The sequence below is a fragment of the Euleptes europaea genome, chromosome 4 (genome assembly GCF_029931775.1).
Source record: "Euleptes europaea isolate rEulEur1 chromosome 4, rEulEur1.hap1, whole genome shotgun sequence".
NCBI lineage: Eukaryota > Metazoa > Chordata > Lepidosauria > Squamata > Sphaerodactylidae > Euleptes > Euleptes europaea.
The window spans coordinates 12590554-12734732 of NC_079315.1; the positions used below are offsets into that span (position 1 = coordinate 12590554).

The following is a 144179-nucleotide window of genomic DNA, read 5'->3' on the forward strand; positions in this document are numbered from 1 at the left end:
GAGACATACACGCATAGTAAAAAAAAAAAAAAAAAAAGCAGGCATTCAGCATTTTCTGGACTTATTTGACCATAGCCTCTGGTGTGCCACATGGCTGGCTATCTCAGAAGCATTTGGGACCTCATGATGATTCACAGGTACCTTTTGAGAGAGGCACAGTTGTTTTCCTCCATAGAAATGTGACTTTTTTCTTCTTCTCCTTACTGACGTATGCATGTTGACTCACAAAGTAGCCTCACTCAATACAATGTGATTTACTCTCTAGTAAGTGTGCACAGGCTTTCTAAACCCTTCCAAGGCCATTGACTTCAATAGGCTTAGATGAGATAACTCTGCTTACCTCAGGAAAAAAGCAGCACAAACTGCAACCCCTTTGGTAGGCCTGGCTGAGGCAGCTATTTTGGAACTGGCTGGTGTAGTCTGTGAGGGATTCTTCTTCCTGTTTTTTCTTTTGCCTGCCATCTTGAAACAACTCCAGGCTCCATGTGTGCCAAACGTTGTGGAATTAGGGCCAGCCCAGGGGAAAGAAAGGCCAGAGGGCAGTTAGGGTTTCCAACTTCCAGGTGGTGGGTGATTTCCTGCTATTACAACTGATCTCCAGCCGATGGAGATCAGTTCCCCTGAAGAAAATGGTCGCTTTGGCCATTGGACTCTATGGCACTGAAGTCCCCACTCCAAACCCAGCCCTCCTCAGGCTCCACCCCCCCAAATCTCCAGGTAATTCTCAACCCGGAGCTGGCAACCCTAAGGGCAATGGATTGGGCCTGGAGGTCAAACAGATGTGCTGTTTTTCTGGCAGGAAGAGTATGCTAGTGGGCATACCCTTTGTTGTGCAAGACTGGAACAAATTCCTGGGCAGATGTGTACATGATACCTGCATCATTAGTAACAGAATCCTCCTCAGATTTGCATCTCGCTCTCTGAATAGCATGCCGTGGCTATTAATACAGCCCCTAAAGCCAGAGTTTTCACTGCCAAACATCATACAGAAACCAGGAGAGCCACAATTGAATTGATGTCGTCCCCATCTTAGATCTTTCTCTCCGAAGATGGCAGTGATGGACGGAGATCTGTTTTCCTCACTCGGTGTCTTTTTTCTAATCATTTTTGTAATCGAGTCCATTGTTTCTCTCTTAGGGAATGGATTCATCATGGTTGTGATTGGCTACCACTGGCTCCAAAGCAAGAAGATGCTCCCTTGTGATTTCCTACTGACCACTCTGAGCCTCTCCAGATTTCTTTGGCAGTGGGTTACTACGAGCAGCCAATTTCTGTATTTCTTCTCTCCAGAGACATACATACATAGAAAAAAACAGCAGGTATTCACCATCTCCTGGATGTATTTGAACACAGCCAGCCTCTGGTGTGCCACCTGGCTCAATGTCTTCTACTGTGTGAAGGTGACCAACTTTCCTCATCCTCTCTTTGCATGGCTGAAGCTAAGAATTGGGGCGTGGATGCCCAGATTCCTTGGAATATCTCTTCTAGCTTTCATAATCTGCTCTGTTCATCCAGTTGTGAGTTCTTTTGAAGATGAAAAACTTCGCAATCTCACAGGAAACCTGCCAGAGAACACCAGCCAAAGCGAGGCTCAAGGTGGTTATGCATTTCCGTTATACCGCGTTGTTTTTTCCGCCATCAATTTCAGCATATGTGTATCTGCATCCACTGTTTTGCTTCTCTCTCTGTGGAGGCACAGGAGGAATCTGAAGAAGAGCGGCCTCAGCACCAAGGACCTCAGCACTCAGGCCCACCTCCGTGTCATGAAGCCTTTGCTTCTCTCTCTCATCTTCTACATTTTACATTTTGCCGCCGTTATCCATTCCCTCACTCATGTTTTCAAGTTCAGCAAGCTTGAGCATCTGATTACTGATATAGTCCTGTCTTCGTATCCTTCAGCACACTCGGTCATCTTGATATTCACCAATCCCAAGCTGAGAAAAGTGTGTACCCATGTTCTAAACCTCAGAAGAAGTCATTTATAAACAGGGTATGAGCCCCCATTTATCCAAGAGAAAAGACTGTACTCGCTCATGACTCTGTCTTTTTCTGTATCAATAGCATTTTCTTTCTATTTACATAAATCTGCCAAACATCCCCCAAATGTGGAGACTCCCAACTATCACAAAAGAACGCACACAATTCACCCACATCTTTGAATTTCTTGAAATGGAGGATAACGCCAATGGTTGTGTTGGACTACTCTCTTCAAATTGCTTCATCCTTGGGGACGGTCTGTTCTCCTTGTGAAAGAATCGGGGTACACCTGAACCTGCCCTAAGACACACACCTCACTGGAAATCCCATCTTTTGCCATTATTAATTTAGACATTGCTGCTTATGTATCTTAATATCCTATTTTCCTGGTGGAGAATTTAAATAGACTGAAGGCCAATTTCATTCATTCCTCAGACCCTTGCTAATTATTTCTAAGGCCATTTTGATTGATCATATATTATGATGACATCTCTGTGGGACAGTGTGGTGCAGTGGTTAGAATTTGTAATTTATCCAGTTATGACACTTGTGAGGTCCGGGGGGAGGATTTTGGGTCAGTCAGCCTACCCTACTTTTTTTCTCCAAAAAGGGGATGAAAGAGCCAACAGCTTTTTGAAGTCTGGCCATAAAACATGATAGGCTCATCTCAGCAGCATTTGGGATATCATGATGATTCACAGGTACCTTTTGAGAGAGAGGCACAAATGTTTTCCTCCATGGAAATGTGAGGTTTTTTCCTTCTTTTTTTGCCTTACTGTCTTATGCATGTTGACTCACAAAGTAGCCTCATTCAATACAGTGTGATTTACTCTCTAGTAAGTGTCCACCAGTTTGCTAAATGCTTCCAAGGCCATTGACTTCAATAGGCCCAGATGAGGTAACTCTGCTTAGTTCAGAAAAAAGCAGCCCAAACTGCGACCCCTTGGGTAGGCTTGGCTGAGGCAGCCATTTTGGAATTGGCCTGTGCAGTCTGTGAGGTCTTCATCCTGTTGTTTCTTCCTCCTGCCACCTTGAAACAACTCCAGGTTCCACGTATGCCAAATGCTGTGGAATTAGGGCCAGCCCAGGGGAAAGAAAGGCCAGAGGGCAGTGGATTGGGCCCGGAGGTCACTCAGACGTGCTGTTTGGCAGTAGGCTTACCAGCTACCCATTTCTGGCAGGAAGGTTCCCGCTGGTTGGCATACTTTTTGTTGTGCAAGTCTGGAACAAATCCCTGGGCAGATGGGTACAACATGATCCCTGCATCATTAGTAACAGAATCCTCAGATTTGCATCTCGCTCTCTGAATAGCTTGCCGTGGTTATTAATACAGCCCCTAAAGCCAGAATTTTCACTGCAAAACATCACACAGAAACCAAGAAAGCCACAATCTAATTTATCATGTCTGCATCTTAGATATTTCTCTCTGAAGATGGCAGTGATGGACGGAGATCTGTTTTCCTCACTCGGTGTCTTTTTTCTGATCATTTTTGAAATCGAGTCCATTGTTTCCCTCTTAGGGAATGGATTCATCATGGTCGTGATCGGCTACCACTGGCTCCAAAGCAAGAAGATGCTCCCTTCTGATTTCCTACTGACCACTCTGAGCCTCTCCAGATTTCTTTGGCAGTGGGTTACTATGAGTGGCCAGTTTCTGTATTTCTTCTCTCCAGAGACATACATACAGAGTAAAAAACAGCAGGCATTCACCTTCTCCTGGATTTATTTGAACATGATCAGCCTCTGGTGTACCAGCTGGCTCAATGTCTTCTACTGTGTGAAGGTGACCAACTTTGCTCATCCTCTCTTTGCCTGACTGAAGCTAAGAATTGGGCCGTTGGTGCCCAGATGCCTCGGAGTATCCCTCCTGACTTTCATTATCTGCTCTGTTCATCCAGTTGTGAGTTCTTCTGAAGATGAAAAATGGCGCAATCTCACAGGAAACCTGCCAGGGAACACGGCACACGGCAGTTATGCATATCTGTTATTCCGGGTTGTTTTTTCCACCTTCAATTTCAGCATATGTGTATCTGCATCCGTTCTTTTGCTTATCTCATTGTGGAGGCATACAAGGAACCTGAAGAAGAGCGGCCTCAGCACCAAGGACCTCGGCACTCAGGCCCACCTCAGCATCATGAAGCCTTTGCTTCTCTCGCTCGTCTTCTACCTTTTACATTTTGCCACTAGGATACTTGCCCTCGCTAACATTTTAAAGAACAGCAAGCTTGAGCGGCTGATTTCTGATATATTCCTGTCTTCATATCTTTCAGCACACTCGGTCATCTTGATATTCACCAATCCCAAGCTGAGAAAAGTGTGTACTTGTGTTATAAATCTCAGAAGTCCCTCATAAAGAGGTTATAAGCCCCCTTGTATCCCAGAGGAAAGACCATACATGCACATGACTCTGTCTTTTTAAAAAATCAATAGCTTTTTCTCTCTAGTTACTTAAATCGGTCAAACCTTCCCCAATTGTGGAGACTGCCAACTATTACAAAGGAACGCAGACAATTCACCCACGTCTTTGAATTTCTTAAAAGGGAGGGGGATAGCACCACTGGTGGCTGAAAGAAGCAGAATCACTGGTCTATGCTGCTTTCCCAGCAGCAAGCTTGTCCAAGCATTATTTCAAATGGAGGTAGTCCTTCTGAATACTGGATAAGGAAGGATTAGTGTGGCCTATTATGCTTTGAGATTTGACCTTGGGTTCAATGTGCTGTTGACACACACTTTTCTAATCCTATTTCAAAAATCAGCATGCACTGGATGTGCTCCCCCCCATTCTCATAGAGTCCAATGAGAGCAATGAGGGCAGGAGGTTGGTTGATTACAGCTTGCTTTATTGGCCAAGAAGTCATAACTGGGTGAGCCAGGATCCAGACAAACAGCTCTGCGATCCTGTCACCCCGAGGCAGGACAAATGCAAGAGGTTTTATAGACGTTTGACATTCCAATACAACAATGATACATTTTCTTAACATCCGATTTTAGCTTGTCAATGCAACGTCATTATTTGGAGGCATGGATAATTTATTGTGAAAATGAATTTCAAATGGGAATGTTTAAAGGTTTTTCGTTGATCTAATACTTTTTTATAATCTTCTTATCATATATAGGTAACTTTTTAATAATGAAATATATGCTTTACTGAAATATAAGTATAGTTTACATGAGTCTATGAAGTGATAATATTTTACTGTATAATACAATATCGGAATTAGTACTGTTATGCAAAAGAGTACACACTTTATTATTAGATGGAAGAGGGTGAAGGGGAGGTCAATAGTTGTTTAATCTAAAGTATAATGTATTATCAACAATATTATTTGTCTTTTTTTAAATGTTAAAGAACTCTTTTAATAGTTGAATTGTTGGACTAAAATATTATGGAAAATAATAAAAAATATATTTTAAAAAATGCAACGTCAGTTTTTACAGCGCGTGCATGAGCCTCGCTATATTAATGAATGGAGCCTATCTTATTGAGCAGTTCAGAGTGTTCCCTTGCCGCATGAAGCGAAAGTATAAAAAAAGAGGAATAGGTCGGAGGGATGCTGTCAGAGCCTTCCCTTATGCGAGAGGAAAGTTTCCAGCCTTTGGAATGTGTGTGTGCCTACATGCTTGGTGCTAAAGGAAAGGGGGGGCACTGGGAAGCGGGTTCTGTGGTTTTGCTTGTAAGCAGCTTATGCGTGTAGCTTGCATGTATGTCTGAATGTGATGCAGGTATGATTACTCAGGCCCAACAATACCTATCGGAGATTTTCTTCCATTTAATGTAGTTTTCTCTGCCCCGCAGAAGACTGGTCATTCATTGGTCTGCCTGCTTTGTGATGCAAAATGTTCACCATACACCTTCAATTCTGGTTGAGGCTCCACTATAGAGCCACCCCATCGTGTCTGATGTGGCAAATGCTCTCCGACCGCTCGGTCTCCCTCTGGAGCAGGACCATCACAGGTAAAATTAAATCCATAGGGGTCTCCTTTGAGGCGTTACTTCCCTTAACCGAGGCGCAAGCCTTTAGAATCCAAAAACGAAGGATCACAGACATCGGGAAACAATATCTTCTTGCTAGTGCCGCAAGCTCTTGCTCGCCTCTACTCTATGGTATCTCCATGACCCCGAGCTCTCTACCTGGTTACTTCCACACTCTGACCTCCCCCTCCCTCAGACGCCTTTTTATGCAGGCCCACTAAAATATCCTTCCCACGGCCTGGACCAGGGGCAGATATGCTAAGATCCCCCCCGCGAAAAGGCTATGTTCTTGTGCTCATGGCCAAGCCGAAACAGTGGCCCATGTTTTGCTACAGATCATTTCGTGAACAGATCATTGAACCCCTCTTGAAAGACAGCCCCGGTGGCACTGACAAGGAGCTAGTCAGATTTCTCTTAAGCGATAGTCATTCTCAGGTTACTGCAGGGGTAGCCAGCTTCCTGGGACTTATTTTAAATTACTCTAATCCACATTTATGATTTTAAGTAAGAGTCCCACTTTAGTTTTAAAACCTTCTTTCTACCTAAATATGTATATATTTATTTTATGCCAATAAAGGTTTTGATATTGATATTGAATACTCAGGCACAACAATATTTATCGGAGATTTTCTTCCATTTAATGTAGTTTTCTCTGCCCCGCAGAAGACTGGTCATTCACTGGTCTGCCTGCTTTGTGATGCAACAGGTTCGCCATACGCCACCTCCCCCCCTTTCTTACTCTCCCAACCATTTTCTTTGCATTGTGTGTTGTGGAAAGACTCACCAGGTCAGTTTTCGTGGGGACTTCAGTAACAAGTTTTTTTGAGTTTTTGGACATAATAAAGTTTACCTATGATTTCTACCTTTGTTGTGGACTTGCCGTCCCTTTGCTGGGGGAATAAATGACTTCCTGGGAATGGGGCGCCTTTCTCACGGACATTACATGAAAATATGGTGGGGAGCTGGAGAAAGGGGTTTTTGCACTCCCTTGAATTAAAAGTTAAAGTAAAATAAAAAAAGTAAAATAAAATAAACACCCCCACCCGCAAAATAGATGCCCAAAAATGGCAGGGTGAGCTGGCACTCGGGCGTCTCAGCGATGAATGGGGGGGGGGAACTATTTGCATTAAATTGCTGGATGCATCCCTCAACAACAGGACTGTGTGTGGGGGGAGTTGGAACCCAGTATCACATTTCTATATGAACCCTCGGCGTTCTTAAAAAATAGCAGATTAAGTCTGGGGGTGGGTGGCAGCGCAAATCCTTCCTTTGGCAGGAGGCACAATAGGCGGCCATTTCATGTTCTGTGGTGTGTTTAGGGAACTTGCTCTAAAATGGAGGCTGGAACAAACGGTTGCTAGTCCTCATTGAGTCATATGCCGCTTTCGCAAACTCTCCCAACTTGGGGGGTTACCACACTAGGTATTCCCAGCGATGTATTAAGAGTTTGAAAATGTTATAAAAAATACTGTTCGCACTTTCTATGTATTCCCACCGATGTATTAAGAGTTTGAAACTGTTATAAAAAATACTGTTCGCACTTTGTCTGGCCCCTTTAGCTGTGAAGACGTCTTCCAACCATTTTTTAGCCGTGGCATCCAAAAACCCGTTTAAAGCGATGTTTTTTTATAACATTTTCAAACTCATTGAAATTCCACCCCCCACATACAAACACACAGGAAAAAAATTATAGAGAAAAGCCCCAAAATGGGTCTTACTGTGGATGTCTTTTAAAGGAGTCAGGACTCAGGAGTAATCCAATACAATTCCATTTATGCACGGGAGGTTTTGCCTTGGATTTGCCACTCTCTAGAGGCACAGGATAGCCTGCTACCAATCATTTCAGTGGGTGGATGGGGGGGGGACTGCATAACTCGGGACCCCCTGCCCCGATTATCACCAAACATGGGGGTTCTTGCAAGAAGGGTACCCTCAAGCTACACTGAAATTTTGGGACCTCTACCTCCAAAACTGACCCCCCCCCCGGAACCGTGGAAAGGCGCGAATGTGTTCTTATTCGCTTTATTCCAAAGGGCAATTTTGGGGTGGGCCTTCCAGGCCCCATATCTCAAGTCCCCCTGACCCAATATTTACAAAACTTGGGAGTTCTTGCAAGAAGGGTCCCCTCAAGCTACACTGAAAGTTTGGGACCTCTACCTCCAAAAATGCCCCCCTCCCCGGAGCCATACTATAAGGAAATACTTTTCAACAACATATACATTTTATGAATAGGTAGCATAAGGAAAAATTTAACAATATTGTCAAAAAGCTCTTTCATCATTAAGAAAATATAATATAATAAAAGGACTTCCCCTTCATCTTCCTTCGTCTTGCTATAAATTTATACACTCTTTTGTATTTAAAGTTCTAATCCTACTAAGATATTCCAAACTGTATTATCAATTCTGTTTTCTATCACTATATAGATATAACAGTTACATATTATCTTTTAACTTAAAATAATAGTAAAAAGGTTATTTTCAAAAATTATCATTAAAGTAAAAGGATTAGATCAATAATAACTAGAATTTTTTGGTTATTATTAAATTCCATAGTAAACTCTCCGAGTCTCCCTTTCACCCATAGGTTGTACGATGTCTTTTGGATTTGTTCTTGCCATGAATTTTAGTTTTTCCACCACTTCCAGAGTTTCTTATATCTGTTCCTTTTTGTCCAAGTTTCAAAGATGGAGCTTCTTTCCCTTCTTCTTGTTCTTGCTTCTGCTTTGGAATAATATTAGTGAGATCTTGTTCATGACATTTCAGAAATTTTTCAGTGTCTTCCAGTGAAATGTTGGTAGTTCTGACTCCTTTGTAGGTAAGAATAAGTCCCTGTGGAAATATCCAGGAAAATCTTATTCCATTCCTCTTCAGTATCACAGTGAACTCTTTATACATGTTTCTCTTCGTCATCAAATGTTGAGGGATATCCTTGAGTATTATCAGTGGGTTTACCTTCATTGACAAAGGATTGTCGTAGAAGATTTGCATAATCATGTCTTTCATCCTATTGTCATAGAAGGAGATCTTAACATCTCTGGTCTTTGATTTTTCCAATCTGGATGGTAAAGGGATTCTGTATATTCTATTTATTGCGTAGTTCAAATCTTGTTCACTTATCTGAGTTAGATCAGCCAATGATTTTATAATTGATTCTCTGGTATCACCTAGTTCTTCCGGCAAATTGTGAAAGCGAATATTAGATTCTCTTACTTTCATCTCCATCATAGCAAGTTGATCTTTAATAATCTCTTCTTGGGAATGCATAGCTTTAATTTGTTGATCTTGAATGTCCAGTTTTTCTTTATTTCTTTCTGTTCTTCAACTGTCTTTTTTATTGATAAATCCATTTGTCCCATATCTGTTTTCATTATAGTCACTTGTGATTTTATGTTTTTCATGTCACTTGTCAAAATGTCCAGTTTTTGGTTAATAGAGTGGTTGGAGTTGGTTAACATGGTTAACATGCCAGTTAATTGAGTCAATGTGACATTTTTTCTTGTTGTTTACTTATCAGATCGTTGTTTTGCTAGCATTCCCTGTATTTTTTTCCATCTCATCCATATTTGTTTTTTTAAAAAGGATTCCAGAAATTTTGATATTACAAGAGAAGTGATGCTTAAAAATCCAGTCTTTAACAAAGTCAAAATTTATATCCTTAACATTTGTCTTTCAAATGAAATGGCAGGGCCTAGTTCTGTTTACTTTGTTTTTCTGTCAATTTTAATCAGTTTAAATTGTTCCAGTTATAGTGAGAATGAAACTTAAGGTTTCAACAAACCATTAAGTTTTAGTGACACTCTAGCTCGGCAGTGGAGTAGGAAGTAGACAGGATGTTGTTGGTTCATGGATCTTCCGTCATCTCCTCTCTATGGTCCTGGGTCATAGGAGATATTTTGTAGTTGCACGAGGGAAACACACTTCTGGTCCAACTATTTAGTCTGTCCTCTCCGATCTCGATGGTGCTGAGTCTTAGTTATAGGGTATGTTGAAAAGCAGCGAGTATATTTCCTTGCAGTCTTCCGGTGCTCTGAAATAGATCATTCCAGTAAAAACGTGGCTGGAGGACCTTCTCAAGCCGGAAAGACCCAAAGGTATTTTTCTTGTTTACTCCCACCCCTTTCGACGTCTTGGGAACTGATTGGTAGTTGTAATGTCTTTCAAAAGTCCAGTTTGTTGTGTCTAAGTGCTGATCAAATAGATAGGGCTCCTGCTAGTTTATCTAGTATCTTTTTAATTCCAAAGTCACTTATTTTTTGGGCGGAAAAGCGCGGATCGCTTAGGTGATTTTCCAGGTCTTTCAAAACTTAAAATTCAAGGTAAAAAACAAGAGAGTTCTTGTAACTTACTCAGATTTTGGAAGATGCGGTTTCCATTCCAAAAAGATTATTATTTAAGTGTTGATAGATAGAGGAGGTCGAAGCTTGAAGCCAAAGAGACGTTCATGGCGATGGAATTCCCCTCAGTTGCCGGCGGGACAGCATCCACTCCTCCGAGAGGCTTGAGGCTATCTCAGAGAATATGGGAGTCAAACCGCTCTTCACGGCATGCAGGGGTGATCCTGCATCCCAGTCAGCTATTTAGGACTGGGGTGGGGTGCCTTATTGCACCCCAATTTGAACGTTTCTTGGATTCTCTCGGGGAGATCCCCGAGAGACATGGTGCTTGGGCCAGCGCTCTACCGGAAGTCCATTATTTGCTTTATTCCAATGGGCAATTTTGGGGGGACCCCTTCTAGACCCCATATCTCGGGACCCCCTGACCCAATCTTTACAAAACTTGGGGGTTCTTGCAAGAAGGGTCCCCTCAAGCTACACTGAAATTTTGGGACCTCTACCTCCTCTACCTCCACATATGAGTGATGAAGAGGACAGGAAGAGACCTCTTCACAGTTCAAGTGCGGTTTCCCATCGATGTCTTCTGAACAGGACCCAGTCTTCAGGGGATATCTGATAATGTGAAACAACTTGAACCACCTTGAAACAACTCCAGGCTCCACGTGTTCCAAATGCTGAGGAATTAGGGGCAGCTCTGGGGAAAGAAAATCCAGAGGGCAGTTAGGGTTGCCAACTTCCAGGTGGTGGGTGGAGATCTCCTGCTATTACAACTGATCGCTAGGTGAGAGAGGTCAGTTCCCATAGAGAAAATGGCCGCTTTGGCCATTGGACTCGAGGGCATTGAAGTCCCTCCCCTCTCCAATCCCCGCCCTCCACAGGCTCCACCCCCCCCCAATCTCCAGGCAATTCCCAACCCAGAGCTGGCAACTCTAAAGGCAATGGATTGGGCCTGGAGGTCAAACAGATGTGCTGTTTAGCAGCAGGCTTACCAGCTGCCCACTTATGGCAGGCAGGTTCCCGCTGATGGGCATACTCTTTGTTGTGCATGCCTGGAAAAAAATTCCTGGGCAGATGTGTACAATATGATATTTGCATCATTAGTAAAAGAATCCTCCTCAGATTTGCATCTCACTCATTATATAGCATGCCATGGCTATTAATACAGTCCCTAAAGCCAGAGTTTTCTCTGCAAAACATCACACAGAAACTGGGAGAGCCACAGTTTAATTAATCTTGTCCCGTTTGTAGATATTTCTCTCCAAAGATGGCAGTGATGGACAGAGATCTGTTTTCCTCACTCGGTGTCTTTTTTCTGATCATTTTTGTCATCGAGTCCATTGTTTCCCTCTTAGGGAATGGATTCATCATGGTCGTGATCGGCTACCACTGGCTCCAAAGCAAGAAGATGCTCCCTTGTGATTTCCTACTGACCACTCTCAGCCTCTCCAGATTTCTTTGGCAGTGGGTTACCACGAGCACCCAATTTCTATATTTCTTCTTTCCAGAGACATACATACATAGTAAAAAACAGCAGGTATTCACCTTGTCGTGGACGTATTTCAACGTAGCCAGCCTTTGGTGTGTCACGTGGCTCAATGTCTTCTACTGTGTGAAGGTGACCAACTTTGTTCATCCTCTCTTTGCAAGGCTGAAGATACGAATTGGGGCGTTGGTGCCCAGATGCCTTGGAATATCCCTCCTGGCTTTCATAATCTGCTCTATATATCCTGCCATGAAGGCTTTTGAAGACAAAAAATGCCGCAATCTCACAGGAAACCTGCTGGATGACACCAGACAAAGTGAGGCTCATGACCACAACCCTTTTATGTTTTTAGATGTTCTCGAGTTGTATTCTGCTGCCATCAGTTTTAACATCTGCTTGACAGCATCCAGTGTTTTGCTTCTCTCTCTGTGGAGGCACACGAAGAACCTGAAGAAGAGCGGCCTCAGCACCAAGGACCTCAGCACTCAAGCCCACCTCAACATCATGAAGCCTTTGCTTCTCTTGCTCATCTTCTATGTTGTACATTTTGCCGCCGTGAACATTTCCCTCACTCATTTTCTCATGTATGGAAAGCTTGAGCGGCTGACTATAGATATATTCCTGTCTTTGTATCCTTCAGCACACCCCATCATCTTGATATTCACCAATCCCAAGCTGAGAAAAGTGTGTACCCATGTTCTAAACCTCAGAAGATGTCCCTCATGAAGAGGACATGAGCCCCCTTTTATCCCCGAGAAAAGAATGTACACGCTCATGACTCTGTCTTTTTCTCTCTAGTTACATCAATCTGTCAAACATTCCCCCAATTGTGGAGACTGCCAACGATCACAAAGGAATGCAGACAATTCACCCCCGTCTTTGAATTTCTTGAAATGGAGGATAACACCAACGGTTGTGTTGGGCTACTCTCTTCACATTGCTTCATCCTTGGGGATGGTTTGTTCTCCCTTTGATAGAACCAAGGTACACCTGAACCTGCCTGCTGTAAGACACACACCTCTCCGGAAATCCTATCTTTTGCCATTATTTATTTAGACACTGCTGCGTATGTATCTTAATATCCCATTTTCCAGGTGGAGAATTTAAATAGACTGAAGGGCAATTTCATTCATCCCTCAGACCCTGCTCAAAAAGCCCTCTTGGACTATAGGCTATATCCCTGTGTTTAATTCATACTATGTGTTGCTGTAAGTAGAAGAAGAGTTGGTTTTTATATGCCCACTTTCTCTACCTCTTAAGGAAGAATCAGAATGGTTTACAATCACCTTCCCTTTCCCTCCCCACAACAGACACTCTGTGAGGTAGGTGAGGCTGTGTCGTGAGTCAGCCTGAGAATTACTCTTCAGAGGAAGAGGAGACTGAACAAGCCCTCACTCCCTCTGAAAAGATAACACCGGAACAGCAAGACGGGGCCTCTGAGCCAGAGGATCGGCCGGCTGAAACAAGAGAACAGGGAAGAGAAAGCCTTTCACCTTCAGGGTCTCCTCCACCAGTGGAGAGAAGGAGAGTAAAAGGCAGAATGGTATTGCAGCAAAGGAGAAAGTCAGCCCGGCTTTTGGACAAAAGACGTAAGTTGGCGCAGGAGGAATCAGAGTCTGAAACCGACAGTTGAGCTGAAACACCTGGAGAGTCACAAAGGCAATATAAGCAAGACTGACCGTTAAGTGCCTCGTGGGAGCAAATGTTATTGCATGCTGACTGTCTCTTATCTTGAGAAGCTTCATTTAGGAGTCCGGTTTGCTGTGGTGTTGAACTTGGAAGAAAGCCGTGCCTGCAGCCAAGACCTTAAAGGTGAGGAACTTGTATCTGTCTGTGATCTTGTTCCTGTATTGTGTTAAAGAGCTGCCGGCCCCTCCCGGCAAGAGTAAAATACGCGTCAGGCCCTGCTTCCTCCAGCATTGATAAGTTGCTGTGTGGGAAGCAGAGACTCAGACCTGCCTGTACGCAACAGGCTGAGAGAGCTAGAAGAGAGCTGTGACTAGTCCAAGGTCACCCAGCTGGATTGATGTGGAGGAGTGGAGAAACAAACCCGGTTCACCAGATTAGCATCCGCCACTAATGTGGAGGAGCGGGGGAATCAAGCCCGGTTCTCCAGATCAGAGTCCACCACTCCAAACCACTGCTCTTAACCACTACACCATGCTGGCTATGTAATTTTTGCATTTGTTTAATGTGTCATCTTTATAATCATGCTTTGCTTCGCCTTTGGTTGGTTCCCGATTTCTACAAGTCAAATCCTGCTGTGTTGACTACAGGATGTCCCACCATAAACAAAACAAATGAATAAAAACATAAGGAATTTGCTGTAACTTTTGACTTGCCATTTCAGCCAACTGGAGTTTCATTGCAAGCTAGTAGTTTTCATTTTTCTTTGTTTTTAACCATTCTATTTGTGGCTGTGTTCTTTATAAGAGGACATTTTTAGGATTCAAATGTGCTTTGGCTTGGCATTTACTGAATGTGCTACGCATATCCATTATGAGGGGGTTAGAGTTTCTTTTAGGTTGGCATTTACAAATATCAGGCATTGGATCCTATGGCCCTGTTCTAGGGATGCCAGCCTCCCGGTGGGACCTGGGGCCCCCCCAGGATTACAGCTCATCTCCAGACTACAGAGAGCAGTTCCCCTGGAGAAAATGGCTGCTTTGGAGGGTGGACTCTTTGGCAATGTACGCCACTGAGGTGCCTGTCCCCAGCAGATTCCATCCCCAAACCTCCTAGAGTTTCCCAGCTTGGATCTGGCAACCCTAACCTCTTATCCCCCGCCAGTGGCCAGGGGGACACAGCTTGAGAGCACCAGAGTCTGGGCGTACTATCATGCTCATAACTACCCCCAAAAGGTTCCAGTAAAGGGCCTGGTGGATAAGAAAAATTAATAAATAAACACAAGGGGAAATGATCGCTCTCAATGCGGACTCCCACACAGAAGGTAACAACTTGATTCCTTCATGCAGAAGAACATCAGATATAATTGACCACGCTGCTTCCTCTCCCAGAGGCATGTGTGTACTCTCCTGGCCGATGAAGTGGGAAAGCACTGTAAGAATGGCCCACAAAAGAGTTGCCATGCTCTTCGTTGTGCCAGTTTGGAAAACATCTCTGGGCAGATGGGTACAACATGATACCTGCATCATTAGTAACAGAATCCTCCTCAGATTTGCATCTCCCCCTCTGTGATAGCATGCCATGGCTATTAATACAGCCCCTAAAGCCAGAGTTTTCTCTGCAAAACATCACACCGAAACCAGAAAAGCCACAATTTAATTCCTCTTGTCCCCCCTTTTTTACATTTCTCTCCAAAGATGGCAGTGATGGACGAAAACATGTTTTCCCCACTGGGTATCTTTTTTCTGATCGTTTTTGGAATCGAGTCCATTATTTCCCTCTTGGGGAACGGATTCATAATGGTTGTGAATGGCTACAGCTGGCTGCAAAGCAAGAAGATGCTCCCTGTTGATTTCCTACTGACCACTCTGAGCCTCTCCAGATTTCTTTTGCAGTGGGGTTCCATGAGCCACCAATTTGTGTATTTCAGCTCTCCAGAGACATATGTGCATAGTAAAAAACCGGAGACATTCAGCCTTTTCTGGATTTATTTGAACACAGCCAGCCTCTGGTGTGCCACATGGCTCAATGTCTTCTACTGTGTGAAGGTGACCAACTTTGCTCATCCTCTCTTTGCATGGCTGAAGCTAAGAATTGGGGCGTTGGTGCCCAGATGCCTCGGAATATCTCTCCTAGCTTTCATCATCTGCTCTATATATCCTGCCATGAAGGCTTTTGAAGATGAAAAATACCACAATCTCACAGGAAACCTGCCAGAGAACACCAGCCAAAGTGAGGCTGAAGAATACTACTCTTTTAAGTTTCTTGATGCTCTCCAATTTAATTTTATTGCCATCAGTTTTAGCATCTGCTTGACAGCATCCAGTGTTTTGCTTCTCTCTCTGTGGAGGCACCGGAGGAATCTGAAGAAGAGTGGCCTCAGCTCCAAGGATCTCAGCACTCAGGCCCACCTCAGCGTCATGAAGCCTTTGCTTCTCTTGCTCGTCTTCTATGTTGTACATTTTGCTGCCATGATAGTTGTCTTCACTCGTGTTTTCAAGTATGGCAGGCTTGAGCATCTGATTTCTGATATATTCCAGTCTTCGTATCCTTCAGCACACTCAATCATCTTGATACTCACCAATCCCAAGCTGAGAAAAGTGTGTACCCATGTTCTTTACCTCAGAAGAAGTCCCTCATGAAGAGGACATGAGCCCCCTTTTATCCCAGGGAAGAGACCTTACACACTCATGACTCTGTCTCTTTCTGTATCGATAGCTTTTTCTCTCTAGTTGCATCACTCTGACAATTATTCCCCCAATTATGGAGACTGCCAACGATCCTGAAGTCTCTCCCCAAACCCTGCCTGCCAACGATCACAAAGGACTGCAGACAATTCACCCACGTCTTTGAATTTCTTGAAATGGAGGATAACACCAACAGTTGTGTTATGCTCCTCTCCTTTGTTGTGCCAGTCTGGAAAAAAAAGAGTTGCCATACTCTTCGTTGTGCCAGTCTGGAAAAAAATCCCTGGGCAGATGGGTACAACATGATACCTGCATCATTAGTAACAGAATCCTCCTCAGATTTGCAATTCCCTCTCTGATAGCATGCCATGGCTATTAATACAGCCCCTAAAGCCAGAGTTTTCTCTGCAAAACATCACACCGAAACCAGAAAAGCCACAATTTAATTCCTCTTGTCCCCCTTTTAGATATTTCTCTCAGAAGATGGCAGTGATGGACGGAAACATGTTTTCCCCACTGGGTATCTTTTTTCTGATCGTTTTTGGAATCGAGTCCATTGTTTCCCTCTTGGGGAATGGATTCATCGTGGTTGTGAACGGCTACAGCTGGCTGCAAAGCAAGAAGACGCTCCCTGTTGATTTCCTACTGACCACTCTGAGCCTCTCCAGATTTCTTTTGCAGTGGGGTTCCATGAGCCACCAATTTGTGTATTTCAGCTCACCAGAGACATACATGCATAGCAAAAAACAGCTGGCATTAAACCTTTCCTGGATGTATTTGAGCACAGCCAGCCTCTGGTGTGCCACCTGGCTCAATGTCTTCTACTGTGTGAAGGTGACCAACTTTGCTCATCCTCTCTTTGCATGGCTGAAGCTAAGAATTTGGGCGTTCATGCCCAGATGCCTCGGAATATCCCTCCTGGCTTTCATCATCTGCTCTATATATCCTACCATGAGGGCTTTGAAAGATGAAAAATGCCACAATCTCACAGGAAACCTGCCAGAGAACACCAGCCAAAGTGAGGCTGAAGAATACTACTCTTTTATGTTTGTTGATGCTCTCCAATTTAATTTTATTGCCATCAGTTTTAGCATTTGCTTGACAGCATCCAGTGTTTTGCTTCTCTCTCTGTGGAGGCACCAGAGGAACCTGAAGAAGAGTGGCCTCAGCACCAAGGACCTCAGCACTCAGGCCCACCTCAAGGTCATGAAGCCTTTGCTTCTCTCACTCGTCTTCTACCTTTTACATTTTGCTGCCATGATCCTTGTCTTCACTCGTGTTTTCAAGTTCGGCAGCCTTGAGTATCTGATTTCTGATATAGTCCTGTCTTCGTATCCTTCAGCACACTCGATCATCTTGATAGTCACCAATCCCAAGCTTAGAAAAGTGTGTACCCATGTTCTTTACCTCAGAAGAAGTCCCTCATGAACCGGGGTGTAGCCATGTTCTAAATAGAACATTTAATAGAAGTCCTTCATGAAGAGGACACGAGCCCCCTTTTATCCCAGGGAAAAGACCTTACACACTCATGACTCTGTTTCTTTCTGTATCAATAGCTTTTTCTCTCTAGTTGCATCCATTTGTCAAACATTCCCCCAATTGTGGAGACTGCCAGCGATCACAAAGGAAGGCGCACAATTCACCCACGTCTTTGAATTTCTTGAAATGGAGGATCACACCAACGGTTGTGTTGGGCTCCTCTCTTCTCATTGCTTCATCCTCGGGGATGGTCTGTTCTCCCTTTGAAAGAACCGGGGTACACCTGAACCTGTCTTGAGTGATCCCCACTCCTGAGCAACCCTACTGTGAGGGCAGGAGGGTCAGCCCAGCTAATTAAATCATGGTGAAGGGCACGGGCTTGAGTTCCCTCGGGAGGCTTATCCACAGCTGACGAACTAGATGGATCTGAAATTTTCAAATTAAGAAGTGGGGTTAGTATTATATTATCAAACACCTGAGAGGGAAAGATTCCTTTGGAGTTTAGAAAGCGTTTCTGCCGAAGAAGTAATGAGGGGATAGTTGGTCAAAAGTTAGTAACCGATTAGGTGCCTGGTGGGAGCTGGTAAGAGTCTCGACTGATTTCAAGTCCAGGTGTCTAATTCTGCTGCCAAGTATTCTCAGATGCCGTTCGGCATGGCGCTTTGTATTCCAAGGAGCAAAGAAGAAGAAGAGTTGGTTTTTATATGCCGACTTTCTCTAACACTTAAGGAAGAATCAAACCGGCTTACCATCACCTTCCCTTCCCCTCCCCACAACAGACACCCTGTGAGGTAGGTGGGGCTGAGAAAGTTCGAAGAGAGCTGTGACTAGCCCAAGGTCACCCAGCTGGCTTCTTGTGTAGGAGTGGGGAAACAAATCCAGTTCACCAGATTAGCCTCCGCCGCTCATATGGAGTGGGGAGTCAAACCCGGTTCTCCAGATCAGAGTCCACCGCTCCAAACCACTGCTCTTAACCACTACACCACGCTGGCTCTCCATTGAATCAGCAGATGTTCCAGCAAATCTTATGAGGATGTAAAACTCGCTGATAAGGTTCACCTACTCTGTTAGGCTGAAGTGAGCTGGAACCCGTATGACTCCGTGGAGCAATTCCCTGAAACGACTGCCCAGTCGTTTTGCTAACTGGACGTTACTCCCAAACACCGTATGACTCTTGTCTATGCATTTGTGGAGCAGCAGTTCCAGGGGACCCAATGCATTATATTTTATTCTATCCTCTTTATACAGAGCCTAGAACTAAATTCCTTAACAGCGCTTCTAAATGACTTAAATCTCTTTTCAGAGCAGCGGAGAATTTCTCCCCGTGTTTACTTTGGATAACAACCTCACCAGTGGACTTGTTTCAGATCGCATTGGGACTGTTTCCCTGCAACACAGCGTGATTTATTGTCAGGGATTGTACATGTAATCTCTACGTTTGATACAAGTGTGAAGCTTTGGGGGTTACATGGTACTATACTTGCGGCTTCTTAGATAGGCATTGAAGGTTTATATTCATGTTTATTTTGTCATATAACAGGGATTAAAATTGTATATTGTACCTTGTGTTTTGTATATTACAGCCTTGTAGGATTAAGAATATTGTAATTAGGTCATAGTGGTGTTTGGTTGTTGTTTTTTGGGTTTTTTTGTTTAGCCTCCAGGTACTAGCTGGAGATCTCCTGCTATTACAACTGATCTCCAGCTGATAGAGATCAGTTCACCTGGAGAAAATGGCCGCTTTGGCAATTGGACTCCATGGCATTGACGTCCCTCCCCTCCCCAAACCTTGCCCTCCTCAGGCTCTGCCCCTAAAACCTCCTGCCGGTGGCGAAGAGGGACCTGGCAACCCTAACCTCAAGGTACTAGCTGGAGATTTCCTGCTATTACAACTGAAGTTAGAATATGGTCCATTTCAGAAATGGGATTTTATTGGGATCGTGTCGATAATTTTCATCAATGGATTTGTTGAGCAATTAATATTGTTTTATGGTGATTGTATGTTATTTTGATTTGGTGAAATGACTGTAAATTAAAGATTGATTGAACTGATCTCCAGGTGTTATAGATCAGTTCACCTGGAGAAAATGGCCCCTTTGGAAATTGGACTCTGTGACAATTGGACATCCAGCCCCAAACCCCGCCCTCCTCAGGCTCCACCCCTAAAACCTCCTGCTGGTGGCGAAGAGGGACCTGGCAACCATAGCTCCCAGCCTCCCTACTCCGGGTCTGAGCAAGGTTTCCTAACCTTGCAGTCGGAGGCCTGATTTGACTCCAGAGCCATAAGCCAGGGGTTGTCACGGTGCATGAAAATCCAGTGATTTGCTTACAATGCAGGGCATGACCAGTACCCACAATCAGAGATTCAAATGCAAAATGGAAATGCTGTAACAGAATCTCCCCAGAGTTTGCATTCCCATTGATCTCAACTCATACAAAAACATTCTCCACTTCAGTAGGGTTGCCATCCTCCAGGTACTATCTGGAGATCTCCCACTATTACAGCTGATCTCCAGCCGATAGAGATCCGTTCTCCTGGAGAAAATGGCCACTTGGGCAATTGGACTCTATGGCACAGAAGTCCCTCCCCAAACCCCGCCCTCCTCAGGCTCCGCCCAACAAACCTCCCACCAGTGGCAAAGAGGGACCTGGCAACCCTACTCTTCAGTCTTCCCCTCCTCAGTGAAATTAGCAAATCCTTTTATGGGGCATATTCAAAATTTCCCCCTGAAATCACAGCCAGACATTGCTTGAAACCAAGCTCTGTGGTTGCTCAAAATTCCTACAATGTTTCGCACTATGTTCGCGTTAGGGTTGCCAACTCTGAATTGGGAAATTCTTGGAGATTGGGTGGTGAAACCTGGAGAGGATAGGGTTTGGAGAGGGAAGGGACCTCAACAGGGTGTAAAGACATACAACCCACCCTCCAAAACAGCCATGTTCTCCAGGAGAACGGATCTCTGTAGTCTGGAGATCAGTTGTAATTCCCTGGTTAGCTTTATGACAGCACTGAGATCCCAATTCAGGACTGTGAAGGGTTGTCAACCTCCAGGTGGTGGCTGGAATTCTATTACAACTGATCTCCAGGCGACAGAGATCAATTCCCCTGGAGAAAATGGCCCCTTTGGCAATTGGACTCTATGGCATTGAAGTCCCTCCCCTCCTCAAACCCCGCCCTCCTCTGGCTCCACCCCAAAAACCTCCCGCCGGTGGAAAAGAGGGGCCTGGAGATCAGCTGTAATAGCAGGAGATCTCCAGCCACCACCTGGAGGTTGGAAACCCTAGGTGTAGTTAGAGGAGAAAGGGGCTGTACCAAAGAAAAAAGGCCTAGGAGCTATAGTGACCTGGAACTGGTCCTGTCCAGTTACATTTGCAAAACGAAAGCACCTTGGTTCTTTCTTGCAAACAGATGTTCGCACCTCCTTGCAGGCTGTACGACTGTTCACAGTAACATGCGAACAGGGCTGGCTTTCAGATGAATACGCTATCTAGTGAATCAACCCCTGACCTGGATGGCCCGGGCTGGCCCAATCTCGTCCCATCTCACAAGTGAAGCCGGATTGGCCTTGGCTAGTATACGGATGGGAGACCACCAAGGAATTCCAGAGAGAGGCAATGGCAAACCACCTCTCATCTTGAGAACCCTACAGGGTTCCCATAAGCTGACTGCAACTGGACGGCACTTCACCCACACACAGTGAATCAGCATTCTGGCATTATTTGTGAATCTCTCCCCATCAAACACTACATGATAAATGACATGATAAATGACAATGCACTTATCAGATACATCTTCCACGGACAAGAAGGAAGGCTGCGTAGTACAGCCCGATCTCGGAAGCTAAGCAGGGTTGGTACTTGGAAGGGAGACCACCGAGTACAATTCTGCAGAGGGAGGCAATCAAAGACAAACCACCTCTGCTTCTCACTCGCCTTGAAAGCCCCTTGCTAGGAATGCAATAAATCAGGTGTGATTTGATGGCCCTTTATACACACACATTCCATGCAGATAAGTATTGCACTATGCTATTTACAGCTATTTACTAATAGTGTTTACCGGGTACAGGAGAGCCCCGATACGATGTTTTGTTTCTGGTTGACCCAGGGTTGCCAGCCTCCAGGTGCCACATTATACCAAAATAGGAGGCACCTCCGTGCCTATACCGAATAGGTTAGGAAAACAGAACAGGAGAACAAGTTTACAAGAGTAGCAAAAATCTTATTGAGTGCTTAACATAAGTGACAGAACAACAATACAATACATAAACATGAACTACTATATACAATATGTACAAAAACAAGTATGATGCAGTCTCTATGCAAGAAAGTAGTGAAGTCTTCTTGGTGTATATTCTTTTTTGTTGAGAATGACAATTAAGTCCTCAAATGATCCAATAAATGGTATATAGTCCCAATAAGACAATTAATGGGAGAAAAAGGGGGGGGGGACGGCCGTTTCACAATCATTTCTTCAGCCCCAAATTCTATCATTCTGTACCTAATACATCATTAGTAGAAAAGGGCAAGAGTCCAGTAGCACCTTAAAGACTAACAAAAATATTTTCTGGTAGGGTATGAGCTTTCGTGAGCCACAGCTCACTTCTTCAGATACAGACAGCTCACTTCTCCACACCCATCTCTCCCCTGGACATCACAGACTCTTCTGCATACCACACCTAATCCCATCACGCCCGCGATTCACATGTATATACTGTTAACATTTACATACTAATGCTTGTCTGAATTCACTCTCCTCTACTTAAAGACAGATGGATTCACATTCTAGCTGTATCTGAAGAAGTGAGCTGTAGCTCACGAAAGCTCATACCCTACCAGGAAATATTTTTGTTAGTCTTTAAGGTGCTACTGGACTCTTGCCCTTTTCTACTACTGCAGACAGACTAACACGGCTACCCACGGGGAATTATCATTAGGCTGCAGCTGTGGACAAGTTTACATCGGGAGAACAAAACGGAGCATACAAACAAGGATAAAAGAACATGAAAGATACTGCAGACTGGGCCAACCTGAGAAATCAACAGTGGCTGAACATGGACTGACCCAAACAGGACACAGGGTCTCATTCCAAGACACTGAAAGACTGGACAACTCTACCAACGATTTTGTCAGACTGCACAGCCACTGAAATTCATAAACATCAGCACAACTTTAACAGGAAAGAAGAGAGTTTAAGAAGGAATAAGGCTTGGCTTCCTGCCCTGCAAAACCTCCAGACTAACAAAGACTACAGTCCACAATAGCCATGCAGTTTAGCTTTGGATTGCACGCATTAGCAGATCACTTCAGAATACAATGGTTCCACATTAACACACCACACCCTCATTAGCACATTATCTGGATACTTACAGGACAATGGTTAGCACATTACTTTTTGCAGGACAATGATTCAGCTCAACCCAACCCCTTTCTGACTATACATTACTCTTCCTACACACTTGACACTGAGAACCCCTGTCCTTCATTGTTACTCCTCCGAAGATGCCTGCCACAGCTGCGGGCGAAACGTCAGGAAAGAAAATACCAAGACCACGGTCACACAGCCCGGATAACCTACAAGAACCAATGAACTCTGACCGTGAAAGCCTTCGACAATATTTTGAACGCCTCTACGGGGAGGAAATCTTTCAACAGACCCGGAGATTGGAAACACTCCGGAACAAGAAAGCACATCTACTTTGTTCTTTACACCCTTGACACTGAGAGCCACTGTCCTTCAGTGTGACTCCTCCGAAGATGCCGGCCACAGCTGCGGGCGAAACGTCAGGAAAGAAAATACCAAGACCACGGTCAATAACCCACAAGAGCCCATCATTAGGTGAGTTCACTGGTTCCTCCAAGGATACTCCAAAGCGTGGCGACCAGCTCCTCTGCATCTCGTTAGGCGAAACGCAAGCCTTCAATCCTGGCTGATGAAAAAGAGGATAAAGCGACCACGCATGTATGCAGGGAAGGTTTTCCAAAGCCGGCGCCTCCTCCCTCCCTTGTCGTGGTGGGCCCCTTTAAGAGGCGCCGCAGCGGCGCTTCGCCGCCAGGGGTCGGCAGAGAGCAGCTCCGGCCCCGAACCCAGGGGCGGGGAAGCTCGCGCGGCTCCTCCTCGTGCCCCCGCTGCAAACCCGCCTTCCCCTCCGCTTTGCAGGCTCGTCTGCAAGGAGGGGCGATGGCGGCGGCCCGGGAAGGCCTGGGGAGCGGCAAGAAGCTGGTGGACTTGTTCTACGACGTGGTGTCGCCTTACTCCTGGCTCGGCTTGGAGGTCAGAGCAAGGGCGGAGCGGGGAGAGCGGGCTTCCGAAGAAGTTCCTGCTCCGTCTATCCCGCACCCTTCGGAGCAACGGGGGTATTGATCCCCCTTGTCGTTTTGCGGCGGCGTTTTAGGGGCAAATGCACGGCGGCGCTCCTCGGTCCCTCCCGGCAGGGCTTTGCAAGCCCTCCCTCGCTTGCGGTCGGAGCTGGGCGTCGGTTTGCAGGCGCGGCTTTTGCATTGCAGCGTTGCAAAATACTCGGCGAATGCGCTGGCGGGGGCTCGATCTCGGAAGCCACGCAGGGTCGGCCCCGGTTAGGACCTGTTATGCCATTAAAGGTTGATGATGGTGGTTAGGACTTGGACGGGGGACGGAGCCGGGCAGGGAAAGGGACTGTCACGCCTACTGGTTATACAGGGCTAAGGAGAAGGACGGGGAAATCTAAAGCTAGGCAAGAGTGCTTTACCTTTTGCACCTGTTTGTTCCCAGTCGGTAGCCGTGTTGGTCTGTCTGCAGTGGTAGAAAAGGGCAAGAGTCCAGTAGCACCTTAAAGACTAACAAAAGTATTTTCTGGCAGGGTATGAGCTTTCGTGAGCCACAGCTCACTTCTTTATCTGAAGAAGTGAGCTGTGGCTCACGAAAGCTCATACCCTACCAGAAAATACTTTTGTTAGTCTTTAAGGTGCTACTGGACTCTTGCCCTTTTCTACTACCTCTTTATTTAGGCAGGCATACTCTGAAAACGGGGGCTCATAACTTTGGGTGGGGTGCATCTAGTGAATCTGCAAAAGTTTCTGAATGTGCAGCATCTTGTTACTAAGTATAAGTAGTAGTATTCACGTGGGTTATTTTTTGAATTGCGTTTTTGTTTCATCTCTGTTTTGATGTTGCGTATTTTATACAGTTAACATACACGATACATTACATACGCCTAAACTCACCTATTATGCCATTAAAGGTTTATGATGATGATGATGGTTAGGACTTGGATGGGGACGGAGCCGGGCAGGGAAAGGGACTGTCACGCCTGCTGGTTATAGAGAAGGAGAAGGACGGGAAAATCTAAAGCTAGGCAAGAGTGCTTTACCTTTTACACCTGTTTATTTAGGTAGGCATACTCTGAAAACGGGGGCTCATAACTTTGGGTGGGGTGCATCTAGTGAATCTGCAAAGGTTTCTGAATGTGCAGCATCTTGATACTAAGTATAAGTAGTAGTATTCACGTGGGATATTTTTTGAATTGCGTTTTTGTTTTATCTCTGTTTTGATGTTGCATATTTTATACAGTTAACATACACGATACATTACATATGCCTAAACTCACCTATTATGCCATTAAAGTTTTATGATGATGATGATGGTTAGGACTTGGATGGGGGACGGAGCCAGGCAGGGAAAGGGACTGTCACGCCTACTGGTTATAGAGAAGGAGAAGGACGGGAAAATCTAAAGCTAGGCAAGAGTGCTTTACCTTTTACACCTGTTTATTTAGGCAGGCATACTCTGAAAACGGGAGCTCATAACTTTGGGTGGGGTGCATCTAGTGAATCTGCAAAAGTTTCTGAATGTGCAGCATCTTGTTACTAAGTATAAGTAGTAGTATTCACGTGGGATATTTTTTGAATTGCGTTTTTGTTTCATCTCTGTTTTGATGTTGCGTATTTTATACAGTTAACATACACGATACATTACATACGCCTAAACTCACCTATTATGCCATTAAAGGTTTATGATGATGATGATGGTTAGGACTTGGATGGGGGACGGAGCCGGGCAGGGAAAGGGACTGTCACGCCTGCTGGTTATAGAGAAGGAGAAGGACGGGAAAATCTAAAGCTAGGCAAGAGTGCTTTACCTTTTACACCTGTTTATTTAGATAGGCATACTCTGAAAACGGGGGCTCATAACTTTGGGTGGGGTGCATCTAGTGAATCTGCAAAGGTTTCTGAATGTGCAGCATCTTGCTGTTACTAAGTATAAGTAGTAGTATTCACGTGGGATATTTTTTGAATTACGTTTTTATTTCATAACTGTATAAAATATGTGTGTGTGAAGTGCCACCAAGTCGCAGCTGACTTATGGCGACCCCTTATGAGGTTTTCATGGCAAGAGACTAACAGAGGTGGTTTGCCAGTGCCTTCCTCTGCATAGCAACCCTGGACTTCCTTGGCGGTCTCCCATCCAAATACTAACCAGGGCTGACCCTGCTTAGCTTCTGAGATCTGACTAGATCAGGCTAGCCTGGGCCATCCAGGTCAGGGCAACTGTATAAAATACGCAACATCAAAACAGAGAACATACACAATACATTACATCCTCCTAAACTTACATAGACAAAAACGGGCTTTAACTGGGTAAATGTAAACAATTTTGTTGCCCTCTTACCATCTTCCCTATAATACACTATTATAACTTTCTGCCATTAATTTTACTGCTTTATAATGTTGAATTAACTGCTTTTTATTCAATCTTTCTCTCTCATTATATAAGTATGGTACTTTAAACTTTTAACGGGTAATATTTTAGAACACCACCAAATTGTGCGGAAGTGGGACGCTCGAGAGCAGATTCACACATTTGAGAGCCCTTGTGGTTTCAGCGTGTTTCTATCGAGTACGTACTGGGAATTCCCTACTGGGTCCAGTTTGTGATGCCTGATACGCATCCAGCCCTGACCTGGATGGCTCGGGTCCCCCTGATCTCAGCAGATCTCGTGAAGCTAAGCAGGGTTGGCCCTGCTTAGTACTTGGATGGGAGACCACCAAGGATGTCCAAGGTCGCTATGCAGAGGAAGGGAGTGGCAAACCACCTCTTCTCGTCTCTTGCCTTGAAAACCCCTGTGAGGTTGTGGCTCAATGGCAAAAAAAAAACCCAAACACCTCTGACAAGAAACACCATCTGGCAGCTGCAGGGACTGTATAAGGTGCGAATCAGCCCTCTGCCATCCTTCAGACGTATTCATGCAAACCAACACACTTATTCTTCGACTGGATTCTGGAAAGCATTGCAGGTGGATCAGAATTAAAAACTTCCACATATAGTTTGGCCTATAACTTTAGTCCTGCCCACAAAATGCTTCAGTTTCTCAATGGACGGCTTACCTCCTGTTTGGGAAAGGCCGCCTCTTTAACCATAGACGTGGAGAGTTGAACCTGGGTCCCCCAGAACAGATGGGGAATCTCGGTCCAGCGGTGGAAAGACCCTGCGCATTTGCTCAAAACGCTGTGTCGCTTATGTAATGCTCTTGGGCTGAGCTTTGACCTTGGCAGTTCTTTCACCTATACTGAATAACGCACCTTCCATAACGGCCTCTTAACGATTGCCTGCAAGTGGGTTTTGCCGTTTTGCACCGGAAAATCCAGCTGCAAAGTGGATTGAAATTGCATCATTTGACGTGCGTGAAAGCACCCCAGGTGTGGCTTTGATAGTAGAATGCATGTCCCCTAGCACGTGTTTCTATCAAGTGTATGTTATATGATTGGCAGGTTTTGATTTCCATTCATAGACATAGCCCGGCGTTCCAAAGCAATCCCCAAGTGCCTTCAGTTAGAAGCACGGCTTGTACCAGCAGTGCTGGAGTTTGCATTGTTCGGCTATTCTGCTTATATATGCCTGAGCTTAGTGTGTGTGTGTCTCTCTCTCTGTGTGTGTGTGTGTGTGTGTGTATATATATATATATATATATATATATATATATATATATATATATATGTGTGTGTGTGTGTGTGTGATTGCAGTATGAGAGTGAATTATTCAAAAGTCCATGGTCTACGTTCCCAAGTGACAGCAAACAAGCCCACCTTTGCTCAGTGTTTAATGTTTAATGATTCGGAGCTCCTAATCTGCTTTCTGCAGATTCTTAGAAGAGTGACACTTTCCTGCTGTACAGCTGTGTGCAACAGCTTTGTTTACACCTGTCTAAGAGCCAAACTAGACCTTGCATTTCTCGGGACCCTCAGGATTGATTTCCCACAAGGAATTAGCAACTGCAAGTCCTGATGGCAACCGTGACTTAGATGGGGAGGGGCTGTGGCTCAGTGGTAGAGCATCTGCTTGGCATGCAAGAAGGTCCCAGGTTCAATCCCCAGCATCTCCAGTTAAAGAGACCAGGCAAGTAGGTGATGTGAAAGACCTCTGCCTGAGACCCTGGAGAGCCGTTGCTGGTCTGAGTAGACGATACTGACTTTGATGGACCAAGGGTCTGATTCAGTATAAGGCAGCTTCATGTGTTCATGTCCTTTCAGTTCTGTCTATTAGTCTTGATTTTCACATGCCAAAGAACGAGGGGGTAGAATGGGGTGCCAGCTTGGTGTAGTGGTTTGGAGCAGTGGAGTCTGATCTGGAGAACTGGGTTTGATTCCCCCCTCTTACACATGAGCAACAGACACTAATCCGGTGAACTGAATTTGTTTCCCCACTCCTGCACATGAAGCCAGCTGGGTGACTTTGGGCTAGTCACACACTCTCAGCCCCCTCTACCACGTTTGCTTGATTTCCCCACCCTTACACATGCAGCCTGCTGGGTGCTCTTGGGCTAGTCACAGTACTCTCTGAACTCTCTCAGCCCCACTTACCTCACAAGATGTCTGTTGTGGGGAGAGGAAGGGAAGGCGATTGTAGGTCGGTTTGATTCTCCCTTGAGTGGTAGAGAAGGTCGGCATATAAAAACCAACTCTTCTAATCGTAGGGGTCTGGGAGACCCAGGTTCAAATCCCTGCTTGGCTGTAGAATCTTGAGTGAGGGCAGAAAGCATTGTAAGCTGCTTTTGGTTGCTACTGGGGAGAGAAATGTGATATAAATGTTGTACCATTTCACACTTCACTAGTGTGAGAGTCCTACCCTTGGGTCGGCTTTCTCTGCTGGTCGTCATTTTGCAGTGCATTTCTAAACTTAAGAGAAGCATTCCAAAATGTGATTCACATTTTGTGTATATCTATTATCCTCTCGGTTCATGTTTTGCATCCAGGGAAGTCAGCTGTTGCCCTAGCAAGCCCATGGTTTCTCAGGTACCACATGGTCTGCCATCAAAGAAGAACTGGTCTGTTGGCATCTGCTGTGCAAAATTTGCTTTCTGTCTTCTGGCTGCCTCTCCCAGCGTGGTGTAGTGGTTAAGAGCAGTGGTTTAGAGCAGTGGACTCTGATCTGGAGCAAAGGCTCTTAAACTGTGGCTCGCGACCTCATCATACGGGGTCGCGTAACTCAGTGGTTCCCAACCTTTTTTTGACCAGGGACCACTAGGACTTTTTTGTTCGGTGCAAGGACCCCAAGGTTCAAAATAAAAATTCTGAGAATTTGAAAATAAACTTTAATCATAACTGTTAGTTAAACATTAAACTTAGAATAATATTTGAATATATATATTTATAATAGAGAACTTTTAATTGAAAATATTAATTTATTATGGGTTTATAACTTTGTTTCGCGGACCTTAATTTAGTTCTCGCGGACCCCTGGGGGTCCACGGACCCCTGGTTGGGAACCAGTGGCGTAACTGAATGTGGGGGTTGTGAAAAATACCAAAGAGTTGTTTAAAAATAAATTTATTTATGATTTATTATCAGTAAATGTTTGATTTGTATACCTATTTTATATAACCAAATACCCAGGGTCGCTTAAAAATTTCTCAGGCAAAAAGTGGTCGCGAGTGGAAAAAATTTAAGAAGCCCTGATCTAGAGAACTGGGTTTGATTCCCCGCTCATACTCATGAGTGGCGGAGGCTAACCTGGTGAACTGGATTTGTTTCCCCACTCCTCCACATGAAGCCAGCTGGGTGACCTCGGGCTAGTCACAGTTCTCTTAGAGCTTTCTCAGCCTCCCCTACCTCACGGGGTGTCTGTTGTGGGGAAGGGAAGGTGATTGTAAGCCGATTTGATTCTCCCTTAAGTGATAGACAAAGTCGGCATATAAAAGCCAACTCTTCTTCTTCTTCCCCCAACGCTTGTGCTGGAGGCCATGGCCTGCTGCTAACCAACGTATTTGTTGTTCTCTCTCTTGTAGGTTCTGTGCCGGTATCGGCCCATCTGGAACATTGAGCTGCGTTTGCGGCCCGCATTCCTTGGGGGAATCATGAAGGAAGCAAGTAGGTGCCTAATACTATGTTACGGTAGGATTTATTCACAGAGGATTTGTGCAGCAGTGGTTTTTGGCAAAAGATGTAGTGATGGCCACAGGCATAGACAGCTTTAAAAGATGATTAGACAGATTCATGGAGGACAGGTCTATCAGTGGCTACTAGCCGTGGTGACTAAAGGGATCCTCCACATACAGAGGCAGTAAACCTCTGTAGACCAGAGGCCAAGAGGCAACGTTACTGGGGAAGGCCTCGACCTCTATGCCCTGTTGTTGGCCCTCCATAGTAACTGGTTGGCCACTACCTGATTAGATGGACCACTGGTCTTATCCCCCAAGGCTCTTCTTGTGTTCTTATGTTCTTAAAATCGTAGAATCGTAGAGTTGGAAGGGACCACCAGGGTCATCTAGTCCAACCCCCTGCACAATGCAGGAAATTCCAAACTACCCCCCCCACACACACACACACACCCCAGTAACCCCTACTCCGTGCCCAGAAGATGGCCGAGGTGCCCTCCCTCTCATGATCTGTCTGAGGTCATAGAATCCGCATTGCTGTCAGATGGCCATCTAGCCTCTGCTTAAAAACCTCCAGGGAAGGAGAGCTTACCACCTCCCGAGGAAGCCTGTTCCACTGAGGAACTGCTCTGACTGTTAGAAAATTCTTCCTAATGTCTAGACGGAAACTCTTGATTTAATTTCAACCCTTTAGTTCTGGTCCGACCTTCTATGTTGATAGAGATTGGGTTGCCACAATTTTGGGTCTCTGTGAAGATGGCTTTACTGCCTTGTGCTTGGGGTTACCCCATCAGGGCAAGACACAGGTTGAATCTTCTCCTGTCTTGATGGAGGAATGAGGGGTGGGTGCCCCCAGTGTGGATTCTTCTTCTCCTCCTGTAACATGGCATCCTTCTCAACAGGTAACCAGCCGCCGGCAATGGTTCCCAAAAGAGGCCAGTACATGATGAAGGACATCCCGCGGATGGCAAAGTACTACGAAGTGCCGCTGAAAATGCCAAAGGATTTCTTTCAGAGCGTTATCAAAAAGGGTAAGGAACCAGTGTGGTGTAGTGGTTAAGAGGGGTGGACTCTAATCTGGAGAACCGGGTTTGATTCCCCGATCCTCCACATGAGCGGCGGACTCTAATCCGTTGAACTGGGTTCGATTCCCCACTCTTCCACATGAAGCCTGCTGGGTGACCTTGGGCTAGTGACAGTTCTCTTAGAGCTCTCTCGGCCTCGCCTACCTCACAAGGTGCCTGTTGTGGGGAGAGGAAGGGAAGGAGATTGTAAGCCGGTTTGATTCACCTGAAAAAAAGGTAGAAAAAAATCGGCATATAAAAACCAACTCTTCTTCTTGAACAGCTCTTGAAAAAGGGTGGTGGTCTCTTTCCTGTCATCTCCACTTAAAAGTACCTGGTTGTAGGTGACAGCAGGGACCTCTGCCTGAGACTCCAGAGAGCTGCCGCCAGTCAGAGTAGGCAATTCCGACCTTGGTAGACCAAGGGTCCGACTCAGTAGGGGGTAGCTTCCTGTGTCTGTGTCTACCTCTCCCTTCATATTATGAGTGATTGGGCATTGTGCTACCTGGCAAAAGCTGTCTAAATATTCTTCTCGGGGAAGGCCATGGCAGACCTTTACCTGTATCCAGTCGAAATGAGGAATGCAGGGTTAAAGGTCCAGGTGTAAGGAAGTCGCTGGAGCAAGTGGCTGGGATTCCCAGGGACGGAATGCGAGGTGAGCGTCTGTAGGTCACGCAGCGTGGATTTTGTGATCGAAGGCACAGCGCCCGGTTCTGAAGGCTGTGCTGCCTTCCTCAGAAACCGAAATCTGTGCTATTTCATAGGTGCTGCTTGTGGAGTGTTGTCTCAGATGTTTAGTGGTAGAGCATGGAAGCAAAACCTGGTCTCCCAGGTCCTAGTTCAAGACTTCCTTTTTTCATTTCACTTTCCTGCTGACTCTCTGATCCTGTGTAAGCTTTTCTGGGAGCCAGTGTGGTGTAGTGGTTAAGAGCGGTGGTTTGGAGCAGTGGACTCTGATCTGGAGAACCGGGTTTTTCCCCACTCCTCCACGTGAGCGGTGGAGGGTAATCCGATGAACCGAGTTGGTTTCCCCACTCCTACACACGAAGCCAGCTGGGTGACCTTGGGCTAGTCGCAGCTCTTTTAGGGCTCTCTCAGCCCCACCTACCCCACAGGGTGTGGGGAGGGGAAGGGAAGGTGATTTTAAGACTGTTCTTCCTTAAGTGGTAGAGAAAGTCAGTATGTAAAAACCAACCCTTCTTCTTTCTGTCTGTTTCCCACGCACAGGCAGTCTACCCGCCATGCGCTTTGTTACTGCCGTGGATATAGCGCAGCCTCAGTTCCTGGAGTCGGTGTCTCGAGAACTTTGGATGCGCATTTGGTGTCGAGTAAGTATTCTTCCGGATCGGGGCTTCTGACGTGAAGCTTTTGTGCCCCTCGCTCTTCAGTTCTCACGCTGCCTGAGGTGCAAGGAACCTGAAATGGCCTCGGCCAGGTTTGCACAACAGTTGATCCCCCGAGGGCAGTGCGGCCCATAGGATTCATATATGGCCACCCAAGGCTTTGTTAACTGCCTGCCCCAGAGAATTTGAGAAACACCTGGAAGTCAAGGTAACTGCCTTACATTGCCATCTGGCCCAGGAGATAATGTCCCGTCCCTCTAATTGTGAAAATAACTCCCCCCACCAGATGTGTTTTTTGCATGGGAAAATGGCTTGGGGGGAGGAAGGGGCCTTCCCCCCCACCCCAGGACTGTTCTGAGCATCTTTGGGCTCTCTGAGCCCTTCCGAGCCCATTTGGGGAACAAAATGGAAAAAGCGGCCTTCAAGAAGAAGAAGAGTTGGTTTTTCATATGCCGACTTTCTCTACCACTTAGGGCAGAATCAAACCGGCTGACAATCGCCTTCCCCTCCCCACAACAGACACCCTGTGAGGTAGGTGGGTCTGAGAAAGCTGTGACTAGCCCAAGGTCACCCAGCTGGCTTTGTGTGTAGGAACGGGGAAACAAACCCGGTTCTCCAGATTAGCCTCCGCCGCTCCTGTGGAGGGGTGGGGAATCAAACCCGGTTCTCCACATCAGACTCCACCGCTCCAAAACACTGGTCGTAACCATTACACCATGCTGGCTCTCAATGGATTAATATCAAGATGCTGGCTCTCAAGGGATTAATAGTGTTTATGTTGAGGGCAGCCAGTAGGGTATTAGCAAAATGTTGGAAAACCACAGACCGTTTAACATGACATTGTTGGTATTCCGAACTATGGCAAATAGCTATGGCGGAAAAATTGACACATCGACTCAAGAGTAGTCAAAGTCGAAACTAAAATATCAGATTTCTATGAAACGTGGCACCATTGTATTCCGTACATGCAACAGGAAGGTATTCAGCATTTATCTAAGCCCGTTCTCAGACTATGGAAAACGAATTGTCCAAAATATATAAAGACACTATGTCATTAATGAATCCCTCTCTTATCTGTGGCTCACGAAAGCTCATACCCTACCAGAAAATATTTTTGTTAGTCTTTAAGGTGCTACTGGACTCTTGCCCCTCTCTTATCTGTAATTGTAAGATAAATTGGAAAATGTGTTAAATACTAAGCCCTCTGTCAACAACTTTATGTATTTTGTTTTTTTCTGTTATATTGTTTCTGTATTTGTTTTCTTGTAAAAGGTTTTTGTTGTTGTTGTTATTGTTTGCTTGGGTGCGGCTTTCTGTTTGGAAAATTAATTTAATTTTTTCAAATGGTTAATTCTATTGAAAGGTTTCCTCTTTGCCCAGTCCATTCCTTGTCCATGAGTCTTTGTAACCAGTTGCCTTCTTTCTCCAGGATGAAGACATCCTCGAACCGGAGAGTATTTTGGCAGTAAGTTCCTTCCCCTTGCTTTGACAGTGGTTTCTTCCCAGCGTGTATGGTCTAGTTCAGGGGTGTCAAACATAAGCCCGAGGGCCGGATCCGGCCTCTTGAGAGCTCTGATCCGGCCCGTGAGCCAGCCAGTGAAGCCACCATCAAGTGACATTTATGTCATATCCGGCCCTTGTAACAATTGAGTTCGACACCCCTGGTCTAGTGGAATCCGAGTGAGAACAGACCCCTGCCATGCTGTTGGGTATCTTCCACCTGTCTTTCTCTCTTGGCTCATTTTTTGACCATACCTTGGAGGAAGGGTGGCAAATAAATGTGTGGTGTTTGTGTGTGTGTGTGTGTGTGCGGTGTCTTTCCCTCATCTTAGCTGTGGATTCCTCGAGGATCTAAGGGATTTTTTTACGTTTTAAAAAAAAATCGATATGGGTGAGAACAGCAGACAACGTGATACATCCCTAGAATATCCTAAGCCAGTTAGGGTTGCCAGGTCCCTCTTCGCCACTGGCGGTGCCTGAGGAGGGCAGAGTTTGGGGAGGGGAGGGATTTCGATGCCATAGAGTCCAGTTGCCCAAGCGGCCATTCTCTCCAGGGGAACTGATCTCTATCGGCTGGAGATCAGTTGAAATAGCAGGAGATCTCCAGCTAGTACCTGGAGGCTGGCAACCCTAAAGCCAGTGGGCTTCAACTTTTCCAGGTGGAGGGTCCTGGGCCCGAAGAAGAGGAACTAGAATTATGAGACCTATTGTCAAGGCCAGTGCTGTGAGCAGAAGTGAGAGTTGGGGACAGGAAACACAAGTCATACTCCAGTTAGTGTACCATAGCGAGGAGCAAGCTGAGGGCCGAAGCCACAGAGGCAGCAAATAAAATGGCAGCTGTTACCAACCTTAGAGTCCTGAACTATGGTCCTGAAGACCACTGGACTAGGCTAGAGAGGCAGTATGGTATAGTGGTTAAGAGCGGTGGACTCTAAACTGGAGAACCGGGTTCGATTCCCCACTCCTCCACATGAGCGGCGGACTGTAATCTGGTGAACCGGGTTGGTTTCCCCACTCCTCCACACGAAGCCTGCTGGGTGTCCTTGGGCTAGTCGCTGTTCTATCTGAACTCTCTTCGCCCCACCTACCTCACAGGGTGTGTGTTGTGGGGAGAGGAAGGGAAGGCGATTGTAAGCCAGTCTGACTCTCTTTAAAAGGTAGAGAAAATCGACATATAAAAACCAACTTATCCTCGTCAGAAGGGACTCAGAATGTCAGCCACCCTCCCGCAAATCCTCTGGCTCCCCCCAGCCCAGATGTCTGACTCTGCTTCCAATTGCACCCCAGTCTCTCGAAGGGCCCTACTCTGGAGCAAGCCTTCTCGTCATGCTCACAAGGAGGGGTAAATACCTCGGGGCGAAAAGGCACTGGAGGTTTTGCCTTGGATTCACTGCTTTCTGGATGCACATTTTCCCCATCCGAATTCTCAAAACTCTGCACGGGGGGCTTATTTTTGAGTTTTGAGAATTCGGACGGGGAAAATATGCATCTAGAAAGCGGCAAATCCAAGGCGAAACCTCCCGTGCGTGAAGGCCAGAGAGGGTTAAACCTATTGGCAGCTTATAGGCCGTCATGGCTATGTGGAAGCTCCGTAGTTAGATGTCGTGCACATCTGAATATTTGTTTCCGGGGGGGGGGAATGGCAGAGGACGGCTACTGCTTACAAGAGATGGATTGACTCAATAAATGAAGCCACAGCCTTCAATTTGCAAGATCTGAGCAAGGCTGTCAAAGACAGGACATTTTGGAGGACTTTCATTCATAGGGTCGCCATGAGTCGGAAGCGACTTGACGGCACTAAACACACACACACAAAATCTGTAACCCTGACCCTTGATCCTGTTAGGTGCTACTGTATCTGCCTTTTGAGCGATCGTGTGTGTGTGTGTGTCTCTCTCACAGGCGGCAGAGCGAGCAGGTGTACCCTCGGACCAAGCCAAGAAGCTCCTGGAAATGAGCACCTCACCTGAGGTGAAGAATCGCCTGAGAACCACCACTGATGAAGCGCTGAAATATGGGGTGAGAGGCCCGTGCTGCTTCAGACCCTATAAGCAGGGCTGCTGGGAACCCCCACAGGTCCCTTGGTAAAGTTTCCCCCTGGGGGCTGCCTTCGTGTGAAAACAAATCACACAACTTGCCCTTCACAAGAGGGGCAGGGGTCCCTGGAGATGTGCCCCCCACCCAAGCACCACCCTGCCTTCTAGCGGGCCTGTCTGTCTTTGTTTTAAGGAAGTTCATTTAAGCTGGCATGTGACAAAATGGGTGTTTTTGATTGGTGGCTCCTTCAGACACATGCAAACCATCATAGCGATGGTACAGGCAACAAATTATTTCATTGGCTTCATTTATAACCCACCTTTCTCCCCAGAGGAGACCCAAAGTGGGGTACACCTTCCTTCTCTATGTTATCCTCTCAACAGCCCTGTGAGGTAGGTTAGTCTGAGGGTGTCTGATTGGGCCAAGGTCACCCAGCAAGCTTTGAAGAAGAAGAGTTGGTTCTTATATTCTGACTTTCTCTACCTTTTAAGGAGAATGAGCCCAGCTTACAGTCTCCTTCCCTTCCTCTCCCCACAAGACACCTTGAGAAGTACGTGAGGCTTGAGAGAGTTCAGAGAGAACTGTGACTAGCCCAAGATAACCCAGCTGGCTTCATGTGTAGGAGTTGGGAAATCAAGCATACGGGGGAATCAAACCTGGCTCTTTCAGACCATTTTTTCCCCTTGGGCCCGATGTGGTCTGGGGGCAACACAGTCGCCAAATTTTCCCTTGGTGCTTGGTTCCGATTCTCGTTCTTTCCAGAGGAACAAAAGCTTTTGAAGAGTGCCTTCAGGCAATCTAACCACACGTTCACAAGGAAGTCGTATCCTCTTCTGCAATTTCTAGCACCAAGTAGCAATTTCTAACCAATTTCTAGCAATTTCTAACCAAAAAAGTGCAGTTTATTTAGTTTTCTTTTTTTAACAAGTAAAAAGAGGGAGAGAAGAATTCAAGGCCGGTTAACTGCAGAACTAGCCAATGCAGCAAACGGTTTAGGCAGCTGGTCTCTGGGCACAGTAGGGGGCTAGGACAGAGGCGGGCTCCCACAAACTCTGTGCAGCAGTTTGGAGTCCACTGCTCAAAACCACCGCTGTCAACCACTACACCACGCTGGCTCTGGTGTAGTGCTTAACAGCGGTGGTTTGGAGTGGTGGACTCTGATCTGGAGAACCGGGCTTGATTCCCCCGCTCCTCCACATGAGTGGTGGAGGCTGATCTGGTGAACCGGATTTGTTTCCCCACTCCTACTCACGAAGCCAGCTGGGTGACCTTGGGCTAGTCACGGCTCCCTTAGAGCTCTCACAGCCCCACCTACCTCCCAGGGTGTCTGTTGTGGGGAGGGGAAGGGGATCATAAGCTGGCAGGTTTGATTCTTCCTTAAGTGGGTGAGAAAGTCGGCATATAAAAACCAACTCCTCCTCCTAGTTCACCTTTGGGTGACATATGGCATTACCTCCTCGCCCCTCCCCTGCCGGAAACTTTGACGAAGCGTGTCTCCTTTTTCAGGCGTTTGGGCTGCCCTCTTTCGTGGCCCACGTCAACGGCGAGCCTCAACTTCTCTTCGGTTCCGATCGCTTGGAGCTCCTGGCAAACGTTTTGGGTGAGTGTGCTCAGCGTGTGTCCCTGAATGCCAGCAGACCTGAGGGCCAGCAGCAGGTAGCGTAGTCAGAGAGCAGTCCGAGGGTCAATACCCAAAGCGAAGTCCAAATGCCAAGTCAGTCCGTTCCAAGGTCAAGGCCACAAGAGTCTCAGAAATGATCAGAGGACCAAGAGAACACAGGGTAGTAGTAACAAGTTGTTTCCACATCAGCCTGAATGCCAGTGTCTGCTTAAATAAACCTAAGGCTCCACACTCTCTGCTGGAGGGAGCTTGTTAACCTCATTGCTGTCAGCCGGCAGTGCTCTTTGTAGTGCTTGTAATCTGGCACTCCTTCTGCGCTCGGGTAGGAGTGTTCCGCACCTTCGGCGCCTGCTGTTCCAGGGGCTGTGGAGGGCTGCTGCTGGGCACAGGTGAGTCCCCTGCCCTGGGTGGTTGTAGGCACGGGGGACATTCATCTGTCTGTGCCTGCTCAGCTTGCTGCTGTTCCTTTCTTCCACTGCCTGCTTCTTCAAGGTCCTCTTTGTCAATTGTTACGAAGGCCGGATTTGACATGAATGCCACTTGGTTGGGCCATGCCTTGCCTTCCCGGAGTGGGGGTGGCTGCCATGGCTAGCTCACGGGCCAGATAAAGAGCTCTCAAGGGGCCGGATCCGGCCTGCGGGCCTTATGTGTGACACCCCTGTTCTAGACAGCCTGAATAGCCCCGACTAGCCTGATCTTGTCAGAGCTTGGGAACTAAGCAGGGTTGGCCGTGGATAGTACTTGGATGGAAGACCACCAAGTCAGTCCAGGGTTGCTATGCAGAGGCTGGCAATGACAAACCACCTCTGCTCATCTCTTGCCTTGAAAACCCTATGGCGGCCATGAGTCGGTTGCGACTTGATGGCAGACAGTTACTATGGTACTGCAGGCTGTATTTGTTACAGCAGTTTGCCCCTAACTAGGGTTTTGTGTAGACCAACTGTTGCGTTCATCTGACTGATGTGTTTCACAGGAGAGAAATGGTTGGGGCCAGTGCCTGTATCTGCCAAGCTCTAACTACAGGAAATCGGAGGAACAGTAGTGGGGTACAGCTAAGCAAGAAGACAGACTTGGGAGCATTGGCCGTACCAGCTTCTACGGATTTAGCACAGGAGGGTTGATGGGCCGATCATACCCTGTATGGCTGGAATAGAATTACGCATGTCAGCGCAGCTCCTTACACGGCGGAAAGCAACAGTTACCATCTTCAGCTGCAGTGTAACTCACAAGGGTCAGTCGCACACCTGGTACTAATCTCAAGTGCTCTTGACCTGTGGCCCAGAGGACACAGTTTGGGTCCGTTTGCATCAGCTGGTCTGGATTTCCCAGAACATAAGCATTGATATGGAGGCTTTAATGGGTTCCCACGTCACCCGTTTCCCAATGGTATGAGCCTGGCCTGTCGCGACCGGAAATGTACATTATCTGACTCAGAAACCTCCTGCAGAATAACTAGGAGTAGGGTAACTGGCTCATCTTCTGGAGTGAGACAGCAGTGGCAAGAGGAAAGGGGTTAACCCAGCCTCTCCGGCCTGGTGAGATTTTGGGGAGGGGCTGGTCCAGCAGATGTTCTGTGCAGCAGTTTAAGCCCCCTGTGATGGGGAGGGAAGATTGGCTCTTTGGTACCCTTGAGCCTCCCGGCTTGCTTTGCCAGCCTGCTTCAGGCACTGTTGACAAGAAATACTGTAGGTTGGTGGATGGAAGAGGATTGTCAACTTTTACAAAAGAAGCTTGCATCTCCGTGCCCACAGATACCCGCTGCCCTTGCCTGCCTACCAAAATCTTTTAAGTTTTTCATTTATTCAATAATGTGACCTTTAAATGGGAAATAGTTTCATTGGATGGAACTACGGCTAAGTCTGTTTTATTGCCAAGAACCTTCTGTCAGATGACCTGCTGCTGTGACCTTAAAGTGCACTTTGAGATGATTCCCATACGTTTTGTATAATTTAATAAATCAGTATCTCAGCTCTAGTAAATGAGTAAGCAAATTCCTGAGTGCCTTTCTGGCTCGAGTAGAGAAATAATTGCTATCTGTTACATAAGCTGCTTTAAACAATACCACCACTATCCCTCCTGAGACCTGTCTCTTGTTGTTTTTCTGTCCCGCACTTAAGATGGCTGGGGGATCCCCCCAAAACTCTTTCTTTATATAAAAGTTAGAAATATGGCACAAGAGTGGTTTATTGAAATAAAAACTCAAAACTATTATTTGTCTCTTTTGGGAGGGGGGGAATGGAAAAGTCCGGTTATTGAGGTTTCAGAAAATAAACTTGGCTGGTAACAAAGCAACAGGAATGAGGAAACGTGAGGATGTTTATACTCAACAGATATGTATTTCACAGACAGGTGTTGAGACTTTTGATGTGTACTGAGATAGAGTTCACTTGGCACTCACTGCGTAGTTGAATAAACATAAGCTTCTTGAAACAATAGTTATTAATTTGGAGAAGTTAGGAACAAACACAGAGTTTACCCCAGTTTTCTTCCTTAAAACTGGTTGGGGACCACCCTTTCACTTAGGAGCTATTTCCCTTAGGGAAGGACACTCAAATCACTTCCCTCACACACAGGATTCTTCTTTATCCTAAGCAAATGTGTTCCTCTCATTCCAGCTGCCAGCCTCAACGGTCTGTTTCAGCTTGACCGGGGCAACTCATCCTTTTGCAGCTGTCACAATGACCTTTAAATGTGAAATAGACTCATTGGGTCGAACTATGGCTGAGGAGCCAGAATGGTGTAGAGGTTAAGAGCGGCGGACTCTAATCTGGAGAACAGAGTAGAAATCATCCCATTCTGATTTCCTGCTGATTTGGCAGGGGTGCCCTTTCTTCTAGCTCTTAGAAAGAGGGGGGGTCATTTTTGGTGATCCTCCACCCCGGGAGCTGCAACTCCCACAATGTTCCTAAGGTTTCATGGATCACTGCTCCCCAGCCCAAATTCCAGGGTCACTGATGACGGCTGCAGGAGGGGCTAGCTGGAAAAGATGCTGTTTATGCTGCATAAGTTGCAGGTCACTGTTCGACATTCCCCCTTGTTTGTGGGTAACAGCCACGTTCAGCACTGTCTTCATTCAAATAGGGGGATCTGAAACGCGACACTTTTTCAGCGGTTCCAGCACTTGCAAAACTGCAATGCAACAAATGCCACAGCAGACAGAAACAGATTGGTCACAGTTGTCTTTTTATTGCAAGCCCAAGATACCACAGACACAACAAGCGTGGAGTTAAGGGGTCACAGATTCACATTTACAGGTAGTTGCTTCTTCATGGCACAAGTATTCGGGGATATGGGGGTGTGGGTTGTACAGTGAAATCCTGAACAAAGACTCAGGGAGGCCCTGTGTACAATGGACACACGGCCCCTCCCTGCTGTCACACACAATGTGGTGATCTCCCTAGGGGGCACTACGCATCATTCATTCCCGGAGGTTACAGCTTTCCAAACCAGACCGAAGCCAGGGAGTGGAATTTTGCACACTCCAGGATGTTTTCCGTTGCAGCTTTCCTAGAAAGGCCCTGCTTGACGGCACAGTCCTTCTGTGCTAGACTTTGGGTTCTTGATCGTAGCAGGAACAGGGACGGACAGGAGAGGCCCTCCCTACACGGCTGCTTCTCAGCTATGGCAGACGGGAGGCTCCCTCTTTTGACTGAGGTGGTATCCTGGCCTCCGGAGGATGCCAAATAGGAATGACACAGATGGGTGAGCGAATGCCACAGTGGACGGTGTGGTGGGGGTCCTCGGTGCCCGTGGCAGCCACTGTCACGGAAGGAAGCGGAAGGGCCAGATCAGGTGTTTTTTTTCAGGGAATTTGTCTCTCCTCTGACCTTCAGAGTGAGGAGTTTCCCCACAGGTCTCACTTTGGCAGCGAATCCTACAAATGCGGAAAAGAAAAACACCGAATTCGACTCGCCCGGCCTGAGAATTATTCGAAAATCTCAGAGGAGCTTTCCCCCTACACTTTGTTCCAAGCGTAACAACGAGAAGCAAAAGTTTTTTGAGCCTGCAGGCTCAAATTCTGATAGGGGACGGAAAATCCTGATATGGGGCGGTCGGCACAATCACAAAATGGTTGCCACGGGAGGCGGAGCCACCCACAGAATGTCAGGGAGCAAGGTTGCGTGTAACTAATAGTAACTCTTCAACGTTTCAGGCAGAACAGGATGTCTTTTTAATATTTAATATAAAAGTATTTAATATAAAAGTATTTTCTTTCTTATATACTGCGTGCCTTCAGTCAAACCAAGAAGATTCTTGTGTTCGGGTGGCAGCTGCTGCTGAAGCAACTTTTTAAAAAATCTGCACAGCCAAGCAGAAGCCTGGCTGTACAGAAGGACCATCTGGCCCTGTCCACTTTCTAAAAATATTTGCAGGCACTGTAGTGTGCATGGCACTGTGTTGGGGATCCTTGCCCTAAATAGACTGGAACAAAGGCGAAATCGAAACCAGGCTTTAAGGACGGTGGGAACTGTCCCACCACTTCATGCGTGGAAGGTGTACTTCTCCTACATTCCTCTCCAGCATGTGGCTTTTTGACCCCTGGAGGGACCCATCCCGGCACCACAGGCATTGAAGCGGCTCCCATTTTTGCAAACACCACTATGCCGAAGAGGGGTAATTTTGTCCCTCCTTGCACCAAGCCCACGGATCCGTAGGCTCTTCCTCCTTGTGGATCCTGTGACCCTGCATGTGATCTTTTCAGGGCTCGGAGGGAGCAGCAGTGATGGAAAGGAATGTGGGGAGACTGCGCACCTTCTGCACATCGAAACCCCACAGCATTCCACATGGCAAAGCCGGAGGGGGTTTCAGACCTCTTTGGGCAGCAGCCTCTGTAAAAGAATCCAGGTGGCCCGGAGAGGGGCATCTTTGCCAAGGCTAGAGTAGAGTTTCACTGAAGCCCACAAATAACTGACCCGGGAGCATCACGGCAAGGGGGTCAGGAAAACATTTTTTTAGGAGCTTATGTGCCAGATTGAAGGAATCCTCCTTCAGTGGGCTTTTCAAGCAATGACAGAGGCCTTTTATGCATGGCTGTTACCGTCATGCTCACTTGTCTGATGACTTGGTCTTTGTTTCGATTATGCATGCTGTTTCCGACCATCAGCGGTCACCTCACTCTCCCCCTGCATTTCCCCGCATTTTCCAAGAGCTGTTTTATCTTGAATTTCAAAACGGGGACAAAACGCAGAGAAATTCAGGGGGAGAGCGAGGCGACCTCTGATGGTCGGAAACGGCATGCATAATCAAAACAAAGACCCAGAGTCGTAGAAGGGTTTTTTTTTTTTTTTTAACACTGACATGGTACAGTTTGGTGGTTTCAACCCACGAGTCAAAATCAAAAGAACGCAGACTGTCACTCAACCCACATTGCCGCGATTCACAAGAATGCAAACACGAGGGACCTGGTGATGCTGATAAATCAACGTGGGTTAGCTGTGCTGTGTCTGAACTAGAGTGCACACAAATGAACCCAATGAATTCTGAGAGTGGGAAGCATTTTGAAATAAAACACAGCAGGCTGATACTACAAGGGACGGGGCATTTCATGTGGTCTCCAAGTGGCTGCTAGGGCACAGGCAGCGATGAAACTGTGGGATTCTCGTTAATTTCTCCAAATGCAAAGAGTTGGCACTAGAGCCTGATATGGGTTATGCTGCCAGGGACGTTTGCTTGTTTCTGGGCAAAGCCAGACCAAAATAGCATATGAGCTCAGAAGTTTCAGAGGGCAAAGTAATAAGTCACCTGGAAAATGAGTTCCAAAGTCATTGCCACGACGAGACAGCTGCCGCCTACCATCTGAAACCACCTACAGTTCTTGGGGACACCTCCCCATCCCACTCTAAACACCTGACTCTCCTCAAAAACTGGCCGCACCCCACGAATGAGAGAGGCAGAAAGCGGCACAGACAGACAGACAGACAGACAAAAATACAGCCAGTGAGCAGAAAGATGATTCAGCAAAATAAAGCCCAGGCGGCAAAGGGTGACGGAAGAAGGGAAGGGATCTGTGGAACTGGGATGGGGGTGGTAGTGAGTAGCTCGCAGAGCCTGTTAATATGGGTGTGCATATTGATATGCCGAACTGAAAAATGGCTGCAATTAAAGGAAGCTGAAAAGCGGATCCCCAAATAATGCTGAATTTCTTTGGCATTATTCAGGGTCGCTTTGGTCCCGCTGTCATTTTTAACTCCCCTCGCCCCTCCCCCTCCCTCCGTCCCTTACCTGCTGCTGGCTAGGTCCGCCGCCAGCTTCGGAGCCGGTGGGACGCAAAACCGAAGGCTGCACTTGCTCTGAGCCCAGCCTTCGGTTTTGCGTCGCCGCCAGCTCCAAAGTTTAGCGTTCTTGCCCACTCTGAAGTCCATGGCTTTGGAAGAAGAAGAAGAGTTGGTTTTTATATGCCGACTTTCTCTACCACTTAAGGCAGACTCAAACCGGCCTACAAGCACCTTCCCTTCACCTCCCCACAACAGAAAGCTGCGGGGATGCTAAACTGAAGGCTGTGCTCGCTCCCAGATGGGCGGGAGCGCAGTCTTCAGTTCTTCCCCGCCCCAGCCAAACTCCGTGTTAAGTTCGGCTGCAGCGGGGACACAGAACCAAACGCTCCAAGCCCAGCCTTCAGCTCTGCACCCCACATATTTCGGGTTTATTAACCCGGAAATTTTTGGTTTTTTGAGAAAAGCCGAAATAAGTATTCGCTCTTTCCTGGTTTTTCGAAAATTTCCAAGTCTAAAAAAACTGAACCCGAAAAATACTGAAAAAAATGCTACACACCCCTACCTCCTAGGAAGTTGGAGGAGCATCTCCAGGAGATGACAGCTTTCAGTTAGGACCCGTCTGGGGAAAATAGTTCGTTTCTTGTGATTGGCCGGGGGTGGGGGTGGGGGAGTAAAGGATCTTGGGGATCAGTGTGTTGCATAATGTAGATTTGGGGTGGGGGACAATTTTTCTACTTGGAGGTATGGGGTAGCCCCCTTCCGTCACCCTTTGCCGAAATGTAAAGTTGCCAACCAGGCTTGGGAAATTCCTGGAGATTTGGGGGTGGAGCCCGAGGAAAGGTAGGGTTTGGGGAGGGGAGGGACCCCAGCAGGGCATGATGCCATTATAGTCCACCCTCCAAACCGACCACTTCCTTCAGGGGAACTGATCTCTGTTGTCTGAAGATCAGCTGTAATCCCAGGAGATCTCCAGGCCCCACCGGGAGGTTGGCAACCCTACCCACATGCCCCTATCCCTGGAGCACCAAGGCCAACCAGGGCGTGGATTACCTGTGCATTACCCAGCATGCACTGAGACACCCCTCCAGCGATGACATCACACACAGCACAAAATGGAGGCCTGTGAAATAAGGAAGGGGCAGTTTCTTTAAAACTCTTCCCCTCGCCCCCCGCCTCCCCCTTTCCTTCCTGGATACGCAGGACCCACAGGTCACCTCCCTGCCTTCTCAGTATTACGGGGAGGGGGGGACAGAAAAATCGGCACTTACTGGAGTGTAACGCTGAGCATCCACCTTGCTGCCCTTCCCCTTCTCGGCGGATCCGGCAGCGCTGGCAGGAGGGAGCAGGCGAGTGACTGAAAGGAATGGACGAGCAGAAAAGAAAAACCAAGTTATTCCTGGAGTATCAGGACCACCGTTTCACCCATTTTTGCTTCTCCCATTTTTTTAAAAAATTATATTTATTCAACACAATTAACAGCAGCAAAAACAAAAACAAAACATATAGAAAAACATATAGCAGTCTTCATAATTTAAAATACTATATATATATATATGTATGTGCGTAAACTTAAGAAAACACACCCTGAATTTCTATATTACAGCTTCACGGTTTAGTCCTCTATAAAATAGCTAGTAGAAAAGGGCAAGAGTCCAGTAGCACCTTAAAGACTAACAAAAATATTTTCTGGTAGGGTATGAGCTTTCGTGAGCCACAGCTCCCTTCTTCAGATACAGAATAAATTAGCTAGACTGTCATCGCAGAAAGTTGTCCTTTCCCACCCTTGATTATAAGATTTTCCATTTTATTTACAGTTCGTAACCATAGCTCGTCTAGGTTCATTGTATCACCATTTTTCTGATATGTTGTTCATTTAATTAATACATATATTTCTTTTACTTTAACCAATCATTCCTCTATCTTTGGAGTCGTTTTTTGATTCCAGTGCCTGGCAAAAGTCATTCTAGCAGCAGTTATCATGTATAACCCCATACATCGTTTATCTTTAGTTAGGCTAGGGGCTAATGCTTCTCCCAGTTCTGACAGTCACCTGCTTAGCTTCATGTGCTCCAATGCTCCCAATGTAACCAGGCAGACATGGTATTGTGGTGTATGGTATTATACTTTTTTGGCGGGGGGGGGGGGGGGAGAGACTGAGGATATTGTTTCGAAGTTCAAACCCCACTCCTGGTTCTCGAGAATTTACATCTTTGGAGTGGAAAGCAGGGATCTGGGAGAGCCAGGTTCGACTCCACACTCCGCCATGGAAGCTCGATGGGGGGGGGGGGTCTTGAGCCAATCATTCTTTTGGCCTGCCCTACCTCACAGGGCTGATGTGAAGATAAAATGGAGGAAAAGAGGAGGATGTAAGCTGCTTCGGGTGCCCATCAGGAAATAAAGTGGGCTATAACTGAAGAATAAATGAAGCTTAATTAATTAACTTCACTGATACCACCCTCCTCCCAAATGGGGACCCAAAGAGTTTACATTCTCCTCCTCCAGCTTATCCTCACAACCACCCTGTGAGGGACGTCAGGCTGAGAGGGTGTGACTGGCCCTAGGTCACACAGTAAGCTTCCATGGCAGAGTGGGGATTTGAACCTGGGTCTCCCAGGTGCCGGTCCAACCTTCTGTTACCCGCCACTGGTTCTTGGGATTAAATTACGTTAAAATGCAGTATAAAATATGACTAATTACATAAATTAGTTAAAGCAAATGGGAACCTGCAAGGACTTGTGAGAGGCATCTCATTCCCCCGCTCCCTCACTATTTCCTGATCCCCTTTTCCTGAAAGCTCCCATAGGCTCTCCCCTTTTCCTGGTTCTGTCTCCCCTTTCCACCCAACAGCCAACCTACATTTATCTGCCCCTTTGTCTTCAGGTTTCCCTTCCCTGCAAGCAGCCTCTACCTAGGAAAACTAAGACCTAGTTCTGTGGTGGCGGCCACTGGGCCAGGCCCAAGAACTTGTGGTGTACCCTCAAGGACTTGTGGGGGGGCACCTCACTTTCCAGTGTATCCCCCCACACTATTTCCTCTTTCCCTCCCGTCAACCCCCATATCATCTCCCCTTCCCTGCCTCATTCTCGCCTTCTCAGCCATTCACCAATCTACCTTTTATCTGCCTCCCAAATTCAGCTACATTAATTAATTATTTAATTCATTAATACCCTACTTTTCTCCATGGTGGGGACCAAAGCAGCTTACATTATTCTCCTTTTTATCCTTACAACAATCCTGTGAAGTAGGTTAGGCTGAAACCCAGCCTGAAATACTGTAGTTGCCTAGCAACAGCCACTGAGGTAATCCATTGGTTAAAGCTACAGGCACTCCTTTTATAATTTTTGGGTTTTTTAAACCCCCATGTATTTGTTTTTTTTAGATTTCACATTTTTCTGCAAACTTGGGGCTCTGGTCAGGTTTGTAGAAACACCTGTCTTGCCCATTCACAGCTCCAGTCACCAGAATTAAGGATCCTCAGATTTGGCAAACTTCATTATTGGTATATAATTATATGATAAATAAATCTACAACAGTATGCAACTCATGTGGCCCATGCAAGAACTTCTTCTGTCGCTTGTACCCTCTGTACCTGGTGAACTGGTACTGCTGGGTGTGCAGGCGGTTTCCTCCGTCCACTGGCTCTGAACCATCGAGTCATGCTTAAGGGGACCTTCAAAGGAAGACATCAAGTCCTGCACCAGAGAAATAGAAAAGACGCCCCCACCCCCCCCAAAAAAGTACATCAAAGTCAGATTTCAGGGATGCCATGTCCGTTCCACCAGGGCAGGAAGATAGTTTAGCGGAAAGGTCTTTTAAAGACGGGCCCCCACCGCACTGACCGCCTCATTCTCCTCTTCCTCCGATGTTTCATTCTCCCTCACTCCACTGCAGCAGCTGCTCACGTTGGACGAAGAACGAGACAGGGGATGCATCGCGCAGTACCCTGATGTCGGACCGGGAAGGACCCTGGCGAGGGAACAGAAGCCCCAAATCAACTATCATAATCCCAGAGGTTGTTGCAATTCCTCCATCATGAACCTTTCCTTGTGGCATTCCTTGTGCCAAAGTCACACTATCCCACAGAAGTCGTAAAGCCGAGCCAGTGTCTGTGTGAGAACAGAACCCCTCTACATATTAAACAGAGTAAGGATGGCACATAGAAGAAGAAAAAGGAGGAGAGTTTATTTTTATACCCCAATTTTCTCTGCCTTTAAGGAGTCTCAAACTGGCTTACACTCACCTTCCCCTCCCCACAACAGACACATTGTGAGGTAGGTGGGGCTGAGAGAGTTCAAAGAGAACTGTGACTAGCCCAAGGTCACCTGGCTGGCTTCAGGTGGAGGAGTGGGGAAACAAACCCGGTTCTCCAGATCTGAGTCCGCCGCTCATGTGGAGGAGTGGGGAATCAAACCCGGCTCTCCAGATTAGAGTCCACTACTCATGTGGAGGAGTGGGGAATCAAACCCGGCTCTCCAGATCAGAGTCCACCGCTCGTGTTGAGGAGTGGGGAATCAAACGTGGTTCTCCAGATTAGAGTCCACCACCCTTAACTGCTTTTAACCACTATACTACACTGGCTGTTAACCACTACACCACCGTGTTGAGTCCTTCTCAAGCCTTCTCCTTCCAGTAAACTTTTGCTCTGAGGCTGCGGCTCAGTGGTAGAGCCTCAGTTTCATACATAGGAGGTTCCAGGTTTAACCTCCAGCCTCTCCAGTTAAAAAAGGGGACCAGGTAGTAGGTGGTGGGAAAGGCCTTTGCCTGAGACCACAGAAGGGCGTCAGCCCAGTGGCAGAGCGTCTGCTTGGCAGGCAGAAGGTCCCAGGTTCAATCCCCAGCATCTCGCATTTAAAAGGACTGGGCGATAGGTGATGTGAAATACTTCCACCTGACATCCTGGAGAGCTGCTGCCAGTCTGAGTAGACAATATGATAGATGAACGGTTTAATTCAGCAGATGGCAGCTTTGTGCCTGTTCTCGGGTGTGTGCATGTGTTGGTCCGAGTAGACAAGATGGACCTTGATAAGGTCAGACTTAGTAGACAGTGTTTTTCACTCACTTGCTCTTCCTGTTTGGGAATTCTGGGGAACTGGGACTAGAGGAGCCGTCAGATTTGAGATCACAAAAGGGTCCTGGACTCTCCAGTACTTTCTGTATCCTCTCGGCGACATCTTTGCTGAAGAGGGGGAGAAAAAAGGTTGACTACCCAGGGCAAAGTCTAAAGTTTTCGGTGAGATGAAGCAAACCACCAAAAAATTCCAGGGCCCCTATGCAGAGGAAGGCAATGGCAGACCACCTTCGTTAGTCTCTTGCCTTGAAAATCCTATAGGGTCATCATAAATTGGCTGCAATTTTCTGACACTTCCCACCATCATTAGAATAGCTTGGCATCAAAGAAGCCCTGCCCCATAGAGATTGGCAACATCTGGCTGCTGGCAGGGGGGCAGTTGGTGGCATATTTCTCAGGAGGGGAGAACAGTAACCCTGTGGCTGCCGTAGCACAAAAAGGGGAAAGCAAATGACAGGAAGACCTTGGGAACTGGGGAGGAGACTGAAACAGCATCTGCAAACCACCTTTTGGAGGGCTACACAAGTGGTAATTTCAACGGATTTTGCAAGTTGCTTGAAAGCTATATTAGGAAGGAACGACGGAGGTGGGTTTTTTTTTAACCAGGCAATCAATCAGTACACGTTTTAGGCTTACATTTCTTACAACTATATTAACAGCTATATTGTACAGGCAAGAAGCCTTCAAAGGCCATTTATGCAGGGCGGTTTCCCTCATGGTCACCCCCGCCAACTGCTCCGGTGCTTGGTTTTGATTATGCATGCCTTTCCTGAGCATCAGAGGTCATCTTGCTCTCCCCACTCGTTTCCGCACATTTTGCCCATGTTTTACAGATGCCGTTTTAACAAGAATCCGGAAAACGTGGTGGGGTGGTGCTAGTGGGGTGGATACAAACATCTTCCAAGAAGTTAAGCTGGAGAAAGGCAAACTGCAGGAAGGCTTCAAACTTCAACCAAAAGGAAAGGTGAGACATAAATATTTTAATTAATAAATATAGGAATAAATAAATGTTGGAGTGATAGGATAGGGGTAGGATCCACCCCACTATCTACTGGTCAGAAAGCCTCCACTACATGCCTCTGCCCTGGGGCACCCATAAAGCTCTCAGGGTCGCAGTAACACTCTTCAGACAAGAGCCGTCCGTGGCTATAAGTTTTTTATTCTCTTGCTATATTGCAGTTTACCCCAATCTGTGTTTTTGCACACTGAATAGAGTGAGAGGAGAGTGAGAAGGATCACCCAGGAAATCCCCAACATCCCCTTAGTGCACTTCCTTCTACAGTTTTTGCTTATCAGAAACATTACACACGTGTGTGTGTGTGTGTGTATCTGTATACATACGCACACACTCACAGGGGTACTAGAAAGAAAGAGAGACAAAGACAGACAAAAACTGAATGATGATGGTAACATCTAGATGAATTATTAATGCTAGAGGAAAAAGCAGCTTTTTATATAATCAAACAACGACTCTTAGATCACGAATACCAGAAAATATGCCCGCTCACTCCGCCAGTATGTCCCCCACTTAAAATGGGTTTGTCAATATTACCCGGAAGGATGCAGCAATATTTTAGTACACTTGAGGAACCTCTTTAACGGAGAGCAATTATGCTAGCTCGACTCAATTCCTTTCCCTCTAAGGTTTTATACAGGAGATTTACTAAGACTCCCTTTAACAAGAGGGTATGTCCATGCGGAACGGGCCAGCCAGACGCCCTACATCATGTTATCTTAGATTGTCATTTACATGAAGAACCCCGTAAAAAAATGTATATTACCCTTAATCAGCAAAAGGATGGCCCATTATAGAACATCTACTTGCCAATTCTTGCTGAACGATATTACAACTGATGTTACGGTGAAGGTGGCGGAGTTCTTGGCAGAAGTTGTTAAGGTTAAGATTCAAACTCAATTTTAATCTAGATATGTATTATCTGTTTATCTCTGACCTTGTGACCATCAATTTTATTATGCCAATAAAGGTTATCTGATTCTGATTCTGGTAACATCTACATTCTAAAAACCGAGAATCCCAATTTGATCAGGTGCAAAAAAGGAAGGGATTGTAATTCCACATTACCCTATGATAAGGGTTACAAATACCCTGTTATCTACCTTTGTCCTTTTTTCTATCATCAAGACTCCGGACACCTTGGAAGAACTGGGCTCCTGATATGGCATTCCCTGCAAGAAGGGTTTTCGTCCAAACAGTGGTACACAAGGGGTGTTTTTGCCCACCAAACTCACTTGTCCCACCATCATCTCTGTTTACAGCATTTAAAAAAAAAACCTGGTTTGACCAATGGTGGGATAAAAGAAGTGGACATGGTTACCCATGGGAATGCTGGGAATGGTGTCCACTCTCATACCACCTGAAACCTCTCTTACAAGCTACTGGTCTGTCCTCAGTCCCAACTACTTGGTTGGCCCTTCACTCTGACCCCATCGCCCTCCCACACACACAACACGGCTTTTTTGACACTTGAAAAGGCAGAGGGGAGGGACCAGAGTGCCGCATTGCTGGGCCCAATCAAGATCAGGTTCTCGCTGCATTTTAAAATTACTTTAAAATGGCGGTGGCATCCTTGTGGCCACAAGGACACCACCATATTTAGTTTGGCCCTAAGACACCCCTTGACGCCTCCTCCAGAATGCGCAGTTGCAACCAATATGCTATTAAAATGCTCCCATTGGTGGAGACACCACAAACAACATTCTGTACCATATCTGCAACATTAAAAAAAACAAAAACCTCAGGGCTCTTGAATAAAGGCACCCAGAGAAACCCATATCTCCCAACAGTGGCTTATGCCAATGACTGTTAGAATGATGAAACCGCACAACACATAAAATGTGGCTTGATTTCAAGCATCGTAACTATCAGCACCCATTCTAACACTACCTCTCGCATAAACAGCCACAAGAGTTTCTATGGGTAAATTCCCCCCTCCCCAATTCTAACCCCCGCAAGGTGCATCCCCCGCAAGGTGCGTACCTCTTTTCCTCTTGGATGTTCTCAATGCCAATGGCACTACTGCGGCGCCCATTGAAACGGCCTCGGTTGCGTGATGGGCTTCTCCCAGGTAGAGCAAAAGACTAGAGGGGGAGGAGAGTAGGGAAAAAAGAGAAAAAAGGAGGAGGGGGGACAGAGGGGACGCTGATCCCTGGCCCCAGCGATAAAAGATCTAGCCTATCAAGTGTTCCCCACACAGGAGAATGTGGAAAACTGCCCATGTTGGGCGTTCAGAGGAACCAAAAGTGGGAGAAACACTGAAACCCTAAAGACAGATTGAGATGGAAATGATCAGCAGGCAGAAATTCATAGGGATGCATGGGGAAGCAACAGCAGCAGAGACAAAATACAGATTTAGAAGGGAGAGAGAAAGAGAGAGAGGCCTTTTATGCATGGCTGTTTCCCTTGCGGTCACCGCTCCAACAACTTCGGGTCTTCGTTTTTATTATGCATGCTGTTTCCGACCATCAGAGGTCACCTCGCTTTCCTCCTGCGTTTCCCTGTGTTTTGCCCGCGATGTCAAATTCAAGATAAAACAGGTCCCTGAAAATGCGGGGGAAACTCTATATGACCTTCTTTGTATTGATGGTCGGATACCAGCCATGGTGCCTAAGCAATTAGCAGTGATGAGAAGAGAGAAAAGCAGGCCCAGATTCCCGTTACGAACGAGGAACCGTGAATTTCTGCAACGCCAGCAGCAGAACGCTCTGCTGAACATGCAACAGTTAAACCCTAATCCTAACTTGCAGCAATAATGTGGCCACATGGGATTGAGGGTTTGGGATTGAGCATTTAAGCATGGGATTGACCAAGGCTCATGACTAGAAGTCACAGCTGTTGACTGTACTCTCAGATGTACAAGGCCAGCCAACTGCCAAAGGAAAAGCACCTTAGAGGACACTGTCCATACTAGTCAAGGCACCGTCACTGAGAAGTAAAGCATACAGAAGGTCATTGTCCAAAAAGCCTTCCTCCAAATTGGGCGACTCTAACCATGCTCCAAGGAACCTTCCTTCAGCCCAAGGAGACGTCCGGCAGCTTAAATGGCTCTTCCTCCTCTGATTTTGTTCTAACCCAACACTAGGCACATGACTGCCAAGAGAAAGACTTGCCACCGCGGCATCTCTGTCTCCTCAACCTCTGCTTCCAAGCACTACTTCATCATACCCAGCCAACCGCAGACCAGACCAGTCTTGGTACTGAAACCACCCTTGCTGGAAAACATAATATAATCCCCAAATCATCTGTAGCACAGATCTGTAGCACAACCTCAGAGAAATTTTGCCATTTGGATCATAGCTTTCGGCTTCCCTCAGATGTGTTCCCCCAAGCAGGAGCTACAAAAAGCACCTCAGAATTTCACTTCAGGGAAAAACAGAGAGCAACTCTAATCTCAGATCCTATCAACCTTTGCTTACCATGTGGAAAGTGTTTTCATCAGGTCTGGATCCCCAAAACAAAGGCAGATGACAAACTGCCCTAAATCTTTAATGCAGGCACTTAAATCAGGCTAGACCAGGGGTGTCGAACATGAGGCCAGCGGGCCGAATTCGGCCCCTTGAGAGCTCTTATCCGGCCCGCAAGCCGGCCGAGGCAGCCGCCCACCCCCTCTCAATCTGGGCTGGAGAGGCATGGCCAGGCCCGACCAAGTGACATTGAGGTACTATCCGGCCCTCGTAACAATTGAGTTCGGCACCCCTGGGCTAGAGCGTCGGTTGCCTCTCAACAACGATGGAGGTTTCTGCATGGGGCCTAGGTAGAGAGATAAAGACTCTTCCCTTCCTTCATCCAGAATGTCACTAGCCTCATCAAAACTCTTTTGAAGAGTTTTGAGGAAAGCTCCATGTAAGTTTCAAAATCCCACTCTACTGAAATTGGGGGGTGAGGGGACACCTTGAAAAGATGAAATATAACCAACAGATGCTCTGAAAGCTTCTCCTTGGTTCAAGACCAAGGCTAGCCTGGCAAAAGATATGGCGACGCACAAGGTCTCTAAAGTTTGTAATACTCAGGTTCTCCGTAAACACATTCCCCATCCCTCAAGCTCAATTCAGCGTCAGAATAAGTACGTGGACAGATTTGGGTTCAGATTCAGGGGAGTAGGATGAGGAAAATGCAGACCAAAAGAGTTGAGGGAAGGAGGGGAAAATCAATTAAAACAACCAAGACACACAAACATGGGGAAATGGAGGACTGCAAACCAAAAATGCAGATGAGCAGCGGGTCTACAGGGAAACAGGAGATGGGTGGGTGGACCTCCGCCCTGGGATGCCCCTCTTCAACAGCTTACCGCAGCGATGGCCTTGGGCCCCTCGGCGACGCTCTGGTTGAGGGTGAGGCCAGCGGTAGCCGGGCGGTTGGGAGGAGTAGCCGGCTGCTGCTGCTTCCGCATGGCTATCCCCATGGTATCCAGGCTCTGGCTACGGCCTCGGATCACCCGCTGGAGAGAAGGGAGACAGGGAGACAGACACCGACACAATCACAGACACACAGAAAGGACATCACGCAGGGTGCCATGGGACGGCAGTGGGTGGGGGAGAGGGAGAAGAAGAAGAGTTGGTTTTTATATGCCGACTGTCTCTCCCACTTAAGGAAGAATCAAACCGGCTTACAATCAACTTCCCTTCGCCTCCCCGCAACAGACACCCCGGGATGTACGTGGGGCTGAGAGAATGTGACTAGCTCAAGGTCACCCAGCTGGATTCATGTGGAGGAGTGGGGAAACAAATCCAGTTCACCAGATTAGCCTCCGACGCTCATGTGGAGGAGCGGGGAATCAAACTGCTCCAAGCACACCTCTTAACCACTACACCACGCTGGCAGAGGAACTAACGTTAGCATTCCCAAGACAAGAGTCCTTCTAGAACTCGGGCAGAAAAGGCATTGTCTGAATGTCTGTGTACTGCTTTGGGGTCCTCTAATCCATGTCTTCAAAAAGAACACTCTCCTGAAATTCTCCTATCAACGAAGAAAAACATCCCAGAGCAACTCTCTAGTAAGACAACATTTCCACTACCACTGTACCCACTTAAGCCTCGCCTAGACCTGCTGGAGAATAAGGTGGTAGGATTCTGAGGTAACAGAACCAACTGTACCACCATGTCCCCACCATGTTGGGGAGGGGGTGTGGATCAGTGGTAGAGCATCTGCTTGGCATGCAGAAGGTCCCAGGTTCAATCCCCGGCATCTCCAATTCAAGGGACTGGGCAAGGAGGTGATGTGAAAGACCCCTGCCTGAGACCCTGGAGTGCCGCTGCCGGTCTGAGTAGACAATACTGACTTGGATGGACCAAGGGTCTGATTCAGTATAAGGCAGCTTCATGTGTTCATGTGTGTCCCCCCCCCCAGCTTCCACCAGTTTTCAGGCACAGCCTGGCAACCCTACCCCACAACAACCCTGTGAGGTAGGCTAGGCTGAAGGAAGGTGACTGGCCCAAGATCAGCCAATGAACCGAGTGGGGATTTGAACCACAGTCTCCCAGGTTCCAGTCTGACACTAAGACCAGTACACCGTGCTAACTTGAATAGCACTAAACACCAAGCTACGCATTCAGCAGTCCCACGAGATGCATCTGTTGCTGGATTGTACCAGTTTGGGTTGCAGGTCAAGAAGTGGAATCCTTCCGGATATTTAAAAACACTCCCAGCACACGTTCAGAGAAAAGATTTGAGCCTAATCCACAGATTAGTTTGCAAGGCTTTTATTCTTTTCTTTCGTTCTTTCTTTTTTAACATATTTCTCTACAAAGTAATGTAACACGCTTTAATTTCTCTGATCATGTTGTCACCATTCTCTTGACCCCTGTTTTGCTCCTTTCCCAGATCTGCTACGTGGTCAGCTTGGCTCAACTCTGGGTCGGGAAATACTTGGAGATTTGGGGGTGGAGCCTAATGAGGGCAGAGTTTGGGAGGGGAGGGACTTCAGTGGGGTATAACGCCATAGAGTCCACCTTCTAAAGTGGCCATTTTGTCCAGGTGCTGATCTCTGTCACCTAGAGATCAGTTGTAATCCCAGGAGATTGCCAGCCACCACCTGGAGGTTACAATTCATTATTATTTATTAATACAGAGATAAGCATTCATCTCATGCCTTCTGATTGCCCGACGGACAAAGCTTCGGCGAAATAGGAATTTTACCGGAATCCTATCTCCGATCATAACATAAATTTCAAAGGGAAAATATACCCTATTGGTGAAAGGGGCATTTTATTAATAGCCCCGTTTTGTGAAACGAAACAGGAAGGAACTATCAAATACGACCTTCAACTTTAAAATCTACACAATCAGCCAAGAGTCGGCTTGCAGCCTGTTTTGCCTTAATGATGCTGAATCAGCGCGCGGCTTCTCTAGCCTGCAAGTGGCGTTTCTAGCCAGCACACATCGGGATATTTTCACCCGGTGGAGTTCTTTATAACAATCTTCGGGACTTAATTGTGTTCTGCTTTATAGATGGAATTCAGTATATGTAACTGGAAGAAATTGTAAATATTGATAAATTGTTATGTTGATGTATGTAGCCATCAGTGCTTGTGTTTTTCTTTAAACCACCTGGACGTTGGAAACTCTAGGGTAAGCAAGAGAGGCAAAGGCTTGTAGCACACAGAATCCTACAGACAGCATAAGAACCACCCTCTTGCTGATACTTCAGAACAATGCTTCTTATCCCTCCGTCCAACTTGGTTCTTAGAAAATCCCACTGGTTCCCACATTTTGCAAAAACGTTTGTCCCCCTCGGCCAAAGATATTGCAATATCTCAAGTCGCTCACTCCAAGCATTCAAAAATAAATTCTAACTCCTTTAAAAAAAAATCCCACGGGGTAGCCATGTCAATCAACTGTAGCAAAAATAAACAGGGGTTGTTTGGCACCAAGGAATATTTTTCTTTTAAAGTAAGCTTTCAGAGACTTCAGTTTTTATTAAGAACATAAGACTATAAGAAAGGCCATGCTGGATCAGACCAAGCCCATCAAGTCTAGCAGTCTATTCACATAGTGGCCAACCAGGTGCCTCTAGGAAGCCCCCAAGCAAGATGACTGCAGCAGCACCGTCCTGCCTGTGTTCCACAGCACCTAATAGAATAAGCATGCTCCTCTGATCCAGGTGAGAATAGACGTGCATCATGACTAGTATCCATGGATAGCTCTATCGTCCATGAACATATTCTAGTTTAAGGCTAAGTCCACAAAAGTTTATGGTAGAATTAAAAAGAAAACTTGTTAGCCTTTAATGTGCCATAAGACTCTTGTTTATTTTTGGTTTACTTTAAAAAATAAAGGTTGCTGTCATTTTTGACCTGCAAGGTTTCACTTGGGTGGGCAGTATTCTTTTACAGCCGCAATGGAAAACAGAGGTATGCTTTTTGTCCTAGCTGAAATAAAGATTCTTGCATTATTCATACAGCACATGCTGTGGTGTTTGGACACAACAAGAACTCAGTTCCACACTCTGTCGTCCCAAGATCTAAGGTCATCAGAAGGGTGAAGCAGAAGTATTTTTTCTCAGGGGCAGAAAAATCAATGCCTGGGAAAGAAAGACAGAACTGACCATCCACCGCATTCGAAACAGACAGGTCAGTTCTACCGAAATGTGCAACGCCCCATTTGAAAACCACAACTGATGCAATAGCACTGGACCCGACCTTCATCCAGCATCCTGTTCCAACAGTGGCCAATCCTATACCACAGAGAAGCCCAGAGGCAGGGCCCATTGGTCACCTGCTTCCCCTGCTGACTCCCGACAACCAGAAGCATCCTGTCTTCCAACCTGAAGTCCCCATTTGGCAAATTGCCCGCAATGGACATCCTCCATCCGTTCGTCCAACTTGCCCTTTTAAATCCGCCTAACTCAATGGCCGTCGTCACCCCATCTAGTGGCAGTGAGTTACACAAGTCAACTGGCCCTTGTGTAAAGCAGTACATCCCTTTTGTCCGCCTTGAATCTACTGCCAATTAGTTTTGCAGAGCGGTCCCGTGTTCTAGAGGGAGACAAGAGTCTCTCAATCCCCTTCTGTCCACATTCAGAAGTGTTTTCTGTCTCTATGCCCAGTGTCAGCCAAGCTGCCGTTGTTCAGCTCCCCCCTTCCCCCCCCCCCACCTCCAATACAGAAACAACATTACTGACCTACCTTGATGGGACAGTATAAGAGCGAGACAATGCACAGAAAGTGATCTGAATGGTCAGTAAGCGCTAAATTAAAGAGCTACATATTATTATATCCTGTAGAACATCCTGGACATATGCTGTGCTTCCACACAGGTTGGTTAATGCACTCTCAATGCGCTATAGCAATTGTCTACAACTGGAGTATTTAGTTGCAAACAACTGAAGAAGAGAGGAAGAAGAAGAGTTGGTTTTTATACCCTGCTTTTCTCTACCTTAAAGGTAAAGGTAATCCCCTGCGCAAGCCCTGGGTCATTCCTGACCCTTGGGGTGATGTCACATCCTGAAGTTTACTAGGCAATGTTTACGGGGTGGTTTGTCATTGCCTTCCCCAGTCGTCTAAGTTTTACCCCCAAGCAAGCTGGGTACTCACTTTACCGACCTCGGAAGGATGGAAGGCTGAGTCAACCTTGAGCCGGCTACCTGAAACCGACTTCCGTCAGGATTGAACTCAGGTCGTGAGCAGAGCTTGGACTGCAGTACTTCAGCTTACTACTCTGTGCCATGGGGCTTCCTACCTTAAGGAGTCTCAAAGCGGCTTGGTGTAGTGGTTAAGAGCGGTGGTTTGAGTGATGGAGTCTGATCTGGAGAACCGGGATTGATTCTCCACTCCTCTACATGAGCGCCGGAGACTATTCTGGTTAACCGGATTTGTTTCCCTGCTCCTACACACGAAGCCAGCTGGGTGACCTTGGGCAAGTCACACTCTCTCAGCCTCACCCACCTCACAGGGTGTCTGTTGTAGGGAGGGGAAGGTGATTGTAAGCCGGCTTGAGTCTTCCTTAAGCGGTAGAGAAAGTCTGCATATAAAAACCAACTCTTCTTCTTCTTCCAATCTCCTTCCCTTCCTCTCCCCACAACAGGCACCTTGTGAGGTCAGGGCCATCTTAACAGCATTATAGGCCCCCGGCCAAAGGAGCGCACTGGGGCCCCGACCTACACAACCGTTCACAGGAATATTAATTTAAATGGTCAATAAAATTAAAGATATATTTATTGGTGCATCCAACAAAACCAGTGTTTAAACATTTTAAAAACCCATGCTGTACAGCAGTGGTTCCCAAACCTTTCGGGCCACCACCCCCTTGGTTCCACAAACTCAACCCCAGCACCCCCTACCCTATCCTATTAAAAACATTATTCAAAATAGGGGTTTGCATGACGCACTAAAGAAGATAATAACAACAAAATTTCAAAACAGTAACAATTAATTGCACATCCATTCAAAATCAAATTAAAACTTTTTAGTTGAAATTTATTCAGCAAAACTGATGAACTTGATCCAGTGATATCAGCTCTTCAAAGTCTGGAAAAAAAATTCTGATAGTTTCCACCAAATTTGCCAGCGTGGTGCCATAGCTTGATCTAGTATAAATCATTGAACTACACAGTGGTAGGGGCCCACCCCAGTGCCCCCCTGCCTCTTAGTGTCCCCTAGGTAATCCCACCGACCCCCAGGGGGTGGTACCCCCCACTCTGGGAACCACTGATGTACAGGAAAGACTAATCAACACAAACGTTTGAACAATATAACATGATATTTATAGTTTATAATATTTATAGTTTAGTATAGTAGTTGTTTATTCATTGACAGCAAGTCACAGCATACATAGATGAGCATGGGGCCCTTATGCTGGTGGGGCCCCCGGGCAACTGCCCAGCGTGCCCTGAGTGAGGTAGGTGGGGCTGAGAGAGTCCTGAGAGAACTGAGACTAGCCCAAGGTCACCCAGCAGGCTTCATGTGGAGGAGTGGGGAATCAAACCCCGTTCTCCAGATTAGAGTCCACCACTCTTAACCACTACACCATGTGGCTCGCTATGCTATGGCACATTGAGAATGCATTATCCAACAATGTTTGAAAGCAGCCAAATTTACACCGAAAGGCTGCAAAGCCTCTGATGAAGGCATGGGCTTCCCTGTCTGGAGCTCCTGTGTCTACTGCCACTCTAAGTGGTGGTGGGGGGGGGGACTAAAAATAAACTTGGCAGAGTCACCAGCATGACGATATCACTTCCAGGGGAAACCCAGCAGTGACAGTGGATAAAACCATAGAGTTCCCAGCAATTCCTAGAGCTACTCACTGTCACTTCCAGGTTTTCCCTGGAAGTGATGTCATCGCGCCAGCAGCAACACTCCTCCGGTCCCCGCCCCCAACCGGAGTGCCTCTCCTCTAAACCCAGCAGTGACAGTGGATAAAACCATAGAGTTCCCAGCAATTCCTAGAGCTACTCACCGTCACTTCCGGGTTTTCCCTGGAAGTGATGTCATCGCGCCAGCAGCAACACTCCTCCGGTCCCCACCCCTAACCAGAGTGCCTCTCCTCTAAACCCAGCAGTGACAGTGGATAAAACCATAAAGTTCCCAGCAATTCCTAGAGCTACTCACTGTCACTTCCGAGTTTTCCCTGGAAGTGATGTCATCGCGCCAGCAACAACACTCCTCCGGTCCCCGCGCCCAACCGGAGTGCCTCTCCTCTAAACCCAGCAGTGACAATGGATAAAACCATAGAGTTCCCAGCAATTCCTAGAGCTACTCACCGTCACTTCCGGGTTTTCCCTGGAAGTGATGTCATCGTGCCAGCAGCAACACTCCTCCGGCCCCCGCCCCCAACCGGAGTGCCTCTCCTCTCACCTTGAAATTTTCGAAGAATCCGCCACCCCCGTTCTCCATCTTGTCGTCCTCCCCAGAGGCCCAGCCCATCATGCTGCGGCTGCGGATCTGCAGCTCCTCGTACAGGCTCTCCAGAAGCGCGCTGCGGGTGCGCTCCTGCGCCAGAGAGGAAGAGCGCATCCGCGTCAAAGCAAAAAAAAAAAAAAAAAGCGGAGAGACACAAGCAGACAAACTTAACACAGAAAACAATGATAACAATCATCTGAGTTGCTCGTAAAGCTTTTTCTGGACTGTATCACTTCATCAGTAGGTGTTCGCAGTAGGTGTGGGCTGTGGCTCAGTGGTAGAGCATCTGCTTGGCATGCAGAAGGTCCCAGGTTCAATCCCCGGCATCTCCAGTTAAAAGGACCAGGCAAGTAGGTGCGAAAGACCCCTGCCTGAGACCCTGGAGAGCCGCTGCCGGTCTGAGTAGGCAATACTGACTTCGATGGACCAAGGGTCTGATTCAGTAGAAGGCAGCTTAATGTGTTCATGTGAGACCAGGTTTGAATCCCTGCTATGACATGGAAGCATATCTATTTTATGAGGAGGGGCTGTGGCTCAGTGGTAGAGCCTCTGCTTGGCATGCAGAAGGTCCCAGGTTCAATCCCCGGCATCTCCAGTTAGAGGGACCAGGCAAGTAGGTGATGTGAAAGATCCCTGCCTGAGACCCTGGAGAGCCGCTGCCGGTCTGAGTAGACAATACTGACTTGGATGGACCAAGGGTCTGATTCAGTATAAGGAAGCTTCATGTGTTCATGTGTGCATGCATGTTTAACTATCCCTTCACTTATACTAATAATAATTTTAAAAAACTTTTATTTGTACCCCGCCCTCCCCCAGCCAGGCTGGGCTCAGGGCCGCTACCAACACAGTTAATATACATAGACGTTTAAATTACAAAAAGTAAAACATTAAAACATTGTAGTACACTGCGATTCCTCTAGTTCTGACTTTAGGGCCCAATTTGTCCCTGTAGGGAGAGATGTTATTGCAGAGGATAAGGATTGTTGGGAAACACTTTTAATATATCTCATAATCCTTGCACTTTAAAAAAAAACCTATCAGTGTGATGCACAGAGACCATGAACAAGTAAATTACATGTACCAAAATCACGCGGCAGCCACAAGAGCTTCGTCACATGTGAATCAGCCCCTACTAATAGCAAGCCTGATCCAAAGGCCCCCTTCCTTGAGGTGTGCAGTCTGCCCTGACTCGGAGTTGTGGACTCTGATCTGGAGAACCGGGTTGGTTTCCCCACTCCTCCACCACGGAGCCAGCTGGGTGACCTTGGGCTAGTCACAGTTCTCTTCTAGCTCTCTCAGCCCCACCTATCTCACAGGGTGTCTGTTGTGGGGAGGAGAAGGTGATTGTAAGCCGGTTTGATTCTTCCGTAAGTGGTAGAGAAAGTCGGCATATAAAAACCAACTCTTCTTCTTCATCTTGGCAAGTGTCTGTTTTCCAACCTAGCCAGGCAGTGCAAGTGGGAAGAGGTTTCCTCCTGACACTCAGTTTAATTCCCTCCAAATAGTCACTGTTCTGGATGATCATTATGAAGCCAAGTTAAAGACTTCACACATGTCTAAGGATAGATGTGAAGGGGAGCACATGTGGTAACAGGCCCCTCTTCTTCTTCTTTTATATGGGAGGCATGTTCTTCCCTAGTCACTAAATGCAAGTCCCAATCCTTTCAGAAGGGAAAGGGCTATGCACCCTCTGCTATTCATCTCCTGGAAGTGTCAGAGTTCTTTTGCCCCTCATGGGGTTGTCAACTGCCTGGGGAGGGGGGGGAATGCCCCATCCCTTTAATAGAGGCTTAAAGGGATGTTCTTAACCAGGTGGTATTGTTTACCTCCTGCACTTCAAACTCCACTATGTCTTTCCGAGATATTATTTCCTGGCTCCCCTACAGATCCCAAGATACATGAATACAGATGCAAAAAAAAAAAATTAATTTTTTTTAAACCCACCTCTAGCTTAGCAAATTTCTCAGCATGGAAGCAACTGTACTCTGCGTTGATAAGCTTTGCCAGGAGGAATTCGCGGAATTCTGGGCCCTGCAGAGAGGAGGAGGAAGAGAAAAACTTATCATTGTGACGGTCCTGAGAAGCCAATGCTCAGAATCACTGAGTGGTCGTTTATGCATGGGTACTTTCACTCAGGTTCACCCCCTGTCTGTCTCGGTTGTTCCTTGGAGTTATGGAGGAGTTTCCCCTCCATTAGAGATAACCTCGCTGCCAGCCCTCACAAATCCTGGGACTTTCCATCCCTCTGTTAATTTGATTCTTCCCTCTCCTGAGCTCAGGCTGGGTGAAATCTCCATGCATAAGGCAAAGTGCAGGACACGCAAGCTTAGTTTTGTTCACAGCCAATTACCAAGCAGCATGTCCAGAGGTGGGCATTCAAATACTTCCTGCTTCCTCGTATCTCTTTCTGAGCAGAAAAAAGGCTTTTTAAAACCAAGGCTTAATTTCTCTTTCCCCCCCCCCACGTTTTTTCACATTGCTCTGTTTTTTGTTTTATGTTCTTAAAATGCTTTTTTATGCGGCAATTGAGTTTGGTGGGGAGGGAACTTTTCTCTCGCTACAGCCAATTACAAAGCAGCATTTCAAGGGGCGGGGATTCAAATACTTCCTAATTTGAGCTTGGAGACTGCTGGTGCAGAGATTCCCAACAGGAAAGTGTGGGTCCAGCGAGCAACAAACCTCAGGAAAAACTCCCATACATAAACAACCAGTGGTGTCCAGAAGCTACACCTGATTGGCGTCAAGGATAGGCTCCTTTGCAAACCAAACACATACATGCTGTAGGTAGACACCAATGCACAGGAAAAGATACTCTTGTACCCACAGAAGAATATTTCCCTATTCACCTCAATGAATGGTATTTTACAGTAAACTACATGTTCATAATAATCCAATAGGATAGCCCAGTTAGGTCTATACCATTGCAAATGCTCGCTCATTTATTTATTTATTTCAAAATATAGAGGCTTCCTTTCTGTGCTCATAAGGGCCAGCAACACAGCTAGCAAATTAAAAAGATACATAATAAAATCAGATCTTAAAAAGCATTAAAACCAACAAAACTAGAGCTAAAAGAAAAAAGGTAAAGGTAAAGGTCCCCTGTGCAAGCACCGGGTCATTCCTGACCCATAGGGTGACATCACATCCCGAAATTTACTAGGCAGACTTTGTTTTACGGGGTGGTTTGCCTTTGCCTTCCCCAGTCGTCTACACTTTACCCCCAGCAAGTTGGGTACTCATTTTACTGACCTCGGAAATATGGAAGGCTGAGTCAACCTCGAGCCGGCTACTTGAAACCGACTTCCGTCGGGATCAAACTCAGGTCGTGACGGAGCTTTTGACTGCAATACTGCAGCTTTACCACTCTACGCCACGGGGCTCAGAATTAAAATACATATCCAAAAACATAAAAACAACAATTAGAATATTGGGCAGGAAGGAGGGACCACTGAGGGAATAAAAAAGTCATTGAGGAAATAAAAAAAGTCATTGTCTGCTGGCAGGAAAGTCAACAGAACTGGACAGATGAATCTCCCTGAGGAAAAGGTTCCAAAGTTTTGGTGCAGGTGGTGTTTCAATACACCTCTATACAATCAGAAAAACCCCTCTATCTCCTGCAAAAGAATCCTTGTTTATCTATAGCTCACACATCAACAAGAGAGCTACCTTTCTTCCAAATGAGCTAACTTTTTGCAAACAAGGAGTGCTTTTACATAGTGGAACTATCACACAGGCCATCCTTCACTGGCAATCTAGAATGACATGGTCCCTGCGTGATCCTTCTTGATGGGCAGGATAGCCTTTAGCCAAAGGACACCTAGGCCAGTGGTCGGCAAACCGCGGCTCACGAGCCGCATGCGGCTCTTTCGCCCCTTGAGTGCGGCTCTGATTCAGTATAAGGCAGCTTTGTTAGTGTTCGTGTGTTCATGAGGAGGAGGAGGAGGAGGAGGAGGAGGAGGAGGTCGGGGCCCAGGGGGCGAAGCCATGTTTGATTCATTTGTACTCTCTTTTTGGGATTTGTACTCTCTACATGCACATTTTCCCCATCCAGATTCTCAAAACTCTGCATGGGGGGTTATTGGCCATTTATGAATGGGAGGTTTTGCCTTGGATTTGCCACTCAGATGCACATTTTCCCCATCCAGATTGTCAAAACTCTGCATGGGGGGTTATTGGCCATTTATGAATGGGAGGTTTTGCCTTGGATTTTCCACTCAGATGCACATTTTCCCCATCCAGATTGTCAAAACTCAACAATAAGCCCCCCTGCAGAGTTTTGAGAATGCAGATGGGGAAAATGTGCATCTAGAGAGCGGCAAATCCAAGGCAAAACCTCCCGTGCATGGATGGTTGTTAAAAGGCATTTTGGCTCTCAAAAGAAATCTCAATCGTACTGTTGATATTTGGCTCTGTTGACTAATGAGTTTGCCGACCACTGACCTAGGCGAAAGATGTAGCATAATGTAAGACTGCCTTTAGGAAGAGACTTTTCTCTTTTTATCTAAAAACAACACCAACTATGTTTTAGGAACTTATACAGATTTTAAAATGGCAACGACTGTGGCAGCAGGAACAAGATACAGCTGTCTAGGAACAAATGCAGGACATGAGAAACGCATCTGGGTTGTATATCCAGCACTAAATTCTTCCAAACCTGGGCTACCATGTGCAAGAGGAACCAATTTTCCAGGCTTAAATTATTGCACAGATTAGTTCATTACAACCTGGTAAACACTACCAGAATACTCATCAAGTCTTTATTATTTTTTTTCTACTGCAGGGGCCCAGCAGACACATACAAACCTTCTTGAATATGGCTGGATTTGGAAGAGGGGGTCCGAAGAAGGGGACGTCATCACGGGCTGTAACGGAAACCTGAAACAGAGGATAAAGCGACGAAGCGGTTCATGAGTGGCGAAAGATCTTTGCGCATAGCAAGGTCTAAAGCCAACACAATAACTTGATGTAGGATGAAGTGGCTACTCGTAAACTACAATGCAATTTCTGCCTACAGCCTGCAAGATACAGGATATCAACTTTGCATTGTGTAGGATTTGCTTATCTTTAAACAGGAGTTGTTTCCCCTCCTGATAGCAATCTTTACAGGAAACAAAACCCAAACAAACCCCTGTTAAAATTCACTAAGACACCACTCAGGACCAAACACTCCTGAGTATTTCATTCCAACTTAAATTTTAGAAGGAAGCTGATCCTTCTCAAAGTTTTCTTCACCATATTATGCCAGTAGCTCAATGCTGTTTCCCGGTTATTCTTACTAGGGCCATTTATGCAGGGCTGCTTCCCTCGTGGTCACCCCACCAAGTGCTCTGGGGCTTCGTTTGGATTATGTACGCCTTTCCCAATCGTCAGAGGTCGCCTTGCTCTCCCCGCACGTTTTGCTCGTGTTTTCCAGTTGTTGTTTTATCAAATGAACTGCACCTTGCTCGCCTGGAATCTGAGGGGGCTGTGGTCAGCATTCGGGGCCAGGGAGTGAGGTTGCAGGTTCATACACACGGGGACCAGCGAGTGATACCAGCACTGTGGTTATCACCTCCGTACAATGAAACTTGGGGGAACAACAATAATTGAGATTGGCGCCAGACCTTACATCACCCCCCTTCCAGCAAAATGCACAGGAGCGGTGGGCAGGGAAGGATTGGAGCACCGTTCCTAGCTATTCTTGCCTAGACAAAGAGGCAGAAAAGAATTCCACCCTGGCCTCCAGCCACAAAGAAAAAGGAGGGTCGGCTGAATGGAGAGCCCCCAGGTAAGATGCTGGCTATCGCTACTTGGCCAGGGTATCCTCAGTATGGCCACCCACCATGGAATCAATGGCCATTTATGCATGGCTGTTTCCCTCACGGTCACCCCTCCGATGACTTCGGGCCTTTGTGTTGATTATGCATGCCGTTTCCGACCATCAGAGGTCGCCGCGCTTCTCCCCCTGCGTTTCCCACATTTTCAAATTCGTGATAAAACAGGTCCCTGAAAACACGGGCAAAACACGCAGAAACAAGCGGGGAGAGCGAGGTGACCTCCGACGGTCGGAAACGGCATGCATAATCAAGACAGAGATCTGGAATCGTTGAAGGGGTGATGGCAAGGGAAACAGCCATCAATAAAAGGGGTGATGGCAAGGGAAACAGCCATTCAATGCAACCGAATGAAAGGGATGCCTCAGTTGCTGGCTGTATGTGGATTTCACCTTGTTGAGAGCTAGACTAGAGTCCAGTAGCACCTTAGGAGACCAACGAGATTTTCGGGGTATAAGCTTTCAAGAGTCAACGCTCCCTTCGTCGGATACGGCTACCCTCTGAAACTACCTTGTACAGAGTCTCTCCGAGGACGCTGTGATGGAGCTGTACCACCACGTAGGCATGCAGGAAGTTGGATGCGATCATGTCAGGGACAAAGGGCGTGTTTTCGTCTTGGAACACAATGGCCACAATATCATTCCCAATGTGGCGCTTCCGCTGAAGCTGGAAACGAGAGAATGAGAGGGGAGTCGCCCTTCAAAACTGAAAACTCCCAGCACGCAGCCAATTTGATCCTGCATCCCGTCTTAAAACCCAAACCCTTCCTCAACTGCCACTCAACGAGTTCCCATACTACTTTAGTGTCTCTTCTTTCCGACCCACTCCAATAATCTCTGTGCAGTACTCCAAGGGCTGTTACCCACCATCCTGAAAGCTCGTCCGCCATTTTCAGCTCCCCATTCTCCATAATTCCCGCTCCCCCAAGGTACCTGCTGGGCATCCCCCTCAGTGAAGGGCAACTTTGTAGAGACATGGAACATGATCTCCTTGCCCCGGAAATTTGTGTAGACAGACTCGGTTCCTGTTTGACCTCTTGTGACATCCAAGCCGCCTCGGAAGCTAGGGTGATCGGTCCCCACGCATTGCAGGAAAGGCAGAAGATGATGGGAGAAAAAGAAAAGGAACAAGGAACAAAAGCAGCATTTTGACCTTTTGAATTTGCTCCGCCCCTGCCTCAAAGCATTCACTGAAGGAAGCATGAAGGATCACAGCAGCAGCTTAGCTATGCAAATGAAGACTGCTAATGTCTATGCAAACGAAGGAACGAAGGAGCAGGCGAGTGGGGGGGTTTGACTTTCTCCTCTTGCATCGGAACCGTGAATAGTCATTTTAAAGGTCGGATTTTAAAAAAGGAGCTTTGAGTGAGCATCAAAATCGACCCTGCATAAATGGCCCAGAAAATTCTGGGAGATTTGGGGTTGGAGCCTGGGGAAGGCAGCATATAATGCCAAAAATCCTGGCCTCCAAAGTGATCATTTTCTCCATGAGAAATTATATATGTAGTCTGGCAATCCATTGAAATTCCAGGAGATCTCCAGACACCCCCAGAGGTTGGCAACCCTACCCATGGGACAGCCGATTGCTGGACTTGCCAACAGCTTCGTTCCCTGGGCAAAGATTGCTCTGAGGCATTATGCCAGAGGCTTCACTACCACAAGAACAATCCAATATAGATGATTTGGCACGAGAAGTTTTTTTTTTTTTAAGCTATCATACTTACCCACGGAAATCCTGCAGCTGGATCCTGTCCCCAAGAAGATCTAAAAACTCTAAGAAGCCGAGACTCTCATCTGTATTACTGAAAACCTCTTCCTCTGTGGTCTGGAAAGGGAGAGGTGATAAAAAAAATGGGAGGAGAAGCCGTTTCCCATTCAAGCTCCTGACCCTGCCCTGGGGTCTAGTGGGTAAGATGGAGGATGACTCTTTATTCTCTGGGCCTGTGAACTTCTTAAAAGGACGAGCCACTGTACAACTCAGTCGAACTCAGGAGCACTGTCGAACTCAGGAGCACAAATACGGAGAGCAAGGCAAGGTCCTGGCAGTATAGAAGAGCCCTTGTGGTTTTCTGGACCTTTTGTTCATTTTAATTAAAAAAACAAAATTGGAGTCTGATTAAAAAGGTAAAGGTCCCCTTTGCAAGCACTGGGTCATTCCTGACCCATGGGGTGACGTCACATCCCGACGTTTTCTAGGCAGACTTTGTTTACGGGGTGGTTTGCCAGTGCCTTCCCCAGTCATCTTCCCTTTACCCCCAGCAAGCTGGGTACTCTTTTTGTTATAGGAGTCTGATTACATGCCCAAAATAAGGAACAATATTTCTTTAAAAAAAAAGGATATACCAGCCTAAGAAAAGGGAGAGTCTGGTAGCACCTTAACAAAATTAATCCCAACATTATTGTTGATGGGAGGGACTTCAGTAGGGTATAATGCCATTCAGTCCACCTTCCAAAGAGGCCATTTTATCCAGGTGAACTAACCTTTGTTGCCTGGAGATCAGCTGTAATAGCAGGAGATCTCCAGCCACCACCTGGAGGTTTAAATAACAACAGCACGAAGGCTCAGTTTGAAAATCAGTCATACAATAATTTACTAACAACAATTTCTGCAGTGCTTAACACAAAATACAAATTGCAAAATACATCACACAAAAAATCACATCAGTATCTCAAAGGAGCAAGTCCATTGCAACCCATAGGAGAAGCTATGAGCCAAATCAGAGGTAAGTAGAAACCATAACGAAGAAGTGGTGAGCTTCCTTTCAGTTCCACTAGTTCAAGAACGCGGGGCTGCCCCACCGGAGCGCTCCGCTTTTTCCAATGAGAAAAATATGTAAGCATGCAGAGTCCAATCAACGGTCAACAAAACCTCTTATGAAGATAGGAGAACCCTTTGGGTCTGCTGGTCATTGCTGTGAGGTATATTACCCCTAAGAAGCTTGTTATTTTGTTGCAATTCGTAATAACAATATATTGGAGACCAACTGATGAAGCAATTCTTTGCGAAACGTACACCGATCTAGAGGTGTCGTCTTGTTGACCGTTTCTACTTACCTCTGATTTGGCTCATAGCTTCTCCTATGGGTTGCAATGGACTTGCTCCTTTGAGATATTGATGTGATTTTTTTGGTGATGTATTTTGCAATTTGTACTTTGTGTTAAGCACTGCAGAAATTGTTGTTAGTAAATAATTGTGTGACTGATTTTCAAACTGAGCCTTCGTGCTGTTGTTATTTAAACGTCGTTGAATTCAGCATAGGTATTTGTTATATGAGAATTTCTACCACCTGGAGGTTGGCAACCCTATCAAGGCCTCCTCCTTCATCATGCCTGCCTGTCTGAATTGCTACCATTTCTAGCTAATGAAGGCAAAGGGAATGAGAAGAAGAGTTGGTTTTTATATGCCGACTTTCTCTACCACTGAAGGAAGAATCAAATCGGCTAACAATCACCTTCCCTTCCCCTTCCACAACAGGGACCCTGTGAGGTAGGTGAGGTTGAGAGAGCTCCAAGAGAGGTGTGACTAGTCCAAGGTCACCCAGCTGGCTTTATATATAGGAGTGGGGAAACCAACCCAGTTCACCAGATTAGCATCCGCCGCTCATGTGGAGGAGTGGGGAATCAAACCCGATTCTCCGGGTTAGAGTCCCCCGCTCCAAACCACCGCTCTTAACCACTACACCATGCTGGCTCTTCACGCTGAGGAGGGATTGGACAGGCTTTGTCAAAAAGGGGTGATGGTGGACAGAAAGGTAAAGATTAAGCTGCTGAGAAAGAGGGCAACGGAGCTGAGGGAAGGAAAGAGAGAGACAGAAATTCTCATCCAGGTTCCCCAGTTGTTTGTTACCTGGCCTTTGGCAGGAGCGTTGAATATGTGCGTGACACGTTTTTGTCGTTTGTTTTACCTGTCCAAGTTTCTGGTAGATAACCCCAAACTTGAAGTTATTGCTGATGACATGTTCATCGAAGGCAACAATGAGCTGGGAAGCCTAGGGGGCGGAGGAAAGAGTCCAAATGAGAAGAAACTGTGGGCCGATGTCCCACAGAGAGAACATGGCATGCGTGATATCGCAGGCCTACCTTGGGATACAACACAGGGAAGAATCGGTCGACATTCACATCTTCACAAAGCAACTGCAGGAGGAGAGAAGCCTGCATTAGCATTCCCGTTGTAGTGATGCGATTTTGCAGAAGATACTAAAGTCGCAAAGAAAAACGCCGGGGCTGCTACAATATTTAATATGCCTTTCCTTCCTTTATCCCTTAAGCTCCTTAATCCATTGATCTTGAGCAGCATATATCTAATGTTTGAGGGATATAAGGACTGAAACAAATCTTGTCACTGGCAATGTAGCCTTGGGATTCCTGTCACTTAGTAAAAAAGGCATTATGTCAGACACAGAGGCAGTAGATTTATATGTTAAAAGGGGAAAGATATAATGTGATCTAAATTCCTCATAAAAGCAGCATTCCAAGAGGGCATGAGCTAATGAATCGATAGAGCCAGAAGAACAAGGACAGGTCCTTTCTGGATATGGTATATTCAAAATTCTGCCCTGCATAACCATAGAAGGGTTAGCATTCAGTCTAGCTAAACAGAAAGCTCTAGAAAGACGAGTTGTCAAATAATAAGTATAAGCAGGCAAACCATGTGGTGGTGGTATTCCGAAGAACTTGGATGAGCAAACGCTGCGAGCACAAAAAGTAGTGCTGTTATAATCAAGCTCTTTAATTCGCTTTTTAATTTTGGCGAAAGCTTCCATTTTCCCAAGATCTAATGACACATCCTGCAAGAAGCCCAACAATGACAATTTCTCATCTAAGATGTTTTGCCATGAGGATTTAAAAGGGTGTATTTAACATGCAGTTTTCGCCTTTTTGCAAATTGAAACTCTGAAAAACCACTGGACGTTAATTAATGCATTATCTGAAAAAGGCTTGCCTATATATTAATAGTAAACTCTCTCACTTCTTAATGATGAACAAATCGTCTCACTGCACACAGAACTGTGCAGATGACCCAACGATGAACTGAGCTAATTATTTGAGATGACTCCAGTCCCTCCACAAAGTTTTACACAGCATTATACAAGAAGACGCCAAGATCAGAAAGACCCTTGCAGGTCAGGAGACATCGAAACCACCGAACATGTATTGTTCAGCTGTTCATTCTGTCACGAGGCCCATATCAAATTCATTGCTCCCCTGATCAGTGAATTCCCCGATAAGCCAGTAGAATTCCTGACTAAGAGGCTCCTGATGGGTGAAACTCCACACTTTTCGTTCTCAACCGCCAAATTCTGTGCCATCGCAATCAAAACTCACAAAAATAGGATGGAAAAAATTACTTAACTTTGCTATGTTTTTAGAAATATTAAGATGCTAAGTTAATTCTTGTGATTTGTGTTAAAATCTTACATTTTAAATAGCATTAGACTTTTATCTAATTTTTTAATTTATATTAATTTTGCAGTTTTATTAAGTCAGTTACTTTTATGCATAACTTTTGGCTGGTCAAACAGACCGTATCAATAAACTTACACAGCATTATGGCAAACCCTATCCTATACCCAGCAAAACTGCACAATTTGCAAGATATCCTGACACCATTCACTCCAACTGTGTCTATTTCTCCAAGGACCGCTCCTGTTTTCTGTTTGCCTCGGGAGGGGTAGTACCTTGTTAAAATGTTCAGCATGAACTGCCAGCATGCTCAGCATGAATCCCTCCATAAAATCTTTAAATACTGGAGCAGGTGGGATGGATGCATCCTTGTGCGTGCCTGTCATAATGCACATGCATCCACGCTAAGGCACCATACACCACACCCACCCTGACATTTCACATACTGCAGCTGCCATGCCGTATTTTGAACTCCTAATAACATATTATGGAACAATTGTGTTTTTCTAGTAGATATTGAACCCAATGAACAAACACTCTCTTGCCTTTTAAACCAGTGTGGGACAGGTCGTTGGGAGGAAGTCAGTACAATTTACAGAGAACAGACTTTGGCAATGAGTAACCAGGGAAGGGTGTGTGTGTTAAGTAGGGTTGTGCATATCAATATCATGACCCAAAAATAAACCCGAAATTAGCCGTTTCGGCAATATTTGGGTTTTGGATTTACTGAACACCAAAAACTGGGAATCTCCCTGAAGCCAAATAGGCAATTCCCCAAAAAATCCCCTTTGCGGGCCCATCAAATTGGACCCCTTGTTCCAAAATTCACCAAACTTTTGTGACCATCTAAGGAGAGTCCCTTGCAGCCACACTGCAAATTTGGGGACTCTATCTCCAAAAATGCCCCCACAGGAGCTTTGAAAAAAATCCCCATAGGCTATAATAGATCCTAATTTTTCAGTAAACCCAGAAATAAACCGAATACTGATATTTACTGGTATGGGTATTCAGCTTATTCCAGGTTTACCAAAAAAAAAATTGGGCCCAATAAACCCAAACCCGAAATTTACCGAATCCCCCCAATACTAGTGTTCAGGCAACAATCTTTTATATAAGCATTGGGCTATGCGGCATCTGTCCCTATTTTTACCTGTGGTATGCCACTCCTGGGCACTTATGCCCTGTGATTGCAGCCTGTGTTTGCAGGCATTTCAAAATAAGAATCCCAGTTACAGGAGGAAGCAGTTATAGCAGGTGGCCAGCAGAAGACGCTGGACTCCGTGGCTTAGCTGAGAGGGGAGAAGACCGAAGATCTCCAGAGAGAATTGCATCACACAGGATGCCGGTCCTTAGAGCAGGGATATATGTGACTTTGACTCATGTGGGCTGTGGACAAAAAGGCCGCTTATTCTTGCAGTTGACAGCTGTTTTTATTGCAATGTGTTCTAACTCCGTAATTCCATTTTCGGCATTGCTTGACGTAACACCCCTGATACTTTTTCTAGTGTTGTTTCGAGGTTTTGTAATCCTCATCCTAAGGCACGGTTTAGTATATATCTCATGCTATCGTGCTATTCGACTGCACGGTTTTACACCGTGTAATCCGTCCTGAGCCTCGGTGAGAAAGGCAGGTTATAAATAAAGTAAATCAAATAAATAAATGACGCAATTAAAAAGGCATTCGTACAAGGGCATTCACAACTATATAGAATATTTGATGATATTTGACCATGGTACCCTGAATTTTTATGTATCCTGACCTTAAGACTGGCTGAACAATTTTCAGTATTGTTAAACATCCCGTGTTGATAAATCTTTATACAGAAGACCTCCAAACAAAGGCCAATGTTTGAACGTACAATCTGGGCATGTATTGAATACACATAGACAAGTCATAAAAACTGAAAAGAGTTAGTTTGAGGTGTATGATGGTGCAATCCTTAAGAACTTTTTCCTGGGAGTAAGCTTGACTGAATAGACCTGAGTAGGATTCTGAGTAAACCTGTTTAGGATGGCACCATGAAGCTGCCTTCAGTCCGTCAAAGTCAGTATTATCTACTCAGACTCAGGACTGCAGCGGTTCTCTAGGGTCTCAGGCAGAGGTCTTTCACATCACCTGATCCTTTTTAACTGGAAATGCTGGGGATTGAACCTGGGACCTTCTATATACCAAGCAGATGCTCTACCACTAAGCCACGACCCCACCTGTGACTCTGCTACACAGGCACAGAGTATAAACCAATAATCCTAAAGGAGAATGAAGGTACTAAAATGTCCAATAAACAAACCTCTGTCAAGTAGTGCCTTCTATCTGGGAGTATAACTTGTTAATGTATAACAAATCTCTTTAAATGAAATTACCATATTCAGGTTGCTAATTCTCCCGGGACAGTTCCACATTATATACAACGTCAACTGTTTACATTTATAATTGAAACAGAAAACTTACAGAACACACATCGCAGTTAATACAGTGTTTAAATTTGTTTAAAGGAAGACTACATGTGGATACTACAACCTGCATAAGCTCACCATTTAGTATTGGTTAAATGTGTATTACTGGAAATTTGAACTGACTGCGAAAAGACTGTACATTATGTTTGGAATTTATATTATTTGACTTGTGGTTTGAGGGAGTACAACACAGAACAGTATCTGTAACACAGAACACTACCTGTTGGATTAGCTTATTGTATATTTGTTTGGGACTATCACTGTATTGTGACATTTCATCTGTAAGTTTTCTGTTGCAATTATAAATGTAAACCAGGGGTGGGGAACGTCAGGCCTGGGGGACGTTTAAGGCCCGCGAAACCATTTGGTCTGGCCCTCCGTGGGTCCTGGCAGATCTCTAGCTCAGAAGGATCTAAGACTGGCGATCCACCTCCTCCTGCGGACAGGAATAGCGTCAGTTCAAGACGGTTGTGAGTTTGTTTTGCTGAGAAAAGGAACCTTTCCCCGCCCTTGCAGAAGAGTCATTAGCTATGGAGCTGCTAGGACCGCCCAAGAAACTGTGTTAACCCTTTCCCACCGGGGCCATGGAGAAACGTATTCCCTCTGAACAACAAGAGGGCTGGGGGTGGAAGTGGCGACAATGGAGGGGTTAAAGGGGGCAGGGGCAGAATGCGTGCAGGGGCCCCCGAGTACTTAGCCAGTGTGTCCTCATTTCACCCCTGCAGGCGGAGTTAGCAGGAGCCGGCGGTAGAATCTGGCCCCGACCATGCGGAGCAGGAGCAACTCCGGCATGCAGCTGGACCGCTACACCCAGCTGGTGCAACAGACCATCCTGTGCCACCAGGCGGGTGAGTGCACCACCGGTTGGATGCCTGCCCACTTGCCTGCGCGGGGGAGGGGGTCATCTGGGGCAGCTGCCTGCTTGGGGCTTGGTCGGCTAATTTTTAAGTTGATAATTTTGTATGGCCCGCGAATGATGCCATAAATATCCAAATGGCCCTTGGTTCCCCACCCCTGATGTAAACAAGTTGAAGTTGAACATAATTTGGAACTGTCCCTAGTGAATTAGCAACCTGAATATGGGTAATTTCATTTAAAGAGATTTGTTATAAATCACTGACAAGTTATGCTCCCAGATACAAGGTACTACTTGAGACAGGCACAGAGAGCCAAGACCGACCGCAAATAAAATAAAAAATGTAATGCTGATCAGAGGATTACGAGGGGAAGAAAACCAGCAGGGGACAGTAAAAGCGCTGAGACCCAAACGTACCTTTGCCATCTGGACAGCATTCGGAAATTCATTCAAGCAGGAAATAGGGATCAGGTCAAGCTTGGTACCAGTTCGAGTCCTGACACAAATCAACACAAAACAGAGAGAAACGCTAGGGGTGGGGGGAAAAAATGTGGAATGTCCCCAGACGTTCCCCATCTCAAAATCCTATTCTCCCAGCAAGGTCTAAACTGCGATCTAAGGTGTGTACCTGAGGGTTGCACAAACAGGCAGTTTTACCTCAGGAGCAGGCGGAGGTTGTCTTGTCTGTCCACCTGTTCGTACTTCACCGAAAGGACGAGGTTGCCCAAAGTCGCGTCGTTGGCATAAAAGTTCTGATGCTCCTTAATTTTTTTTAAAAACAAAACAAATTGTGACATCTCTTTACCTTCTGCTACCCAGAAAAGGAGCACCTATCTAGATAACTCTGTCAATCCCCTCCCATTCCAACAGTTGCGGGACCCACACAATCTTCTGCATCCTAGACCACGTTGGGGTCTTTTTTAAACCGAGCCTTCGATTTCTTCCCCCTTCCTTTCAGATTGCTCCGTTTTTTGTTCTTCAAATGCTTTCTTATGCGGCAATTGGGGTTTTTTTTGGGGGGGGGATTTCTCTCACATTAAGGTTCCCCCATCCGCAATAGCGGTAGCGTGTGCGCCATGACATCACCTCTGGGGAAAACCAGGACGTTGCAGGCGGTAACTCTAGGAATTGCCGGAAACTCTATGGTAAAGTAATAGGATCCTGCGATACCTAGTCCTACCCTCCATCAATTCCAGGTTTCCCCCAGGAGTGACATTACAACACACAACACGCCCCCACGTACCCACCCCCAAACCTCCTGTGGGTTGTCAGACACAACTTGACAACCCTATGTGGAGGAAAGGGGAACAAATTATCTCAGTTTCCTCTTCCCACTGCAGCCTCTCCCTTTTCACCCCACATGCTGTTCCTGAGGATGCAGTGACACCCCCTCCAAAAGCAATTTTGAAGGGCTTGGTGGGCTTCAGAAGGAAGGGGAAGTGGAAAAGTCTCGATCTGCAAAGTCTGCAAATGGTTAACCTCACCACTGTCATGATGATGATGAAGAAGAGTTGGCTTTCATATGCCGATTTTCTCTACCACTTAAGGGAGACTCAAACCGGCTTACAATCACCTTCCCTTCCCCTCCCCACAGCAGACACCTTGTGTGGTAGGTGGGGCTGAGAGGGCTCTAAGAGAGCTGTGACTAGCCCAAGGTCACCCAGCTGGCTTTGTGTGTAGGAGTGGGGAAACAAATAAGGTTCACCAGATTAGCGTCTGCTGCTCATGTGGAGGAGTGGAGAATCAAACCCGGTTCTCCAGATCAGACTCCACCGCTCCAAACCACCGCTCTTAATCCCTACACCACGCTGGCTGTTGTTCTTGCCATACTTTTGGAAATACACAGATGGTGCTCAAACTGCAGATGGGGGGCAGTTAACTGTGGCCTTTTATGCAGGGATGTTTCCCCGCGGTCCCCTCCGCCGACTGCTTTGGGGCTTCCTTTGATTATGCATGCCTTTCCCTACCGTCAGAGGTCGCCTTGCTCTCCCCGCGTGTTTTCCACGTGTTTTCCAGATGCCGTTTTAGCCAGAATCTGGAAAATGCAGGCAAAATGCGCAGGGAGAGCGAGGCGATCCCTGACAGGTGGAAAAGGCATGCATAATCAAAAGGAAGCCCCAAAGCAGTCGGCGGGGCTGATCACGGGGAAAAGTCCCTGCATAAAAGGCCTGTGTGGTATAAGAAGTACCCTCCTCAAACTCTGACCTTTTCATTCCAAAATTGTTATGGGCAAAAATTCAGCCTTAGGTGCCATCCTCAGATTTCCCCAAGGAAATGTGTGGGGGTCGAAAGGGCTTCTTACCTTCCCCAGGAAGTGCTTGCGGTACAGCTTAGCCGTCGGGTCGCATTCCAGCTTCACTTTGCCACCGCAAGGGGAAGGCAGGTCATGCAATTCTGGGCCCGAACTCGGCAGGCTGTGACAGGTCCCTTCAATCCAGTAGCCCCCGAACTGGGGTAAGATAATGAGAGGGTAGGGCCATCCTCTCCGTAACACCTAGCAGGAATGACAGACAGAGTGAGGGCTGGCGTGAGCCAGGAGTCAAGAGAGAACAGACCTGCACCATTGGTGAGAAGAAAGGTGAGAACAGACCTGCACCATGGGGAGGGGCCGTGGCTCAGTTGTGGAGCATCTGCTTGGCATGCAGAAGGTCCCAGGTTCAATCCCCGGCATCTCCAGTTCAAGGGACTAGGCAGGCAGGTGATGTGAAAGACCTCTGCCTGAGACCCTGGAGAGCCGCTGCCGGTCTGAGTAGACAATGCTGACTTTGATGGACCAAGAGTCTGATTCAGTAGAAGGCAGCCTCAGGTGCTCAACTGGTGTTTGCACTGAACCTCAAAATTACCTCAAGCGGTAATTTTTATTTTGTCTATCTATCTGTCTATCTATCGCTCTCTCTATCTGTCTATCTATCTAACCATCTTTGGATTTGTACTCCACCCTCTCTCCCAGGCGAAACTGGGCTCAGAGCAACTAACAACAAAACACTATAATACAACAATAAAAAGTTCAGAACGATTCCGTCCTAATTTAAAGCCCGTTGTTTCTGAAAATTAAAAACAAGTAGGCGCTCATTATCTGCCCACAGTGCCGCCACCAGCAAGGGGAAAAGCAATCGGGTCCCCTGTTGAAAAATCGGATGGAAAGGAGAGAGGGGGAGGCCAGCCGTGATGGAAACCGTCACTTCCCTCAACCATAGGCCTGGCGGAACAATTTGGTCTTACAGGCCTTGGGGAACTGTGTTAGATCCCGCAGGGGAGGAACTGTGGCTCGGTGATAGAGCATCTGCTTGGCATGCAGAAGGTCCCAGGTTCAATCTCCGGCATCTCCAGTTAAAGAAACTAGGCAAGTAGGTGATGTGAAAGACCTCCGCCTGAGACCCTGGAGAGCCGCTGCTGGTCTGAGTAGACAATACTGACTTTGATGGACCAAGGGTCTGATTCAGTATAAGGCAGCTTCATGTGTTCAAAGCTGCACTTTCACACATGCCAAATAATGCACTTTCAATCCACCTTCAATGCACTTTGCAGCTGGATTTCGGTGTGAAATGGCAAAATCCACTTGCAAACGATCGTTAAAGTGGATTGAAAGTGCATTATTTAGCAAGTGTGAAAGCGCCCCAATGTCGTTGGAGGGACAGTTCCCACAGGAATACACCTGAACTCGAAGCCAAATCTTGGCTGGTTATGGCTCACCTCCTGGATGCTGGGGTACGGAATATACTCTTCTTCTCTCTGAAAGCACAAAAACGTAATTCACAAAGATATCTGGCCAAGGGACATGGGATCATCACATCTCATCACATCCATTCAAACCAGGATGAACCCCTGAATTTTTGAACCTGCTAGCAAGACAACATATGTGAGCCCTCAATCTACCCGTCTTTCACCCCACTGCTATATAATGGCTAACAGTAGTAGAGAGAGATGAGTGATATTTCCCAGCTTCCAGAAATACCTTTGTTAATTGATACAAACATAGCCCACATCCAATTTGTCAACCCACACAAACAACAAATCCCCCTCTCAGAAGTCCCAATGCTTTGCCAGCAATCTCTACTTTAGACATGAAAAGTAATACCCATAGGAAAGAACCATCAGATGTCGTTGGATTTTATTATTGCTACCGTTATTCAGCAATCACAGAATCGGAAGGGACCACCAGGGTCATCTAGTCCAACCCCCTGCACAATGCAGGAAATTCACAACTACCTCCCCTCCCCACACCCCCAGTGACCCCTACGCCACGCCCAGAAGATGGCAAGGAAAAAACTCTTCCAGGATCCCTGGCCAATCTGGCCTGGAGGAAAATTGCTTCCTGACCCCAAAGTGGCGATTGGCACTACCCTGGGCATGCAAGAAAGGGCCACGAGAGCCAAACACTCTAATTCAATATTAGAGTACAAGTTTTGTTATCCAGCACTCACGTTGAATGGAGGTTGCCAGTTAAGCAAGTGTGCTGGATACTCGAGGTTATTGACCAAACCCCATCCTCTTAGGAACACCATGGTGACAGCCCCTCTGCTTGCCAGGATAATTCCCCATGTAACATTTTGCTTTTTTCTATAAAAAGTTGAATGGCTGCCATTTGTTGCAATGGTATATGGAGGCACTCGGGTACTAAATCTTCCCTTTTCTTATCTCTAATGCTTCAGTCCATACATGCTGTTCTTGCTCTTTACTGGCATGGCCCCATCCTGAGTTCTGTTTGCTGGTCACCCTACAGTTCAGTGTAGGAATGCCCGGCTATGTGTGCCAACTGGAGGGAGGGTCGGGGGTGAGGACATGGGGGAAGTGAGACACCACTCCCCAGGAAAACCTGGAAGTGATGTAGAGGAAGCTCTGGAAACTCTATGGTAAAACCACAAAGTTTCCAACAATTCCTAGAGTTACCCTACGTCATTTCCAGGTTTTCCCTGAAGGGGACGTACCATTTACCATTTTCATCTCTATAATTCCACAACAGCACTGAACTCACCTTGAGTGGAGCTGGAAGTGAACATCTTTGCTCATCCAAACGACTTCGCTAGACACAGAGAAAGCAAAACGGTGAAGCCCCCACAGCCCGGTAGCTCTGTTTCCTTCCCCCTCCTCTCTACCCAAATCTCTTCTGATACTTTATCAAGGCCACCATTTCAGGTTTCCGAGAAAGGAGTCAGCCTCGGATCTGGGAGATGCAGGTTCAAGTCCCAACTCTGCCATGGAAGTGCCCTGGGTGACCTTGGGCCAGCCACACACTCTCTGCCTAACCTACCTCACAGGGTTGTTGTGAAGATAAAGTGGAGGAGAAAAGAATGACACCAGCCGTGTTGGGTGCCCACTGGGAAGGAAGATGGGGTATAAAAGAAGTAACATGCGCACATGTTAGCAGCATGAAATCTTCTACTGACCAACAACAAAGAAATGGAATTTGGAAGCTTGATTTTCTCAACCTGGAGCGCTTGATATGGGTGGAAGTCTTGATGTGGGCGAGGGGAGCCGTCTTCTGAGAGAGACACCTCCAAAACCTGTTACGTTTTAAATCCGGTTTTTCAGAATTTTCACTTTGCTTTTCAGTGGTGAATTTTTAAAGCAAAAAGCTATTAAAAACAGCTATTCATTTTAGAGGGGTCCCCTATTACAAATGTGAATCTCAAGTGCTGCTTTGCTAAATCTCAATACCATATTGTAAAAAAAAAAGTGTTGGTGTCCTAAAGGGGGAAAAAATTCAGTCTTCTGTCTGCGGACGTTTTGAAGATGAGTTGATCTCTTATTAGCAGTTACTGACCTTGCTATCAGAAAAGTTCAGGCCAGATGTTTTTGGGTTATAATAAATCATGGCCTTTTTGTAAAATGCATAAACTTTCTTGGATGACAAATGGCACGGATGGTGCCGAGTTGTTTTCTGTTGCCCCAGAAGGTCGGACCAGAACCAACGGGTTGAAATTAAATCAAAAGAGTTTCCGTCTACAAGTTAGGAAGAATTTTCTAACAGTTAGAGTGGTTCCTCAGTGGAACAGACTTCCTCGGGAGGTGGTGGGCTCTCCTTCCCTGGAGGTTTTGAAGAAGAGGCTATAGATGGCCATTTCTCAGCAATGCTGATTCTATAACCTTAGGCAGATCATGAGAGGGAGGGCATCTTGGCCATCTTCAGGGCATGAAGTAGGGGTCACTGGGAGTGTGGAAGGGAGGTAGTTGTGAATTTCCTGCATTGTGCAGGAGGTTGGACTAGATGACCCTGGTGGTCCCTTCCAACTCTATGATTCTATAAAAGAAGTAAATAAATAAATTCAAAACTGCTCTGTCTCCACAGGACTCTCGCACCCCGCCCTTCCGCAACACGACCCACAAAGCTTCCCTTGTATCCACCCCCATCCAGCTGACGGAATAGACCCACATGCAGTGAATTCCAGACAGATACTAAGCTGCATGCCTGACATATGAAAGGTGTTTTTTTCTCCTCAGCTATTTCAGTTCAAAGCATCAAGGCAGCCATCAAAGTGGTTTTCCCAATCCCCATAACTTTCTTCCACCCCACTGCAATTCCTTTTACTCTTTTTAGTTCCAAGGGGCGGTGGGGAAGGGCATTTTCTTTGGCATACGTCTTGTATCAGAGCTGCCCTACGCTTGGCCTTCAGCACCAGCAGGGGATGGACTGGCAGAAGAAGAAAAGTCGGTTTTTATACGCCAACTTCCTCTACCGTTTAAGAAGAATCAAACCAGTTTACAATCTCCTTCCCTTCCCCTCCCCTCAACAGACAACTTGTGAGGTAGGTGGGGCTGAGAGAGCTGTGACTAGCCCAAGGTCACCCAGCAGGCTGCATGTGGAGGAGTGAGGGAACCAACACGGTTCACGAGATTAGCCTCCACTGCTCTTAACCACTACACCCCACGTGCTCTCACAGGGAAATTTAGCTCACAGGGAAATTTCCCAGTGGGGAGCTGCCCTAGTAGGGCCTGTGAGGTGTCATGGTTAAGAGCAGTGGACTCTAACCTGGAGAACTTTAGTTACATGTCACTGCAAGTCAGGTTGGAGGACTCCCAACCCAACTTGCGTCCTGCTTATCATTTAGCCAAGCCCTTACACTAGATGCAGAAGGAAGAAGAGTTGGTTTTTATATGCCAACTTTCTCTACCACTTAAGGGAGACTCAAACCGGCTTACAATTACCTTCCCTTCCCCTCCCCACAACAGGCACCCTGTGAGGTAGGTGGGGCTGAGAGAACTCTAACAGAACTGTAACTTGCCCAAGGATACCCAGCTGGCTTTGTGTCTAGGAGTGGGGAAACAAATCCAGTTTACCAGATTAGCCCCTGCCGCTCATGTGGAGGAGTAGGGAATCAAACCAGGTTCTCCAGATCAGACTCCACCGCTCCAAACCACCGCTCTTAACCGCTACACCACACTGGCAGGGTTAGGATGCAACAGAATGATGCAATCTTCTTGGTATATACTTGTTGCTAATGATAATTTGGAAAGTCCATCAGGTACAAACTTTAACAATCCCAAAGATTCACTTAATGGGAGTAGATGGTGAATCTTTGGGATTGTTAAAGTTTGTACCTTATGGACTTTCCAAATTATCATTAGCAACAAGTATATACCAAGAAGATTGCATCATTCTGTTGCACAGAGACTGCATCAAACATGTATTGTATATAGTGTATATATTTGTGAAAAGTCATTGTTTATGTACTTCACTTTTGTATGTCATTGTTAATTAAGCACAATACAAGTACATTGATACCTTTGTACATTTGATCTCCAGTGCTGATTTCCAAACCTTTTGGTATAAGGCATGGAGGTGCCTCCTAATTGTAATTGTAATGGCAGGGTTAGGATAGCAGACAGCAATGCAGGACAGGAAAGGAGCTTTTTACATGGCTATCTTACCTGCAGAAACCTGACTTACCTGCATTTTTTCAATCATTTCAAACAAATCCACTGCCTGTGAAGAGCAAGACAAAACAACAAAACTTACACGTGGAGTAATTTGATTAAAAAGATGTGCTTTTTAAATTCTGTAACAACTGTAGCATTGCACTTTAAGATATCCACCGACATTTGAATCTGCAGGACTCTTTAACAGCGACGCTGACAGTCTCAGCATGCCCTGACCCACAATGCTGCAGACTCAAAAATAGCACACACTCAACTTATGCCATTTTAAAACATCTCATGACCTAGATGTCTTGAACCCTTAATGGAAACTAAAAAAGCAATAATCACGACAGCATTTCTTATTGAGGTTCTCCTTATCTGCTGAACTGAAAAGTTTCCACGCAGGCCTGGAAAATTTCCTATCTAAAATACAATGACGGAGGCCACCCTAGGGTTGCCAACCTCCAGGTGGTGGCTGCAGATCTCCTGGAACTTCAACTGGTTTCCAGGTTATACAGATCAGTTCCCCTGGAGAAAACGTCTGCTTTGGATAGTGGACTCTGTTGCATTATACTTCACTGAGGCCCTTCCCAGCCCTAAACCCTGCCCACCCCAGGCTCCATCCTCCAATCGCCAGGAATTTCCCAACTCTAGACCTGGCAATCCTAGGGCACTCACATACCCAATTTTCTTTACCTGAAATGGTCCTTTGACCTGTTGCAGAAAACTTACATTCTGCCTTAAGATACATGTGTGATTCTGCAGTGGGCCAAATAGCGCCCCCCTGAGGCCGTTTCAGGTTGCAAAAAAACAAGACGGGGCAAAGGCTGACATCCTTCTACCCATGTTTTAGTCCCAATCCAAACCAGGCACCCCATGTGTGGGAACCAAGGGGAACCCGCCTCTCACTTGTGACTATTACGTAGGGTCGTGAGCCCAGATCCAAAGTGTGAACTCTGAACTCATAGTTAAACTGTGGAACTCCCTGCCCCAGGATGTGGTGATGGCTGCCAACTTGGAAGGCTTGAAGAGGGGAGGGGACATGTTCATCATGGAGGATAAGGCTATCCATGGCTACTAGTCAAGATGAATACTAGCCATGATGCAAACCTATTCTCTCTAGTATCAGAAAAGCATGCCTATTGCAGTCGTCTTGCTTGTGGGCTTCCTAGAGGCACCTGGTTGGCCACTGTGCAAACAGACTGCTGGACCTGATGGACCTTGGTTTGATCCAGCATGGCCTTTATTATGTTCTTATGTCTTGCTTGTGGGCTTCCTAGAGGTACCTGGTTGGCCACTGTGTGAACAGACTGATGGACTTGATGGACCTTGGTCTGATCCAGCAGGGCCTCTCTTATGTTCTGATCTCAGTCCATCAGTACCAAGCAAGCACCCCCTTTGGGGGGGGAAAATACCCTGAAAGCCAACCAATCCAGAGGAGGAAATTCGGTCACCACCAAGCAGCTGACTGATCCGGTTAAAGCTTTTTATAAACTCTTTTTAAAGAGCCGTGGGGCTCCGCACACTCTGCTGGGACGAAGCCTGCGTACGCCAGCAATGGATGAACGATCTGCCTCACCGGCATGAATACCAAGAGGCAGAAAAATCGCTCGTCGGTCTGGCGGGAGGGAGCACCGCTGAGGAGTAGCGCACAGGCTCTCTAGGCAAACCATCTCACGTTCAGTCCTTGAGGTCACATTACCTCATGGCGGGAGCAGAGCCAAGAAAGCCCTCAGCTCTATTTCTTAGAGGGAAATAGATGGTACTTGGCTAGACAGGCCACTGTTCGTATTTGGCATACAGTGGTTATGCGTATTTGTAATTAGTAACATTTTGCATCTGGGTAGAACCACAGGGTACACTTGAGGGTCAATCTACATGTTCGGGTTTTTTAACACTTGGGTTCCCTACCACCACACAGCAGCTGCAAGGAATGGATTTTTGAAATAGACAGGAGAGCCAAAATGGGCTTGGAGCTCCACCACCGGGGGGGGTGAGGAAGAAGAAGAAGAGGAAGAAGAGGAGGAGGAGAAGAGCTGGTTTTTATATGTCGACTTCCTCTACCACTTAAGGAAGAATCAAACGGGCTTACAATCACCTTCCCTTCCCCTCCCCACAACAGACACCCTGCGAGGTAGGTGAGGCTGAGAGAACCTAAGAGAACTGTGACTAGCCCAAGGTCACCCAGCTGGCTTCATGTGGAGGAGTGGGGAAACCAAGCCAGTTCACCAGATTAGCCTCGGCCGCTCATGTGGAGGAGTGGGGAATCAAACCCGGTTCTCCAGATTAGAGTCCGCAGCTCCAAACCACCCTTCTTAACCACTACGCCAGTGTTGGCGAACCTATGGCACGCGTGCCAGACTTGGCACGCTGAGCCCTCTCTGTGGGCACGCGCAGCCGTCGCGTCTTTGAACTGCTCCACAAAGCACACACACCCTTCCCTGGACTCCCCGGGCTTTGAACTGCTCAGAGCAGTTCAAAGCGCCCCCCCTTCCCTGGACTCCCCGGGCTTTGAACTGCAAGCACCCCCCCTTCCCTGGACTCCCCACCGCCCAGCTGGGAGGAAACCTCAGTATTCTGGTTAAATTGCTGTGTTGGCACTTTGCTATAAATAAATGGGTTTTGGTTTGAGGTTTGGGCACTCGGCCGCTAAAAGGTTTGCCATCACTGCACTACGCCATGCTGGCAGCACACATCGCCAGTCACATTCTTGCTGTAAACTCGCCATAACCACATTCCCATTACTGGAGGCATCTGGCGAGAAACTGGAGTGCCTTACCTTGTTTGGAACAGCTGAGTGGATGGCAGCTGGAGAGTCCTGGACCAGAGAGTCTAGATGGTCACCGATGCAGCGTTCTACCTCATCAGTCTTCCTGCATCGAAGGAAGGCCATCCCAATTAGGTCCTGGAGCTTAATACAACTCAGAAACAGCAGGTCCATCCCCTTTTCCATCCCCTGAGCCCTCTTGGCCCTCTCAGATGCTGACCCCAGGGCTTGACACCATAAGAAGAACTAGTAAAGCTCCAAGACATTGCTTTCTACCATTGGTGGAGAACATTTTCACTTCCTTTCCAAGAGAGGACCCTGATGGTACAATGAATGCCCACAGGCAGGGTTCCCAGCTGCCCAGTAATGGCAGGCAAACGCCTGCCAATCCATGCCGCTGCCCACTGACGCTCAGCTGGTTAGCGGCTAGAAGCAGGCCGGCAGAAGGGGGGAGCAATCTGCATCCCCTGAACAATGACGTCGTTTCTGGGTTGACGTGGAAGCGCCAGCACAGTGCCGGATTTACGTATAAGCTAAACAAGCTATAGCTTAGGGCCCCACTCTCTTGGGGGCCCCCAAAAAATTTAAAGGAAAAAAAACTGGATGTACATTTCCAAAATATAAGATAAAAAACAAATAAAATAAAACCTACATACAGCAACAGTGTTATCATTTTAAGTTAGAGCTTAATAATTATTTCACTATTAATATACTACTTAATTGTACTTCAGTTCAACAATTACTTTGATAAAATACATATTTTGTTATGTGCAAATGGCTTTAGATACCTATTAGGTCCATAAATTACCATATAGCATCTATTCAACACAAAAAAACAGCGACAACTTGTTGTTGACAAAGGACAGCTGGACATATAAAGGGCCCCATTACCTTCAATAGCTTAGAGCCTCATCAAACCTAAATCCGGCCCTGCGCCAGCATCATGCCGAGGGGGCGCTCTAGCACTCTCCCCCAAAACTCTATGGAAACCACAGAGTTTCCAGCGATTCCTAGAGCCACCCAAAGTTCTGAGTTTTCCCCAGAAGGAACACAGAAATGCAGCCGGGGTCACACATGCCCATGTCCCCACCTGTGCCCCTTCTGCCGGCTTGGCCTGGCTGCCCTATGCCGCTTCTGGCTCAGCCTGGCAACTGTACCCCAATCCCTGAAATGTTGCTCCTGGAAGACAGGAGATACCAGTGTGGGACAAATTATTGGGGTATGTGGGAGCATATGTTGTACGAAGAGACCCACTGCAACACTCTGGAGGCGTACTCTCCAAATTTCTCAGATGAAAATAGGGACATCCTTGTAAGAGTCTTATCCTAGCCCTCAGGATCTCTCCCGAAGCCCCACGGCCTCCACCATCAAATCATGTCATAATTTATCATAACGGTCATGGACCCTCAAATGAAACAAAATGTTACACAGTGTATAATAAAAACACAAGTATTCAGGATAAATTCAAATATTTAAAAGAGACACAGACATTACTGAAATAATCAACAGACAGAAAATGCATGGGGTTGATAACAAAATAACCATCTATAAGGTTCCAAACAATATTCGCCCCCATACTTCCACAGCTATTGTATAGATCCGGTCCAGAACGGTCTTAGTCTTATTGCTAGCCAAGCAAATCTAGCAGCTCTATTTGGGGGTTACCGCACTCTGTATTCCCAGCGATGTATTAAGAGTTTGAAAATGTTATAAAAAACATCGCTTTAAAAGGGGGTTTTGGATGCCACGGCTAAAAAATGGCTGGAAGACGTCTTCACAGCTCAAGGGGCCAAACAAAGTGCGAACAGAATTTTTTATAACAGTTTCAAACTCTTAATACATCGGTGGGAATACACTGAAAGTGCGAACGAATTTTTTTTATAACATTTCCAAACTCTTGATACATTGCTGGGAATACCTAGTATGGTAACAGCCTCAGTTAGGACCTCACTTGTATGTGATAGTAATAATTTAAGACGTCGTTTCCTCAGGGCTCTAGGACATTCTACAAGTAATGATGTTAATAGTCCTTTATGTATATGGTCATACAGCTTACATTCAAATAGCACATGTTCAAGAGTTTTGAGTTCACCTTCTTTACAGATACATCTACATGCTTCCATCTAAAGTCTATTATATTTCCCATCTAAATATGAAGAGGGCAAAGCGTTGTACCCAAGAAGTATAAAAGATCTTCGACACTCAGGATTTGTAATATTAAGCAAATACGGCATTGTGACGTTCCTATTACGTAAGTCCTTTCTAAAAAGGGGCATAGCCTCCACTGCCGCGGCCGCAGACAGATCTTTTCCACTTGCGGTACACAACATCCACTCATTGTGCTGCAGCCTATTCTGGATTCAAAAGCAAAGAGGGTTTTTTTGTTGGTCACGGTTCAAGGAAAACAAAGATGCCCTATAACACACAAGCAACAGTTCAGAAATACCCCTTGTATGCAATGGGAGATTGGTCTCCACACGGTGCCTTAGGCTGTTTAGCTTAGAAAGAAGGCGGTTAAGGGGAGGAGGAGGAGGAGGAGGAGGAGGAGGAGGAGAAGGAGAAGGAGAGTTGTTATATGCCTACTTTCTCTACCACTTAAGGGAGACTCAAACCGGCTTACAGTCACCTTCCCTTCCCCTCCCCACAACAGACACAACAGACAGGGAGAAGCTTCCCCCACCTCTCTCATAATACTAGCACTAGAACGAGGGGTCATCTGCTGAAGCTGGAGGGTGAGAGAGTCAAAACAGATAAAAGGAAGTATTTCTTCACACAACGCATAGTTAAATTGTGGAACTCCCTGCCTCAGGATGTGGGGATGGCTGCCAACTAGGAAGGCTTGAAGAGGGGAGTGGACATGTTCATGGAGGAGAGGGCGATTCATGACTACTAGTCAAAATGGATACTAGTCATGATGCATACCTATTATCTCCAGCCTCAGAGGAGCATGCCTATTATATTAGGTGCTGTGGAAGACAGGCAGGATAACGCTGCTGCAGTCATCTTGTTTGGGGGCTTCCTAGAGGCACCTGGTTGGCCACTATGTGAACAGACTGCTGGACATAATGGACCTTGGTCTGATCCAGCATGGCCTTTCTTATGTTCTTACGTATTTCCATGGCCGCTACAGACCAGATTCAAGTATTCCCTGCTCAAAAAATTAACTTCTAGAGACCCTGGGGTGAGAGCTGAGTGTTGACGGCAACAACGTTAGCATGGGGTGCAGTGTGAGAGTCTGCAACGGAGGGGCAAGTCAGCAGAAATCCAGCATTAGTGGACAGCTCCTTCTGCTAGTACAGGGAGCCCTTAGGGGACAACTCCTTAAACAGGATCCCTGACAATTGCCTGGTATTTGTTGGGACTGGGACAGAGCGGCTCATGCTCTTAGTCACAATTAGGCAGAAGTTCTTTCACGCTCAAGATACCCTCTTAATTGAATATCTAAAATTCATGAGATGCAATTTTTTTTTTGCTATCTAGTCACAGTTGACTTATAGTGATCCCATAGGGATTTCAAGGCAAGAGATGGTTTGCCATCACCTGCCTCTGCCTAGCGACCTGGGACTTCCTTGGTGGTGTCCCATCCAAATACTGACCAAGGCCGACCCTGCTAGCCCTGACTATCCAGGTCAGGGCAATGCAAATAATATCCTCCTTTTAACATGCCTGGAATGCATTCTTGAACCTACTTTTTCTATATTTTGGAATAGCCTCTCTTGCGATTCTTAACTACAGATCTCTAGAGTAGACGGTTTTTCACTGTTCTTCGTCGAAAGGAGGAGGAGGAGAAGAAGAGTTGGCTTTTATATGCCTACTTCCTCTACCAGTTAAGGAAGAATCAAGCCGGCTTACAATCCCCTTCCCCTCCCCACAACAGACACCCTGTGAGGTAGGTGAGGCTGAGAGAGCTCTAAGAGAGCTGTGACTAGCCCAAGGTCACCCAGCTGGCTTCGTGTGGAGGAGTGGGGAATCAAATCCAGTTCGCCAGATTAGCCTCCGCCACTCATGTGGAGGAGTGGGGAATCAAGCCCGGTTCTCCAGATCAGACTTCACCGCTCCAAACCACTGCTCTTAACCACTACACCATGCGGGCTCTCGGCCAACAACTTGTAAAAAAAAAAAAGGCAAGTTCAACCATCCCCACCCCAAAACTGTGTGGGATATGAAAGGCAATCAGAAGAAGGTGAGGGGGAGAGAAAGGAAAAAGATCCCAAAGTTTACCTGATGCATTTTGGAAGGGGAGATCCTCCTACAGGAAACAACAATCCGGCACACTTCCCAAGCCAGCCTAAAAAGCTTGGGGAAGCCGTCGTTGTCCTGGCGGAGGAGGGAGAGAGTCACCCCCTCTCCCAGAAGACCTACAGAAATCCAGTGTCCACATTTCCTAGGAATGGCCTGCCAACCTGTAATGCTGCACAAAAGACATGCAGCAGAGAGACGCTGGGCTAGCCCGGATACGTACCCTCCATAGGCTCCAAAGTTGAAACTACGCTTCCGGGAAAACATCCTCTACTGCTGCAGCTTCTCCTCTCGGCCCTCTACGGGTTTTCCAGCTTCTGTGATCAGGCTTCTTTCCTTGCTGGGCAGGCACAAGAGGCGTCCCGTCTTGGAGCGGGCACAAGCTCTGTCCCCACCCCGCAGTTCCCCCACCCCAAATCTTAACCCGCATCTTCCTCTGCTTTCCCGAGACATGCTTCAAATGAGAAAAAAAAGAGCCGCGGTGCACAGTTAGGGCTTGGCCTGTGCTGCGCAAGGGCAGGAAACTCCTGGGGAGACACCGTAGGATACCAGGAATGCCAGAGAACAGCTGAGGGAGAATGCGAGAGAGTCTCACAGAGAGGAACGAATCAGTCAGATATAAGAGACCGATAAGAGAAACGCAAGAAAAAACTGGGAAGATAGCATAGCCTCAACCGAGGGAATCGGGGTCTTGGACCAGAACCCTTTGCAGGACTATCATTTGTAGAACACAGACGGGATGCTTGATACAACAGCAAGCCAGAGAGAAAAGTTCTGGCCCCAAGGAGCTTACAATCGGCATATCGATAATGAGGAAGACAGCAAAAGGAAAGCAGGGGGGAAAAGAAGACGAGGGCAGGGCAATCAGCACGTGAACTCAGCTGCTCCATTTACTCAGGATCGGTTCCAACTGGAGATGAGGACGCAGGGATCTGCATCCCAATAAAGCACGTGGAAGGCTAAAGATCATTGGAACCCCCAGAATCATTTAACCACTTAGCCTGGCGGTCCTCGCTCCTTGGCTTGCGGTCACCACATTCCCTTTTGCCATCAACCAAAAGAGCCCCGTAAATACTGTATGCCCTGTGTGCCATCCCACCGAACTAGTACACACACACAACAATATTTAACTGTTAATATTTAATATATAATTATAACCTTTTTATCATCAGAGTATCTCTGTAGGGCTGTTTCTTCCAACCGTTGTTGAGCCCTGGTCAGTCCTTATGCCAGAGGTGTCAAGCATAAGGCCCAAGGGCCAAATCCAGCTCTTTGAGAGCTCTAATTTGGCCCACAAGCCAGCCGAGGCTACCGACGAGGCTGCACCGGTGCCTGTGCCTTGTGCTGCCATGCGACTCCCCAGAGCCAGTGTAAGCGGCCCTTAGGGTTGCCAACCTCCAGGTGGTTATGGAAATCCCTATACAGGAAAATTATTTTTCAGTACACAACCACTAATCACTCTAAATATTCTTTTTCAAACTGTATTACACTTTAGACATATCAACGTATGATGAATTATTACAGTAAGACATACAATACTGAATGCATAAGATGGACCATAACATATAAGTGTCCATAAACCAAAGTTCATATAACTGATGTTCAAAGTTATATAACAAGCATCCATCCAGAATTGTAATAATGTCATAGTTGAAACACCAGGGGGGGAAAGGGGGGAATTCCACTTATCCGGCAGTATGATCCTTCAGTGCCAAAATTGAAAGATGCACTTGTTCTGTGGTCAGCTGATCCTTGCTGGCCAGTCCTATGTTGTTCCTTGGATGTATTGCTGCTAAGACACTAGCGTAGAAAATGCTGCTGGAGAAAACTATGCGCTGTACATGTAATTGTGCACGCATGCAATGTATACACAGAGGTTGTATACACTTGAAATATGTAGAAAGTAACAAGACCCCGGTTTCATCTTGTTTCGCATTGATATTGTGATAGCTTCTTCAGACTTTACATTTATATCCGACTGCAACCTTGCAGTTCATGAGAATGACTCTTTAGTCCTTTTTAGTGGCTGGAGATCTCCTGCTATTACAACTGACTTCCGGCCGATAGAGATCAGTTCATCTGGAGAAAATGGCCGCTTTGGCAATTGGACTCTATGGCACTGAAGTCCCTCCCCTTCCCTCCCCAAACCCCGCCCTGCTCAGGCTCCGTCCCAAAATCTCCAGGTATTTCCCAACCTGGAGCTGGCAACCCTAGATGGTTTGGCAGCAAACTGCAATCGGGCAGCTCTTTCCTGAGCTTTGCGGTGGCCGAGGACGGCATCTCCAGAGAGGTTCCCCGGCTGCCAAAAGGCTAAAAAAAGCCTTGTTAAATTTAAAATATCAAAAATGGGGAATTTCCCCCCATAGAGAACAGCGAGGCTGAGCCAGGGCAACACTGTTTTGAAGGGGGGTGTTCCTGGGATGGAAGGGGTTAGAAGGCAGCCTAGCAGCAGCCCCATCCCCCAGAATGCCCCCCTCCCCGACTTAGGGGGCTGGCAGCCTCTTAAGCCTGTTCGGCCCCCAAGCTCAGGAATGAGCTGTAAGCCTCAAGCTAACATGGGTCAAGATGGAGGGGGGGGGATTCTATGAGAAACCCTTGAAATGACGAAGCCCCTGAGGATAACACGAATTCTGAATCTAAGCCAAAATCAGATTAAATGTCAATGCCGTCAAGTCGAGTTGGAAACCCAGATTCCGCTCCGTCCTTCATGTCACCTTTGTCCGAAAGAGGTTGCTGCGGAAGTCTATTGCTTGCTGGAAACAAAGAGACGTCCACGAGGGAAGATTGAGTGCTCTGCTCTGAGAGACATTTCTTCAGAAGTCTACGATCCTCAAAAGCAAAACTTTTTAAGCATGTCACTTATATCTAGTATTAGTGCCTTACCTGGGCCCACCAGCTTCAGTCCTAAATCATGCTGGAGGAAGACTTAGGCCATTTATGCTTGGTAATTAGCAACGCGTCCCAGGCTGAAGCACCCCGCATATATATTTTTTTAGTTCCTCATGCTAAAACCGTCATTTCGGAAGAAACTGCGAAGCCAGCACATACCTGCTTCGCATTACATAAGAGCCCCTTTAACGCAACCTTTTATCTTTGCTCCCTCCCCGCCTCGAAGCCCCCACTCAAGGAAGCATGAAGAATCACAGCCGAGGGGTTAGCTATGCAAAGGACAATTGCTAATGGCTATGCAAACGAAGGAACGAAGGAGCAGGCAAGTGGGGGTGGAATTTGTTTGACTTTCTCCTCTTGCATCGGGACCGTGAATAGTCATTTTAAAGGTCGGATTTAAAAAAGGAGCTTTGAGCGAGCATCAAAATCGACCCTGCGTAAATGGCCTTCGAGTCCACCGCTCTTAACCACTACTCCACACTGGCTCTCCAGGAGATCTCCAGCCCACCCTGGAGGCTGGCAACCCTATCTGCAAGTGATCCATCTCCTTCCTACAGCATCACCCCCCAGTTTATATATTCGTAAGCTAGATCAGTGGTCTTCGCCCACAGGTGGTCCTTTATAAAACCAGCTACTCCAGCATCAACAGAACTGACTGAAGACATGTAGGAGTATTCAGCAAAATCGGCTGCGCTATCAGTCAGGCTATCTGGCTAATGCATTTCAGAATCCTTTTTATCACTCGGATAACCACCTTCATATTTCATCCTGGAGGGAAAAAATCCTACTTTAATACGACAGTTGTAAACTGTTGAGCCATGAGAACCGGCCTGCCAATTTAAAGGTGTTTTAGCAACCTCATCTGGTGTATAATCTTCTCCTCGGGCTTTATTTCCAGATTGTTGTATTAAAAAAAAAAAAACCAAAACACATTATCTCCTCAGGAGTATTCAGTGCCTGTGAAAACACCAATGACAATGTTAGAAATGCCAGTGTAATAGAAAGTAACTTGGGTTAGGGTTGCAATTAGGGTTGCCAGGTCCCTCTGACACCGGCGGGAGGTTTTGGGGTGGAGTCTGAGGAGGGCGGGGTTTGAGGAGGGGAGAAACTTCAATGCCAGCCTCCAGGTGGGACTTCATGCCAGCCTCCAGGTGGGACCAACAGCCAACAACTAGGGCTTCCCACCTCCAGGTACTTGTGAACAAAAACACCACCGCCGGGCTAAAGAATGGAACAATATGTAATGAAATAGGCAAGAAAACACACAAGAAATACTACAGGGTATACCAATCTATAGTGTCTAAGCACACATGGAGATAAACATTACAGTCCAACCTCACGTGGAGGTGAATAAGACAGAGAAATCCAACAAGACGTGAAGAATACTGGTGGTCAGGTAAGTGTGGATGCTGAACAATGATCCCCGCGCAATGATCTGAATCTAATTGGGCAAGAGGCTAAAATGTCCTATGAAAGAATTTAATACTAAGCACAGACTCTTCCGAGAGTGAATGACTGATGAAGCCTTTGGCAGAAACGGACTCCTAATTTGTATCCGGAACGGCCATCTCCTCTCTTTTTGGACCGTTCTGATCCATTTTGGATCATTGTTCATAGTGGGCTGCGCCAGCAGTTTTGGCACCGGCAAAAGGGGGCATTCCCGGAGCGAAATGCCAGTGAGGAGGAGGAGGAGAGTTGGTTTTTATATGCCCACTTTCACTACCACTTAAGGGAGACTCAAACCGGATTTCAATTTAAAAGCAGCGAGGACCTCAGTAAGCAGAGAGAGAGAAAAGAATGAGTCGGTTTATAGCGGCTTAAACAGAGACAGGCACGAACAAAGCAGCGTTCTGGAACGGATTAAATAAAAAATTGCGATTGTATCATTAGAGCATCCCAGAGGGATACCGTGCCCTTTCCTGCAGGCTTTTGTTTCGCTAATCGCTGATGATTCTCCTTCAATGAGTAGCAATGGTTAGATGCCGGCTTGCTTCAGTGAGTACTGATAGCCTACTAGGGGCTTCCGACATCTCCCCGCGCACATCTGCTCAAGTGGGGTCTGGAGAGGGGCATAAAAGACAGCTAGAATTAGTCAGTGAAGAAGTCGTAAATCACAGTATTCACAGCTGGTTTGAAAAGAATGGGAGAAGCGGGGATTTCGCTCCAAGGGTATCCCGTTCACGTCTGGGGAACGGATGCTGCTTTAAGGATTAGCACTCGTGGGTGATAACCTTACTCTGCCCTACTAACTAAGGGAACTGAACCTACAGGCTGCGGCAGCCACTCATGGGACACTGGAGTCCAGGAAAGTAGGAGCATGTGCCGGTCAGGGCCGGCCCAAGGGTTTTCTGACACCCTATGCGAACTGTGACTTTGGCTCCCCCCCGTTCAACAGAGAGAAGAACGCAACGTCTAGAACAAACATTTTCCTAGGCATTCAAAACGAACAATGTCAAATAAAAGAAGAGTTGATTTTTACATGCCGACTTTCTCTACCACTTAAGGAAGAATCAAACCGGCTTACAATCACCTTCCCTTCACCTCCCCACAACAGACACCCTGCGAGGTAGGTGGGGCTGAGCGAGCTCTAAGGGAGCTGTGACTAGCCCTAGGTCACCCAGATGGCTTCGTGTGTAGGAGTGGGGAAAACAAATCCAGTTCACCAGATTAGCCTCCGCCGCTCATGGGGAGGAGTGGGGAATCAAACCCGGTTCTCCGGATCAGAGTCCACACCTCCAAACCACCGCCCTTAACCACTACACCACACTGGCTCTCTAGGGGAGATTCTAAAAATCCATAAACGCTTCAAAAGCCCATGCAAACTATAAAAAGACCGGCGGCATCACCAGATAAGGAAGATTCTGGAAGCCAGTTAATGCCAAGCTTCCTTTCATGCCAGGAGAGAAGGATCCACTCATCTTTTGGTTGCCTCTCAGAAATCTGGCACCCTAGGCTTCCCCCCCATGCCCCCCCACACAAGTTGCCTAATGGTCAGGCCAGCTCTAACAACGGTACATAATGCTCCAAAGCCAAGCTTTCTAGAAAGGCTCGGATATACGTGGACAACAGAATTAGGACAAGCCTTGGCACAGCTACAGATATCCCCAAAGAAATACACAAAAGGATAAAGGCATAATTCGTCCATCTGGCTCAGCACTCTGTGACGGGCAGCAGCTCTCCACGGTCTCCGCCTTTCCCAGCTCCACTAGCCCAAGACACTTAACAGAGGATTAAGCCTGAGGACTTCTACACGCAAAGTCAGGGCCTCTCCCTTCACACAAACCATTGGCCACATCTAGGAATGCATGGCAACCCGGTGAGGGTAGGACACCAAGGATAAATGCAAGCAACTTTCCAGTGAGATGCAACTGAAAAGAAGAAGAAGAAGAAGAAGAAGAAGAAGAAGAAGAAGAAGAAGAAGAAGAAGAAGAAGAAGAAGAAGAAGAAGAGGAGGAGTTGGTTTTTATATGCCAACTTTCTCTACCACTTAAGGGAGTCTCAAACCGGCTTACAATCACCTTCCCTTCCCCTCCCCACAAACGGACACCCTGTGAGGTAGGTGGGGCTGAGACAGCTCTAAGAGAGCTGTGATTAGCCCAAGGTCACCCAGCTGGCTTCGTGTAGGAGAGGGGAAACAAATCCAATTCTCCAGATCAGACTCCACCGCTCCAAACCACCGCTCTTAACCACTACACCACACTGGCTCTCTCAGGGACTTGGGAATGTTTAGTCTGGAGAAGATGAGGTTGAGGGGGGACACGATTGCTCTCTTTATGTATTTGAAGGGCTGTCACTTAGAGGAGGGCAGGGAGTTGTTCCTGTTGGCAGTAGAGGATAGGACTCAATAATGGGTTGAAATTGCATGAGGAAAGGTACTGGCTGGATATTGGGGGGGGGGGATTTCCAGCAAGAGTTGTTCGACAGTGGAATCAGCTACCTAGGGAGGTGGTGAGCTCCCCCTCCCTGGCCGTCTTTAAGCAGAGGCTGGACAAGCACTTGTCAGGGATGCTCTAGGCTGATCCTGCATTGAGCAGGAGGTTGGACTAGATGGCCTGCATAGCCCCTTCCAACTCTGATTCTACAAGTATTGCTATAATGAGGTAAAATGCATTTAATAAAATAAAATGCATCTAACATCCAACAAGGAGTGATCTTCCAGCTTCCTGCAGTGTGGTATAGTGGTTAAGAGCAGGGTTTGATTCCCCACTTCTCCACATGAAGCCTGCTGGGCAAGTCACAGTTCTCTCTGAACTCTCTCAGCCCCACCTACCACACAAGGTGCCTGTTGTGTGTGTGGGGGGGAAGCAACTGCAAGCCGCTTTGAGACTCCTTAATGGTAGAGAAAACCGGGGTATAAAAACCAACTCTTCTTCTTCTTCCTCTCTTTCGTATAAAATGTTATGCATACAAATTCCCTTTGGAATACATAATAACACAAGGGGGACTCCATAGTGCACACTAAGGAAAATTAATCTGCACCAAGAGCTGGTCGTTTTTGCCAGATACACTGCTATGTCAAACACCTACAGATCTCTTAACACAAAATTGCTTGTCTGTTCCTCAACATTGAATCCTCAACCTTTGTATCCTACAGAGGCCAAGAAGTTACCAACAGTGCAATCCTAGACAGTTACACCTTTCTAAGTCAATTGAAGACAATGGGCTTAGAAAGATGGGATTCCGCTTAGGGGTGCGACGCAAATCACTCACAATCATAGATCCTCAATAATTCACCAAGCTACAAGCCTCGCCGTCAACAGCTGGCTCCTACCCTACTGTTCTGGGAAAGGGTTTTTATGCATACAACAGGTAAAATGGGTCACCGTATGCCCTAAGATGGGTCACATGAGCAGTGCATAGTTAAATTGTGGAACTCCCTGCCCCGGGATGTGGTGAGGGCTGCCAACTTGGAAGGCTTTAAGAGGGGAGTGGACATGATCATGGAGATGGGGGATATTCGTAGCTTCTAGTAGAAATGGATACTAGTCCTGATGCATACCTGTTCTCTCCAGGATCAGAGGAGCATGCCTATTAAATAAGGTGCTGTGGAACACAGGCAGGATAACGCTGCTGCGGTCATCTTGTTTGTGGGCTTCCTAGAGGCGCCTGGTCGGCCACTGTGTGAATAGACTGTTGGACTTGATGGGCCTTGGTCTGATCCAGCAGGGCCTTTCTTATGCTCTTATGTTCTTGATAAAAACTGAAGTCTACGAGACCTTACTTTAAAAGAAAAATATTCCTTGGTGCCAAACAACCCGTTTATTTTTGCTACTGTTGGTTAACATGGCTACCCCATGGGATTTTTTTTTTGTTTTTTTTAAGGAGTAAAAAAAATTTTTGAATGCTTAGAATGAGCGACTCGAGATATTGCAATATCTTTGGCCAAGGGGGCAAACATTTTTGCAAAAATAGAAACCAGTGGGATTTTCTAAGAACCTAGTTGGATGGAGAGATAAGAGGCATTGTTCTGAAGCGGCTCTCCGGGGTCTCTGGCAGAGGTCTTTCACATCACCTACTTGCCTAGTCCCTTTAACTGGAGATGCCCGGAATTGAACCTGGGACCTTCTGCATGCCAAGCAGATGCTCTACCACTGAGCCACAGCCCCTTCCAAACTAAAACAAAAGGACAGGACATGTGTGACTGGATATTCCTTGTCATTTTTAAAAAAATCTAATACCAGCTGAAAGAAAGAGGTAGATTCAAATTGACCCCAAAGGGCTTTTTCATTTCTGTGATCCTTTCTCAATTGAAATTATCCTTCTCTCCTTAGAGTGGCTGTTTCCCTAATTGGCAGGGGTACCATACAAGGTTTTTTCATACTCTACCCCCTCTCTACCCATTCCTTCTCAGAACAACAATTTTGTTTTTACACCCTCATAGACCTTTTAGCTCGACAGATGTTTTCAAAACTAGGCTAAGGCAGAGAGAGCCTCCCCCCTTCCCTGAAAAGCAAGATGGTTAAGGTCAGGATTTTCTACTTACAAGGAAATCTGGATGATATTGCCACTTTCATGGATTTAAAGACAGTTTTGAATGCAGCAAGAAAAACCATGGGAGAATTTTTCTGGAAGCAATCTAATATGTCAATTGCTGTTATTAATAAGAGATTCTATATGCCGACATCAACAAGAGCTCTCCAGGTGTTAGTAACCGTTATGCAAAAGACAGGGAGGTAGGGAAGGAGCTATTACCCTACGCTGGCGATTAAGTCCCTCTCTCCTATACTTAGATGCAGCTGTGAAATTATAGCTAGGGGGGAAATGTGAGCTATGAACTATGACAGTACTAAGGAGTTTGTTATGGGACAGAAAGCTAAGCAGCCTACTGACTCATAATATCAAGCCAATCGACACTTATCAGTATTTGGGAGTCTTCTTCTCTGGCTCAGACAACTGGAAAACACATCTGGACCTTGCTCAGTAGAAAATGGAACAGCCAGCACACGCACTGCTAAAATTTCAGGGAAACCAAGGGGGGCAACAAGTGTGTCAGTAACCACAAATCTCATGGACCTTCTAATCTGGAGTATCTTCGGAACAAAATCTGAACAGGTCCTCCTGCTGTACTCCTAAAAACTGCTACCAGGAAACTCCCAGATGGAATGAAAGTAACCTGAATATCTGCAACTATTGACTTATCATGGGTCATACGACAGCACGTCCTTAAGAGCATCTCAAGAGTACTGATAATCAAACTGCACCACATTGACCTTCTGGGCTCAGAAATAGCTTTATTGATCCAGCTCTGCTTCCCCCCTTTAAGAGTACTTTTCAGGATCCAAACAATCAGGTGTTAAACTGGAATTTGTGTGTGTGTGTGTGTGTGTGTGTGTTAAGTGCCATCAAGTCGCTTCCGACTCATGGCGACCCTATGAATGAAAGTCCTCCAAAATGTCCTATCTTTGACAGCCTTGCTCAGATCTTGCAAATTGAGGGCTGCAGCTTCCTTTATCAAGTCCGTCCATCTCTTGTTGGGTCTTCCTCTTTTCCTGCTGCCCTCAACTTTTCCTAGCATGACTGTCTTTTCCAGTGACTCTTGTCATCTCATGACGTGACCAGTCCAATTTAAGCCCAGTCCAAAAGATATTCTTCTGCAGCATGACTTATATTGAAACCCACCCGAGTATATAATAAAAGTTTCAGCACAGCCTGGGAAATACTTTAATTTCTCCTGTCTTCATTTTCAAGAAGTAAAGCTTTCACATTGCTAAGATTCCATCACTGACCCTCTGCCCTTCTGGATGAACGTTATCATGATGTTGCTTTCCATTTGAGACACTGTAAGAAGGCAACAGGAAATATTCCGCATGACATGCTTTACCAAGCTGTTGTGGAAAACGGTTAGGACAGGTATCTACTGAAAAGGTCATAATTTCTGGTCACATCAACACAAAGTCGATTTTTTCCCCCATGCCAGCAAGAACAAAGAAATAATTCAAACGGGATCTTTCCTCTTCAGCAGCTGGGACGCGTCAACAAAAATATTGCCACCGTTCATCTTGTTAAGTTGGATGTGGGAAATATGAGCCCAGGATCTCTCCCCGATTCTGTTGGGCTGGTGATTGGGTAGTAAATCAGGCGGCTTCCCCCCCTTTGCTTTAAAATTTAATTTGTGTTATGATTGAGGGCCAAAACAAATGAATTTGTATGCAGTCGCTGCCTTCCCTACTAAATCCAAGAGCCAAGATTAATTTCCACGACTGATCCTCCACCACATCCATCAATTAAATGAGTCACGTTTAAGGACCTCTGAGAATCTGGGATGGGGCGATCGTCATGCATACCCTGGCCTGGAGGGAGCTATTCCTCACTCCTTGCATACACTCCATGCCAACTTCAGGATAACACTCCATGCCAACGAAAGAGCGGGCTGCGGCCCATGAAATCTAATGCCACAATAAATCTGTTCGCCGTTAAGATGCCACCTAGACTCTTGTCGGTTTCACTTGCCATGGGCTAACACAGCTACCGTTCTTGAATGTACTTGAACACATGAACGCATGAAGCTGCCTTATACTGAGTCGGACCCTTGGTCCATCAAAGTCAGTATTGTCTGCTCAGACTGGCAGCAGCTCTCCAGGGTCTCTGGCAGAGGTCTTTCACATCACCTCCTTGCCTGGTCTCTTTAACTGGAGATGCCAGGGATTGAACCTGGGACCTTCTGCATGCCAAGCAGATGCTCTACCGCTAAGCCACGGCCCCTTTCCTGTAGATTTACCTCGAGGGTATGGAAGGGTCTCCAGGGTCTCAAGCAGAGGTCTTTCACATCACCTACTTGCCTAGTCCCTTTAACTGGAGATGCCGGGGATTGGACCTGGGACCTTCTGCATGCCAAGCAGATGCTCTACCACTGAGCCACGGCCCTTCCCTCTCTCAGAGAAACACGCACAGGAAACGCTTCTACAGAAGCCCAGATACCTTTTCCTTAAAGGTAAAGGTAGACCCCTGTGCAAACACCTGGTCATCACTGACCCATGGGGTGACATCACATCCCAATGTTTACCAGGCAGACTACGTTTACGGGATGGTTTGCCATTGCCTTCCCCAGCCGTCTACGCTTTACCCCCAGCAAGCCGGGTGCTCATTTCACCAACCTCAGAAGGATGGAAGGCTGAGTCACTTTTTTGGGTAGATCTGTGAAAATGGAAGCAATTCTTAACCCTACGTAACAAAATAAATAATACCCACTATTAGCTAAGCATCTGGAAAGTTTAGGGGTTCTTGGACTTTACCCTGCATCCCCTCAAGTCGGCCCCCAGAGGCGGTGTTTGATTCATAGCACACACAAAAAGGTGTCAGTACAGTGTTCTGCCTCCAAGTCATGGCCTTTGACCCTGCGTGGGCCAGAGAGGGAGGGAGAAAGAGACTCCGGCCGGCAAAATGTCACCACATGCTCCCTACCACTAACCCTGCCAATCCCCAGATCATAGGAAACCCACTGTACACTGCCCCACGGATGCGTGTCATCCTCACAGACCCCTGCTCTGTCCAACCTGTCTAGTTCCCTAAAGCTGCCCACACATGTCATCCCCCCATCTGTGCTTTTCACAGTGGGACGGCAGGCAGAAATTCAACAGGCACAACTTTCACCTGGTACAGATGGAAACCTGTCACGCTGCTAAGGACCCTACCAAAAAGCACTACCCACCCTAGTGGGTTATGCTTCTTCCCAACCCGCCCCCCTCCGATTCCATTCCCCCCTCCAACCACTCTTCAAGCCTTGCTTGGACCCAAGCGTTTCCTCCTAAGCTCCCGCTGACTCCATCCAGCCCAGCATCCTGCTGCCCAAGCGAATTCCATGGAACCTCCATGCACAGAGGCAGTATACCTCTTCCAGAGGGTATACTGCTTCTGTGCATGGAGGTTCCACGACTGACTTCTAGTTGGACCAACCCCCCCCCACACACACACACACGATTTCAAAGCCGCCTCCGTCCCGGACTGTCCTCTCCCCCCTGCATGATTTCAAAGCCGCCTCCGTCTTGGGCTGTCCTCCCCTCCCCCTAAGCTCCCATGGACTCCATCCAGCCCAGCATCCTGCTGCCTGAGCGAATTCGTGCAACCTCCATGTGCAGAGGCAGTATACCTCTTCCAGAGGGTATACTGCCCCTGTGCATGGAGGTTCCACGACCGACTTCTAGTGGGACCAACCGCCCTGCATGATTTCAAAGCCGCCTCCGTCTCGGGCTGTCCTCCCCGTAAGTCCCCCCTGACTCCATCCAGCCCAGCATCCTGCCGCCCAAGCGAATTCGTGGAGCCTGCATGCGCAGAGGCAGTATACCTCTTCCAAAGGTATGCCTTCCGGAGACAGTAAACCTTTCCCAGAGGTATACTGCCTCTGCGCATGGACTCCATCCAGCCCAGCATCCTGCTGCCTGAGCGATTTCGTGAAACCTCCATGTGCAGAGGCAGTATACCCTCTTCCAGAGGGTATACTGCCCCTGTGCATGGAGGTTCCACGACCGACTTCTAGTGGGACCAACCGCCCTGCATGATTTCAAAGCCGCCTCCGTCTTGGGCTGTCCTCCCCTCCCCCTAAGCTCCCATGGACTCCATCCAGCCCAGCATCCTGCTGCCTGAGCGAATTCGTGAAACCTCCATGTGCAGAGGCAGTATACCTCTTCCAGAGGGTATACTGCCCCTGTGCATGGAGGTTCCACGACCGACTTCTAGTGGGACCAACCTCCCTGCATGATTTCAAAGCCGCCTCCGTCTCGGGCTGTCCTCCCCGTAAGTCCCCCCCCGACTCCACCCAGCCCAGCATCCTGCCGCCCAAGCGAATTCGTGGAGCCTGCATGCGCAGAGGCAGTATACCTCTTCCAAAGGTATGCCTTCCGGAGACAGTAAACCTTTCCCAGAGGTATACTGCCTCTGCACGTGGACTCCATCCAGCCCAGCATCCTGCTGCCTGAGCGATTTCGTGAAACCTCCATGTGCAGAGGCAGTATACCCTCTTCCAGAGGGTATGCTGCCCCTGTGCATGGAGGTTCCGCGACCGACTTCAAGTGGGGCCAAGCCCCCCCACGCACCCACCCCCCGGCACGATTTCAAAGCCGCCTCCGTCCCGGACTGTCCTCTCCCCCCTGCATGATTTCAAAGCCGCCTCCGTCTTGGGCTGTCCTCCCCTCCCCCTAAGCTCCCATGGACCCCATCCAGCCCAGCATCCTGCTGCCTGAGCGAACTCGTGAAACCTCCATGGGCAGAGGCAGTATACCCTCTTCCAGAGGGTATACTGCCCCTGTGCGTGGAGGCTCCACGACCGACCAAGTGGGACCAAGCCACCCACCCACCCACCCACCCACGCACCCCCGGTACGATTTCAAAGCCGCCTCCGTCTCGGGCTGTCCCCCCTCCCCATCCCGACGGCCGCCCTCCCCTCCCCTCCCCTCCTTAACGAGCCCGGCGGGAGAGGCGCCCCGCGGCGTCCGAGCCCCCCCCCCCCCTACCTGCGCGCCCCTCTCCCGGCTCCGGCGTCCGGCCGCGCGGCTGCTGGAGGCGACGCAGGGAGCCCGGAGTCCGGCTGCTGCTCCGCAATCGCTCGCCGGCTCTTCCCCCCCTCTCCTCCCCTCCCCTCCCCTCCACCCCCCCCCAGCCGATCAATTATTCAAGGAGGCTGCGGTGTCCTCTTCCCCTCCCCTTCCGCTGCTGCTCCACCTGCAGACTAGAGAAGGGGGGGGGATTGGCAAGGAGCCACTAGAGCCTGCACCAACCCTGGGGGGGGGGATGCTATTTCCAAGCGGAGGGGAGGATGGCTGATTGGGGAGGGGGGGGCCCCGGTGCCCGCTCCCCCCCGGGAGGATCCTGCTTTTCTTTGGGGTGCTGCAGAGGCCGTGCACGCACGGCCATCTCGACCCTTCTACCCCCGACCCCCCGGAAAAAAAGACTTTATTGGAGATGATGAGCCGCGCTCTGGGTTGGAGCCAGTTGTGTGCCAAGCGAGAGGATGGAGGAATCTGCTGCTTTCTTTCTTTCTCCCCGGGACCAGAATTTCCTTTACGTAACCAGAGCGCATCGTCCGACAGGCTCTCCCCCCCCCCCCCCACCCCACCCCGGCCGTACCCGAGGGGTTGCCGTGCCAGTCTGTGGCAGCCAAAAATAAACCTGGATCCAGGTTTCCCCTTCCTGCAGAAGCCGACGTGGTGTGGTGGTTAAGAGCGGTGGTTTGGAGCGGTGGAGTCTGATCTGGAGAACCGGGTTTGGTTCCCCCACTCCTCCGCATGAGCGGTGGACTCTGATCTGGGGAACTGGGTTTGCTTCCCCTCTCCTCCACAAGAAGCCAGCTGGGTGACCTTGGGCTAGTCACCGTTCTCTGAGAGCTCTCTCAGCCCCACCTACCTCACAGGGTGTCTGTTGTGGGGAGGGAAGGTGATTGTAAGCCGGTTTGATTCTTCTTCTTCCTATTCTCTCCAAATCTGGCGAACCGGGTTTGATTCCCCACTCCTCCACATGAAGCCAGCTGGGTGACCTTGGGCTAGTCACACTCTCTAACCCCCACCTACCTCCCAGGGTGTCTGTTGTGGGCAGGGGGCGGGACGGTGATTGTAAGCCGGTTTGAGTCTCCCTTCAGTGATCTGATGTACAAGTTTCCTCCTTCCTTCCACAGTTCACTTTTACAGTGTGGTGCAGTGCTATCTATGCAACCAGGGTTAAATTAAACCAGGATTGTCTGTAACCATGGCTTCGGGTGATTTTGCAGAGCGTTGTGAGAGTGGAAGAAGCGTTCATTGTCATGCAAGCTCCTGATCTCTAACCGGGATTTCGAGACCAGGAATGTTACTACAACCAGGCTACTATTTGGTGTGTGTGTGGGGGGGGGGGTTTGCCGTCAAGTCACAGCTGACTTATGGCGACCCCTTCTTGGATTTTCAAGACAACAGAGGTTCGGAGGTGTTTTGCCATTGCTTGCCTCCCTGTCACGGCCCTGGTATCCTCGGAGGTCTCCCATCCAAATACTAGCCAGGGTCAGGGCTGAGAGTCTATGACTGGCCCAAGTCTACCCAGCAAGCTTACATGGGTCAAGTGGGGATTTGAACCTGGGTGAACACATGAAGCTGCCTTCTGCTGAATCAGAACCTTGGTCCATCAAAGTCAGTATTGTCTACTCAGACCGGCAGCGGCTCTCCAGGGTCTCGGGCATCCTAGTACAACTCCTTAACCACTACACCATGCTTGTTAAAGGTAAAGGTAGTCCCCTGTGCAAGCACGGGATCATTCCTGACCCATGGGGTGACGTCGCATCCCGATGTTTACTAGGCAGACTTTGTTTACGGGGTGGTTTGCCAGTGCCTTCCCCAGTCATAAGAACATAAAAAAGGCCCTGCTGGATCAGACCAAGGGCCATCAAGTCCAGCAGTCTGTTCACACAGTGGCCAACCAGGTGCCTCTAGGAAGCCACAAACAAGACGACTGCAGCAGCACCATCCTGCCTGTGTTCCACCGCACCCAAAATAATAGGCATGCTCCTCTGATACACTCATCTTCCCTTTACCCCCAGCAAGCTGGGTACTCATTTGACCGACCTCGGAAGGATGGAAGGCTGAGTCAACCTTGAGCCGGCTACCTGAAACCAACTTCCTTCGGGATCGAACTCAGGTCGTGAGCAGAGCTTTTGAGTGCAGTAATGCAGCTTACCACTCTGCGCCACGGGTCTCCTCAAACCATGCTTGTTACACAACAGATAATTGACTTCAATGGACCTATAAGGGGGTAACTCGGCTTACAATGGCATTGAAGATGTGATAGCTACAAACCCATCAGTATAGAGTCATATCACACACAAATCACAAATAAAGCAAAACAAGATATGCAGATATTACTGTTGTTATGCCCACTTCTCAAACATTTTGCTCTCAATGGGGTCTCTGATTAACAGGAGTGAGCCTGGCTGGAAAACTGCAGGAAGCAAACAGGGTTAGGTGGGGGGAACATGTCTGTGTTCAGGCACACTTTCCTTTTGGGGAGGGCTGTGGCTCAGGGGCAGAGTATCTGCTTGGTATGCAGAAGGTCCCAGGTTCAATCCCCTGCATCTCCAGTTAAAGGGACTAGGCAGGTAGGTGAGGTAAAAGACCTCTACCTGAGACCCTGGAGAGCTGCTGCCAGTCTGAGTAGGCAATACTGACTTTGATGGACCAAGGGTCGGATTCAGTATAAATGCCCAGTTCTGTCACCATCTGATCTACTCGGAGGTTAAATTCGAGGACCCTCTTAATGCAGCTATTTATAAGATTCCTAGTCCTTTTGAGAGGGGCAGTGTAAGAACCGGTGACCCGCCAGAGTCCCTAAGCCTATTAGCAAAAATAATCATTTGCAGAAACCCAAATGAAGCGGTTGGCACAGATAGTCCCTTGGACTGTGCTCCAGATTTCTTAGAGCCGGGCAGATGTTCTTTCTCTGCCTTGTGATGGATTTCATGCTCTGCTGTTCAGAATTAGATTTCTTAGACGAGCGGGCAAAAACGGCGTCTCTCAGCGCATAGAATTGATAGGCAAGCTGGTCCCCATGGGCCCGCTACACCAAGAGCATAGAGTCTCAACCCTGTGTCCTCCCAGCAGCAAGCAACATGCACAAGATACACAATACAATGGAGTAACCCCGGCAGACTCTCTCGTAGCGTCCTTGGCCTTTCCGTGGCCAGGGGGAACATGATATTGTATGCTGATGGCACATGGAAAGCACTGGTCAACTCGCAGTAATGGCACAAAGGCATTACCCGACCTGATTCATACCCTCCTGATGTACAACCCACCCTTCCTGTGAAGACCCCAGCATACATTACTAGCTCTGTCGCCCGCTGGGTAGAGAAATGCAACTATTTCTATAACTCCTGTTAACAAAAAGAGTTCGCTGAATGTTAAAAGTTCAGTGCCAGACTGGTTGTGTAAGAACATAAGAAAAGCCCTGCTGGATCAGACCAAGGCCCATCAGGCCCAGCACACCGTGGCCGACCAGGTACCTCTAGGAAGCCCACAAACAAGACGACTGCAGCAGAGTTGTCCTGCCTGTGTTCCTCAGCACCTAATATAGTAGGCATGCTCCTCTGACCCTGGAGAGAATAGGTATGCATCATGACTAGTAGCCATGGACAGCCCTCCTCCATGAACATGTCCACTCCCCTCTTCAAGTCTTCCAAGTTGGCAGCCCTCACCACATCCTAGGGCAGGGAGTTCCACAATTTAACTATGTGTTGTGTTAAGAAATACTTCCTTTTATCTGTTTTGAATTTCTCACCCTCCAGCTTCAGGGGATAACCCTGAGTTCTGGCATTATGAGAGAGATAGAAAAGCTTCTCCCCATCCACTCTCTCCATACCATGCACAATTTTATAGAGTTTTGTTCAGTTCCAACTCAACGAAGCAGCATAAGTTCAAAGTGCAGGAATCACCAACTTTGATCAGCTCAACCCAACCCCTTTCTGACTATATATTACTCTTCCTACACACTTGACACTGAGAGACACTGTCCTTCAGTGTGACTCCTCTGAAGATGCCTGCCACAGCTGCTGGCGAAACGTCAGGAAAGAAAATACCAAGACCACGGTTACACAGCCCGGATAACCTACAAGAACCAATTTGATCTGTAGCTTTGGCTTCCCAGGAGAAATGCTGAGAAGAAATTTATACATGTCCAGTGCTTAAGGGAGGGAAAGACAGCATGGTGTAACCTGATTGGGAGGGGAGGGACCTCAGTGAGGGATAATGCCATATAGTCCATCCTCCAAAGAAGCCATTTTCTCCAGGGGAATCTAGTCTCTGTAGTCTGGAGATCTGTTGTAGTTCTTGGAGCTCTCCAGGCCCTACGTGGAGGTTGTAATGTTGGAAGAGTTGCAATGTCTAGCATGCAAAGTAACTGAAGAAGCAGAAGAAGAGTTGGTTTTTTATATGCCGACTTTCTCTGCCACTTAAGGAAGACTCAAACTGGCTTACAATCACCTTCCCTTCTCCTCCCCACAACAGATACCTCGTGAAATAGGTGGGGATGAGAGAGTTCGGAGAAAACTGTGACTAGCCCAAGGTTACCCTGCTGGCTTCATGTGCAGGAGAGGGGAATCAAACCTAGTTCTGCAGATTAGAGTCCACCGCTCTTAACCACGACACCACACTGGCTCTCCCACAGGTTCAAAGGTTGGGAAGCCCTGCTATAATACATACTTGTGGCTAGTTTATCCAGATTTCCTGTTGTAACTGATGGTATTTTGTTTAGTTTTAATTTAGTTTGAATCCTATTGTAAGAAAGTTTCTAGCCTGCAGTTCAAAGCGCTGCAATGGAGACACAGGTCTAAGTAGAACAAATTTAATGCAGCCATGACCCTTAGAAGCAAAATTGTTAAGTGCTCTGGGCAGGGCCCATCTTGTAAAGTTAGATATTATTCTGGAAACAAGCTTCCCTTCCCTTCCCCACAACAGACACCCAGTGTGGTATTATTTAATTGTATTTTATATCTTTAAAGTGTGGCATTATTTGTTTGTGTTTTACATTTCTAAATAAAGTTTTAAAAAATCTCAAAAACAAAACAGACACCCTGTGCGGTAGGTGGGGCTGAGAGACCCCTAAGAGCTGTGACTAGCCCAAGGTCACCCAGCTGGCTTCATGTGGAGGAGTGGGGAAACCAACCTGGTTCACCACTCATCTACCACTCATGTGGAGTGGGGAATCAACCCCAGTTCTCCAGATTAGAGTCTATAGCTCCAAACCACCCCTCTTAACCACTATACCATGCTGGCTCTAAAAAGAAGGCCCAGCAGGGGTGGGCAAGTGGTCAGCATAGTTAGGGCTATGAGGCTAGAGACCTTTCCACCCTTTTCACACCTCTTGTCTGCCCTTAGACTGATACTCTTAGGGATAATTTCCTCCTTCTTCTCGGAAGTCACTTCTATCCTCTCCCTCCAGTGTGGTTTAGTGGTTAAGCATGGTGGTTTGGAGCGGTGGACTCTGATCTGGAGAACCATGTTTGATTCCCCACTCCTCCACATGAGTGGCAGACACTAATCTAGAGAACCGGGTTGGTTTCCCCACTCCTCCACACGAAGCCAGCTGGGCGACCTTGGGCTAGTCACAGCTCTCTTTGAGCTCTCTCAGCCCCACCTACCTCACAAGCGTCTATTGTGGGGAGAGGAAGGGAAGGAGAATGTAAGCCGGTTTGAGTCTTCCTTAAGCGGTAGGGAAAGTCGGCATATAAAAACCAACTCTTCTTCTTCTTTAGCTAGTTAGACAGCTAGAGGCTTTGCCTCTCAGCTTTCCTATCCTAAAATGTAGTTCTCTCAATAAAGAGCAACTTTATATTTAATCAGTGAGTCTGACGCTTCTCTGCGTACTTAACATTCTGCCAACTGGTAACCCTATTCCAGTGGCAAGGTAAAAACCAGTATGTAGACCCCGAGGCCCGGTGGTGGGATGTGGTGGAATGGTAGATCCCTTTTTCCTCCTTCCAGTTGTGCGACCTTCAGGAAGACACTTGGGGTACATACAAGCAGGAGGGTTGTCAGCTAACCCTTTTAAGAACAGAGGCACCCTTTAAAGAGCCATGGCTTATGTTGACCCTCAACAGTTACCATGAATTCTTTGACAGCACCACAGAGGAGTGCGGTTGCCAGTCAGTTTGTTCTCACAGGGCTCTGCAAATGGTACACAATAAATGGAAAGAGAAATCTCTCCTGTCGCATCTGATATAAGTAGCCAAGATGCCGCAAGACTTTTTTTCATTTGTTGCGGCAACGTCGCAGCTGGGACTGTGATTCGCAGTACAGTTTTTCAGTCATGTTGCCAGAATCACTCCCAAAAGATATGTTGGTAAAATCCAGAGACAAAAGCCAGAAATTATTTTTTATTAAGACAGTCCCCCAAATAACGCAGCACCATGTGATGAAGGGCTCTGGAGAACTCAAAAGCTTCCACTCCGTGTTGTGTTGTTTTGCCTGGCCTTAATAAAAGATATTAGATGGCATGTGTTTCTGGATATTCACTCTGTGCGCGTGTGTTAAGTGCTGTCATGGCGACCCTATGAATCAATATCCTCCAAAACAGCCTTGCTCAGATCTTGCAAACTGAGGGCTGTGGCTTCCTTTACAGAGTCAGTCCATCTCTTATTGGGTCTTCCTCTTTTCCTGCTACTTTCTACTTTTCCTAGCATGATTGTCTCTTCTGTTGACTCGTCTTCTCATAATGTGACCAAAGTACGATAGCCTCAGTTTAGTCATTTTAGCTTCTGGGAACAGTTCAGGCTTGATTTGATCTAGAACCCACTGATTTCTTTTTTTGGCAGTCCAGGGTATCCGTAACACTCTCCTCCAACACCACATTTCAAAGGAATCTTCTTTCTTCCTATCAGCTTTCTTCATTGTCCAGCTTTCACACCCATACATAGTAACAGGGAATACGATGGCATGAATTAACTTAATCTTGGTGGCCAGAGACACATCCTTACACTTAAGAATCTTTTCTAGCTCCTTCATGGCTGCCCTTCCCAGTCTCAATCTCCTTCTGATTTCTTGGCTGTAGTCTCTCTTTTGGTTGATGATGGAGCCAAGGAATAGAAAGTCTCCTCCTTGTTCACCTTAAAGCTGAGTAATTCTCCTGTAGTCATTACTTTTATCTTCCTGATGTTCAGCTGTAGTCCTGCTTAGCCTCTTTCTCCTTTAACTTTCAGCAGTAGTCCTTCTCAGTATTAAACAATATTCTCCACTTAAACTTACTTCATAGCCGCTGTCCCGGAACTTCCCACCGTATGGTAAACAGAGGAGCTGCAAAAAGTATTTTGTGTGCAGTTGCTGCTCACTGGGTTATTTATTTACACCTGCTTTTCTCCCCAAAGGAATCCCAAAGTAGCTTACATGGTTCACCTCCCCTCCATATTATGCTCACAACAATCCTATGAGGCAATATTTTGCAAAATGCCAGTGTGGTGTAGTGGTTAAGAGTGGTGGTTTGGAGCGGCGGACTCTGATCTGGAGAGCCGGGTTTGATTCCCCACTCCTCCACATGAGCGGCGGAGGCAAATCTGCTGAACTGGATTTGTTCCCCCACTCCTTCACACAAAGCCAGCTGGGTGACCTTGGGCTAGTCACCTCTCTCTTAGAGGTCTCTCAGCCCCACCTGCCTCACAGGGTGTCTGATGTGGGGAGGGGAAGGTGATTGTAAGCCGGCTTGGTTCTTCCTTAAGTGGTAGAGAAAGTCGGCATATCAAAAACCAACTCTTATTCTTACTCTTCCTGATGTGAAGTTCTTCCAGGCTTTTTGTTCCACAAAATCTTTCTTGGACTTCTTTCTCAGCTGTCTGCAATGAAGTGCCCCAGGAAATAAATTCTTATTCCTCATTGTAGGACCTTGTTCTTTCTTTCACTTTTTTTGAGAGGGGGGGCATGCCTGACAGCTCAATCCTTTGCACACATGCCCAGAAGGAACTCCCTCGGTCTTCAATGCATCTTACTCCCAAGGAGACACGAACAGAACTGCAGCCAATTATTGTCAACTCAGTGAAAGGAATGCCAACTTGGCCTTCTTTACATTGAAGAGTAAGCAGCCAGCTGTATAAATAAAAATAAAGTCGCATTGATGGTACACGGGCACTAATTTAATATTTAATGCAGGTTTGGCCTGATACAGCCAAATGTTCGCAGTAGAACATGGTTTACCTAGCCAAATACGGCAGTCTTAATCTCAAGAATACAGTTCGCATGTGTATCAGGAACTGCAAGGGTAAACTGAATGCACACCAAAAGGGAGAAGTACTCTCTTATTTTCAATAGGAGACATGTTCAGATTCTAACTCAAATGTGCGGTACAACTACATTTCGATGGGGAAAGGTGCATTTAGCTATGCATGACTCAGAAAGTCACGAACACTGCAACCCTAACAGAGTTTCCTCATGTTTGCTGGAAACTGACCTCAAGTCTCAGTCAACTTAAGGAGACATGATACTAACGGAGGTGGTTTGCCATTGTCTGCCTGTGTCGTGACCCTAGACTTCCTTGGTGGTCTCCCATCCGAGTACTAACCAGAGCCTACTTAGCTTCAGAGAACTCCCTGGAACTCCCTGCCCCAGGATGTGGTGATGGCTGCCAACTTGGAAGGCTTTAAGATGGGAGTAGACCAGTGCCGGATTTACATATAAGCTAAACAAGCTATAGCTTAGGGCCCCACACTCTTGGGGCCCCCAAAAAAAATTAAAGGAAAAAAAAACTGGATGTACATCAAGTTTGTTATGAATAAAAAATCATTTTAAGTTAGAGCTTAATAATTATTTCACTATTAACATACTTCTTAATTGTATTTCAGTTCAACAATTACTTTGATAAAATACATATTTTGTTATGTGCAAATGGATTTAGATACCTATTAGGTCCATAAATTACCATATAGCATATATTCAACACAGCGACAATTTGTTGTTGACAAAGGACAGCTGGACATATAAAGGGCCCCATTACCTTCAATAGCTTAGGGCCTCATCAAACCTAAATCCGGCCCTGGAGTAGACATGTTCATGGAGGAGAGGGCTACCCATGGCTACTAGTCAAAATGAATACCTATTCTCTCATGATGCATACCTATTCTCTCTAGTATCAGTGGAGCATGCCTGTTATATTAGGTGCTGTGGAACACAGGCAGGATAATGCTTCTGCAGTCGTCTTGTTTGTGGGCTTCCTAGAGGCACCTGGTTGGCCACTGTGTGAACAGACTGCTGGACTTGATGGGCCTTGGTCTGATCCAGCAGGGCTTTTCTTATGTTCTTATGAGATCTGATGAGATCGGGCTCGCCTGGGCCATCCAAATGAGGGCTCCTTGGGGCTAAACTGGTAAAATTCTACATAGGTTTGTACAGAAGAAGAATGGGTTTTTATATGCTGACTTTCTCTACCACTTAAGGGAGACTCAAACTGGCTTACAATCACCTTCCCTTCCCCGCCCCACAACAGACACCCTGTGAGGTACAGTAGGTGGCGCCGAGAGAGCTGTGACTAGCCCAAGGTCACCCAGCTGGCATCATGTGTAGGAGTGGGGAAACAAATCCAGTTGTTTTGATCTATTGACCGCAATAAATGAATTCAATTAATTGAAACAAACCCGGTTCTCCAGATTAGAGTCTGCTGCTCACATGGAGGAGGGGGGAAATCAAATCCGGTTCTCCAGATCAGAGTCCACCACTCCAAACCACCGCTCTTAACCACTACACCATGCTGGCTCTCATAGGCAGTGAGATCAATGACTTCCACATTCAGACACACGTCCCACGTACTATTGCGGTACGTGATCGAATAAGCTCCTGTGCTTTTCAGAAGTACAGTCATTTCTCCAGCACAGTATGCAGCCGTGACTGGCTAGACTGAGAAGGGTGCAAATCTGGGTCTGGTTGTCAAACGTATGGTCACCAACCTCCAGGTAGAGCCTGGAGTTCTCCTGGAATGACGACTGATCTTCAGACTACAGAAATCAGTTCCCCTGAAGGAAATGGCAGCTGCACAGGACAGACTCAACAGCATCGCATCCCCGTCCAGCTCTCTCCCCTCCCCCAAGCTCTGCTCTCCCCAGGCACTATTCCCAAATCTCCATCCATTTTCCAAGCCAGAGCTGGCAACCCTGGGACTTCCCTCTCTAGGGATTATTTCCAGGGACATCTAGAAGAAGAAAAGGAGGAGGAGGTAGGAGGAGGTGTTGGTTTTTATATGCTGACTTTCTCTCCCATGTAAGGAGTCTCAAACCGGCTTACCACTGTCTTCCCTTCCTCTCCCCACAACAGTCACCTTCTGCACTTTCACACATGCCAAATAATGCACTTTCAAACCACTTTCAATGCACTTTGCAGCAAAATCCGCTAGCAAACAATCGCTAAAGTGCATTGAAAGTGGATTGAAAGTGCATTATTTAGCATGTAGGAAAGTGCTCCTTGTGAGGAAGGTGGGGCTGAAAGAGTTCAGAGAGAGCTGTGGCTAGCCCAAGGTCACCCAGCTGGCTTCATGTGGAGGAGTGGAGAAACCAACCCCGTTCATCAGATTAGAGTCTGCCACTCATGTGGAGGGGCAGGGAATCAAACTCGGCTCTCCAGATTAGAGTCCACCACTCCTAACCAATACACCATGCTGGCTCTGTAATGTCCTTGGAAATGACCCCTGGTCCTGGAAAAGGAAGGCAGCTGGTTCACTTTGGAGCAAAAAGAATGGACTCATTAGGGTTGCCAGTGGGAAGTTTTTGAGGTGGAGCCTGAGGAGGGCGGGGTTTATTTGGACATATGAGTCCTAGATCGTCGTTGGGAATTTGCAATATCGCAGGCCACAGATTGCATTGTGCAATTTTAATTATATGAGGAGCATTCACACATCTGATGAAGGCATCGCGAAACAGGACAGCTTTACCGGAATCCTGTCTACCTATTGCCTTGCCATTTCTACCACTACGGTGGTCTTTTGATATTGGGACTGTGAAAGCGTTTGGCTATGATTGAGCTCCTTGATAGATAGATAGATAGATAGATAGATAGATAGATAGATAGATAGATAGATAGATAGACAGACAGACAGACAGATAGATAGATAGACAGACAGACAGACAGACAGACAGACAGACAGACAGACAGACAGACAGACAGACAGACAGACAGACATTTGTATTTTGTGGATTCATGGAGGAAAGAGGTATTCATGGCTACTAGTTAAAAAGGATACTAGTCATGATGCATACCTATTCTCTCCAGGATCAGAGGAGCAGGCCTATTATATTAGGTGCTGTGGAAGACAGGCAGGACAATGCTGCTGCAGTCGCCTTGTTTGTGGGCTTCCGGGAGGCACCTGGTTGGCCACTGTGTGAACAGACTGCTGGACTTGATGGGCCCAAGTCTGATCCAGCAGGGCTTTCCTTATGTTCTTACATCATTGTGCGTGCATCTTGGCTGGCTCACACAATGCAGCCTATCATACCTTTATTGTCATTTCTTGCGGATAATTTTGGCCCACGCCTCTGTGCAGTTGTTAGTACCTGGAGGTTGGCAACCCTCGGACTGTAATGCCCAGATTTAAGGGCTGGTTTAGAACACTATGTATTCATACGCACCCACATGGAAGCTTTGGGAAGTTGGCATCCGGGAGCCATGAACCAACAAATCATGCTCTCTGTGCTTGGTACGGCCTCTCACCAGTAGAGAGCTCTGAATTACGTTCATCTTCAGGAATGTGGTTTCTGGTTACCGAGCTCACAAGATCAGGCACTCACTAAGTGACGCCTTTGGCCAATATCTATAGGTTATCTAATTAGAGTGAAGTAGACACTTAATGTGCATTGGTGCTTTTGTGTATCCATCTGCTTGTCAGCAGCCACGGGCCTGCCCCACGCGAATGCATAAATGACCCTGGCTTTCCTTTGTTTCTCGGGTGAGAAACTCTGCATCTTATTTGGGGGTTATTCCACCTCCAGGGTCTGTGTTTGGCTACATAAAGAACGGTTGCTCTTTTTAACCTCCTCCTAGTTGTCTTCATTGGACTCTATAAGGCAGCTTGGCACTTCAGGACCTCACAGCCCTGCTCGTGCAGTTTGGAAACAAACCACATGCCAGGGAGAAAAGGAAAGCGGCCTTTCTGCAGCCTCCAGGTCCAAGTCCGGTCTCTTAAGGGGGAGGAGAGCTCTGCAGATGCGGTCCCCTGCTCCCGGGCTCTGACGTCACCGGCCTCCAGCCGAGCCCGCGATGTCGTCATCCGTCTGGGGGGGGGGAGGCGAAGCGGCGGCTGATTAGCGTGGGCCGCACGATCCACTGCAGCAGCGGCGGCGGCGGCGGCAGGCGGGGCCCGGACGGGGGGGAGAGCGACGGCCGGCGGGGCGGGGCCGCGATCCCCCCCCCTTCCAGGATTGCAGTGCAAAACCTTGAAAAACAAGGCCTGTTTCTGCACGGGAGGTTTTGCCTTGGATTTGCCGCCTTTTCCCTTAGATGCACCTTTCCCCTTAGATGCACCTTAGATGCACCTTTGGATTTGCCGCCTTAGATGCACCTTTTCCCCCATCCAAATTCTCCAAACTCTGCAATGGGGCTTATTTTTCAGTTTGGAGAATTTGGATGGGGGGGAATGTGCATCTTTTTTTTTTTTAATTGTTTCTTTTTATACAAGTATTTCTTATTCTACATTCATTGTTTGTATAACGTACTTTTCTCGTTCCCTCCCATCCCTCCCCTCTCCTCCCTAGCCCCACTCCTTCTCCTTATAATTTTTAGTCTCTTGTCCCCGGCCACGGGCACAAAGTCTGGATCTTCCACCGAATGTCTTTTCTTCCTTCCGTTGATATCCACTCTAAGTAGGTCTTCCCCCTACTCGTGATTTCCCGGCTCTTGTCTTCCCATGAAGTCTTCTGGCGCATCATCTCGACGATATCCGACTGCATAAATTCAAAGAGATAGTTGTGCCAGATTTCTATAGTCCATTGACTTTTATCCTTCCAACCCAGAGCTATTACTGCTTTGCTTGCTAATAACATTGCCTTGAATATGGCCTGATCCCTCTTGTTTACCCTCGAGTTCCCTGTTGTGCTCATTGACATTAGCTTAAAATCTATGGTTAAGGATACTTTACATGTTCTCCTTATAATTTTTAGTATTTGTGTCCAAAAGTCCCTAACCTCTGGGCATTCCCACCACATGTGGGAGAACCACCCCTTAGATTGTCTACAGTGCCAACACATGGGGCTTGGTCCTGGAAACATATTCGCTAATTGCGCTGGTGTTTTGTACCATTTTGTAAAAAAATTATGTTCCAATTCATTGAATTTAATCACTTTAATTTGGGGGGAATGTGCATCTAAAGGTAAAGGTCCCCTGTGCAAGCACCGGGTCATTCCTGACCCAGGGGGTGACGTCACAGGAAACAAAAAGCGCTTCTCTTGAAAGCAGAGATGTGAAGTCCTGAGGGGGGGGGGGATTGAAATTTGGGGGAGTCCCATTCCCCCCTCCAAAGAATAATGTGTTTTAATAGTACAGTGTTCAAGAGTTCACTATTTTCTATGTTATAAAGTTTTCATTAAGTATCCAAGTATGCCGGCAGCCTCTAACTGTGACTCTATAAGAGAGTTTCTGAGCCACGTGGCGCAGAGTGTTAAGCTGCAGTACTGCAGTCAAAAGCTCTGCTCACGACCTGAGTTCGATCCCAACAGAAGTCGGTTTCAGGTAGCCGGCTCAAGGTTGACTCAGCCTTCCCGAGGTCGGTCAAACGAGGACCCAGCTTGCTGGGGGTAAAGGGAAGATGACTGGGGAAGGCACTGGCAAACCACCCCGCAAACAAAGTCTGCCTTGGAAACGTCGGGATGTGACGTCACCCCATGGGTCAGGAATGGCCCGGTGCTTGCACACGGGGCCTTTACATAATACTAAGGTAAAGGTCCCCTGCGCAAGCACCGGGTCATTCTTGACCCATGGGGTGATGTCACATCCCAACATTTTCTAGGCAGACTTTGTTTACGGGGTGGTTTGCCAGTGCCTTCCCCAGTCATCTTCCCTTTACCCCCCAGCAAGCTGGGTACTCGTTTTACCGACCTCGGAAGGATGGGAGGCTGAGTCAACCTTGAGCCAGCTACCTGAAACCAACTTCTGTCAGGATCGAACTCAGGTCTTGAGCGCAGCTTGGACTGCAATACTGCAGCTTACCGCTCTGCGCCACAGGGCTCTTAATGTGCATCTAGAGAGCAGCAAATCCAAGGCAAAACCCCCGGTGCATAAATGGCCATCCCATCTAGTCCATCGGGCCAATGCAAACGTCATGCATTGGCAGTGGCGTTGAGAGGCTTATTAGGGAACAAATCTCCCGGAGTACAGTCATTCCAGGAAACATGTAAGGAAACACGAGGGGTTGTTTTGTTTTACAAAAAGTCTGTTCCAGTTTCCATGTCCCAGTGCAAATCCTCCCCTCCCACAACCCTGTTAGTCCTTGCAGCAAAAATAAACAGGAATCTGTTGGCACCTCAAGACAATTTGGACTGGAGCCCACTTCATTCCATCGGAAGAACATAGGAAAAGCCCTGCTGGGTCAGACCCAGGCCCATCAAGTCCAGCAGTCTGTTCATACAGTGGCCAACCAGGTGCCTCTAGGAAGCCCACAAACAAGACGACTACAGCAGTATTGTCCTGCCTGCGTTCCAAAGCATCCAATATAACAGATGAAGCAGACTGCAGTACATGAAAAATAATGAGAGCCACCGTGGTGTAGTGGTTTGGAGCAGCCGACTCTAATCTGAAGAACCGGGTTTGATTCCCCACTCCTCCACATGAGCGGTGGAGGCTAATCTGGGGAACTGGATTTGTTTCCCCGCTCCTACACACCAAGGCAGCTGGGTGACCTTGGGCCAGTCACAGTTCTGTTGGAGCTCTCTCAGCCCCACCTACCTCACAGGGTGTCTGTTGTGGGGAGGGGAAGAGAAGGAGATTGTAAACCGGTTTGAGTCTCCCTTAAGTGGTAGAGAAAGTTGGCATATAAAAACCAACTGCTTCTAATGCTGGAATTAACATCCGGTTAGTTTTCAAAGTTCCACAAGACTCGCCCTGTTTATTTTTGCTGCAATCTCATGCAGAAATCTGCAGAAATAAAAATTTGTTAGCTTTTAGAAGAAGAAGAGTTGGTTTTTATATGCCGATTTTCTCTACCTTTTAAGGAGATTCAAACCGGTTTACAATCTGGTGAACGGGTTTGGCTTCCCCACTCCTCCACATGAGCCTGCTGGATGATCTTGGGCTAGTCACAGTTCTCTCCAAACTCTCTCAGCCCCACCTACCTCACAGGGTGTCTGTTGTGGGAAGGGGAAGGGAAGGAGATTGTAAGCTGCTTTGATTCTTCCTTAAGTGGGAGAGAAAGTCAGCATATAAAAACCAACTCTTCTTCTTTTTCATTCTCACAACAACCATGTGAGGGAGGTGAGGCTGAGAGTGTGTGATCGGCCCAAGGCCGCCCAGCAAGCTTCCATGGCAGTGGGGATTCAAACCTGGGTCTCCCAGAACCCAGTTCAACACTGTAACCACTGTACCACACTGATTTTTGCACATCAGTTTCCTGTGAAAGGCCCGAGAAATTATTAGGGTGAGCATTTCCCAGTCAGCTGGCAATCCTGTGTGCATAACAGATGGGAGCAATCCAAAGAGCACCTTTGAAAATATATATATTTTTGCACCAGCCAGTCTGGAAGAAAGGAAGACAAATAAGATTGTCAGCTGACCAGCAAAACAAGAAAAATGACCTGACCCTTTCTTGTCCTTGGCCCTCAGAGGAACTTGGTCTTCAAAAACAAGCAGGTAAAATCTTTTCACGATGTTGTGAATAAAACGCTCCGTGTTTTGTGATCGGCGGAGGCTACAAACGCAACAGCAAGAAAGGGGAAGAAATACGCAACTTCATCACTGCAGAGTTTCAATCAAGATGGGAATAGGCTGTGGCTCAGTGGTAGAGCATCTGCTTGGCATGCAGCAGGTCCCAGGTTCAATCTCCGGCATCTCCAGTTCAAGGGACCAGGCAGGTAGGTGATGTGAAAGACCCCTGCCTGAGACCCTGGAGAGCCGCTGCTGGTCTGAGTAGACAATATTGACTTTGATGGACCAAAGGTCTGATTCAGTATAAGGCAGCTTCATGTGTTCATTACCTGAGTGTGAGAGATCATTCAGAGATTCTTATATCGTAAAAAACTGTACGGAACTGCCTATCAATCATTCTTAGGGGAGCCAGCGTGGTTAAGAGCGGTGGTTTGGAGTGGTGGCCTCTGATCTGGAGAACCGGGTTTGATTCCCCACATGAGCAGCAGAGGCTTTTCTGGTGAACTGGATTTGTTTCCCCACTCCTACAAATGACGCCAGCTGGGTGACCTTGGGCTAGTCCCAGCTCTCTCAGCCCCACCTACCTCCCAGGGTGTCTGTTGTGGGGAGGGGAAGAGAAGGTGATTGTAAGCCGGTTTGATTCTTCCTTAAATGGGAGAGGAAGTCGGCACATAAAAACCAGCTCCTCTTCCTCCTCCTCCTTCTGTGAAAAACATTCAGGAAGATAGTTTCAGAGGGTAGCCATGTTGATCTTCGATAGAACAGTTTGATTTTTGTCCTGAAAGCTTATACTCTGAAATTCTTGTTAGTCTCTAAGGTGCTACTGGACTCAAAACTAAATATTCAGGAAGGAAAAGGAATTGTAATACTGCAGTGAGCCCTGCAGGTGGGAAAAGAAATGCCATTTTCTGCCCACATTCCAACACTATCTGCTAATGTACGTGTAAAGTGCCGTCAAGTCATAGCCGAGTTATAGCAACCCCAGCAAGGGGTTTTCAAGGCAAGTGAGAAGCAGAGGTGGTTTGGCATTGCCTTCCAAGATCTGACGTGATCAGGTCGTACCCTGCCGCCTTCTCTCTATCTATTAATAGGTACAGGTATCTAACATACAATAATATATAATTGGGTATCTAAGCTCTGTTCACTATCTGAGTTCGATCCCAACGGAAGTCGGTTTCAGGTAGCCGGCTCAAGGTTGACTCAGCCTTCCGTCCTTCTGAGGTCGGTCAAATGAGGACCCAGCTTGCTGCAGCTGTTCTCTTAATTATGTCTGTATCTCACCAGAATTTTCCTATACTCCTCCCTTGCACCAAAGTAGTGACTCCTTACTAGGGTTGCCAGGTCCCTCTTCGCTATCGGCGGGATATTTTTGGGGTGAAGCCTGAAGAGGGCAGGATTTGGGAGGGGAGGGACTTACCGGTAAATGCCATGGAGTCCAATGGCCAAAGCAGCCATTTTCTCCAGGTGAACCGATCTCTATCGGCCGAGGATCAGTTGTAATAGCAAGATATCGTCTGCTATTACCTGGAGGTTGGAAAGAAAAAAGACACCACTGTGCATATACCTGGAGGGTTTGGAAATCAGCACAGGAGCGAATGAATATTACAAAGTGCAAATATTTATATAAATTGCTACAACATATCACATAGAGTCACAACTATTCACTTACTGAAACTAACAACCTAAACAATCTATCCTACTATATACAATGTATATTACAACAGTCAGGCTGGAACAAACCAGACTGAAGATTCAAAGTATAGGTATAGTCCTTAGGTCATTTTCAATCATCACAGGGAAGTTCTTGGTTCCTCTTCAAGCTTTTAAATAGTATTTCTGACGTTACCATGAGATGACGCCAAAAATTGAAGAGGGGATACGGCCGTTTCAAATTCTTTGGCTTTAAATTTCTTCATCAGTCCCTCAAAAATCAGTCATCATGTAATATCTCCAGCTTACATATTGCATATTTGCTAAAAAAATTCAAGCAGGATAAATTTCAGCCAGTTCCCACGTAGGGTAACTCAAATGTGTAGCAGTCAAGATTTTCCCGTACAACAGCAACAAACTTCTGATGAAGCTAATGCAGTTAGCGAAGCAAGGATAAGGTTCGCAAAACCTTGTAAACTTGCACTGATGATTGCAACTTGTACAAGTTGTTTTGTTGCGTAACTGGAATCTTTTGTCGGAAGCCACGTTTTTGAAACCACGTACAACTGTCATATCCAGTGCATCAGTGGTACTTTCTGGGTATATACGTGTGAATGCCGGGATGTTGGCAACCCTACTGAGTGGGAACCAGGAAAACCTGGCCTGGGGCATGAAACTGACCAGAAATGCCCCCAGTGATGTGGACCACAACCGCAATATCACGCTCTTCTTAAAAGGGGCTCGCTCAGTGGGTTGAGCCCCCATTAATTAGAGTAATCACAAAAAGTGCCATTTCGCTTCTCCACCCCAGGCTCCAAAGCCTCATTTGCCTCGAGATTTGCGAAGCCCGCTGTTGTGCTCCCTGAACGACGGTTGCCGCTAAACACTGCAGCTCTCCATCTTCAAAGCGCAGTTCAATCATTAACTAATTAATTAATCAATCGGCCCTCGAGGAGGTGATAGATCTGCCTGGCGCTGGCCGCCCGATAATAATCCAGCAAGGCAGGGCAACGTGCGGCGGTGGAGTGACGTGACGCAGAATCCCAGCAGGGCGGGTGTTTATATTTTAGGTTTTGAAGCGGCCGGTCAGGAACCTGTTTGGGTGAGATTGATCTGCACTGTAAAACCGGGTTGGTGCTCCGTCTGGGTTTTTTCCTATCCAAATATGGAGTCTCGCAGTTTTCACAGGCTTTTCCCAGGGGGCCTTTGGATGGCAACCTTTGAACCTGGAGCCTTATCAGAAGCAGCCGCGGCTGTACAAAGGACACAGGTAGCCACATTGATGCGGAGCAAACTCCAAAAGCAGAGTTATTGTAATGAAGTCCAGTGAAAATAACAAACACCATGAGGTGTGCACGCTTTTGAGTTCTCCAGAATTCTTCACCAAGCTGGATATTTTTGTTTAAAGGGTGGGTGGGAAGGGGTTGATAGGGGAAAAACAAGACAACGCAGGCCATGACCTTAAGGCTTCTTCACATCTAGGGTTGCCAACTCCAGGTTGGAAAATTCATGGAGATTTGAGGAAGAAGAAGAGGAGGAGGAGAAGGAGTTGGTTTTTATATGCCGGCTTTCTCTACCACTTAAGGAAGAACCAGACTGGCTTACAATCACCTTCCCTTCCCCTCCCCACAACAGACACCCTGTGAGGTAGGTGGGGCTGAGAGAGTTCAAATAGAACTGTGACTAGCCCAAGGTCACCCAGCTGTAGGGTTGCCAACCTCCCGGTACTAGCTGGAGATCTCCTGCTATTACAACTCATCTCCAGCCGATAGAGATCAGTTCCCCTGGAGAAAAATGGCTGCTTTGGCAATTGGCCTCTATGGCATTGGAGCCCCACCCCTCCCCAAACCCCACCCTTCTCAGGATCCGCCCCAAAAACCTCCCGCCGGTGGCAAAGAGGGACCTGGCGACCCTACCCAGCTGGCTTCATGTGTAGGAGTGGGGAAACCAACCCGGTTTACCAGATTAGAGTCCACCGCTCCTAACCAGCGCTCTTAACCACTACACCATGCTGGAGCCTGGGGAGGGCAGGGTTTGAAAAGGGGAGGGACCTCAGTAAGGGATAATGCCATAGAGTCCACCTTCCAAAGTCACCCTTTTCTCCAGGGGAATTGATCTCTGCAGTCTGGGGTTCAGTGGCAGCTCTAGGAGATTTGCAGGCCCCACCTGGAGTTGGCAAACCTATTCACACCCCGCTCTTCTGAACCCAGTGGGTGCAGGGTTGGTGATAGGATCAGGTTGAGCTCCGAGTCCTGGCCTTCAGGGAAGAAGGAGCAAAAAATGGAAGCTTCCCAATGGAAAACATAAAAAACCAAGAGTTGAGCAAATGTCTGATCCCTAACAGAATACATGATCTGTCCTGTCAAAGACCAAGAACAAAGGAAAAATGGGTATGGCAGAGAAGTAACATGTGCCTGATATTAAGGTCTTTTATGCATGGCTGTTTCACTCGTAGGGTTGCCAGCCGCCAGGTACTGAATAAGGCTACTGACTGCACATAATAACAATACTGTATTTACACTAATAAACTGCTACAAGCCAAATGAATAGCATGAAACCAGCAATTTCTAAGTACAGTTACAATCACTCCGCTCTGAGCAACTGTATGAATTGGATATCCTACTATTGGAATCATTAATGTAAAGATGTATGTGGTTGCTATTTGTATCCCATGAAGGGACTAAGAATTGAATGAAGCACATAAGAAAAATTGAAGCTATATGAGCTTACATTGAAAAATAACCAACACAGATGATTAAACGGGACAAACGTGTATTTGGATTTCCAAAAAGCTTTTGACAAAGTCCCCCACCAAAGACTGCTAATCAAACTTCATAGTCACGGGATAAGAGGACAAGTCCTCTTATGGATTGAGAGCTGACTGAAAAATAGGAAGCAGAGAGTAGGAATCAATGGTCAGTTCTCACAATGGAGGGATGTGAGCAGTGGGGTGCCTCAGGGATCTGTGTTGGGACCGGTGCTTTTCAACCTGTTCATCAATGACCTGGAGTTGGGGTTAAACAGTGAAGTAGCCAAGTTTGCAGATGACACCAAATTATTTAGGGTGGTTAAAACAAAATTGGACTGTGAAGAGCTCCAGAAGGATCTCTGCATACTGGAAGAATGGGCATTAAAATGGCAAATGAGATTCAATGTGAGTAAGTGTAAAGTGATGCATATTGGGACAAAATATCCCACCTTCACATATACACTGATGGGATCTGTGCTGGCAGCGACAGACCAAGAAAGGGATCTTGGGGTGGTAGTGGATAGCTCAATGAAGATGTCAACCCAGTGTGCAGCTGCTGTAAAAAAGGCAAATTCCATGCTGGCTATAATTAGTTGAGGAATAGAGAATAAAACTGCTGGTATCATACTGCCCTTGTAGAAATCTATGGTGAGACCACACTTGGAATACTGTGTACAGTTCTGGTCACCACACCTAAAAAAGGATATTACAGAGCTTGAGAAGGTGCAGAAAAGAGCAACCAAAATGATTAGGGGACTAGAGCAACTGTCCTACGGGGAGCGGTTAAGACGCTTAGGGCTGTTTTGCTTGGAAAGAAGGCCGATGAGGGGAGACATGATAGAGGTCTATAAAATTATGCATAGTTTGGAGAGAGTGGACAGGGGGAAGTTTTTATCCCTCTCCCATAATACTAGAACACGGGGTCATCTGCTAAAGCTGGAGGGTGAGAGATTCAAAACAGATAAAAGGAAGTATTTTTTCACACAACGCATAGTTACATTGTGGAACTCCCTGCCCCAGGATGTGGTGATGGCTGCCAGCTTGGAGGGTTTTAAGAGGGGAGTGGACATATTCATGGAGGAAAGGGGTATTCATGGCTGTTAGTTAGAATGGATATTAGTCATGCTGCATACCTATTCTCTCTAGTATCAGAGGAGCATTCCTATTATTTTGGGTGCGGTGGAACACAGGCAGGATGGTGCTGCTGCAGTCGTCTTGTTTGTGGCTTCCTAGAGGCACCTGGTTGGCCACTGTGTGAACAGACTGCTGGACTTGATGGGCCTTGGTCTGATCCAGCAGGGCCTTTCTTATGTTCTTATGTTCTTATGACTGAGGAAGACTTCAAAGACTTGAAACGATCGTATCCCGGTTCTATTTTCTGCAAATTGAAGACTTCAATCTCGGAGTGATTGTAACTGTACTTAGAAATTGCTGGTTTCATGCTATTCATTTGGCTTGTAGCTGTTTATTAGTGTAAATACAGTATTGTTATTATGTGCAGTCAGTAGCCTTATTCTGTACTTTCTTTCCAGCCTTGGATATAGGTACAGAGGTGTTGTATTGGATTGGTTAGCCGCCAGGTACTAGCTGCAGATCTCCTGCTATTACAACTGATCTCCAGCCGATAGAGATCAGTTCCCCTGTAGAAAATGGCCGCTTTGGAAATTGGACTCTATGGCACTGAAGTCCCTCCCCTCCAAACCCCGTCTTCCTCAGGCTCCACCCCAAAAACCTCCCGCCGGTGGCGAAGAGGGGCCTGGCAACCCTATTTACTCACCGTCACCCCTCCGATGACTTCAGGTCTTTGTTTGGATTATGCATGCTGTTTCTGGCCATCAGAGGTCACCTTGCTCTCCCTAGGGTTGCCAACCTCCAGGCACTAGACAGCACGAAGGCTCAATATAAATCACGGTACAGAAACAGACATATGCCGTGTGTTAAGAATACAATCAATATTTACTGGGCATTGACTTCATGCCTAGAAATAAACCAAATGCAAAGTCCAGAAAAACACATGCATACAATATAACAACAAAATTACAGAATGTAGAATTGCAATTCAATAACAGCACAACAATTGTTCATAGGCACAAAGCATCGAAGTAAGTTGTGAAAGCATCCGAACAGGGTCCTTTCGTGGTCCGCAGAGGCATATCCGTCGGGTGCAAGGAAGGCCTTGGAGAATTCAAGGTGAAAGGAATAAACAAAGGGGACGCAAGACCAGTCATATTGCATTTCATGAAAGCTTCATCAGCTCCTTTAAAAAAAATTTTGAATGCTTGAAAAATATCTCTGTCGGCTGGAGATCAGTTGTAATAGCAGGAGATCTCCAGCTAGTACCTGGAGGTTGGCAACCCTCGCCTCGCTCCTGAGTTTCCCTGAAGCATCTGGTTGGCTGTGCTTGAAAGCAAAATGCCAGGTCAGATGGGACCCAGGTCTGATTCCTCAGGGCAACTCCTGTGCTCTTAATAACTATATAATGATGAAGGAAGGATTTTGCTATAAGAAGATGTTTGTTTTGAAGCCGGGGCAACCACCTGCACAAACAACGGCTTCACAGCCTCCAGCTTGTGTCAGACAAGTTGGGAAAACAGGTTTTACGTTCCCCAAAAAGCTTTACAGATGTGTGAGAAAGGCCCTTGGAGCAGGAAGTGAGCTGTGAAAACAAGATCCTACATTAGAGCTAGGCATCCTCTACAGAAGAATTCTGGAAACTTCACAGTAGATAGGGTTGCCAGCTCCGGGTTGGGAAATACCTGGGGATTTGGGGGGCAGAGCCTGAGGAGGTCGACGTTTGGGGAGGGGAGGGACTTCTGTTCCATAGAGTCCAATTGCCAAAGTGGCAATCTTCTCCAGACGAACTGATCTCTATCTACTGGAGATCAGTTGTAACAGCAAACTGCAAGGGCATATTATGCCTAAGTATTCAGAAGTGTAGATCTGCATGTATAGTATGTAAGAAGCTAAATGATTATAAGTTTGTATGAAGTATATACAACACACAGTAAAATCAAATAAGGTTTATTTGTAATTTTGTTTATTATTTTGGTATTTTTCCATACGGAATACAGCAATTTCCTGGAGGTTGGCAACCCTAACCATACACTATTTTCTGCTGGCTAAAGAAAAGACTGTGCTTGCATCTCAATGCTGAAGAGATGCAGTATTTTCCAGTTCCATCCTCCTCCCATTCGATTGCATCCTTGCTCTAGGGTTGCCAACCTCCAGGTAGAAGTAGAAAAAGAACAACAGAATAGTAGCCAAACAACAAGTAATATGCAAGGGTGAGCGTTGTTATAAATATATCAAGAAAGTGCAGCTAGGTGCAAACACATGTAACAAGACACAGCTTGTATACAAAATACAATTATATACGAAATACAAGAGTACAAAAATACAAAATGTCCAAGAAATATAATCCTATTAGTTCAGAATGTGAACCTGATAAAGCTCTTGGCCTGTATCAAGAGTGTAGGAATACAGGGATCTGGTAACCTTCCTGTTTCGATGATTAATCTTCCTCAGAATAGGACGTGGACTGCTCAGTGGCTAGTTCGCACGTCAGAATCTGATACAGGTCAAGGGAACTCTACAGCAGCTCTTTATGTCCAAGAATTCATGCTACATAGCAAACAAAGTGGATAGCCTTGCAGGCACCTTTATCAGGTTCACATTGTGAACTAATAGGATTATATTTCTTGGACATTTTGTATTTTTATATTTTTGTACTTTTGTATTTCGTACTTAATTGTATTTTGGGTACAAGCTGTGTCTTGTTACATGTGTTTGCACCTTGCTGCACTTTCTTGATATATTTATAACAACGCTCACCCTTGCATATTACTTGTTGTTTGGCAATTCTGTTGTTCTTTTTCTACTACCTACACAACAACAGGCTAACTTTATATTGATTCAACCTCCAGGTGGAGCCAACTCTGCTTAGCTTCCAAGACCTGAGAAAGTGGGGCCGGCCTGGACCATCCAAGTCAAGGCGTTAAGGGCAAATCCCACCAAGAAGTCCTCCTGCAGAATCCCCACTGAAATAAATGGGAGGCACGCAGAACTTCCTGGGTGACCTGTATCCTAAATAGGAATGGGTGGACATGCAATTTTCTTCCTGGGTTATGAACCGTTGGTAGGGGTTTTGTCTCTGATATATTGTTTTATGAAATAGTAAAAAGAACACAGGGAAAACCTTTGTGTGCTTTAGTTTTGGGAAGAAGCTGTAAAGCAATACAGAGAATTATGAAACTGCTGTAGATTTATGAGGCACAGCTTGTTTCCAGAATATCTAACTTTACGAGATGGGCCCTGCCAAGAGCACTTAACAATTTTCCTTCTAAGGGTCATGGCTGCATTAAATTTGTTTTACTTAGACCTGTGTCTCAGTTGCAGAGCTTCGGACTGCAGGCTAGAACCTTTCTTCCCTACAATAGGGTTCAAAACTAAATTAAAACTAAACAGTTACAACAGGAAATCTGGATAAACTAGCCGCAGGTATGTATTATAGCAGGGGTTCCCAACCGTTTTGAACCTGTGGTGGAGCCAGCATGGTGTAGTGGATAAGAGCGGTGGACTCTAATCTGCAGAACTAGGTTTGATTCCCCTCTCCTGCACATGAAGCCAGCAGGGTAACCTTGGGCTAATCACAGTTTTCTCCGAACTCTCTCATCCCCACCTATGAGAGGAGAGGAGGAGGAGAAGGGAAGGTGATGGTAAGCCAGATTGAGTCTTCCTTAAGTGGCAGAGAAAGTCGGCATATAAAAAACCAACTCTTCTTCTGCTTCTTCAGTTACTTTGCATGCTAGCCGCAGGTATGTATTATTGCAGGGGTTCCCAACCTTTTTGAACCTGTGTTGGGGCCAGTGTGGTGTAGTGGTTAAGAGCAGTAGACGCTAATCTGGAGAACCGGGTTTGATTTCCCCACTCCTCCACATGAGCAGCGGACTCTAATCTGGAGAACCGGGTTTGATTTCCCCACTCCTCCACATGAGCAGCGGACTCTAATCTGGAGAACCGGGTTTGATTTCCCCGCTCCTCCACATGAGTGGCAGATTCTAATCTGGAAAACGGGCTGGTTTCCCTGCTCCTTCACATGAAGCCTGCTGGGTGACCTTGGGCTAGTCACAGTTCTCTCTGAATTCTCTCTGCCCCACCTACCTTAAAAGGTGTCTGTTGTGGGGAGATTGTAAGCCAGTTTGAGAAAACCAGGGTACAAAAACCAACTCTTCTTCTTCTTTTGGAATTCAGACGCAGGGTGATGGGTGCAACCACAAAATGGTCACCTTGGAACCACACACACACACACACACACACACAGCCCCCAAGTGCAAGGGACAAAAGGAGGAACCCCGGCAACCAGAGGGAGATGGGGGGAACTTACCAGCAGCAAACTGAGACCTAGGCCTCTGTCGCCGGTGACGTGGCCATGTCACCGTCAGCACATACTGCAAGTGGTGTCATCATGTTTCCAGCCCAGTGGGGACACTCTGGTATTTGGGCAAAATCTCTATAGCCATTTATGCATAGGAGTTTTACCTGAGGTTCATTGCTCGCTGGACGCACACTTGACTGTTGGAAATCTTTGCACCTAAAGTAGATAAAGTAACCAGTGCTGACACAGCTCAACGAACAACCAAATCCAGCACTGAAGCCAAGTTAACAATGAGGTACAGGGAGTATCATAAATGCATATAATGACATAAAGCAGTGGTGGCGAGCCTATGGCACGAGTGCCAGAGGTGGCACTCAGAGCCCTCTCTGTGGGCACACGAGCCGTCGCCCCAGCAGAGTTTGCCTGAGTTCGTTCTCCCGGCTGATGAGCCTTCTGCCGAGGACTGGAAGAGGTGGAGCCGGGACGGGGCTGGACCAGGAGTGGGACACCTGGGTGGCCGTCTGCGGCGGGCTGGTTGGTGACCGCAGGGCAGGGGGTTGGCAGCGAGGGCTGAATGGGGGCCCGCCTAGCGTTTGCGCTGGAGCCAAGCCCTTCGCTTAGCTCGGGTTTCCACTCTGCTCGTTCATGCAACCGAAGGTGCCTCTGAGCGCGGGCAGAGGGCTCTCTCCACCATCAGCCCCCCCCCCGCATAACAGTCTTTTTTAATTGGTTTGAAGATAACAGTTTGAAAAAGAACCAAAGTGAAGGGGTGGGGGCTATGCTCCAGCTGCTTTCCTTCCCCCGCTCGGCCACCCATGCAGGGTTGCCAACCTCCAGGTAGTAAAGGAAAATAACAAGCACTGATGGCTACTGGAAACATCAATAAGACTTTTCATAATTCAGTCATAAAAATCAAACCTTATACAGTGAAACAGAAGCAAACAAAGTCCCGTGGGGAAAATAAATTCCACCGGGTGAGGTCTCCCGGTTGCCAAGTTCCAGGTGAAGGCTGGAGATCTGTTCACTGGGGCAGCACTAGTGGCATGTCGAGCCACAGATGAAACAGGTACCGCAGGCAAAAGTAGTTGCAGGTCGATGTTGGCTGTATGTAGCCAAAGAATTTTGAGCCAAAACTTGATTTTAAAGTATATTGTAACAAAAATTAGGGCTGAATTGCCCTTTACTTTGAGGAGAATTTCCTTAGAATATTTTAAGCCCGAAATAGGATTCCGGTATTTTCCTATTTCGCTGATGCTTTGTCCATCGGGCTTAAGGTGGCTTGAGCAAGTATATTTGACTCAAATGCCAGTGAATAATATCTCATCTGTCATGAGGAAGGCTTGTAGCGTTCGCTTAGCTCGGGTTTCCACTCTGCTCGTTCATGCAACCGAAGGTGCCTCTGAGCGCGTGCAGAGGGCTCTCCCCACCATCAGCCCCCCCCCGCATAACAGTCTTTTTAAATTGGTATGAAGAGAACAGTTGGAAAAAGAACCAAAGTGAAGGGGTGGGGGCTATGCTCCAGCTGCTTTCCTTCCCCCGCTCAGCCACCCATGCAGGGTTGCCAACCTCCAGGTAGTAGCAGGAGATCTGCTATTTCAGTTCACCTGGAGAAAATGGCCGCTTTGGCAATTGGACTCTATGGCATTGAAGTCCCTCCCCAAACCCCACCATCCTCAGGCTCTGCCCCAAAAACCTCCCACAGGTGGCAAAGAGGGACCTGGCAACCCCTAGCCCCATGTGGACTTCTAGCTGTGTTGGCACTTCACGATAAATAAGTGGGTTTTGGGTTGCAGTTTGGGCACTCGGTCTCTAAAAGGTTCGCCATCACTGACATAAAGTAACTTATTTCACATCATAGGCAGGTACGTGTGACACAAAGTACCACAATAGCCGTCCAGTCGATAGAAAAACCACACCACTGTATAAAAGCAACCAATTATATGGATAAATGGAAGCCCTAATTAAAGCCTTCTGCAAATGATACCTAGTATAGTCAGCAACGTAAACCGGGCAATAGTCCAAGGTGTCCGATTAAGGTCTAAAAGCCACACAGTTGCATAAATATTTTGTAGAAACAGATAGGGGCAATTCAAAACATAGTTCACAGATGTGTTCTTAATCAGAGATGTGGTCCACAGTAGAAGACGGTGACGGAAGACACCTTCAGCACTCACTGGAAGTGAAGTCATGTTGCCCGTACAGTGAAGACACTCGGGTATTTGGGCAAAATCTCTATGGTCGTTTATGCCTGGGAGTTTTACTACCTGAGGTTCGTTGCTCGCTGGACCCACACTTCCCTGCTGGGAATCTATGCACCAGCAGTCTCCGAGCTCAAATCAAGAAGCATTTGAGTCCCCGCCCCTAGAGACGCTGCTTTGTAATTGGCCGTAGTGCTTTCTGTGAGAGAAAAGTCCCTCCCCCTCCCGGGGAAAACCAAACGCCATGAAAAAAGCATTTTGAGAATAAAAAAACAAAAAACAGAGCTACCTAAAAGGAACGGGGAGGGGAGAAACCCAAGCCTTGTTTTTAAAAGCCTTTCTTCTGCTCAGAAAGAACTCTCAGGAAGCAGGAAGCATTTGAATCCCCGCCCCTTGACAAGGTACTTTGTAATTGGCTGTAGTGCTTTCTGTGAGAGAAACGTCACTCCCCCAAGCTTGTGTGTCGCTTTGCCTTATTCATGGCATTGAAGTCCTTCCCCAAACCCTGCCCTCCTCAGGCTCTGCCCCAAAAACCTCCCGCCAGTGGTGAAGAGGGACCTGGCAACCCTATTCATATAGTTTCCATAGAGTTTCAGGGGTAATTACTAGAGTGTCCGGGTCGCTCCTGCGTAAATCCGGAAGTGACGTCGATGTGTTGCACGGGTCACACGCATGCCCATCGTGCCCCCCTTCATGGGCCCTCTTCCGCCCGCCAACCAGCTGAGGGTTGGTGGGCAGGCCAGTGAGTTAGTGAGCTTTTGCCCACCCCCACTGGGCAGTTGGCAAGCCTAGGTCACCAAGTGAGCTTTGTGCCAGAGCGGAGGTTTGATCTCCCAGATCTACTGTATTCTGACTACTGTGCCACATAAGTGTTCAGGATGTAGCACAAGTTTTAAGTGTCACCGTACAGATTGAGGATAACAAATACCTCATGTTCACATTCAGCCAAAGTGGAAAGTTGCCCTAGAAATCCAGTGCAGTCAAACTTGGTTTGGAAAGAGAAAGCTGCTGAAAGGTTAGGGGATTAGTTAGAAGGAAGTTAAAAAGAAAGGGTTTGTGGGTCAAAGCTCTCCGGATAAGTATGTCCTGGAAGCTATAAAAAGGGAAAGAACTCTTCCTTTTAAAAGTGGAGGTATCGGCCAAATGAAGAAAGGACACACTCCGGCAAAACAGTTTGCAAAATTATTCACAGTGAGGGAGGGGGGAGTCAATGGAAAGAAATATTTGATCCCTGTCAATTAAAACAAGACTGTTGGGGTCATCAAATTCACTTGATCAAGCCTGAAGTTTTGCTTCCCCACGAAGCGTAATTCAGTTTTGGAATTAGCTGTCAGAAGACGCGATAATGGTCACTAGTTTAAATGGCCCACGTGAGTAGGGCTGCTAACCTCCAGGTGGTAGCTGGAGATCTCCTGCTATTACAACTGATCTCCAGTCGATAGAGATCAGTTCCCCTGGAGAAGATGGCCGCTTGGGCAATTAGACTCCATGGCATTGAAGTCCCTCCCCTCCCCAAACCCCGCCTTCCTCAGGCTCCGCCCTCAAAATCTCCAGGTATTTCCCAACCCAGAGCTGGCAACCCTACACATGAGATCTATCAACAATTATGAGGCATCACGGCTTAGGGTTTTCAGCTCCAGAAATTCCTGGTGATTGGGGGTAAAGGCTGGGGAGGGAATCACAGGGAGCTTAGCAGCCATGCGATCCTATACAGGCCACCCTCCATAGCAGTTTTTTTTCTCCAGGGGAACTGCAGTCTGGAGATCAGTTGTAATTCTGGGAGAGCTCCAGCCTCCAATTGGAAATTGGCAACCGTATCACCATCATGACTAAAGAGAAACTCCATGGTCTGAGGCAGTATCTCTGCGAATACTGGTTGCAGGAGAGGGCTGTTGCCATTTGCTTGAGGGAGGGCTGCCAGGTCCCTCTTCGCCACCGGCAGTGGCTCACAAGCGCGCATGGCCACGCACTGCGCAATCACTTCATTTCCGGGTTTACCTCTGGAAGCGCCGTACCGCCGGGCTGCTTTAGCACTCAAACCCCCCAAAGCCAGCATTTGGGGGGCTTGAGTGCTGAAGCGGCCATGGCGATGCGGTGCTTCCGGGGGTAAACTTGGAAGTGACGTGACCGTGTCTCCTGTGGCTGCACACGATCGCCCAAGCCCCGCCCCAAAACCTCCCGCCGATGGAGAAGGGGGACTTGGCAACCCTACTCATGGGAACTGTTCTCTGTCATCTGGAGATCAGTGGTGCTTCCAGGGGTTCTTCGGGACCAGTCTGGAGGTTGCCAGTACTAGCCGTGGGGGTGCTGAAACGCTTTGGGGTTGCAGCATCTCACTGTCTCAGGGAATCTGATGTGGGGTAGTTAGGGTTGCCAACCTCCAGGTAGTGATTTCCCTGCCCAGTCTGGCCAGAAAGGTTTCCAAAAGTACCTTCAATTTTCATGGCTTTAAGCATTGAGTGCTGTTAGGCCTTGGCTCCGCAATAAAACGCAAGCAAGGAGCTCGTGTCAAATTTCGCGGCCTCTCTGCAACTGAGGAAGAACGGTCCGAAAGGGACTTTTGCGGCCGGCTGTTGCTTTTTGCTTCTGCTTACGCTTACTTCATTCGTTGAACTTTGTTTCCGTGTTACCAAGTGGACTTTTTAGCGGCAGTTTGTTGTTAGGACATTCTTATCACCCTAAGTGTGTTGTTATACGTGCTTTTTACATGGAAAATGCCCTTGCGTGTATGCAATGTCGAAGTAATTGACTATAAGCAATTTGTGTTTCTTTGCTTGCCACATATATGTCCCATGCAAGATAATTTATTATCTACTTTGTGGATCCTTGGGATCCTTTGTACACTCCTGTGTCTGTGGCAGGATTTTCATTACATTGTATTCATCATATCTTGGCCACCGTGCTGTTTCTGTTTTTGTTGCTAAACCTCCAGGCGATGGCTGGACATCTCCCGCTATTACAACTGATCTCCAGACGATAGAGATCAGTCCGCCTGGAGAAAATGGCCGCTTTGGCAATGTATGGCATTGAAGTCCCTCCCCTCCCCAAGCCCCACCCTCCTCAGGCTCCACCCCCAAAACCTCCCATGGTGGCGAAGAGGGACCTGGCAACCCTAGGGGTACTGGATCTGCTGCCCCACAGGAGCGCTTCTTTGCCTGCCCCTGTGCTCCACCTGTATAGTTGTAAATAAAGCAACAATCCCAAAGACACCGCAAGTCTCCAGGGCCTCTCCTCCCAAGGGAAGCAAGCCACCGTCGGGAACTTCTCCCTAGTATTTATTTCTGAGCTTCATGTTCAGGTTCTGCGCATTCATGACCAAAGCAATTTGTGGCTGGCACCACGTAGCTACTTCCGGTGACCTCATTAAGACACTTTTCTCACCCTTCCCCAGAGCAATTCTGCAACTGTGTTTAAAATGCTTCCTTTTTCAAAGGGCAAAGAATGCACGTATACCTTCAGACATCTACCTGTGAGTCATTCAAAACGAACACAAAAAGGCAGGTGATCTGACACAGTGGCAGAAAGATAAGGTTATGGCTGATCCAGGGATTGATTTGACTGAACGTACACGTCCAACGTGGTGTAGTGGTTAAAAGCGGTGATTTGGAGCAGTGGACCGTGATCTGGAGAACCAGGTTTGATTCCCCACTCCTCCACATGAGCGGCGGAGGCTGATCTGGTGAACTGGATTTGTTTCCCCACTCCTACACATGAAGCCAGCTGGGTGACCTTGGGCTAGTCACAGCTCTCTCAGCCCCACCTACCTCACACGGTGTCTGTTGTGGGGAGGGGAAGGGAAGGGGATTGTAAGCCAGTTTGATTCTCCGTTAAGTGGCAGAGAAAGTCAGCATATAAAAACCAACTCTTCTTTTTTTATCACAGAAAAAACGCAAAGCCAAGAAGGTGTACTACACAGGAAGAGCCCATACTGCTCTTGCCAACCTCCAGGTGGTGGCTGGAGATCTCCCATTATTACAACTGATCTCCAGGTGATAGAAATCAGTTCCCCTGGAGAAAATGGCCGCTTTGGCAATTGGACTCTATGGCATTGAAGTCCTTCCCCTCTCTAAACCCCCGCCCCCTCAGGCTCCACCCACAAAATCTCTAGGTATTTCCCAACCTGGAGCTGGCAACCCTACATACTGCAGACGAGGAGTAATCCACAGTGCCCTCTTTCAATATTCATTCTGACTTCACACTACAGAACCTAAGGCTGAGGAAATATGCTCTTAACAGAAGGTGGACAGAACCCGCACATCAAATGGAAAAAACCCGAAACATTTACAGCGCAAAATTATTGCCTTTATGGAAAGTCCCATAAGTTATCTCTGGCCTCAGGCCATTAAAGCTAAAGATAAGACAATAGATTTTCAAAGCAGAAAGATGCTGATTTATGTCCTGTTGGTCCAAAAGCAAAATTCATACATAAGAGCATGATCCACGTATAGGGTTTCCAACCTCCAGGTGGTGGCTGGAGATCTCATAAGAACATAAGAAAGGCCCTGCTGGATCAGACCAAGGCCCATCAAGTCCAGCAGTCTGTTCACACAGTGGCCAACCAGGTGCCTCTAGGAAGCCCCCAAACAAGACGACTGCAGCAGCACCATCCTGCCTGTGTTCCACCGCACCTAATGGAATAGGCATGCTCCTCTGATCCTGGAGAGAATAGGTATGCATCATGACTAGTATCCATTTTGACTAGTAGCCATGAATACCCCTCTCCTCCATGAATATGTCCACTCCCCTCTTAAAGCCCTCCAAGCTGGCAGCCATCACCACATCCTGGGGCAGGGAGTTCCACAATTTAACTATGCGTTGTGTGAAAAAATACTTCCTTTTATCTGTTTTGAATCTCTCACCCTCCAGCTTTAGCAGATGACCCTGTGTTCTAGTATTATGTCCACTCTCTCCAAACCATGCATAATTTTATAGACCTCTATCATGTCTCCCCTCAGCTGCCTTCTTTCCAAGCTAAACAGACCTAAGCGTCTTAACCGCTCCCCATAGGACAGTTGCTCTAGTCTTTTGCTATTACAACTGATCTCCAGGTGATAGAAACCAGTTCCCCTGGAGGAAATGGCTGCTTGGGCAATTGGACTCTATGGCATTGAAGTCCCTCCCACTCAAAACCCCGCCCTCCTCCCACTCCACCCCCAAAATCTCCAGGTATTTCCCAACCCGGAGCTGGCAACCCTATCCATGTACTATCAAAAGGACACAAAATAGTATGCAAACCTCTGAGCTCACTAGAATTCTTCTGGACAGTACAAAAATGTAAAAAAAACCAAAAATCTAATACCTGTGACATTTGCTTTTTCTCCCACACCATTTTTTTAAAAGGTTTTGTAACACACAGCCTGATGAAGATGAACCGTACAGCTTGCGTACGGTTTCATGTCATTTCGTTTGGTCCTAATAAAAGAAATGATGTGGACTATGCTCTTGTTAATAAGTGGTTGGAAAGAAGGTATATATAGTATCGGTTTAAAAAATATATATATATGTGAAACCTGTTTGACCAGAGAGGACACTGAAGCAAAAGAAACACTTCGTGTAAAGAAAAGGTGTGTGCACCCATTGGAAGGGATACGTTTTTCAAATAGCTTTCAGTTCAGGACTATTGTCCGTCTCCAAGGAACCAGGAAACTAAGTTTGATTCGGTCAGCATGATTCAGCAAGAGGAACAGAAAGAGGAAGGAGGGTAGAGAATGGCAGACCTGGCAGATTATTGTTTTCATATTGGAGAGGTTGCCAGGCTATGGTGGGAACATGAGGCTGTGATGTCGTGTGCACAATTATGTCATGTTTAGCAAAGACCTGGAAGTGACATAGGGTAGCTCTAGGAATCACCACATATTCTGTGGTAAAATCATAGAGTTTCCCATGATTCCTAGAGCTACCCTCCGTCACTTCCAAGTTTTCACTGGAAAGTGATGTAATGGTAGGGCTGCCAACCTCCAGGTGCTAGCTGGAGATCTCCTGCTATTACAACTGATCTCCAGCAGATAGAGATCGGTTCACCTGGAGAAAATGGCCGCTTTGGCAATTGGACTCTACGGCATTGAAGACCCTCCCCAAACCCCGCTCTCCTCAGGCTCCACCCGGAAAACCTCCTGCCGGTGGCAAAGAGGGACCTGGCAACCCTAGATTCAGACGATGCTGAAGTGGATTCTAATTTTATTTATTGACCATGCCTTTCAGTTGCAATTTACAAAGTGGTGTAGCCGTGACTAGCCCCACCTAGCAACTCTATGCCTGCAACTCTGTGTAACTCTATGAGACCTGGCAACTCCATGTAATGGAGTGATTGCACAGTGATGCTGGGTTTTTAAAGGTTGTTCTCCTGCCATCACTTGGAGTAGCAGCAGGCAATGGGACCTGAGGACAGGGGATCCCTCACCCTGACTGGGCACTGGAAAGCCTACATATTGGAGCAAGGACAAGGAGGACTCTTGTCAGGCGGAGAGGCCTAGTTACACAGCTCTGCTGGGTCGTGCCACTTCAGACTTCAGGAGCGAGTGCTTCTCCATACAAAAAATTCCCTGCGTTTAGAAAATTAGATGTTAAGGAATACAGTTCTGGCATAGCCCTCACCCTGACATCTAGTTTTCTATGTGCAGGAATAGGTATATTTATGGAGGAGGATTCAGTCATCATGTGAATCTGAAGTGCTCCCACCCAGACACAGGTTTACCACTTCAGTGAGAAGTAGGTCTCAGAAAAACACACACGAAAGCAAGCCCGTATGAGGTAACAATTCCACATGTGGCAAGTCTGGTTCTCAGGAATAACCTGCAGGCAGCCAGCAACATGGGAGGTGTAATTTTGTGCTTCATGAGGGACTAAGTATGCCATGGAATCCTTGGCATGGGCCATGGGCCCTGCTACAGGGAGCCAAGCCTGTTCCTCAAGGCGCCTCACTGATAAGAGCCATTAAATACAATCAACCTGAATGGGAGGTGATAGTGTAGAAAATTAGTGGCTGGGAAGAAACAGAGGAAAGGTGAATGCTACAGTTGCTGAGAGAAGAGGGCCATCTGCCAAAGTAGGGTTGCCAAGTCCCCCCTGGCCACCAACAAGGGATGGGGGGTAGGGTCGTCAGATACAGGTTGGGAAACTCCTGGAGATTTGGGGATGGAGCCTGGGGAGGACGGAGACCTCAGTGGGGTATACTTAGGGTCCCCAGGTCCCCCCCTCTCCATCGGCAGGAGGTTTTGGGGGGTGGGGCTCGAGTGATCGCAGGCATGCGTGGCTGTGTGCGTCGCGATCACGTCGCTTCCAGTTTTCCCCAGAACTGATGTGGTTGCGTCAGACGTAGCTGTGCATGCATGCGATCTCCGTTCTTGAGCAGCTGGGTGGCCTGTAGGGTTGCCAGGACCATCTTCACCACCGGTGGGAGGCTTCTGGGGTGGAGCCTGAGAAGGACAGGGTTTTTGGGGAGGGATTTCAATGCCATAGAGTCCAATTGCCAAATGGGCCATTTTCTCCAGGTGAACTGATCTCTATCATCTGGAGATCAGTTGTAATAGCAGGAGATCTCCAGCTAGTACCTGGAGGTTGGCAACCCTAGTGGCCCACCGAAACCACCCACCTAGCAACCCTAGGTATAATGCCGTAGAGTTCACCCTCCACAGCAGCCATTTTCTCCAGGGGAACTGATCCGTGGAGATCAGACATAATTCCAGGAGATCTTCAGCCCCTCTTCCCCCACCCCCAAGGATGGCTACTAGATCTGTAAGCATTTGAGGATTCTAACCACTCTGAAATTAAAAGAAGTTAAGAAGAAAAGTTCTCCATTCTGAATTAATAGCAACCGCTCCTCCGGGACTATACACTGCAAAGAGGGCAGAGCCCCCAATAGCTTGCATTATCCAAAGGAACCGGTATCGTCAATGCTGATAAGCATAGGAAAATCCTTTATTTTTTTTTGCTACGGTATACTTGGCAGGTGCACTCTTCTGCATGAAGAAATCTCTTCCGAGAATCCAATATAAATCAACAAAAACAAATGGGCAGGAAACACGCCCTCCGGAATGGATTAGCGTTTTCACCACAATGTGGCTTCATCAGCCATACATTCATCCAGGAGTAACTTTCTCATCTTTATAGCATCATAGCCGCCTCTCCGCTAAGCAGGTGTGGGATATCCTTGGGAAATATTTGTTCCCTCATCCCTTTCCTCTGTCCGCTGTCCCTCTTCTGTCTGCAGACACAGAGGCTCTGAAGGAGGTTGGGGTTAAAAGCTGCTTGAGAGTTTAATATCCAAGTCAGCTTAAAAACTATAAGTCCTAAGAGGCCAAGCACCACTCTGCCCCCTGAGGTCCATTCTGAATTAATAGCAACTGCTCCTCCGGGACTCTTTACTCTGCAAAGAGGGCAGAGCCTCCAATAGCTTGCATTATCCTAGAAAAGGGGGTTAGGTTAAATTTGGAGATCATGTTCTAGATCATGGCTTAGTTCCCCAACATCAGTTCCCTGTTAATTGGGTTGCCAGCTCTCGGTTGGGAAATACCTGGAGATTTTTGGGGCGAAGCCTGAGGAGAGCGGGGAGGGGAGGGACTTCAATGCCATAGAGTCCAATGGCCAAAGCGGCCATTTTCTCCTGGGGAACTGATCTCTGTCGACTGGAGATCAGTTGCAATTGCGGGAGATCTCCAGCTAGTACCTGGAGGTTGGCAACCCTACCTGTTAACCTAGCCTTGAACCTCATCACTCGACAGGTGCATCAAGCAGTGCAATCTTAAATAGAGTTACACTCTTCTAAGTCCATTAATTTCAATGGATTTAGAAGGGTGTAATCATGTTTGAGATTGCCCTGTAATTGCTCAAGTTCGGAATGAGGTGAACAGAGACATCTGCCTCTGGCACTCAGCCCTGTCATGCTTCCTCCCTCCCTGAATTCCTTCACAGGCCTTCAGCTCTTTCACAATTTAACAGCAACTAAAGACAGGTAGGAGGAGTGTTACGAATACCCTGGACCGCCAAAAAAACAAATCAGTGGGTTCTAGATCAAATCAAGCCTGAACTGACCCTAGAAGCTAAAATGACTAAACTGAGGCTGTCGTACTTTGGTCACATTATGAGAAGGCAAGAGTCACTAGCAAAGACAATCATGCTAGGAAAAGTTGAAGGCAGTGGGAAAAGAGGAAGACCCAACAAGAGATGGATTGACTCCATAAAGGAAGCCACGGCCCTCAATTTGCAAGATCTGAGCACTGGAGGACATTGATTCATAGGGTCGCCATGAGTCGGAAGCAACTTGACTACACTTAACACACACACACACAAAGACAGGTATACAGTTTTGAGAATAGTGATTTGTAGGGTTGCCAACCTCCACACCGGGAGAGCTGCCTGCACGGATCTGGTTTAACATGCAGCAATACTGGAAATTCAAAGTACTACCGAGAGTGCATGTCAATTTCAATGGATACGTCTGCAAGTTGGTTTGGCAAGCTGATGAAGGAACAACCGGAACGTGCGTTTTGCCGCCTTGCTGCAATTTCACTCACAACTCTTTGGCATCTCGTGCTTTCAATTACAATACAAATGAACTCTTCATTGCTCTTTCGGAGAGAACCTTTTTGTTGGAGTGTGGTTTTGCCTCCTTATACATTTAAATTTATGTAGCCCTCTCTGGCAACAATTTTTGTAGAAATTACTAAGCGTGGCACATATACACGTGTGAATATCCACAATAAGAGTGGTATGACTTTAATACCATAAATAAGAATTTCATTAAATAAGAATTTCAATTCGACAATGTTGGGTATGGTTTTTATTACATGTTGTTTATAGTTATTTGTATATTATTTAAGACTTATGTCATTTGGTTCATACTTCAGTTGGAACTTTATTAATATAGAGCCAGCGTTCTGTTGTTCCCTTTAGTCTAACTAGCTCAGCATAGGTTTATTGTTTTCTTATCATTATTATAACCTCCCGGTAATAGCTGGAGATCTCCTGCTATTACAACTAATCTCCAGCCGATTGAGATCACATCACCTGGAGAAAATGGCCGCTTCGGCCATTGGACTCTATGGCACTGACGCCCCTTCCCTCCCCAAACCCCGACCAAGTAGGGTCACCAGGTCCCTCTTCGCCACCCGCGGGAGGTTTTTGGGGCGGAGCCTGAGAAGGGCGGGATTTGGGGAAAGGGAGGAGCTTTGATGCCATAGAGTCCAATTGCCAAAGCGGCCATTTTCTCCAGGTGAACTGATCTCCATCGGCTGGAGATCAGTTGTTATAGCGGGAGATCTCCAGCTAGTACCTGGAGGTTGGCAACCCTATGACAAAGTGCCGTTTATGACATAACAATTGAGTTTGACGCCCCTGTACTATGGCATTATGCCCTGCTCATGTTCCTCCTCTCCCCAAACCCCTATTTCCCAGGCTTCCCCCCAAAAAAACCAAAAATCTCCAGGTTTTTCCCTACCCAGAGTCAGTAACCCTACCTGAAGTGATATTTGCAGGTGAATTTTGAGGTTGCTCTGCTTAGATTCTGAGGAAAGAATAAAGTTTTTTTTAAAAAAAAATTATTTTAAAAAATCAGCATGGTGCTTCACTTCTTTTCCTGCCTGTGACCTGCAAAAAACACAAGTGACGGTTGTTAAGGCAGGAATATGCATTCCGTCTTCACCACACACATTTACCCTCAGTTGCTCTCTCAGGAAGACGTGATTTATTTTTAAAAAATTAAATGTTTATATCCTGTTTTTGCCTTATAAAAATGCTCCAACTGGGTTACAAAAAAAAAAAGATTTGTAAAGCACAAAGGCCAATAAAAGTGAGTCGAACAATAAAAACGAGTTAAACAATAACATGCAACTACAAGTATCAGGATAATAAAACTTCCTTCAACCAGCCAGATAAAAACAAGCAGGTTGCCTAATAAAAAACAGGTACAACGTTTTAAAAAAAATTCTGGCATTGTAATGAAGATAACACTGGCACCTGAAAAATGTACCTGCAGAAGTGGAACTGTAGTCCACAGTATTTATTTATTTTCTTCATTTATATCCCTCGTTTCTCCCCACTGGTGATCCAAAGTGGCTAACATCATCCCCCTCTCCTCCATTTTAATCCTCACACCAACCCTTCGAGGTGGGGTTGCCAACCTCCAGGTGGTGGCTGGAAGTCTCCCACTATTACAGCTGATCTCCAGGCGACAGAGATGAGTTCTCCTGGAGAAAATGGCCGCTTTGGCAATTGGACTCTATGGCATTGAAGTCCCTCCCCTTTCCAAACCACGCTCTCCTCAGGCTCCACCCCTAAAACCTCCCACCGGTTTCCAAGAGGGACCTGGCAACCCTACCTGGGAGGTGCGTTATGCTTAGGGTCGCCAGGTTGCTCTTCGCCACTAGCGGGAGCTTTGCGGGGTGTGTGGTTTCCATAGAGTTTCAAGGGCGATTGCTAGCACATCCATGTTGCTTCCGGGTAAACCCAGAAGTGACATCAGCTGATCACGGCTCCCTAGGGTTGCCAACCTCCAGGTGGTGGCTGGCAATCTCCTGCTATTACAACTGATCTCCAGCCGATAGAAATCAGTTCACCTGGAGAAAACGGCTGCTGTGCCAATTGGACTCTATGGCACTGAAGTCCCTCCCCTCCCCAAACCCTGCCCTCCTCAGGCTCCACCCCATAAACCTCCCGCCAGTGGAGAAGAGGGACCTGGCAACCCTACGGCTCCCCTTCCGCTGGCCCTCTTCAGCCCACCGACCAGCTGAGGGTTTACGGGCAGCCTGGTGGATTGGCGGGCTTTTGCCCACCCTCACCAGGCAGCTGGCAAGCCTAGTTAGGCTGAGTGTGTGTGACTGGCCCAAGATCACCCAGCAATAGGGTTTCCAGGTCCCTCTTTGCCACCGGCGGGAGGTTTTAGGGGCCTGAGGAGGGCAGGGTTTGGGGAGGGTAGGGACTTCAATGCCATAGAGTCCAATGGCCAAAGCGGCCATTTTCTCCAGGGGAACTGATCTCTATTGGCTGGAGAACACTTGTAACAGCAGATCTACACCTAGAACCTGGAGGTTGAAACCCTACCCAGCAAGCTTCAATGGCCGAGTGGGGATTCAAACCTGGCATCTCCCAGATACTAGTTCATAGGGTTTCCAGGTCCCTCTTGGCAACCAGCAAGAGATTTTGGGGCGAAGCCTGAGGAGGTCAGGGTTTGGGGAGGGGAGGGACTTCAATGCCATAGAGTCCAATTGCCAAAGTGGCCATTTTCTCCAGGGGAAATTATCTCTGTCGCCTGGAGATCAGTTGTAATAGCAGCAGATCTTCAGCTCTAGAGATCTCTGCTTGGAACCTTCTTGATCCCCGTATCTTTCTCCTACTATGGTTTTGTAAATTTCTTGGATTGCGTCTCGGGCTGATGAAGCCAAAAGCGAAGCGTGCCAAATTGATCTAGATAACACGTTCCAAAGATTCCTACGATATCAACCCTGGATCTATTCTCTTCAATTGAACGGCACCACGTCTCTATGGACTGCTCTAAAGGCATTTGCCTTATGAATTGAAATTGACGTTTATTGACATTCTTTGTTAACTGTTTGCCTAGAAACTTA

The 144179-nt window shown here is 47.0% G+C and overlaps 2 protein-coding genes across 2 annotated transcripts; one reads left to right on the plus strand and one right to left on the minus strand.

The window, feature by feature from the left end:
* Positions 1-23739: 23739 nt before the first annotated feature.
* Positions 23740-38596, plus strand: GSTK1 (glutathione S-transferase kappa 1). Its single transcript, XM_056848761.1, has 8 exons — positions 23740-23832; positions 29819-29900; positions 30811-30939; positions 32200-32300; positions 33745-33780; positions 35718-35834; positions 37359-37452; positions 38447-38596. The coding sequence occupies exons 1-8, from the start codon at positions 23740-23742 to the stop codon at positions 38488-38490; spliced, it is 696 nt and encodes a 231-aa protein (XP_056704739.1). The 3' UTR covers positions 38491-38596.
* Positions 38597-41090: 2494 nt separating this feature from the next.
* On the minus strand, positions 41091-85862 carry LOC130476167 (rap1 GTPase-activating protein 1-like). Its single transcript, XM_056848043.1, has 23 exons — positions 85771-85862; positions 83023-83058; positions 80110-80157; positions 78828-78866; positions 77437-77628; positions 75792-75895; positions 75552-75630; positions 70502-70555; positions 70327-70410; positions 68146-68246; positions 67355-67484; positions 66933-67088; positions 65413-65484; positions 62554-62640; positions 60565-60699; positions 54063-54212; positions 51755-51855; positions 48748-48864; positions 47528-47654; positions 47278-47380; positions 44957-45042; positions 44739-44808; positions 41091-41347 (listed from the first exon to the last, which is right to left on the minus strand). The coding sequence occupies exons 2-22, from the start codon at positions 83038-83040 to the stop codon at positions 44785-44787; spliced, it is 2007 nt and encodes a 668-aa protein (XP_056704021.1). The 5' UTR covers positions 83041-83058; positions 85771-85862; the 3' UTR covers positions 41091-41347; positions 44739-44784.
* Between the last annotated feature and the right edge of the window lie 58317 nt (positions 85863-144179).

Coding starts and splice junctions, on each gene's coding strand:
- GSTK1 (XM_056848761.1), top strand. CDS start 23,740: ATGGCGGCGGCCCGGGAAGGCCTGGGGAGCGGCAAGAAGCTGGTGGAC. Junction 23,833..29,818: donor ACTCCTGGCTCGGCTTGGAG/GTCAGAGCAAGG, acceptor TCTCTCTTGTAG/GTTCTGTGCCGGTATCGGCC. Junction 33,781..35,717: donor AACCGGAGAGTATTTTGGCA/GTAAGTTCCTTC, acceptor TCTCTCTCACAG/GCGGCAGAGCGAGCAGGTGT.
- LOC130476167 (XM_056848043.1), bottom strand. Junction 77,629..78,827: donor CGTACCCCAGCATCCAGGAG/GTGAGCCATAAC, acceptor CATTCCTGCTAG/GTGTTACGGAGAGGATGGCC. Junction 67,485..68,145: donor CAGCTGCAGGATTTCCGTGG/GTAAGTATGATA, acceptor CGATCACCCTAG/CTTCCGAGGCGGCTTGGATG.